Source organism: Rhinolophus ferrumequinum, chromosome 21, assembly GCF_004115265.2.
Source record: "Rhinolophus ferrumequinum isolate MPI-CBG mRhiFer1 chromosome 21, mRhiFer1_v1.p, whole genome shotgun sequence".
Taxonomy (NCBI): domain Eukaryota; kingdom Metazoa; phylum Chordata; class Mammalia; order Chiroptera; family Rhinolophidae; genus Rhinolophus; species Rhinolophus ferrumequinum.
The window spans coordinates 37707806-37832594 of NC_046304.1; the positions used below are offsets into that span (position 1 = coordinate 37707806).

Sequence of the window (124789 nt, forward strand, 5' to 3'; positions counted from 1 at the left end):
ATGAAGCAGCAGCTCTGCCAACTGGCTCCCATTAGCCTTCAGCTTCCAGCTTCCAGCTTCCAGCTTCCAGGACAGTCTCACTGTCTTGGCTAGCTCTGCAGCTCCAACACCAAGCGCAGATCGGGGCAAACAGTAGGGGGCCATTCAATTCCTGCTGAATATATGTTTGCTGAATTGAATTTTCCCTGCTCATGAGAAAGCAGCCCTAAGGTCCCTGGGAAGTTTTTGGGTAAAGAAGGAGGAAGTGGGATGGAGAAGACAAAGATGAAGGGGACCCTCCAGGCTCCCAGTTGATGGCACCATCTAGGTCTAGGCACTGGCGCTCAGCAACTCCAGCTGTAGCCACCAGAGGGCAGTACGAGCCCACATACCACCACCACCTCAGTTCCTTCATCCGCAGCGTCAGTCACCCCACAAAAGAGGCATTGTGACCCATTTAACAGATGAAGAAACCACGGCTCGGACCCCTGGTCACTCCTTCAGTAAGCATTTTGGCCCAGTTGATGGATGTCTGCCACAGCCCAAGGCTGCCCAGAAGACCCAGTTGGCATCTCCCCAGTGGTGTCCTTTAGTCTTGTTCCCCTCGCCCAGTGCTGCTGCTGCTGCACTGACCTGAGAGGTCAGCAGAACAGAGACCTTCGGCCTCCTGCCTTCCCTCCTAGTACGTACCCTCTCATCCCTGCTGGACCAAAAAGAAGGCGGGAGGAGGCACAGGACTCACTGGGCTGTGAAGCCAGGCACACCCCCAACCAGAACCATGAACTTGGGCACAGTGGCTCTGATGCCCAGCCTTGGGCCGTACACACCAGGCTCAGGCAACCTCCCCTGGCCTGACCTTGGAAAAAAGTCACCTGGGACAGGGTACACCATGGCAAGAGCCCCTGAGGGTCAGTGCCAGGGATCTGGGGAGCACCAGAACTATTTTCTGCATCAAACTGGGGAGCAGGACAGAGGGGGTGTCCTGGGGGGGACAGGTGAGACTCCCCGCCCCCCCCCCACACACACACACATACACTCCTGCTTGTCTCCCGCAGGCCTTAGAGGAGCCCTCCTCCCTCTCCTGGCCTCTCTTTCCCTCCAACACCTGGGCTCCTCCACCCCATAGGGCCCCCTCTTTCCTTTATTCCCCTCCAGGCCAGACTCCTGGGGCACTGAACCCCTCTGAGCCTTTCCCCTGACCTAGGGCGAGGACATGAAATGCACTGGGGACCTGAGCCCTTCAGCCTGCTGTTTTCCGTTTTCTAGGACCCCCTGCTGGCCAGGACAGGGACGGGAGGGAAGCAAGGAGAGGGGGTGGACCAGAGTGATGGTGAAGGTGGGGGCTCCAGCAGGGTGGCCAAGGTCCTAGGGAGAGGGCCAATTCCTCTACTCTGACCCCACCACGCTCTCTCCTACCTGAAGGCTCTTGTCCTCGTGGAACACCCCCCACCCCCAGCCCGCACCCCTCAGGCTCACTCTTTCTCACCTCTGGCTTTTGCTGTGAATGAGATTGGCCCCCTCCTCCGGGAAGCCCCCTTGCTCCCAGACCTACAGGGGCACCTGCCTTCTGGCATGCTCTCCTGCCTCTCACTGTTCTCCGTGTAAGATTTTGTTACTTACAAGATGATTGTTTAAATAACAGGGAGGGCAGTCTCTGTGTGCCCACTCCTGCATCCTTAGGACTCTAATAATTAGACTGGGCACTCAGTGTTTGTTGAGTGAACACAACGGATTTTCCTGATGAGTCTGGGTGTGTGAGGGGGAGTGACCCCTAAAGGCTCTGGAGAGGGCTGAGCTGCCTGGTCAGGGTGAGGGCTCCGGGCTCCTGGACCAGTGCTCCACAATCCCAGGCATAGATGAGCCCCACGTGGAGGCCTCCCAGGGGCACATGTTGGGAGAGGGGTTATTCCCGCAAGGACAGGTGCCTCAGACCCTCAATGAGACCCCTAGCACAGTCACCTCCCCCCACTTCTCACTTAGAGCCCCTCAGCCCAGCCCCTACTTGCTTCCTCCAGGGACCAGAGGTGGAGGCCTAAGTGAGGAACAGAGCTGTGTCCCTTGGGTAGGTAGGGCCAGCCCTGACCCGGGAGGCTCTGCGGGAAGAAACTGGGGATGGAGGGAGGGGGCCCACAGCTCCCAGTGTCCAGCCTGAGGGGCAGGCAACGGTGGTGAACCTGGAATGATGTTCTTTGGGCCTCGGGCCTTCTGAGCTGCCTCCAGCCTCAGGAAAAAGACTGAGCCCCTCACTCCCTGACTTCTGTCCCGAGTCAGCAGTTCCCTCTAATCCTTGGGTCCATGTCCAGACTCTGAGCCCTTTCTGGGACAATTCATGGGGTTGGAGGGTGGGGGGTGGGGGGGAATGCACATTCACTGAGCCCTGACTAGGTCCATGTTTTGTATGTGTGATGTCATTTTTACCATCACTGGAAGGATTTTATAGATGAGAAACAGGCCCAGAGAGGTCTAGTGACTTATCCAAGGCCACACAGCCAGGACATATCAGGGAGATAGGATCACAGAGTTTGCCTTACCGAGAGCCCATGTGCTGTCACTGCCCACACTGTCTCCCAGGTCAGGGAGGGGGCTAGGGAATCTGCACCGTCCCCCACGCTGGGGCTGGCTCTGCTCATCGGACTTCCTTCCATAAAACAGTAGTTAGAGGCCCATTGCTAGATCTTATATGTATTAATCTTAATGTATTAACACTCATATATTACCATAACATGCATTTTAAAATACTTGGATCACCATATTTCAGTATAATAGGTTTATAATATATATATGATCGGTTTCCTTTACAACCTTATGTATTTTATCTTAGGCATTTAAAAACATTATTCTGAGAAAGGGCCCACAGACTTCCCCAGACTGCCAAAGGTGCCTGTGGCACAAAACTGGTTGACGACCCCTGGGTTGGAGAAACAAACGCACTGAAGCATTTATGGGTGACGTGGCACAATGTCTGATTTGGCTTAAAGAGACTTAAAATGAGGCTGCAGATGAAACAGAAGGACAGAAGGCTAATAACTATTGAAGCTGGGTGATGGGCACATGGGGATTTTTTGTTCTCCTATCTGCTTTTATGTATGATCACACATTTTCCAATACAAAGCTCTTACAGATGTTTTCAAATGTGAACAAGTGACCAGATAATATTCCTTAAATGTAGATAAACAAAAAGGTTATAAATCACCTGTCATTCTGTGACTACCCAGAATAACAACTATTGACTTTGCCAACATATACTTTTAGTTTTGTTTTGTTTTGCTCTCAGCACCCATTCAATAAGGGAGAGCCTTTGCAGGGAGTAAGATCTCTCTGAACCTCAATGTTCCTCGTCTGTAAAATGGGGATAACAAATCAAAGTCCTGCTTAAGAGAGATTTCGTGGCCAGGAGGGTGGTAAGGAAAAGGAAACATTTAACACGCTATGTAGCAGGTGTTCAGCAGGTGGTTACAAGGGTCACCCCTCAAGACCAGAAACAGGTGGCTCTGGGGGAGTCCAGAGGGAAGAGAGTCTCACCCCGTTCCCTCAGAGGATGAAGAACAAAGAGCAAGGACATGTTTTTAATTTTTTTTAGTGTAAGGCTTACTTTAATAACTTATTTATATTGATGGACTGTCTTTAAGAGCAGTTTTAGGTTCACAGGGAACTCCTTATTTTAATAACTTGTTATTGAAATGTTGGATTCTGCTCCCCATCCTGGTTTTCACCATTTCTGGGGGCTTTGGTTCTGCCATCGAGAAAGAACCTTCCGTTGCCATCAGCATGGCAGCTGTGCTAGGTCAGTGTCTGTCTCCACTGGTGTTGATACCAAGGTAGAGAGGTTGGCCAGTCAGCTCCTTTGCTAAAACTCATACATTCAGATCTTCTGCTGCCTCACTCCCACACGGAGCCTACCTAAAAGGATGAGGTTGGTCGGGCCTCATTCCTAGCTGCTGCAGACACGACTGGTGGTCTGTCCATGTCTCATATGTCCCCTTCCATTCTACTATCAGAACCCCGATTTTTATCAAGGGGGAAACATGTGCAGCTAAAATATTCTCAATTTCCCAGCTTCCTATGCAATAAGGGAGGGTCATGTGACAGTTTCCAACCAATGCCAATATTTTCCTGGGGTGATGTCTTATGAAAACCAAAACGGCAGAGCCTCTCTGGGAAAAAGCCTCTCACCCTTTCCTGTCTTCCTGCCTGGAATCCCTGAGCTTTATTTCATTCTCACATTCAGTAGGTGAAGCAGGTATTGTTCCCATTATACAGATGAGGAAACTGAGGTTCAGAGAAGTGAATTGACATTCTCAAGAATACAGGGTTCAGACAGCTCCTACATGAAAACTTGAAGACGCAGCCAATTCACGCTATTGATTAACTTGCCTTAAGTTTCCCTTTTTGGCCAGGCTACCAGGCAGCTCAACACCTAATATGAAGATGTCAGGGCTAGTATTATCCCTTCACATGGGTTCTTTGCTTCCCCTTCCTTTCCAGTGTCCTCATTGCCTGTATGAAATTAGAGAGAGCAATCCTTCTTTGTCAGCTGTCTGAGTCCTCTTTTAGAAAGACTGGTCAGGAGGAGTAGGGGGGAATCTTTCACTGGCCTCTCCAGATCTTCACTCTGCTCTGGGCAGCAGGAGACAACACGAATGGATCATATCACTGGGCTCTCTAGTTTCCGTTTGGGTTTGATCTACAGGGAGCACTGGTGGGAAGTGAGATCACAGCCTCCCCTTGTCAGGGTCCTGTCCCCAAGAAGCACTCCCTCCCTCCCTTCCCAAGGCCGCTATAATTAGCCCAAGGTACTTCCCTCTCCCTTACTATTTTCTGTACCTGTCCACACCTTTGTAAATTGTCTCTTTACCAAATGCTCAAATCACCCAAGTTGAGTGTTTCCTGCCAGGGTCCTGTCATGGGCCGAATGTCTGTATTCCCCGCAAATTCATATGTTGAATTCCTAGCACCCATTGTGATGGTATTTGGAGGTGGGGCCCTTGGGACGTAGGTTTAGATGAGGTCACGAGGCGGGGACCCTCATGATGGGATGAGTGCCCTTAGAAGACAAAGAGATCTCACTCTCTCCAGGAACGGGCACTGAGGAAAAGCCACATTAGACACAGCCAGAAGGTGACAGAAGTGGGCTGTCACCAGACACTGAATCTGCTGGCACCTTGTTCTTGGGCTTCCAGCCTCCAGAACGATGAGAAATGTCTGTTGTTATAAGTCAGCAGTCTGCTGTAATTTATTATAGCAGCCCAAGCAGACTAAGTAAGACAGGCCCTGAACGCCGAGTCCAAAGAAAGTTAAAAGATCTCTGAAAACTGCCGTTCTGCCCCGTCTTCTCCCACAGCTCCCCTCAGCAGAGCTTGGCTGTCTCACCACCTCCTGCCTGCACCTTACCACTCCCTCCTCAAAGGGCTCCCTGCCCCACCCCCAGCACATCCATCCAGTACCACGAAGCCTCCATTAACTAGGCCATGGCCTCCCTCCACTGCCGGAGCTCCAGGCAGGCGTAGAAATGAGGCAATAGGCGTGGCCAAGGTTCCACAGGTTCTCAGGTTTGGCAGGTGTGTTGCAACTAGCAGTCCCCAGGAAGGAAGGAGCATTTGGGGATGTGGGTGGGGGTGGGGGACCAGCACATAAGCTGATAGTTACACCAACGTGGCGAGTGAAATGACAGCCACACCTAGGGCATTATGGAACAGAGAAGGGGCAGCAGCTCAGGAAGGGAGGTTATGGAGGAGGTGCTTCTGGAGTGAGGGCTGAGCTGGACCCCAATGGGTGAGCAGGTGAGAGCACTCCACACCGAGGGAACAGCAGACAAAGATCAGGAGGCAAGAATCAATGTGCAGGACGTTGGCTGAGGAGACAGAGGGAGGCGGGTAGGGGTTGGGGTGGGTCCAGTGCAGACCAGAGGGGCCTGGACTCTAAGCCGTAGGCCCCAGGGAGTGTGACACCCCGGAGAAAGCCACCAATGTACATTCAGGCTGCATGGGGGCAGGGCAGGGCTAGAGGCTGAGGCCAGGAAGGAGGTGGCCCATTGGACAGGAGTAAAGCCTGGTGTCCCTGAAGGTCGTGTCTTCGCCCCTCCTAGCCGCCCAAGGTTCCAAGTTGGAGCCCTGTGAGCGTGTACGAATTAAATCAGTTCCACCTCCTCAAACACGCCTTTTTCCCAACTTCCGTCTCTCCATGTCTTTCCCATACACCAGGTGGCCATAAGGACACTCGGGATCCAGCCAAGGAGGTCATGAGGTTGCTAAGGGAACCCCCGTCTCCCCATCCCATGCGCCCAAACAGCCTCCATTGGATCTCTGTGTTAGTTTTATTTTCATTGCTTTGATCTATACAAAAAACCAATAACCAAAAACATAAAGCGATAATAATAAAACTCTTCGCAGGGACCACCCCCAGCCCCCAGACCCATGTGCAGGAGGTGGGGTGGGGGTTGAAACAGGAAGGGGAAGAAAAGCCCCTCACCACACACCAGAGGGGTCAGCCAAGGGCACTTCTGGGGTCAGCTAGGGCAGTTGTGTGGGTGGGACGGGGGGGGGGGGGGGGGTGGGGGGCGGGGCAAGGGGGGGCCTTCCAGAGCTCCCCCAGGGATGGGCCAAAACCAACTAGGGAGAGAAGCAGGCAGGGTCCTGAAATGGGGGGCTAACTCTCCACATCTCTGCCCCTCCCCCTGGACAGTCCCTGAACTTTTCAAGAGGAGCTTTGGATTCTGAAGCTTTGGGCCTTGAACCTGGGTGCTGGAGACCCTGGGGCCTCAGGACAGTTGGTTGGGTGGAGTTCAGTGAGAAAATCAGACCCAGAGAAGGAACCAAAGCCCTGTGGGGCCCAGGCGGCTGGAGACAGGCAGCCGGGGCAGGGAGGAGGGTGCTGCTGGGGAAACAGAATCTAAAGCTTTAGTGCCAGGGCCACAGGGTTGGGGAGTGGGTATCAGGCCCTGGACCCACAGCCCAGAACAGAAAAGCAGGAGCAGATCACCGTCCCAAGAAAGACCCTATGGAGGTACAGGGTTCGGCAGGAAGTCACGGCCTGGTCCCCCAGGCTCAGGCACTTTTCTGTCTCGCCCCTTCGTCTGTACAGAGAGCCTCTCAGATGAGGAACCGCACCTGGGGGTGGGGCAGACACAGAGGGGTCAGGGCAGGCCTGGGTCCCTAGAAGCCCATGCCATGCCTGTCACCTGCCCACCACCCACAGAAGGGGCAGGACCCCCCTATCCCCAGCAAAGATGACAGAATAAGATAGGCCAAGGCACGCCTTCCTTGGGGGAGCTCCATAGCCGAAGGCCCCAGACTCCTTCCCCCCAAAAAAGGAGCCAGGGTTTCCACAGAAACAGGAGAGAGCCTCCGTGAGACGGAGTCTCTAGAGGGAAGGGAACGCGTGTGTCAGCAGCCCACAGGCAGAGGGGAGACTGCAAAGCGGGAGGTGTCGTACCGGGCTGGCGCCAGCTAGGCTAGCATGTGGTCCGCGGTGGGGTAGGGGGGCCGCAGGCCATCGCTGTAGGTGTCAATGGGATAGTCCCCGTCCATGTCCATGTGCATCTCCATGGGGTCCAGGGGCACGTCACTCGAGTACATGGGGCGGTAGGTGGCATCCATGTCTGGGGAGGAGAAGGGGCCTCTGTCCAGGGTCTGCAGGCCACCCCAAGGGGTGTCTGGACAGCCCTCCGTTACCTCCTCTACTTCTGCCCATCTGCAGGGGGCCTGACCTCCTTCCCCGAGCGCCCTCTTCAGGGGACCCGGGCAGAGTGTGTGTGGATACCGCACAGCAGCTGCCACTGGTTCTCTGGCCCGGGACACACGACGCCTGTCCCTCCCTCACTCCCACAAGCTCAGCCCGCCCCCCAGCGCTCCGGGGTCCTGAGAACGCTACACACACTTGCTGCACACACTTACCGTCTGCATAGGGTTCATTGATGGGGATCATGCTCTGGGCCTGAGGAAAGAAGACAGAGGGGAACATTGGGGGCGGGGAGGGTGGGCAGGGCCTGCGGCCAGCTGGGGAGGCTTCCATGCAGGGAGCCAGGGGAGAGGGGAAGACGCCTTGCGGGATGAGCTCCTCTCCTCAGGTACCTCCCCAGAGTGGGGGGTCCCACCACTCATGCTTGGGGGAACCCACAGAACTAAAGCAGCCCTGGGGAGGGGAGGGGAAGCGTGAGGGCTGGAGAACGCGTGCTGGGAGCTGCCTTTGTGCACGTTAGAAAAAGGCACCCCTGCCTCAACACTTTGTATTAGGTTGGACAAAATAAAATTGCCATTTTGGTAAGTCAAAAACAGATAGATGGTTCAACCTACTACTTCCATCTCCTGAGAACTGTCATAACTGATCCAATTATAAAATAAAAACCTATGAACTGGACATGATGCTGGGAGCCCCCGGAAAAGTGCGGTCCTTGTGCAGTGAGCAACTTGCACAACCGTACGTTGCAGCGCCTCCCGGGATACTCACAGCCTCCCAGGCAGCCGGGTCGTGCTTGAAGAGGGAGTTGGTGAGCTCCACAGACACGCGCTTCCGGTAATCGGGATTCTTGTCCTCAGAGATGCGGAACAAGACGGCCGCAGCATAGGTGGCTGTTCAGAGAGGAAAGGAAAGGCCAGTCAGGCATTTACCTCTATGCTGGCTTGGGGAACAAGGCCCAGCCGCCTCCCTCTTGCCCTCGCCTCTACCTGTGCCCTCATTGTGTGAGTGCAGTAGCTCCATGAGGGGGGACGAGGCCCCCTCAGCATCAATGGCATCAGCTGCCTCTTTGTCCTGCGCCAGCTCGCACAGCACCCCAGCGGCCACACGCTGGATATTCTCCACAGATGAGTACAGGAGCTGGGGAGACGGGGTGCAGTGGGGGTAAGGCAGGTGGGCAACACGCTATGGAGCCCTGCCCAGCTCTGCCTCCCCTTTCTGAATTGAACCCAAGCTCATACTAGAAAGTATGAAAAGTCTAAGAAAAGTATGAAGAAACAGAAAAGAAAGCCAGCTACAATTCCCCACCCAGGCAGACATAGCATCTGTTAACACCTTGGCATATTGCCGCTGGATTTTTGTCACATATATATATATATTCCTTTTTTTAATCTGACATTATAGCATAAAGCATTTTCCTACATTAAAACACTCCTAAAAATCTTTGAGTTCACATTGATACTCAAGAAAAAAAGAGAATGAGACCAAGGAAAACCATAACCACACCACAGCGATCACCAGATCCATGGCTGCCGGCCTTCCCCTTTCAGCCATGTGGGTAAACAGGGGTTGGGGGGACCTGTCCTGCCCACCTGCCCCAGACTCACCTGCACGAACAGGGGGATGGTGTTAAGTCGGAAGATCTCCATGCGGTTCATGGGATCCCGGGCGAGGATGTGCAGGGCTCCAGTGCAGCCCTCCACAATCTCTTCCATCCTCACGCCATCCTGCACGAGAGGAGGCACTGGGGCACCGCAACAGGGGCCCCTTGCCATGGCCACACTCCCCACAACACTGACAACCCTCGCTGGTCCGTGGAGTGGCATCAGGTGCAACTTGCCTCCCCGTGGACACACTCACAAGCACACACCTTCACACAGAGGACACCTGACCCCCAGGCGGGGCCGTGACTGGCACCGCCAGCTCACTTACTGTGTAGGGCTGCTGTGTGCCTGCAGCCACGTGGCGCTGGGCATCCTGGTGCGCCTTGACCAGCAGCTGGACAAGGCGGGGAATGACCGCTGCTTCCTGCAGTGGGGCATGGTTGGCTGGGCACAGGGCCAGATTCCTGATCAGGCCGATGGTTGCCTGGCAAGAAAACGGACAACAATCGGGGGCATTTCTTGAGTGTCGGGAGGATCCCAATTTTCCAGCATCATCTCTTTCTCCCCTATCATCATCTCTCTGTCCCCCAGGCTGGACCAGGACATGCTGGCAGATCCCCAGAGAGTGAGATCACTTCAGCCCAGGTCCCTTGTTCCACAGGATTCTGTGAGTTCTCATGTCTAACTCTAACAGTCCCTGCTAAAATGATATCCCATTCTAGAACATTCTGCCAGCTCCCATACCCTGACCCTCACCCGTCTCCTCTCTCTTCCCCACCCCCAATAGAAAACACAGTTGTACTTGCTTTTCTGATCGTTCTCAAACCCTGATTATCAGGGAATTCTGAATACGGTCGCCGCAAAACTTCCTATTTTGGTGCTGCTCATATTGGAATCAACCCCCGGGAGGACAGACGTCTCCTCCCCAGGGTCCCCTGACTCCCAGAGTCCCCTGGGGTCTTACAAAACAATTTATTATCTCATTTGATCCTCAAAACAAGAAGCCAGCGGGGCAAGGATAAAAATCATGTGAGAGATGAGGGTGTGAGCACAGGCTGGATGAGCTGCCAAGGTCACTTTTCACGTAGCTGCTGGGTCAGCGAGGCAAGTCCTTTCCCCACCTTGGGCTTGCAGCACGCACCAAGCCCAAGAAGGTGCCATGAGCTGCCTTCTTTTTCTCATTATGGACTCTTTAAAAATTCAATGTATATAATCACTTAGAGTCATTCTTACCTGTATTGTTAAATAGTCTAAAACTTAGCCAATGCCAACTGGGTCTCCTAAGGCAGCCTCCTGAGAAGGCTGCACCCCTTTCATACCCTGGACTCTCTATGGCAGATACCACGCATCCCCCAGAATCCTCTCTTTTGTCTTTTTAGCATCCCTCCTGCGTTTTAGCGTGGCCTTCTGACACATGACACACTGCTAGCCTCTTTGCATCTAGATGTGGCCAAATGACCCAGTTCCAGGGTGTGGGCTAAAGCAGTATGTCCCACTTTCTGGTTGCTGCTAGTCTTCCCACTTCCCTTAGGCTAGAACGCATCTGTGGGGACGACACTGTTCAATCATCAGTGTGAGGACAACGGTCACCCAGTCTGGTGTAAGAAGTGAGCTCTGAGCTCCCCAACCAGCAGCACCACCTGGGAGCTCATTAGAAATGCAGAATCTCACCCCACACCCAGACCTACCAACCAGAACCCGCCGCTTAATGAGACCACCCAGGTGGTCATGTGCATATAAAACTTTGAAGCTCTGTCTGTGGGGATGGCTGCTACGAGAAAGATTCTGGATTTCAGGAGCAGAGGTGCTGAAGTCTAAACCATTCCATGAGAGAGGAATACACGTCTCTCTTTTTGGAGCCAGTCTTTTTGGGCCTCTCTGTTACAGCAGCCCTGCCTGTACCGATCCAACCCCTAATCCTGACTGCAGAGCGCTCCTCTGGCCCCCCCACTTTAACACCCATCGCGGCAGCGGCTGTACCTTGACCAGTGGCCACTGGTTGGGCTGGTTGAGCAGCTTGACAATGGCTGGGATGCCGTAGTTGAGGCGCACGGAGTTCTGGGCCATCTCAGCCTCAGGGTGGCGGCTGGTGAGATGGCGCAGGGCGCAGACCGCTGGCTCTGTGATATCATCCTTGTCACCAGCACGCAGGATGGCGTGGATGAGAGCCTCCACGCCGCTGTTCTGGGTCACCAGCGTCTTGTTCTTGCTGTTGTTACACGTCAGGTTAGACAGAGTGCCCGTGGCACAGGTGAGGACGTTGACGTCATCCACACTCAGCTGGTTCACCAGAATCTTCAGCACGCTCTCCAGGCCCTCCTGGGGTCGGGGAAGGCAGTGGAGAGTGAGCGAGACTCTCAACAGCAAAGGTCTCCCGCGTGTGTCCAAGGAGAGCGAGATGGCCTGATGAGGTGGGTCAGTGGCCCACGCAGCTGGCACGCGATGGGCTCTGCCTGCGTGCTAAGAACCTTCATCCCCCGAGCCTGCTGATGCCCAGGAGAGGGCAGTGCTCTCCCATGGGGCAACTGAGGCTCAGAGAGCTTGCCCACAGACCACAGCGAGTGGGCTGGATCTGAACCTAAGCCTGTCTCCAAGCCCCATGCTCTTTCCTCCACCCCCCTCTGCCCCTCCTCTGTGTCCTCAGACCCAGGCAGAGCCCCACTCAGGCTGAGGGACGCCCCCAGGCCAGGAGGAAATTGAGGAGGAGGCCACGTGCTTCAGAGGCCTAGCTGATCCACTTTCACACGCTTTTCACCTTTCTGAGCCGTCACGGCTGCCCCCTCAGTGGTCCCCAGGCCAAATCTGCTTTCAGGAAACATCCCTGACCCAGAAGCCTCACTTCTCCCAAGAGGAGCCACGTGGGCCTTGTGGTGGAACAGAAAGACCCCAGGCTCTGGGGACAGACGGTCCCGGGTTCACATCCGAGATCTACCATTTCCTAGCTGTGACCAAGGGCCTTACCTAACTCCCTGCGCCTCTGTTTTTTCATCTAACCAACGGGGTCCCACATTCTACCTCCAAATGTCGATAGGGGTAAATGAGTCACTGTCTACAAGTGCCCAGGAATTTAGCACGTGGTGGGTGCTCAATAAACAGCCTACTGGTTGGGGGCTCTTAGGAACGGTAGTCAGGTTAGAAGGAGGGACCAGGAGACTTGTCCTGAAACTGCATTTTTCCTTAAATTGTGTTTTTAACTACCAGGGCCCCCACGCTGTCTCTTGGCACACTGCTCCCCACCCCAGGGTCTATGTCGAAACTGTTCCCCTGGTTCAACCTAAACCCCAGCTTAGAAAATCAGCCCCATTCATCAATTCCCCTTCCAAGATCCCCAAATGGGGGTTAGACCCTTAAGCTAAAGGGATAAGGGTCGTCAGGGTACATCCAGCCTCAGCCACAACAGGACAAAATTTAGAGATTGTAAGCCTCCGATGGCTCGTAAGGTCAGACTCCCAGACAGGCTGGACGTGGTAAGATGGGAGGATAATCCAGACCTGAATGTCTTGCTCACCTGCTTGGTGGCCACGTCTGAGAGGTTACGCAGGGTCCAGAGGCAGTTCTGCACAAGACGGGGGCTGTTGCTCGTCAGGTGTTTGCCCAGAGCCTGCATCCCACCTACAGTGGGGGACAGGGGTCACGTCAGCCACAGGGAAGCATAGCTGACCAAGCTTGGCCGCTAGACAGAGCCCTCGCCCCAGCCCTCATGGCCACATGGGCCACCCTCACGGCTGTAACACTCACCAGCCTCCACAATGGCGGGCTTATTGCTGGGACACACAGACAACACCTTGAGCACACGGCTGGTGGTCCAGAGCAGCTTCTCGTAACTATAGTTGCGCATGATCTGCACAAGGGCCTGGGGTCCTCCATTGGCCAAGATGATGAGCTGTGGGGAGAGGAGAATGAGTATGAGACACACAGGGAATATGACGAGGCACAACGGAGGAAGAGGGGGCTAACAGAACTGCCATTACTGAGCTTCAGCTAAAACCTGAATAACTTTTGTGATTAAGTAACACAAAACCTTGAAAAAATGATAATACATAATGCGGGCAAGGATGTGGTGAAACTGTCCTAACAAGCATTGCCACTGATGGCATTGTAAATAATACAATCCTTTTGGAAAGCAATCTGGCAATCGGGGTAAAAACCTAGAAATAATAAAAACCTTTAGGCCTACTAATGACAAATTTTCTACTCTTTCAGGAAAGCTGGGCGCCCAGAGATGTTCATTACAGAATTGTTTATAAAAGTGGAAAATTGGGAGCAATCCAGATGCCCTCTCTCAGAATAAAGTCTGAGGCCTCCGCTTAATGAAATGCTATTTGCCACTACAGGAAATGATTTCAGGACAATACAGCAAACAAAGATTTTTAAAATGTGATTTAGAAAACAGATGCAAAGTTATACATTTGCTATTGCTACAGCTACATACAAATATGCCAACAGGATAGCACTGGAGGAAGCACCCTGAGATAATGACGATGGTGTGCAGCTAATAACTTTTTTTCTTTTCTTTATCCTCAAAATGGTCAGTTACCTGATGAAACATGTACAACTGCACATACAATATATATTTAAACTAAAAAGGGTGAGGAGGCTGGAGCTGGACAGAGGTGATATAATGGCGGGCTGTGGGTCTTGGTTTGGGATGGGGAGGGGCCCACCTTGCTCTCCTGGTTGCCGTAGGCCAGGAGCTGCAGGCAGTCGGTGGTGATAGCCAGGAACTTGGGATTGTTCTTGTTGAGCAGAGGCACCATCTTCTGCAGCCCATCCGCCAGGCGCACCGCCATCTTGGCGCCCTCTTGGTAGAGCAGCAGGTTGTGCAGCGTGGTGATGGCATAGAACAGGACCGACTCCACAGGGGAGCTGGGGTGGAGGGCGGGGGGTTAGTGTGAGTCGGGTCCCAGGGGCCTGGCCTAAGTGTGGGCCACCTCCCCCCAGGGAGCCTCCTCTAGTACCTGCACCCCCATGGAAACAGCCCTTTGTTAAAATCTCATCATTCCTTGAGCCCAGCCTTACTCCAATGCACAAAGCACACAGTATCTCTCCTCTCCCACTGGGACCATGACACCCCTTGCTCCTGGGCTTCCAACCCGGTGCTGAGCACACAGTAGGTCCCCTCAATATCTGTCCCTACTGAGTAACTATCACGTGGAAGGCCACATGCTACAGAGGCCCTGCAAGGGGCTCAGAGGGAAATAAGATTAATATCTCCACTCGTAGGCAACTCATAGCCTGATACAGGGATGAGGAAAATGGCTAATCAACATTGCAAGGCTGGAAAGATAAAGGTGGCAAGGGACTTTGCACATGCTGTTCCCTCTGCTTGGAATACTCTTCCTTTCATGTACAATGGCCAAATTCCACTTATTCATCAACCCCCTGCCATTAGAATAAACAGCTTCTCAAAAGGTCTGAGCAATCTCAGACACATCTTGGCCCTAGCCTATTCTGTAGCTTCATAACTAACCTGCTAGTTACAGAAGCAGCTAAGTACCAAAACTGGGTGTGGTTCTACACCTGGCACGTAGTAGGTGCTCCATAAATGTTGAATGGAAGCCCAGAGAAAGGAAGAGGAGGCCCAAGTGAAAGAGGACCCAGGCCCCTGCAGTGAGTCAGAGTGGGTACCTGAGCATGCGGACCAGGGCAGGGATGCCACCTGACTTGAAGATGGCAAGCAGCCCCTCACGGTGGTGGGAGAGATTGTGCAGAATACTGGTGGTGCAGCGAGCAGTGTCCAGGTCGCTGGTGTTCTGCATGGTGCGCACGACAGCTGCCACCAGCTGGGGTGAGCCCATCAGCGCCCGCCGCGACGCCTCCTTCTTAGACAGCTGGTTCACGATCATGGCTGCCTTGGTCACCACCACCTGGCGGGTGGAGGGAAGGATATAAGGAAGTAAGCAGATAGGCCAGGTCCAGCTGCCACTGAGAAGGAGGGGCCAGGAGACCACTTCACAACGCTCAGAGGGACCCAGGTCAGACTCTTCCTGCCGATGGGCTCTGGGTCAGTGACCTCCCTCCATCCCGGGTAGGGCCCCCTCTGTGACATCTGACTTCTGCCCTCCCTGCCTGCCCCCCTCCCAGTTAGGCTCCTCACGGACCGGGTCCTCATCATTGAGCAGCTTGGTGAGCTCAGGCAGGGCCCGGGTGGCCAGCTCAGCATCGTCCTGGTAGTTGATGAGATGTACAATGGCCGACTTGAGCAGTTGGGATGGCTCTGCCAGCCGCTGCAGGTTGGTGGTCTGCCTCTCCACCTGGGTGGCCAGCAGTAGCGAGCTGTCCTCGCCTGTCATACCAGGACACATGGCTTCCCGCACCCGCTTTGCTCTGGCTGTTGTGGACATCTGGTACTCCAGGTCACCTGGGGGCCAATGGGCAGGGACTGAGCTGCAGACGGCAGGCAAGGGGGAACCTGGCTGCACAAATAGCCCAGCTGGATTCTCCGGGCTGCCTCCCAACCTGACCAAAGCGCACCACTTGCAATTCTGCCTCTAACCAGGGACGCTGAAGAGGTCACCATCACCGCAGCTAAGTCATTTGTAAAATGGGGCACCACCTGTTCTGTCCACCATAGGGAATTCTTATGAGAATTAAATGAGATAATAGTTGGCAAATGCTCTGAAAAGAAAGGATTCAGGTGCCTGGCACATCTCACCACAAAAATGTTAGTGATTATTATTATTAATAGGAATAGCTAACATTTTTTGAGTGATTGTGTACCTGGCTGAATTAAGCACTTTTCCTATATTTTCACATTTAATCTCACGACAACCCTACAAGATAAGTATTATTATCTCCACTTTACATATAGGTTATAAGAATCCAAGCTAGGATCTGAATGCAGACAACCTGACTCCAGAGCCCAAACCCTGATTCTGCATCCCTCCCTTAACAACCAGGTGGGGGTAGGATGAGACAACCTGGGTCTCTTCAACCCTGAAATTTCATGATTCTAATTATACCTTCATCATCCCTAAAGGAGGCAACTCTCCCATTATATGGGCAGGCAAATCGAGGCCCAGAGGCAGTAAATCAAAGTGAATGTCAAGACGGTGGGTTTCAGAAAGCAGGAGGTGGGTTCTCAGCTCAGACTCCAGGTTCCCCTCCAGTTCCCACCCCTTGGGTGGACCTGGGAGTCTGACAAATAGGTACCCAGGCTTCCCAGGCAGCCCTGCCCTGGCCACTGTCCCAATGCCCTGAGGAAAGGGAGGCAGAGGTTCCACCCTCCAATTAGTCGGGGAGAAGGAAACGTCTACGTAGCTTTCCCACCTGGGTGCTGGCAGGGCATCCCTATTCCTAAGCACCTGAACTGGGTCGGTCACTCCACCATCTGGCCTTGGCCCATTTCCATGTCAGCATGTTCCACATACTGGCATCATCTCCTCCCTGCCCACATCAGCAGCCCTCAGGCTTGAGAACTGCACCTCCTCTACCAGACTAGGGATTCCCTGAAGGCTGGAGCTCTGCCTCCCCGTCACACTTGAGGGTCCTGGAATAAAAGGACTGATTTCCCTGTAGTCCATGGATTCCCTGAGGGCCATAGTGACACCTCTTCATCATACCGCAAGTTAATGCAAGGCAAGAACTGTGCCTCTTCCTTCAGACTGGTGGGCAGGGTCTCTGCCTCCCCTCCATACTAGAGGTTCAGAGAAGAGGAGTCTGCCTCCTTCCCAGATGCGGGCATCCTGAAGCAGCTGTGGATCTTCCCTCAGACTGGGCGGGTCTCTAAGAGCAAGAGCTGTGCCTCCCCCCTCAGACTGGGAGCCCCCTAAAGTCTGCCTCCTTTTCCCTCCCGTCAGGGCCCAGCCTGGTTTTCTGCTAGAATATTCCCATGGAATAGTCCCCAGGGCTCCCCACCTTGGTTCTGGGGCACCCCCTGGGTGTAGGTGGTGGTCTTCTTGAGTGTGTACTGGCGCCCACAGGCGTCATCCTCCTCCATGATGCCCTTGCTGCTGACCGAGGGCACACAGGTGTGGGCGCCCGAGTGGATGCCTGAGTCATAGGTGTATGTCTGTTGCCACTCGGTCACCTTGATGGGCTGTTCGATCAAGTTCATCACCTCCATGGTGGCTGCTGGGGACACAAAAAGAAGGAGCAGGAAATCAGCTGGCCTCTCTTCACCAGGCCCTGCCCGTCACCCCTTCCCCCACCTCAGCCCCACGGGCCCCAGTGGGCTGTAGTGGAGGGAATGGGGGGAAGAAGGGCCAGGGAAGGATACCCCTAGGTGAGCCCGGGGCTTGCATCTCTGACCTCCAGCTAGGGTGGGGTAAACTCCATGGAGCGCAGGGCAGTAAAGAGCCAGATGCCCCACCCAGCTCTAGGCTCCCTCACCTTGCTGACCCTTCCCAACTCTCCCAGAGCAGAAGGCTCTCAGGGCCTCTAGCAGCTTCTGGGATCCCACATACCCCTGCTCATCCACTGGGGCTCCCTGGGAGCTGATGCACCAACTGGTTGGTCAGACAGGGAAGCGGTCAGACAGGTTTCTCTGGGGAGCCTGGGAGGCTGCTAGGAGCAGTCAGAGGCGCCCAGGATCTCTCAGAGACTCTAGGATCTCACTTTCCTGCAGATGGGGCAGGATCACAAGTGGCCCCAGAAGCCCAGGCCTTAAGAACCCCATCTCTATAGCACCCCAGCTCCTGGAAGCCTTTCCCAGAATTCTGAGTCCCACTGACAGTTTTAAATTTCAGCCACATACAACTGAGGCAATTTGCCTGTCTACTGAGACTCAGTGTCCCCATCTGCAAAATGGGGTAGCACCAACTCCTTCACAGGTTGCTGTGAGGACCATATTTATAAAGGACCCAGCATGGTGCCTGGCTCATAACAGGTACCGATGTTGGTGGCCGTGGCTGTGTATCAGCTCGTCTCCCCCAGCAGGTGTTTGCTTACCTCCTAGCCTCCTCGAACCCAGGCTAGGGATAAAGAGTGAGGCAGGCCTCAGGGCGGTCACTGCCACTCAGGCACCCTTCCCTCTCTCTGCAGAGACTTGGGCCACTTAGGGTTGGTGAAGAGATAGGCCCTACTCTGTACCAGGGAGGTTAATGCCCACCTGCTCTGTCTAGGTCCCTGTCTTGGGAGCTGACCTCTGGAGCCTAGTGTTGGGGGGGGTGGGGCGGGGGGGTAGGCAAGGGGAGCTGAGCTCCAGTGAGGGCCGCCCTTGTGCATTTCACTAATGCTGCCATCCTCACAAGCGGGTTTTGAAGCACATGCTCTGTTCGCCCATTCACAGATGTGGAAACTGAGGCTCCACCAGGTGAGGTAGCACAGCAGAGAGCCAGGGCCAGGCACAGGTGTGAGTGACACCCAAGTCTGCGGCCTTTGCACACCCAGTGTGGCCCCAGACTGCAAGCAGACACGGGGCCGGTCCATCCATGAGGCTGTGCAGCACCCAGAGCTTCAAACTCATGTTGGCGGAGCAGACGAGGACAAGGGTGGGGTGGCTGGTGCAGCCTAGCCCCACCCCAGGAACAAAGATCACCAGGGATCTGTCTTCCCAGTGAGGCGCCAGGTACCACCCTCATGCATGACAAATGGTCCTTCAGGTCTTGCTGCCTTTTATGGCAACACCTGGCTCCTCCCCTGCCCCTGAGCACACCTGGAACAGGCAGAGGCAGGAGCCAGACCAGTTTCCAGCCTTATTCCCCTCCTCCCATCACCCCAGTGACTCAGAGTTTCGGGCTGATAAACAGAAGCAGGCCCAGAACACCAGACGGGCGGCGTGGTGCCACCAGATGTGCCAACTGCTTCCCAGGCACTGACCAAGTGTGACTATTTCAGGAAGAGCGTCCCCCCTCCCGCCCCCACCCTAACCACACTCCGCCCAGCACTCCTGCCTTCCCTGGAGAGAGAGAGAACGTGGGAGAGTGGGAGAAGCAAGCCTGTCACAGAGCCGCCCCCGGGGAGGGGCAAGCACTGGAGAAGGAAGGTGAAACTGCATCAGGAAATACAGCTGCATTAACCCTCGAAATACCACTTAGCCAGGCAGAGGACTGAGTGGACATCTGGACTCTGAGCCTCCGTCAGATCCACTCAGGATGAATTGAATATCTCCAGCCCTGGTCAGTAAAAACACCCCCCTTTGGAGCCGGGAAAAGCCCCTCCCCAGCAGAGACCGCTGCCTATCCCCGGTGCTTCCAGCCAGAGGCACACAGGCCTCACCCAGGAGCACAGGGACCATCGCCCGTCCCTGTCCAAAGGGACCACCAAGGTCAAGGCTGACCACACGATGTGCATTTCTTCAGCAGTCCCCTCACCACCCCCACCAGCCCAGGCCTGGAGCCAAGGAAAGCTGAGGGCTGGACAGCTGCCGGGTGGGGTTGGGGAGTGAAGGAGAGCAGAGGATCCCTGGGGGAGGGGGCGTCCAGCTGCCTTTACTATCAAATGAATCTCATGCCTCCCTCAAAGCAACCCTGGCAGGCATTTTATTATTCCTAATTTCTAGGTGAGGAAACTGAGGCTCCTCCAAATTGAGGAAATGGGGCTCCATCCAGTTCTGCTCAAATCCAGGTCTGCCTCCAGCCACTAAAAAGGGAGGCTCCCCTGGTTCCTAACTGGGGATCCAGGAAGAGAGGGACCCCCTGGGATCAAGAAGAGAGGGTCAGACAGGCAGGTGCAGAGGAGAGTGGGGGAGGAGCGGGGGGACATGGGTGGAGCTGAGCCCCCTCACCCAGGGGAGAAGCGGCAGGTGAGGCCAAGCACACTCACAGTTGGAGGCAGGGCACCAGCTGGGAATTCAGGAGTCCCAGGTTCTAGTCCCAGCTCTACCACAAACTTGCTGAGTGTCCTTGGGCAATCAGTTCCCCTCTGTGCTTCATTTACAGAAAGGGTGGCCCAGGTGATCTCAGAAGAACGTTGCCGTGTAAGATTCTAGGAATACGGAGCCAGGATCTCCACCCGGGACAAGAGAACGCTGAGGGTGGGCAAACTTGGAAAGCAGTTCAGAGAGGACACACATCAGCACTCTTCTTGAGGAAAGGATCAGGGAGAGAGCTAGTCCTGCAATAGGAAGGCTAGAAAGTAGTGAGACTTCAGGCAGCGTTGTCAACCAGCCCCACATTTCTCACTCCCCAGGAGGACCAGGGAAATTCTCCCACAAGAAATAAAAATGCTGTTTTTGCAGTTCCCAGGGTGGAGGGGGCCGCACCCAGGATGGTCTCGTCCCCTCTCCACCCTGGACCTGGAGCAAGACCTGCCCCAATGCCCCTGGACAGAGCCAGGAGGGAAGTAGGAGAGACAGACGTGGGCCCTGCCCATGCGCCCTGGACAGAGACGGGCAGAGCCAGACACAGGGCGGTTTTCTGAGTTGAATGGGGGGCCTTTGTTTAGCAGCACGCTCTATTCTTGGCAACACAGGAGGAAGAGGCCAGCTCAGCTCAGATAGGGTGGAGTGGGAGACAGCACAGGGGACAGGAAGAGAAGACAGGGCCCAGGAAAGGGTGTGCAGAGGACCTTTCCCCCACCAGTCCACACTGGAGGAATCTGCAATCAAGCAATGAGGCTGCTTGGGGCATACTCTGCCCTTCATTCCTGATCAGCAGGGTCAACCCAGTGGGCTGGCACTGGGTACCCTAAATCTAAAACTGTCCCGCCGGAGTGTGGCCCAGGCCTGACATTAAAAATAACTCCCACCAGAGCTACATCAGGCTCCTGGCCCCGCCAGTATCCACCACCAGGGACGGGGTGGGCTGGGCTGCAGGATGCCAAGTGTCAGTGAGACACCTGGAAACAAGGACAGGAATAGGCCGCCCAAGAGGCGTGCTGGAGCCACGCTCAGAAACACAGCACTAGAGGACTAGAAGAGCAGGCTGGGCAGGGCCCCTGGAGGTTCCTTGGGCCAGAGGCCAGCACCCTGTGCAGACTCAGACCACCAGCTCATACAGTGACGGAGACGTGAGCTGTAAACAGAGTGGGAGAGCATGGGAGTCAGGGCAGGGGCTCCAGCCTCACCACTCACTGGCTGTGTGCCCGTGGGCACGTCACTCCTTTCCTTACGTCTCACACTCCTCACCTATAAAGTGGAGATAATTATGCCACTCTTTTCTTCAGACCATTGTCTGGATTGAACACAACCCTGACTGTAGAAGACCTCTGCGGACAGGAAAGGCCTAGGCAAGCATCCTTCTATTAAGGAAACCAAGAAATGGCAGAGAAGGAGGCCAGCGGATGGGCCTGGCAAGGTGGCCAGCAGCCAGCCTGCTTTTTGGGAGCCAGGACCCAGGACACGACCCGGGCTTCCTTTCCTGAGCCCTTAGATAAGGGCTAGGAGGGACACTGCCCCCAGGCCTTGGCCAGAGTCCCTGGAGTAGGGTGGGACATGGCTGGGGACGAGGTGTTACATCCAGCTCCTGGGACGGAAGGCCAGGTGGTGACACTGTGCTACCCCCTCCCCAGTCACATGTGCTGCCTTCTGCAGCCGGGCCGGTCAGGCCTGGTCAGGCCAGTCAGGCGTGGACATTCCCCACATAGCGGCCCCAGGGGAGAGGCCAGGCTCAGCAGGGTCACCAGCCCCCACCCTCCCCCAGTCTATCTCTGGCTCCAAATGAGATTTGGCCAGCAGTACCAATGGAAACAGACTCTAGAAAAGTGCAGAGACAGACATGACGGCTTCTCTTGAGAGCCCTGACTCCCCCATCAGGTTGGGGCTTCCCAACGAGGCCTCTCTCCTCAGACTGGCAGTTCCAGGAGGAAACCCCCAGCTGACTAGAGAGGTTCCTTGGTAGAGACTGTAGTCTCCTCCATCAGATTGGTCATTCCAAGTGGGCAGAGATTAAGCAGGTGTTAGGTATGACCAGGGCCCTGGGGACAGAAGACAGAAGCCCTTACTGAGCTTCTGGAGGAAAATCCTCACTTCCGGCCTGGAGGACACCCAAGCAGTGGCCCAAGGACTGGCTGGGAATGGGGGAAGCTTGGGTCAGGCTGCCCAGCTGCTGTTTGTTTTCTTCCTTCTGGGCTCCTTCCCAAAGCAAACAAAACAGGGTGGGAAAATGAAGGGGACTTGGAGGAGAGGGAAATGCAGGGCCAGGTGGCTTGACCCCGGGGAACCTCTCGGCTCCCCCAGAGAGGGCTCCAGCTGGAACTCTGTTGCCTTCTGCTGACCCTGTGTGGGCAAAATCCCAAATCGGCAGATGATCCCAAACCAGGACTCCTGAGAATGGAAAAACACTTCACCCAGCCTCAGGAAACAACAGCAAAGGACTAACATGTTGGTGACATCTCAATCCACAAGTGCCCACTGCCCCCCACCTAACCTACCCCAGGTGGCTTGGGCAGCTGCTACCCCAGCTGGTGTCCACTCCTCAGGGGTGGTTCCCCGAGGTTTCACGCTGCAGGGACGGCTGCCTAGCTCTCTCCTGAAAGAGCAGGGAAGACCCAACCGCTCCTTATTTGCTGGAGAAAACGAGAATTTGGATAAAGGTTTGGCTAAAATTTGGTATTATATACAGAGTAGGAAATCATCAAGATTGAGGCTAAGAAACAAGAAGGTGCTAAGAAAAGCGACAGTCAAGAAATATTCATGGTAGTTGCCTCGACGGTATAGAAATATGTGATTTATTTTATGGGTGATTTGTTTTCTTCCCTAGTGAACTTTCCTAAACTTTCCAATTGTTTTTCACAATGATCAGATATTACTGTTTCAGTCCAGAAGGAGAGGAGTCCCACCGCCTCCTCACCCCCAAACAAGCAGCATATTGAGTGCCCAGACCAGGTCCCAACTCTCTCCCCTGGCTGCCACTCCTCAGAGATAAGAATCCACAAGACTCCACAGTCTCCACAGTGAGGAAAGAAAGCAGACCTGTTAACTCACACTTTGCAGGTCACAGAAAGCTGAGCTTCCTGCCTTGAGGGCTCCCGAAGGCTGAGATGCCAGGAGGCTGAGCAAAGGGGAGTGGCAGTGAGCTTTCTCTTCAGGCCCAGCCAAGGAAGTTGCTGGAAACTGGGGCAGTCCATGGCCCCCAGACCTCCACCAGATTCAACCATGTCCCAGGAGAGAGGCCTCCCGGTGTCCCTTGCAGGGACACAAACCCTGATGACCTGCTCCGGCCACACTGCTCTTTCTCTTCACATGGGTGACTGGGCCAGCTGGCGGCTCATGGATATCTGCCCCTCTCATGGCCAGGTCGCTCTTCTCCCAGAAGACACATGACTGATTGTTGCCCCAGGGACTCCAGCAGACCTCAGACTTACCCCAAAGGGTAGTGACTGCTGGGGCAGGATGGCCCTCCCCTAGCTCAGGGACAGGGCCCTGCTTCATCCTCTTCAGAGAAGAGTCACCTCTAAGCTTCCATCTCTCCCTTTTATTCTTCAACTCAAGATCTCATCTCTAACACAGAGCAAGGCCTTCCTCCTGTGGCCTCCATTCCTTCCACAAAGCATCAGTCCCAAAAACTCGTATGTCCTCAGGGGTGACAGAAAACAGCAAGCCCCTCACCTTCTTTATAGCTAACAGCCCCCTGAGCTCATTCTCTTTCCCTTCTCTGTCATGTCAAGTTTCTTCAGCCTTCTCTTCTCCGGGACCAATAATCCTGATGTTTGGGGTCCTTTCCTGCCTGCAAGGGATCCGGAAGCCCAATGCTGACAGGCTCAGGTACGGCCCCCATTTCCCAGGCCCGTTCTGGTATCAGATGCTCAGTTGGCAGAGGTGCCAGAGCCTGGCAGGTCTGAGAAGACAGTGACACCAGCCCCTCCTTCAAGGAACAAGGCTCTGGCTGACCCCACTCATCACCAGAAAGGCCCTCCCCAGCAGCACAAAACCCCTACTGCCAGCCCCCAGTCTCCCAAACAGAAGATAGCCAGCTCCCCTCCCCACCAAGAGCAGTCTGGCAGCACTGCTGGGTACGATCCAGCAGGACATCAGCCCAGTCCTTAATCTGACTCTCATTTCTCTCCTCTCTCCAGGGAGCAGGCCCCCCCCCCCCTTGGCAGAGGCCCAGCCCCCAGCAGAGCAGGTGACTCCCACTTCCTATACAGGGACAAGCCCAGAACAACCCATGGTTCTGCCCACTCAGCCAGGAGGCAGCAGCAGCTTTGACCCCCGCCCTCTCCTGTCCGCACTCCTCCACACATCCGCTACAGTCCCTAGTTTTGGGGAGAGAGAGCCCCCTCTCCCAGGAACTAAAAACCAAACCCAGGGGAGGTTTCGGAGGACTGGAGGCTAGGACGCGTCACCCCTACCTGACAAACCTGCACCCTCCTTCACCACTCACACATACCTTCTCAGGCCCTTCTGAATTCTCTTCTCCCCAAACTCCCAAGCAGAAGCTCTCAAAAAGGAGTGGCAGAAAAACTCTTCCTAGAGCCACAGTGGGGTGATACAGCAGGTTGGGCTCCGGGCTTGGAACGAGAGGACCTAAATGCCAGACCCTGCTTGGGTCTGGCTGTGCAAACTTGGGCAAGTTACTTATCCTCCCGGAGTTTCAATTTCCTCATCTGTAGAATGGGGTAATGATAGCTGCCTCTAGGGACAGTCATAAGGATTAAGTGAGAACAGTTAATGCAAGTGCTTGGTTATCTGCAGCGTCCTCCGTTGCTTAAGTTACCATTTATCAAGTACTTCTTGGGTAGGTAGGGATTATTCCCATTTTGCCAAGGAGGTCACTGGGGTGAAGTGACTTGACCAAAGCCACATAGGTAATGATTCAAACCCAGCTCAGTGGAAGCCCAAATCCCCGTGCTCAGAACGGCCACGCCAGAACAACTCTTCAGGTAAACAGCCCTGCTGGTGATGAGACCCATCCCATTCTAAGATGGCTCTCGCCTGCCTGCCTCCCTCCCAGGCCAGCGAGTGACTCCTCATGGGTATCTCCCCCACGGGCTCCCAGGAGGCAAGCAGGCAGCAGCCCGCACCCTGACCGCCTTCATTCCTCCTGGCGACATTCTCAGAGCCTCAGCTCTGGCAGCCCAAACAGAGGTTCCAAAGGGAATGGGGTGGGGCCGGAGGGTGCTGATGGGGCAGGTGGAAAGGGCTCCTATCACCCAAGCTGGGGCTTGATGGAGCAAAAACTGACTAATTGTATCCTACCGGCCCCCGGCCCCCCCCCCGTCCCCCCCACCCCCCACACACACCCCCCCCTCCCATCTAGTAGGCAGCCAGTTTTCACCAGGCACCTCCTAGAAATCCTTCCTCAGTGTTATCTTTTCATCACAACCACAAACCAGATTAACTAAACGAATCATTTAATCAACGTAATTAGGATGCCTTCCCCTCCTCCACTTTGGGGAGACAAGAGGGAAAACAGGTTATTTTTGCTCAAACTCCATGCCCTTATGGCTCCTCGGAGGTAGTACACCCCCCCCCAGAGCAGAAGAGGGACGGGGAAGGAGCCTGATCCCTGGGGGTGTGGGGCACTCCATGGGGGTCCCCCTACCCCCCCTTTCCCATCTACAAACAAACCAGGTAGTAGGATCTTCCCAAGTGAGTCAGGGCAAACAGCCCTGATTCCCCCCAATCTTCCCTTCACCCCAGGACTGAGGGAGAACCTGGCTCTACATTCCCCTTCTGTTCCCCAGAGAGGCTGGGCTCCAAATCCCTGCAAAAAGATCACACTTCAGATTTTTAAAAACCAGTGCTGAAAGCCTGATGAAGATCATGAACTCTGGCCAGAGAAGGGCCTCTCAGAAAATGGGGGAGGGGGCACTAATTCAGCTCTGCCTGAAACCTTCCCCCCAAAAGCCTTCCTTCTGTCCCACTTTCCTCATCAAACTCTCAAAAGGGGGCAGGTGGAGAAAGGACAGCAAAAGCCTCCAGAAGGAACGCATCTTCAAAATCCAGAAATCAACTGGAAATCAAGGCCCAGTGCTCCTCGCTTCTCGGCCCCAATTACCAGCCAGCTAAATAACGTGGAGAACGGGGTGGGGGGGGGGGGAAAGGACCAGAACAATCGCTTCCCCCACCCACGTCATTAGGCCCGGCTCTGCCCCACCCCCATTCCTGGGGAGGGGGCAGAGCTTGGGAGAGAGTCACAAGCGCAGGCCTGAAGCGAGGGGGTGTGGTGGTCCCCGGAGGCAGGAAGAGAAGGAAGAAGCTGCTTCCCTTTTGGCCCACCCCCCTCATCCCGGCCCCCACCTTGGGCCGAGGGGCCCAGCAAACAGGATGGAGGTGGGGGCAGGGAGGACAGGGTCAGAGCGCAAGAACTGGCCCTGGCTCAGCTTGGCGGGCTGGGGGAGGGGGCTTTGCCCCAAGAAGGACCCCGTCAACCCTGGGGTAAGCCCTGGGCAAGGAGAGAGGAAAGCCCCCAGAGAGAGCTGCCGCGAATACCTCCTTTAGTAAAGTTTGTTTTGGGTGATTTTTTTTCCCGACAATAAGAGGTTAGGGAGGGTAATCCAGTTCCCATATCAACACTGGAAGCCACAGCTACTAGAAACTGGGCCACCCATGCACCCATAACACGAGCCCTCGGCCCAGACCCCAGTCCGGGACACGGGTGCGGAGCGCGGAGTCAGCTGGACGCGGGGCCGGCCCTGCACAGTCCCACTGTCATCCCATCCCATCTCCGCTGGTGAGCCCTAGCCTGTCACCCACCAGAGCAGAGGGTGGCGCCGCAGGTACCGGACCGACGAGGCTCCGGGAGCTGGAGGACAGGGCCTCTGGGCTCCGTGTGCTCACCTGCTCAGCAGGTGGGGCCCGCGTCGCTGGGAAAATGTGCGCTCGGCCCCCACAGTTGGGCAAGCCGGGCGCAGACAATAGGGCCCCACCCAGGCCTGGGGGAGTAGAGAGGGAGGGAAAGCGAGGATGACGCGTGAGGTGGGGTGAGGGTGGCCCCAAAGAGACCAGCGGCAGCAAGTTTCCCAAACAGTAAATTCCTAACTAGAGTGCGCCCTGGGACGCAGACGGAGCAGGTCAAAGTCTCTCCCGCGAGAGAACCAGGCAAGAGTCAGAGACACGGCGTCGGGCGAGCTCTGTGGGCCCCGGGGCAGGCGTGACCCCGGAGGCACCTGCCCCGACCTCTCCCCGCCCTTCTCAGATCCCCAGCTCACCAAGTCCCAAGTGCACTCCGCCGGAGCCTCGCGCCCCTTCAGTCGCCGCGCCCAGGACCCCAGCGCGCCCCCTGCCGCCGGTGCAGGGTGGTGCTCCCTGGCTATCTCCTTCACCTGCCCTGAGACAGCGAGGATCGGCCTCTCGGCCGCTCGCCGCCTTTCCCTCGCCCCAGCGATACTTGCCGCGATCGTCCGCACCTGCGTGTGGAGCCTGGCCGGACTGGGTAGGGGTAGGGCCGGGATGAGAGCCGGCGCGGGCAGCGAACTGAGCTCGGTGCGCTCGGGCGGCGGCTGCTCCGGACTCTGGCCAAGGCAGCAACTCAGTAACTGAACAAAAGGCGAAGGAACCTGACAGCCAAGCCACGCCTCTCGCCCCCTCGAGGCTCCGCCCCTGAGGGAGACGCCCACCCATTGAAGCGGTCTCACTGGCTGCCTCGCCTGACTGTCCCATCGAGGGGCGGAGCCTCGTCCCCAGTCCTCTTCCATCGCCGCCTCTGTTTATCCGCTAGCCATTGGCCCCAAGGACTGCCAGTCGGCTCTGGGGACGGCCTCCAACTTGAGGTTCCATCCTAACTCTGCACCTATTGGCAAATATAAGGTTACTTTCTCCTGATTGGGCAAGGAACTGTCAGTAAGACTAAGGAAAGAACTAATGGGAGGGATGGAGTATGTCTTACCCCACCCTACCTCTGAGCAGGTAAGACTCTTGACTCTCCCCTTTCCCCCTACCTGTCCAACAGGTGAGTCAGAGGGCGCCATGGGAAAGGACAGATGCCTTCACTGGCCAGCCAACTCAGCGTCAGGCATGATGCTTCTTTGGGCTTATTCACCCTTGCCACAAAGTCGTAATAACATACTTGTATAGCATTTCATAGACTTCTTGCTGGTTTGGGGTTTCTTACCCAAAGATGGAGGGAGTGCTCATGAGATTTAGAATTAGAAGGACAGGGTTTGGGTCCTGCCTCTTACTAGTTGTATGATCTTAGTCAAGTTACTTCATCTTTCACTCCTTTTCTCCTCTGTGAAAGTGGGTACATTAGCTATATCTCTCTAACCTGGGTGTGTAGGGGGATGAAATGAAGTAAGGTTTGTGAAATCACTTGGACAACTGCTAAATGTTAGAATTTAAGTAAATGATACGGGGTTTTTTAATTCTCATGACGATTCTGAAAAATTGTTAGGACCACAAAATGATCCTTATTTCAAAGATAAGGAAACTGAAGTTCAGAGAGGTCACAAAACTAGAAAGTGGCACATCCAAAACTAGAACAACTTTCTTCTAATTTCAAGGCCCACTAAACCACATGTTCTCCTAACAGCATAGATATAAAATGTCAAAGCAGTGGGGAGGGGCTGGGAAACCGGCAAAAACAAATATTCTGGGTAGAGACAGAAGAGTAATGATTTAAGAGAAAGTATTGGTGGGTTTGTGAAAAATATCAGGCAGCAGATCTAAAGGAAATCAACACAGTCATAAAAGGAATGGGACAGCAGGCACCATTCGTTAGGGGAAGAGTCTGGGTTAGTTCTCGTTAGGGGAAGAGTCTGGGTTAGTTATCAGAAAGAACTTCCCAATTGGTTAAGAAGACAAAAGTCTCCTTTGTGTGGTTGATGGAATTAATGCCTCCTGTTGGCTGTACAGCGTGCCAAGGTCCTACATTCATTCATCAACATTTAAGTATTGAGCACAACTGTATGCTAGGCACTGGGTTAGACCCTGGTGACACAGAAAGTCAAAATGATCCCAACCCTCAAAGGACTCCCAAAGGGCTAAGTGTAAACAAGTCACCTTAGCCACTCTGTGTGTGTGTGTGGGGGGGGTGGGGGACGTGGGGGGTTGGGGAGTGGTCATTCAAGAAAGGGTCTTTCCTCTAAAAGCTTTATAGCCCCAAAGCTAGCACACAGGATGGGCTGGGTACCCCAACAGCATCCTTGACCACTTTACCCACCAGAAAAAAGAACAGTGGCTGAACAGTAGCTAAGTCTCACTTCTGAGGCTTGTGCCATCAAGAAGTCTTCCTGGAGGGGACCAGGGAGATATTAACATCTCAAACCAGTTGCCATCCCGCAGGCCAGGGCCACTGTCCTTTGCTTTGTTTCCCTTACAGCCCCTCCTCCAGCTTATCTCTGTATTTTTCTCCCTACCTTCCTCCCCAACTGCTTGTCACGCTGCCACACAGTACAGTAGCCAGCCCCCAGCATGGGAGGAAAAGAGCAATCCCTAGGCTGCTGCCACCATCCACCAGGGTTTCACTTCCTCCTTCTTCCATCTCTCCACCCCCACCTGGCACACTGACACACACTTCCCAGACCCAAGCCTGGTTTAACTCCTTCCTTTCTCCTGACTTCAGCATACAGGCAGGGTAGGGCTGGTTGACTGCAGATGGGTGGAGAACCCTGGGTGTGGTGGAGGGGCAGAAAAGAGGCTTCAGAATAAAGCCTATGTGTGTATACGTGTGTGTGTCCCCAGAATTCTCCCTGTCTGTCAGCCTGGAGCATGCTACAACATGCTGGCCCCAGGCTCTGGCTGGGCCTGGATAGGGGCACCACCACAGCAGCAAGAAAGACTGGGATAAGAGCTCTGTTTCTCCTCCCAGGTCAAGAGATTTTTCTACACATTTATTAAGTGCCTACTATGTGCCTATCAGGCACTGAAGATTCATCTGTGGGATCAGAAAATGATGTTTACTAGAATCACCTGTCTGTTTCAGGGATGGAGTCTCACCGGGTGAGGAGGTGCCTAGGGATACGATCGGATCGGATGAGAGCTGCTCTGGCCACAGTCTCCTCTGTAGTTTGAATTTGAAGGAAAAACCACAAGGCCATTTTACCCAGTCCCCTGCCTCTAAGCCTTTAAAGGCAGGGACTTCTGTTTGCCAGATCTCCAGAAAAGGAGATTGTCCAGCCTCCCTTGAACACCCACGTCTCCTTATTCTAACACTGGTAAGTTCCTTCTGATGTCTAACTTCAATTCATATTCCTGCAATTTAAACCCATTTCTCTTGCCCAGAGCTCAGTGGAAGCAGTCCCTGAGCTGCCAAGAATATATATGGTTCATTCAACCATTCAACTTTGCAGCTTTCTGGGGCTTCAGAGTAAAGAAGAAAAGGGCACCAAGCTGCCCCAGAGACAGAAATTACTAGCAAAGAGGGGTCCAGGCCTATGAGGGGCAGGTGGGAGGGAGGGGAGCTGGTGAGGATGAAGAGGCACTTCCTTGGGGGAAGGTGAACAACAGCCAAGCGCCTCTCCCTCATCTCACTTCCCTTCATCCTCCAGGAGCAGCTGGGCCATATAAGGAGGTAGAAGAGATTCTGCTGTCTGTTCAAACTTGGCCCTTTTTCTGTGGGGGCCCCTTCCCCAGACAGAGACAGGCAGAGATGTAGGTCTGCACAAGCCAGTCAGCCTCTGTGCTCACGCCTCAGGGGTATACACTCCCCACTCATGGGCTCAGATTCAGACACACAACTGCCAGCCCTGTCAGCTCTCTCCCAATACATGCAAACACACCCACCCTCAATCTCTCCCACCCCTCCCCCACACACACCCTTCTTCCCTCCTCTTGGGCCTAAGCTGGCCTCAGGAATGGCTACCTCTATCAAGAAAGACCGGGTGAGCAGATGGGTTGCTAAACTTCAAGCTGACGATGGTTTCTTTTCATCACCCAGCAACTCTCACTGGCGTCACTGCAGCAGGAAAGGAGAGCAGTCAACGGGAAGTCTGTCCCAGTGGCAGGCTGGACTCAAAGGCAATGCAAAAATCAAGAAGCATTGTGAGCTTGGGCCTGCTCTCAGCCTCAGGGGAGAGAGCCATCCATAGACTGGGAGAGGGGCCTCTGTCCTGGGTCCTGCCCTTGGAAGCCCCCGCCCTGCCCCTGGCTGGTCCTCCTGGGGTTGTGACCCTCCTCAAGGGGCCAGGGTACCAGCCTACACAGAGTTCATCCCTTTCCCCTTTGAGACCACACTCCGGGTACCGGGCACTCTGGAATTCCTTGCCCGGCACTGACCCTTCCTTGCAGGGCCTGCAGGGCCCTTACTCTGGTCCTTCCTCCTGAGAACAAACAGTAGCACCATGCATGGTGGTATGTGCACCAGCAAAGGGGGGCAGGGGGCAGTTGTGAGGGAAAGATGGGCACAGCACAGACATGCGAGCGGGGGTGTCCACACACGTGCTGGAGGCCCTGTGCAGTGTGGGGGCAGCCAGGCCTCAAAGGAAAGGGGAGATGGCCCAGGGGACAGTTATCTCTGCACTGCCGTGTTCTGAGGAGTCAGAATTCTCATTCCATCCTGGCCCTTCAGGACACTGTGCAGGTCTACTTGTCAAGGTGTATCTTGTTTAACAGTTTGTTAGCTTGATCTATAATTTATTTAGATCTACATATACGGGCCTCCATTTGCAAGCCTGCCCCTGCCCACAGGTGTTGGGGTGGGGTGAGGCTGGCTCAGGGTGATCCTTGAGCAGGGGAGAGGACGTTGGGTGCTGCAGAAGAGCCTCTGGCTCCCAAACTCTTCTGGTGGGAGGGGGCCCAAGCACCCCCCCCCCAGTGTGGGAGCAGGAACAAGATAGGATGGTGCTAGGCACTGGGAGGGGGTATCGGGGTGCTCCTGTCTGTTTTGCTGTCCTTTGTCCAGGGCAGGAGTCTGGAGGCCAGAGGCTGCCCAGGGCCTGGGGCTGGGTCTTTGGGTGTGTGCTCAGCCACTGGGGAGGCCTCTTAATTATAGAGGTAGCTCCAGCAATACTTCACTGCAAGCTGTGGGTGGGGATGGAATGTCAAGGGAAAACAGGGAGACAAGAAAACAGAGATAGGACAAGCCAGAAATAGCACAGGCCAGGGCGAGATACCAGGGGCCAGTGATGGTAGTCGGGGGAGCCGCTGGAGGAAGGTCAGGACCTCTCCTGAGAATGTCTATCCTGGGGTTGCCCTCCCTTGCCCACCCCCAACCCCACCCCTCAGGTGAAATTCCAGGACTTCAGGAATCCAACAGCAAACATCAGGAATATATTCTGGTCCTGGGTCTCCTTGGCTGTCTTAACACCTCCTCTGGTCCTGAGTGATTAGGTGGGGGACGGGAGGGGGCGAGGCCTTGCCCCCTGAGTCACCTCCCTTCCGGCTCCTGGCCTGGGTGACTTCACACAGGCTAAAACAGCTAGGGCCCCACCCACCCTACCAGCCTGCCTGCCCTGACAGGTGCCCTTCCCACAGAGAAGCCACCCCTCCCTTCCCCGCTCCAGTACACACACACACACACACACACACACACACACCGCAGGAATTTCGTTTCTCCCCCACCTGTCCAGAGTCCTTAGGAAGAAAAAGAAGGAGCAGTCTAATTAGAATCTCCTTCCTTGTATCTAAGGGGAAACTGAGACTGGAGCCAGATGAACTTCCCTAAAATCACACAAGCAAATTCCTGGCAGGATTGGGACTTGAACCTTTGTCTTCTGCCCACCAGCTCACCATTGCCACCAATTTAGGTCTCTCCATCCCAACAAAGGTGGGATGCAGTGGTAGGGGTAGAGATAGATGAAAATCAATTTTGTGGCAAGTCAGCTTGAAGTATGACTTCAGGAAAAGCTCAGGATTAGACAGCCAGGACTAAGGAAGGGGTGGGGTGGGCTCTGGGCTGGCCAGCTCTCCTTGGGGTTCTAAATCTGTAACCTCCCCTCACTTCCTCTAAGCCCTCTGAGCCACAGCCATGGATTACACAGAGACCCTCCCCCCAGTTCACCAGCCCTCTCCACCTCCCTGGTGGGGCTGCAACCCCACCTTAGTGGGGGCTAGGGTCAGGACTTGGAGTCCCTTGTGTTGTACACTAATCCCATCTTCCCCAGTCCTATCCCGTGGCCACCAGGGAATTTGAGAGTTGAGATCCTTGAATATTTCATCAGCACTTCAGCCTCCAGTTCAACAAGCAGCCAACTTAACAGCTCATGGATAATTTATGTCTCCAGCAGAGAACCTGGAAGTCCTGAGGGGGAGGGGCAGGGAGAACGGGGAGGGTGAAGGCTGGACCCGGCTGTGGTGAGGGTGCTGAGAGAAGCCAGCTCCATCCAGTGTGTGTGGGGTGGGGGTGGAGGAGAAAGCCAGGAACATTTCCATTTTTGATAGCAATGTATTATTTAAAAAAACAACACGGTGTTATCAAAATAATTGTGCTAAAGGTTAAAGTCAGATGACAAGCACTTTCTGACTTCATTCCTGTCCCTGCGTCTCTGTAACTATGCCTAACCTCATTTGGAGATAAAAAAAAATATTAACAGTTAGTCCTTCATGGCTGTGAGGCTCCCCACACCCACCCAGGCTAGGGAGAGAGGCCCGACTGCCTACTTAGATTGGCTGAACTCCTCCCCAACCTCCTCCTCCAGGAAGGCCACAAAGACTTAGTCAAATGGTCAAGGGAAAAGGAAGGAATTTCCAGTGGCCACCTCTTACTTTGGTCCAGGAACATAACATCATGTTCTTCTTCTAAAAGGAAAGATGGAAAAGGTGACCCGAATTGGAAAATGTCAAGTTCTCTTGGCCTCTTCTTTGAGGCTTACCTTAGTGAGTTCTTTCACAGATTCAGAGGATCAAGTACACAAGGGATGCCAAAAAAATGTATACGAGTGGACACTTTGGTCAACGTTGCTCAAGCAGTAGTTCACCATAATCAGAAGTGTCTGGACGCTGGTGGTAACCACTTTGAGCACCTCTTGTAATTAATTGCAGCAGTCAAACGTGACTTGTATTCATCTTTTGTTATCGGTATATAATACCATTTTAATAGTTTTCCTTTCCTAAAATGTGTATACATTTCTTTGGCACCCTGTGTGTGTGTGTGTGTGGGGGGGGTGAATCAGCAGGCACGTCCTCCCCCTTACCTCAGTTTCCCCACTTGAGTCATAGGCATGAGAGGTGCTCCCACACCAAGGGCTGTTTGGGGTACGGAAGAGATGCTATCCAGGTACCCAGGCGCCAGGTGGGCCGGAGGCAGGTGATGATTATGGGGTGATGTGTCCACAGGTTGGCCTGGGGTTTAGGCTGGGGCTGACTGGGGTGGGCTGCCCCAGCCCCCAGCCTCATCCTGTCTAATCCCCAGTCATCTTGGAGCTTGCTCATGGGAAGGGAGCCGGGCAGGCCTGCTCCAGCTTACCGTAGAGTGAGCCCAGGCCTTGGGGCCTAATCTAGCCTCTCTGGGCTCACTTTCCCCATCTAGGAAATTAGGGGCATCTGCCTGAACTGTCTTTGGAGGGAAGTTGCAAGAGAAGGCCGGATGAAGGCCCTGGAGCGGGGAAGCTGTGGCCGCCTTGGGCCCTGCGGCTGCCAGGACATCTCCAGGCAGGTTATGCAGTTGGCCCCAGTGCCAACTGGACACAGCCTTCTGACACAGAAAGGTGTCATTCTTTGTCCCCAGGAGTGACCTTACTCTCCCAGAGAAGGGAACACGGGGGTAAGACTTTAAGAACTATTTCTCAAACCTACGGGGGAATTTCTTCCATTGGAATTTACTGGAATTGTGGGAAAGCCCATGGGACTCCTCCCCCCACCTCCTTTGGCCATCACTTCTCAGGATTCCAGAAGAGGCTGGTCTAAGTGGCCCAGCAATTCTCTCCCCAGTCCCCTTAACAGCCAGCCCAATCCCATGGAACTGACAGTAGGGGCTGGCGGTGCTCTGGGATCAAGCCTCAGAGAGGGCTTTGAGGCCTGCTCTTACCCCCTTCCTTCCCCTTACCCCTGGCCCCTCTTTCCCTTCTGAAACTCCTTGCCTCCCTCAGTGAGCTGTGGCAATGAGGGTGTTTTGTTTCCGCATCTTTCTCACCTTCCTCTTTGGCCCCAGCTGACAGCCTAGAGGGACAAAACCAACACCAGAGACCAGGGCTTTCTCATTTTCTCTCCCTTCTCTGAACAGCATTGATTTGCGGAGAAAAAGCTCAAATCCAGCTTAGCCATCACCCCCCTTGAGAAACCTTGGACAAGCTGCTTCTCATTGCTCAGCCTCACCTGTGGCAGAAGGAATTGATAGCTATGATGCAAGGCTGTTTTGAGCTTTATAAAGAAACTGCCAAGTGCCCCGCACAAAGTAGGTCCTCAATACGTTGTAGGTAATAGTGATGGTCTCCTTAGGATGGGGTCTCTCCAGGTCCAGGACACTTCTGTGGCATCTGAGTCTGGCCCTAGTGTGCGAGGTCGCCATCCCTAGTGCCCTTTTGGCTGTCCCTAACCTTCTACCCATTTGACTATAGACGCTCTGACGATGAGGTACTGGGTGGGGTGCTGGGGGCAGGGGAAGGAAGGGGCTGAGTGACACAGATGTGGAAGAGGCAAGGCCATCTGGGCTCGGGGGGGGGTTGAGAGAATGGACTAGAAGGCCCCGGAGAGCTCATGCTGGGATTCGCTGGGACTCCGTCTCAGCAGTTTGGGGAGCTGGCCCAGCCCTGGGAAGAGGCTGGCATAGGGAGAGGGGAGGGGGGTGCTGGCGCTACCTGGGAAAGAGGAGCTGAGTAAGGCACGCTGGCTGGGAGGGCCTGGGCTAGCGGCCTGTTTGGGGGATTGGTGCCTAGAGAGGGGCTGGCCTTCTTCTCCTGTCACACACCCGCCTCACCACCACACACAGAGATGCCACTCTCAGCTGCACACTTGGACACACACATATCCACACACTTCTTAAACTGTAACACCTCTGCTCTCCCCATCCTCTCACCCAGCTCTGTTTTTCCATCTCACTTATCTAACACCACCAGATAATTTATTTATTATAACATGTATTGTTTACTGCCTTTCTCCGCACTGGAATGCAAGCTCGCCCAGGGGAGGGTGCTTGGCCTGCTTTGCCCATTAATGTGTAACCAGCACCTACAGTGTGCCTGGCACATACATAGTAGGTACTCAATAAATGTTTTCAGTGAGTGAATGGACCCCTCTAGAATCACATTCACGAATGCACAGGGATACTCAGGGACGCATGTGCAGAGACACGCTCAGTCACCCACGAGACTTCCAGGGGAAGACAGTCATTCTGACACATGGACACAGGCACATATTCACACCCAGCCCCGCACATCCACACAGCACACAAGCACACAGGCACTTTCAGATTCATACCCAGCCATCCAGATTCCAACACTTCTACTCATGCAGGCACGCTCAAGCACATCCCTGCTCCCTCCCCACCCTCTGAAGTGCCAGCCCCAGAGGGCAGCCCCTCCCAGCAACAGGGGGCGGGGCCTCAGTGGAAGCTGACTACACAGCAGCTTGAAAGGGGTGGGGTGGGACCTGGCCGCCCTGGCATCTGGGAGCTCTCAGGAGACGCTACCTACTGCAGACCCACCTATGGGAGGGAGGAGTGAGGTCACCTGTGCCCCCAGCCCTGACCCCACCCGCCTGAGCTCCAGACTTAGGCTCTGGCCCTCCCACCCTCGTCATCACCGAAAGCCCAGGAAAGGGGTTGGGGGCGGGGAAGGAAAGGGAGTCCTCCAGGGTGGGGGCCCAGACCAAATAACCTGGTACATCTGGGGGAAATAGGGGTGTGGAAGGTGAGAACTAGGTTTCCCAGCTTCAGCTCCGCCCTCCAGTAGGAAAGAAGGCTCTTCCACCACCCTGCCACTGGGTCCAGCCCAGAATCCTTCCCCAGAGAGTACATTTTGGCCTCCACCTCCCTGCTGTGCAATATGGTGGGGACATTGGTGAGTCACAGGGCTGGGTGGTAGTTACCTGGCACCACTCTCACTCCCACATATCCAGACTCTCTGCCCTCTGGACCCAATACAAGATTGGGCAAGACGATTTGGCAGTCCCACTGCCATCACGAAGTCTCGCGTGATCAAACCTTTTCCCTAGGGCTCCTCTGGCTGCTGAGTTGGGGGCCCAGTCTCTGCTGTGGAATGGAGAATGGGCAGAGCGAGCAGGGAAGGCATGTTCGCTCTGACTCTAAGGAACCTGGGTCAGTCAACGCCTGGAAAATAAAAACCGGAAGTAAATGTCCCTGGTCCCCTCCCCTCACTCGCCACACTCCCCGAGGGAAGCAATGCTAAACTAGGAAAACACCGGACATCCCATTTTAGAAATTTGAAACCACCGTCTTCCCTCTTCCCAGGACTAGAAGCGGGAACTACGTCCTCACGCCCCCTGGCGGCCGATTGCAATTACACGCTGCTGCTCACAAACACCCAGGGTCCACAGGGCGGGACTGTGTGCCCCTTTCACCACCCCCGCATTTACAGACGAGGGGAGATGGTTGCAGAGGGAGGGAAGGACCTGCACCTTCATTCCTCAGCCCAGGGGAGACTAGATCCCAGGCTCTGTGATTCATTCAACAAGAAACATTTATTAAGCATCCATGGCCAGTGTGCCAAGAACCAATAGACTCCTGGTCCAGGACTCATCGTGACGCCAGCTGCCCCTCTTCTGTCTCTACAATTCGGGCTGGGACCCCAACTAGGGGGAGCTGGAATGTTCTCCAGAAGACTGTCCAGGGGGGTGAGCAGTGGGAGGACGGGCGTCAGCGGCCGTAGCACCACCATCCTGTAGTCCAGAGACCCACTGAGGAGGCAGGAAGGTCTGGAGAGCAGCACTCACAGGTGGGATGGGATGGGGCCTGGTCAGCTATGTCCATTTGATATGTTTAATAAATAGTTCCTGCTGCTTCCCAGGCTGGTAAAGGTGGTACCACTGGGCCCAGGTTTCCCAAGCCCTTGAGGGGTGCAGGGGTGGCCCTCTTTTCATGCTAGTTCAGGCTCTGGCTCTGCAAAGGAAAGGGGGAGAGTACTGGGGTTAGCCCCCCACCTATTCCCAACAGGTCTCAGCTGGCCCCTGCTTCCAGGAAGGATGCCACCCCCCACCAAGTGCGATGGGGGTTGCCAACAGGCTGGCAGCCCCCAAAGGAGGGGTCCCAGCACCCAACAGACATATCCCCCTGCCTCTGTAACCCAGTACCAGAATCCTTCTGTCCCCAGCCTCCAGCCCAGGCTGCATCCCCAGCCCGCCACCAGGACTCTGCCAAGTCACTGACCAGCCTCAGCTTCATCACCCTTGGCGTCTGGCTCCTGCCACCAGTCAGCGTAGATGCCCTCCTCATAGTCACCTTCCCCCTCAAATTCAGCATCTGACGGGTGGTCCTTGGCCTCCGGGGGTGGTTCTGTCTCCTCCAGCTCCATCTAGAGCAGCCCCAGGGTTAGGGGAAAAACCAGGTCACAGAAGGCACACACAGGATCTGCTCCCTGCCTGGCCAAGGGGCCCTCCCACCCCATCTCAGTCTCAAGATCTCACACAGGTATGACGTGCGGGTTTCTCCCACAAGGTCCTATTCCCAAACTGCCCCCTCCTGGAGCCGGTGCATGGGGCTCCACCAGCAGATGCAGTGTTAGCGTAAGCATCACCTTCTCTACAGCCCTCCCTTTACGCATAAACAGCCCCGGGAGAACACTGCTAGTCTGTGCATGGTCTGCTCCTCCCACCAGGAATGCCTTTACTCCCGTGTGCTTGGAGAGCTCTGGGTTATTCCTCCAACGTCAGGCATCAGTCCCAGGGTGCGGCCCTTGCTGACAACACTGGCTGGGTCTGGAGTCCTCCTCTGGTGACCCGTGCAGACCTCTCCCACAGAGAGGAAGTTTGTGCCTCCCGCACTAACTGTGAGCTGATTAGGGAAGGGACTGTGCCTCTCATCAATTTACCTCGGCTCCAAATACGATGTCTGGCAAACAGCAGGCGACACATAACAGTAATCAAAATCGCTACCACTTGCTGAGCACCTACTATGTGCCAGCTCTATACTAAGTGCTTTACGTACTTGATCTCATTTCATTCTCACCACGTGGTGTGAGATGGTCATTATTCTCCTCTCTCAATGGATGAAGAAATGGAAGTCTGAGTGTTACCTAAGACTTGCTTGGAGGCTGCGCAGTTAGGAAGTGGTGGAGCCAAATCTGGGTAGCAGTAACCCGGGTGTTAAGAGTGCAGACCTGGCCCCCATGTTCGATGAGGGGAACATGTATGCTTGAACAAAGGAGGGAGTGGATAAATAAGTCCTGAGCAGTGATGCCTCAGAGAATTCAGGCTCTCAATTCCTCATTCAGAATCAATGTAACACACTGTGGTTCCGCCTTCCTGGTGTCCTGCATTCATTTATTCACTGGCTCATTCAAACTCAGTTTCTGAGCACTAGCTCTGTGCCAGGCACTGTGGGAGAACTAGGAATAACCCTGTCTCCTGTCCTGAAGCACAATCCTCTAAGAGGCTGGCTGGAGAAAGAGGCTGGTGGTGAGATAGACCAGGGCTGCAAATAAGTCCATTTACCTCATCATCCGACTGCAGGTACATGTGTGCAAACTCCAGCAGCTCCCGTAGCTCAGCCGTCTGGTTATGGTAGAGCAAGGCCTCCTGGGAGGAAAGAGGGAAAGTGAGGTGAGCTGGACCCTGCTGCCAGATGGTGGAGGAGCCAGAGTTCCTAGGACCTGGGTCCTCGGGCCCTTTTCCAGTTCAAGGAGCCTAGAGCAATTATCAACTCACATGTTGATTAAAAAATTGTAGCTGCTTGGAGTGCTGGGTTAAGAAGGATTCTAGGGGCTCAGTGAGAAAGAATGCCTCTATTGATTAGCAATGTCTGCCACTGACAAGAGAATGGGGTTACCATGTGCCCTCTATTTGCCAGTCTTGCCCTTGACTCCCAAGGAAGCATCTCAGTGTTCCATATTGAGGGGGGTGGGGGATGGTGGTTCCTGGGGAAGAAGGGCAAAGGCCAGCAGTGAGGATGATGAGGGTGAGGAGCAGGCAGGCATGGACAGGTATTTTTGTACCTCCCACATCCCAGGCACTGTGCTGGCAAGAGGCAGGCAGGTGAGGCAACAGCTTCCGAAAGAGTCAGCAGTGTTCCCAGGACCACACAGCTGGTGGGGCTGTGTTGGAACCCAGGACTCCGACCAAAACCCATATGCTTTCTTTTCACTTCCCCATCCTGCTTTCCGGGGAAGCCAGGATTTTGTATCAAACCACATGGTCCTGAGCGTGCCTCGGATGGTAATGCCTACCTCCCGGGGCTGGAAGTCCTCTTCCTCCAGGCCCCAGCGAGCCCGGTGGAAGCGGTAATACACCAGGTTCTGCTGCATGACACTGTCCTCGGGGTCGAAGAGCATGTAGCTGGCAGCACTGCGGGCGGCTTGGCGCACGTCGTTCACTGCAGACGGAAGAGGAGTGGAGAGTGGCCTTGACACTCCTCATCTTCAGGGATGACCCCCACCTCAACCACCCCATCTCCCCATTCAGTCCAGCACCCCTGCCTCCCTAGCCACCTCCGAGAATACCTGTTGAGCCCTCACCCCACCCACTAATAATGCAAGCTAGGACGTACTGGGCACTTATTGGGTGGCAGGCCCCACGTGAGTCCTTTAAGAGTCGCTGTTATTGTCATCCCCATTTTACAGACAAGAAATTCAAGGCATGGAGAGGTGGGTAAACTGCTCAAGCTCACATAGCTGGAAAATGACGACCCTGGGGAATTAGAGGCCAGTGGCCCAGCCCTCGACCTCTTTGCCAACTGGACCCATGAAGGGTCTCCTGGCCTCTTGGTCCTCAGCCCCTTCACTCCAACTCCAGCCTCTGTTTGAATCTTGGCATCTCTGCATTGCAGGAGCCCTGGAGATTGTCCATCCCATCCCCTGTTGACACCAGGATCTCCCTCAAGGGAGGATAGCCTTAAGTCCTCCTTTTTATTAGCCATGTGGCTCCTTGCCCTCTATAAGCCTCAGTTTCCTCATCTGAAAAATGGGTCCAGTAATGTCAGCTGCAGCGGATTGGTGAGAGGATCAAGTGAGATAAACAGATGTGGCAGGGCTTTGTAAACTGTCAAGTGCTGTGTAGTTGTTGGCTATCTAGTCATTTACCCAAGAGGCCCTTGAATCCTCCCCGAGGCTGCTCTCTGTTCTCTCCCACAAGCCGCTCATCTGCCCCACCGCCCCCAGCCTTCCCTCCCATTGCCCAAGGGCCTCAATTCTGAGGGATAGCTTCCCCATGACTCTGCATTGCTCTCAGTGCAGTGCTCTCTGACTCCCAAGCCCACTGGGAGGCTCACACTTGTAGTAGGCAAACTGCAGGTAGTGATACATGGTGGCCACGAACTTCTCCACGAAGAAGCCACCCACATTGGGGGTCAAGTTGGCCTCACAGTCCACCTTGCACTGCAGGGACTCTGCAAAGAGATCTGGGTGGGGGGGAAGCAGTGGTGAGGACACGATGGTGTGCTGAACAGCTCCGTCTCACAGATGGGGTAACAGACATGACCTCCAATCCCAGCTCTGCCTGCAGAGCCTGTTGCAATCACATGAGATACTGTGGGTAAGATAAGTCATGCTGAGGAAAACTGCTGTGGACAGGGCTGTATCCCCACCCACAGCTCACCCTCACCCCAAAGCCAGAGAGAGCCAGGGCTCTGTGAGAGAGTGCCAGGGGAAATTTGAAGGTGGGACTGATGCCCAGATAGAGAAGCTCAGGACAGCCCTTTCTGCCCCCCACTGAGGGATCCCTGCAGTTAGGGACTCCCAGACTAGGTGTGATTTCTGGCCACAAACTGCTTTGGGCACACACCTGCTGGGCTGTTTTCCCCCCTCAGCTGGGCACTTTTGCACTTGCATTGACCTCTGCCTGGAAAGCCTGTGAACCCAACCTCCCAGAGGTTTGGGGATGCCACTGCCTCTCTCCACCAATGGACAGCACCTTGGCCACTCCTGCCCAGTGGCAGGGGATCTGTTACCCTGTCTATGTCTCTCAGCCAACAACACACTGCTGGGAACAGGATAACACCTCATTCCTGACTGCCTCCCAAGCACTGAGTAAGTGCTCCATAAAAGTGTTAAGGGGTCTGAGAAGTTCTGGGAAGCAGGGCCCAGTGATGGTTGGGAGTGATGTCGAATGGATTTGGGTGGGGGTACCTGCTATGGCGGGATAGAAGTCCTTGAAGTCCACCTGCTCGTGGGCTCCCTCGCAGCCAGCCAGACACCGGGCGAAGATGGCTAGGTATTCGGCCAGGGCGCGCTCCATGTCCTCCGTGCTGCTGCGGAAATCTCCACTGTTGTAGAGCTTCACTGCTCGGAGGAACACCGCCTGCAGGGGAGTGTGGCAGGGAGTCAGGGGGCCCCCATCACTCCCCTCCTCTGCGAGCCCTATGAGGGGTCATGGAGGAGCATCAGGGCCAGCTCTTCCCCTGCACCCCACCTCGTAGGGCTGCGCCTCCAAGTCTGTGAGGGGCTCCTCAGCCGCGTCCAGCAGCCCACGGTAGTAGTTGAGATACTTGGCGGTTAGCTCGTGCTTCGGGTTCTTCTGGAGGAAGGTGTAGGCCGCAGCCAACGCCTTCTCCAGCCGGTTTGCCTGTGTGGTGGGGACAGAGCGGGTCAGCAGGGCTAGAACTCGCGGCCCTGAGCGCACAGGCTGGCTTGGGGCTCCATGACAGCAATGCCACTCCAGACCCAGCTTGGAGCGACGTGGCCGAGCGGGGTCGGGGGAGAGGCAGGGGACACCGAGACGGGCGGGGAATCTGGGGACGGGCGCCCACCTTGAACTGTGCGTAGTGCAGATACTGGTAGGGCAGGCGGCTCTGAAAGTCGCGTAGCAGCTGGCGCGGTGGGTAGGGCACCTGGAAGGCTGGCAGCGTCCGCTTGCATCGCCGCAGACAGGCGGCGCGCTCCAGGACGTGGCCGAAGAGCCACAGCTCGCGGGCCCACTCGTCGCTGCGACCGCTGTCAGGGTCGGGCACAGGCCCGGGGGCCGAGGCGGTGGGCGGCGTGGGCCCGCTGCAGTTGGCGTGGCAGAAGGCCTCGCTGTCCCGCAGCAGCCGGTGCAGCCGCAGCGCCGCCTCCAGGTAGCGCGCGCTCTCGCGCCAGCTCTCGCCCTCGTACTGCTCCAATGCGTGCCCGTAGGCCGCGGCCAGAGGCATCAGGTCCTCGGGCGGGAAGCCCCGGAAGCTGTACTTCTCGTACTGCGCCCCGGTGCAGCCCAGGAGCAGCCACAGCAGCGCCCAAGCCGCCCGCCCCATACCCCCACCGCACCAGCCAGCTCACCCGGCGGAGCCTGCGTCCGGACCCGGTCCGCTGGCGGGCGGGCGGGGCAGGGGCCGGGCCGGTGTGCCCGCTGGGTCTTAGTGCCGCGCCGAGCCAGGAGGATGGTGCCCTGGGTCCCATCCCTAAAGGGGCAGAGGGGCTGCGTCTCCCCTCTTTTCCGAGTGCACAATGGTGTCCTGAGTCTCCTACGTTGGTCTGTCCGTAGGGGTCCTCCCCTCCACAGATGGTGAGGGGGAAGATGCTTACCGCAAGGTGGGGAGCCCAGAAAGCCCCTCCCCACGCAAAGACAGTCCCCCCAACTCAAGATCGAGAAACTGAGGGAAGTACCACCTCCATCTGCTCGCTCAAGCCCTGGAAACTGGTCTTCCGTCCAGCACTGCGCCCCTTCTACACACGCCCCACCCCCAGCCCTGAAGGGGTCACTCTTAGTGTCCCCCCCAGCCCGCGACGGGGAGGTGCACACCTAGTTTTACCCTGCACACCCTCCACTTTCACGAACTCCTCCTACTCGGTACCACGTCAGAAAGTTCTTTTGGCAGTCCAGCTTTTGAAGAACAAAGCAGCTCCTCATCCCTGGAGAGGCCGTCCTTGGGACAGTAGGGGTGGGGGAGCACTAAGATACCCTCAGTTTCTGGAGCCTCGCCAGCCTCCTGGAGAGGGCTTAGATTTGGGGCTGTCAGTAAAAGAAGCAAGGGATGCCTCAGCGCGGCTTTAGGACCCCGGGGCTCCGGAAAAAAAGACACTGAACTTTTTTTTTTTCCACTTGGGAGTCAGCTCCGACTTCTCATCTTTCGCGAGCCTCCCTCCACTCTAGGCCCCAGGTCTCTCAACCCGTGGTGGTGGAATAGGGTGGAATCTGGAGTTCTTTGTGGTGCATTCCTCCGTCTCTAACGCTCTCAGACTGGCCCCCTCCTCCTATTGCACCCCCCACTCCCTGCCCCACCAGCTCAGTCTCCCCAGCCCCCATTCCACGTGGACCAGCCAGGGCGGGGGTGGGGAAAGAGGACAGGAAGGGGGGGAGCCAGCTCAGGGAAGAGGGGGAAGGAGGTTGGTCGCGATTCTCTCTCTCTCTTGCCCTCACTGCCGGCCATCCTAGCTCCAGGCACCATGTTCCGCGCGGGGTCCCCCAGCCACACCCTCCTCCGGGCCCCGCTGCTGCCGATACTGTTGCTGCTCGTACAGGCGGTGGGGAGGGGGCAGGGCCGCGCCAGCCCGGCCGGGGGCCCCCTGGAAGACGTGGTCATCGAGAGGTACCATATCCCCAAGGCCTGTCCCAGGGAAGTGCAGATGGGGGACTTTGTGCGGTATCACTACAACGGCACTTTTGAGGATGGCAAGAAGTTTGACTCGAGGTAATGGGTTGGGTGGCCCCAGACTCACCACTCCCCTGAGCCCAGGCCAGGCGATCCTAGGTCCTGGGTTCCCTTGTTGCCCTTTAAAGCCGTGTCTGCCTTCTGGTACTCCATGATTCCCTAACTCCAAACACAGTACCCTGGGTGAGTGTGTGTGTGGGGGGGGGCAGCCCAGACATCCATCTCCCCAAAGATAAATCCTCTGCTCTCAGTTTGAAATCTTTGCCTCTCCAAGGACCCCAATTTCTTTCACACAAGCTCCCCACATTCCCGAGTGTGATAATGTGTAATAGACCTGCTCTATTTACTTACTTTATTTAAAGACATGGGGAGGAGGACCTTCTGGTCCAGTGTTGGGGATAAGAGCATGGTCTCTGCTGCAAGTGAATCCTCTAGTGATCTAAGCCTGGGACCCTCTACATTCCCACCCACCCGACTCCCTTCGGATTTCAACCCCAGGTTAGAGAAGAGGGAATACAACTTTATTTTGGAGAGGGTAGGGGTTCCCAGCAGCCGGCCTCAGCAGCAGGCATTATAAGACAGTAGGATGCATCTGGAAGTATAGGGCATAGCGCCGTGTAGGGACCCTGCCTGTCTACGTGTCACATGCTGCCGTGGGCTCCTCAGAGGGTTTTCCTAACTCCCTCCCTGGATCTTCCTGCACCCCGACCTCCCTCCATCTTAGCTCTACCAGGCCAGGGCTGCCGCCCATCTTGCCAGCCTTGGGATTTGAGAGACTGGCTTCTGCTCTGGCAAGTCCACTTTGGTTGGTGGGAGCAGCTTGTCAGCCCCGTTTAAACCGTGGGTCCTGGTGACATACGTGAAACCCCAAAAAGTCAGTCCCTCTTAGACCCTTCCCCAAAACACACAGCTTGGCCCATGGGAAATCAGTTGCCACGGGCAGGCAGTATACTGGGTAAGAACACGAACTCCAGAGTCCAAGACCCTGGGTTCCAATCCAGGCTGTGACCATGGACAAGAAATTTTGCCGCTTTAGCTTTACTTTCCTTAAAATGGAGATAAAAAAGGCGGTTCAAATCGCTTAGCTTTGATTCTGGGAGGACTGGATGCCCCGATAGTATTTAACTGGTGGTTGGGCCCTCAAAGCAGCACTGTGAAGGGAGCAGGTCAGACAGGAAACCAGCCCCTGAGCACCATGAGGTGTAGGCAGAGGCCAGGAGTAAGAACAACCTGGAGTCCTTGACTGCCAGGACTGGGGGAGAGGGTGGGAGTTGGAAGGTGAGTTCCCTGTTGGGGATTCTGGGAGCCTGGCTGGGCCCCGTTCATGCAGTACTGAGCCTGGAAAACGCACAATCCATGGGCCCCTTTGGTCAAAATAAAAACCTCCCAACCTCCTTTAACTTCTGAAAGCTTAAATGAAAACTATAACTAAAAACAAATAAAAGCCATGGCAGTTTTAGAATAGGCTCTTTCAGAATTGAGGACCAATCCCTATCCCTCCACCAGCTCTGCATCTTCTTTCTTTCCCCCTTGCCTAATAGATGGTACAGAGGCACAAACATGGGCTTTCGAGATCTGCAGACACATATTAGCTGTGACCTTGGGCAAGTCATTTAGTCTCACAAGTCTCAATTTTTCTCATAAGAAAAATGAAAACAATAATGTCCATTTCACAGGGGAGAGAATTAAATAAGATCATGAATGTAAAATGCCAAGCATTTCATCGGTATATTCTAAGTACCCATTTAGCACTGCTTTGCCATCAGCAGAAAGCAGCAGCAGACAGGCCTGCACCCACCCCCATCCCAGGGGAATAAAAGCCCTTTGACTCCTCGGGGACTTCCTTCTTGTAAAAGCCCAGCCTCTTAAGTTGGGGGTCCCAGGTGACCTCTGACCTCGCAGGGCAGGGAGGAGCCTGTGGTTCTCCACCTGTGCATGGGGGAGGGGTGTGTGTGCATGTGCGTGTGTGTAACACACCTGTTCATATGTGACCATGGGCAGAGGGACACATCTGGCGGTGTGCGCCCTCCCCTGTGTGTACATCTGAGTCCACAGTATCCCCTCTGTCCCCTCTGCCCCCCAGCTATGACCGCAACACTTTGGTGGCCATCGTGGTGGGTGTGGGGCGCCTTATCACCGGCATGGACCGAGGTCTGATGGGCATGTGTGTCAACGAGCGGCGCCGACTCATCGTGCCGCCCCACCTGGGCTATGGCAGCATCGGTGTGGGTGAGAGGGGCGGGGGCTTTGGCGCAGGGAGGGAGGGAGGAGACCTTGACGCAGGATCAAGCACCCCAGGGCAGGAAACGGAAGCTCAGTGATGGAGAGTGACTTGCCCAAGGTCAACTGCATATGCAGCCTGAATACCGCTGGCTGGTCTGGAACCAGAGGTTCTGTCTCCTGCCCTGGGGTGGGAGGAAGGGAAATAACGGGGCCCTGGCTTGGATATCGGGACTAGGAGGAATGGGAACTCGAGGGGGTGGCGGGGGAGTCCAAGCAGAACACTCAGCCCTCCACGCCACCCTCCCCCACCCCCCCACCCCTGGGAGCTACACGGAACATGAGCCCCACCTGCCCGGCCCTCACAGCGGGGCTCATTCCCCCGGATGCCACCCTCTACTTCGACGTGGTCCTGCTGGATGTGTGGAATAAGGAAGACACCGTGCAGGTGAGCACCTTGCTGCGCCCACCCCACTGCCCCCGAATGGTCCAGGACAGCGACTTCGTCCGCTATCACTACAACGGCACCCTGCTGGACGGGACCAGCTTCGACACCAGGTAAGGACTGGAGGGAGCCTGGGGACTGTGGCCTGGGGCCAGTGCAGGGCCCATCCTGCTCTCCCACCCCCAGCAGCCTCATCTCTACCTCATTCTCTGCAGCTACAGTAGGGGCGGCACTTATGACACCTACGTGGGCTCCGGCTGGCTGATCAAGGGCATGGACCAGGGGCTGCTGGGCATGTGTCCTGGAGAGAGAAGGAAGATCATCATCCCCCCATTCCTGGCCTATGGCGAGAAAGGCTATGGTGAGGGCAGGCAGGCGCACGGGGGTTCTCCCGAAGTGGGCTGCCACACAGTTATTCAGGCTGTGTCCTGCACGAGGGCACCCAGCCGAGGAGGAAAGTAGGGGTGAAATCCAGCCCTTGCTGATCACCTCACTAAGAAAGAGTGCTTTATTCCGATTCACACAAAGGTTCAGTATGGGGTGGTAGTGGTCAGGGGGGAGGTGGAACCCGGCTCCGTGCTCACTGGAGGAGCAAGAAACAGGACGGCTGAGGGCGAGGAGAGAGCCATGGAGAGCAGGGTTAGCACCTTTTTGCAGGGTGCTCACATAGGCTTTCCTGAGGCGAGAAGGAGCCCTGGTTTGCTCTCCACCTGTATGGTACAAGCCTGTCCCTTCCCCAGGGACTGTGATCCCCCCGCAGGCCTCCCTGGTCTTCCAGGTCCTACTGATTGACATCCACAACCCGAAGGACACCGTCCAGCTGGAGACGCTGGAGCTACCAGCCGGCTGTGTCCGCAGAGCCATGGCTGGGGACTTCATGCGTTACCACTACAATGGCTCCCTGATGGATGGCACCCTCTTCGATTCCAGGTCAGCGGGGTCCTGAGGAGGGAGGGTGGGGCTGGGCAGAAGGCAAGAAGCCGAGACAGGAAAGAAAGTGCCAGATACTGGGGTCACCCAGGAGGCAGCTGGGGGTGGCTCTGAGCTGCCTGCAAGGGCAGTGGCCCATCTGACTCCCTTGCTGGCCCTCCCACCTTGTATTGCAGCTACTCCCGCAACCACACATACAATACCTACGTGGGGCAGGGTTACATCATCCCCGGGATGGACCAGGGGCTGCAGGGCTCCTGCATGGGGGAGCGCCGGAGGATCACCATCCCCCCGCACCTGGCCTATGGGGAGAACGGCACTGGTAGGCCTGTTGTACCTCAGCTCCTCTCCTGAACTGCTTACTGACCTTCCCCTACTCTGCCCCTCCTGACACAAAAAAGTCACCCACCCATTTCCTGCCACACAGACTCCATCCTTTTCTCCAGGGCAGTCCCCCCTCTTCTCCCCTTCCATCTTGGAGAAGGACTCCTGAGTTTGGGGAGGGGGATGGTTATGGAAGAACAGAAACAGCATAGCCCTAGGAAGCAGAGACCTGGATTTGAGACCCAGCTTTGCTGGAAGCCTCAGTGTCCTCACCTATAAAATGGGACTATTCACACTGATCAGCAGGGTAAGTTACTGGGAGGTTGCAAGACTGTGTATGTAAAGGGCTTTCTAACTGGCAGGGCCCTCCCTCCCCAAAAGAATTGCTTATGTGGACCAACATCCCATCCCATCCCATCCTCGTCTGAAACCCCAGGGCAGTTTCCTGGAAACCTTGAACAGCTCCTACTAGACTTCAAGCTGACCTGCTCCACCATTCTGGTCTCAGGAGACAAGATCCCCGGCTCGGCTGTGTTGATCTTCGATGTCCATGTCATTGACTTCCACAACCCTGCGGACCCCGTGGAAATCAAGACACTGTCCTGGCCCCCTGAGACCTGCAACGAGACCGCCAAATCTGGGGACTTTGTTCGCTACCACTACAACTGCTCTCTGCTAGATGGCACCAAGCTCTTCTCCTCGTGCGTCTGGGGCAGGGCCAGGGCCAGGGCCAGGGCTGGGCAGGTGGATGGGCCCAGGCAAGGGGAGTCCTCCTCATAGCACCCCCCTTTTCTCCATCTATTGGGAGCAGCAGGGGCAGAAAAGGGAAGGGAAGGTGAAGCTAGCAGTGGGGAGCTGCAATTTCACTTTATGGGTGTGGGAACTGAAACAGGGAGAGGTGAGTCGTCAAAGCCACACTTCAGGGGCATTGGCAAAATGAGATGGGTACCCCATCTCTGAACCGCAGGGCCCTGCACTCTGCTGTGTGGGGCCAGCACCAGGAAGACTGACTTGGGAACCGGAGTTGGAGGGACAATGGGATGTGAACTGGCAGGAACAAGGAAGGGCACTGACCTGGAATCTGCTTTTCCCCAGGCATGACTATGGCGTCCCCCAGGAGGCAACTCTGGGGGCCAACAAGGTGATCGAAGGCCTGGACAAGGGCCTGCAGGGCATGTGTGTGGGAGAGAGGCGGCAGCTCGTGGTCCCCCCGCACCTGGCACATGGGGAGAGTGGAGGTGAGGGGCAGAGACTGGTCTGATCTCCGTTTGCCGTTTCCAGATGGTTCTGTAAACATCCAGGGCCCCATTCTCCAGTCCCAAAGAGGGGAAACAGGCTTGCAGGCTGGGGAACACACTGGGCAGGCTGCAAAGCCAGGCCCAGATCCTGGCCTGGTTGGGACTCTTTCCTTCTCTTCTCCCTCCCTCCAGCCCGGGGGGTCCCTGGCAGTGCTGTACTGATGTTTGAGGTGGAGCTGGTATCACGGGAGGAGGGGGTGCCTGACGGCTACCTGTTTGTGTGGCACGAGGACCCTCCTGCCAACCTTTTTGAAGACATGGACCTCAACAAGGATGGCGAGGTCCCCCCAGAGGAGGTGGGTGACGAGTTCAATCCTTAAAACCATCCCCATACTCACCCCAGCAGAAGCCACCTTGCATGGTGGCATCGAGCAAGAACGTGGTCCCTGTCCATCCTGTCTGCTCCCACGTTCCTGCCCCCCTGCTGGTCACTTTGCCTTAGGTCCCTTGTCCCTGCCTTCTCTCCTGGCACACAGGCAGCCCTTCCCCCGTACCGCTGCCCTGGTCCTGCTTAGAACCCCAGCAACGGCTCCTCTCAGTTCTCACTAGCTAGCCTCCCCACAGCTGCTCAAGCAAGACCCTCATGCCCACCCTCCCCTGTGCTCTCCTCACCCCCAGTTCTCCACCTTCATCAAGTCTCAAGTTAGTGAGGGCAAAGGACGCCTCATGCCGGGGCAGGACGCAGAGAAAACCATCGGGGACATGTTCCAGAACCAGGATCGCAACCAGGATGGCAAGATCACCGTTGAAGAGCTCAAGCTTAAGTCGGACGAGGACCAGGAGCGCGTCCACGAGGAGCTCTGAGGGCCTGGGCCCAAATGCAAAGGCCCACTTCTGGGGGGCAGTGGGCAGGGGAGCTGACTCCTAACAGTCACTGACCCTCTGCTGCAATGAGGTCTGAGAGCATCTGAAAAGTGGTCAGAGGAGACAGCTCTGGTCTTCCCACCAGCCCAAGAGTAATATCCACAGCACAGACCTCTACTTGGTTTCTGTCTTCCAACCCCACACCACTTCCTTACAAATTTTGCAAAACTTCCTTACAAGAGTCACAAAGCCAATCTGGGGATTGGTGGAGTCTGGGGTTGGATGGGACCATTGCTGGCCCCTCACCCACACCTCTGCGTCACCAGACACTGAGAAAGGCCAAGCTCATCATTTCTTGATTTCCCCAAACTTCCCCTCTATTTGTACTTTACCTCCCCATCCCCTCCCCACTACCTCCAGCCCCCATTCCTGTCATGGCAGCTCCCCAGGAGCATGAACCAGGGCTGGCAGGGTCCCCCCAGCCACCCTCCCTCAGCTCTGCTGGCTCCAAGGGAAGGGGGCTGCTCTAGGAGGGCAGCCCTATCTCACCTATTTGGTCCCACCCCCCTCTCTCCCCTGGGGTGTTACAGGTCAGGGCTGGGCTGTCACCTTTCATCCCTAAAGAGGGCTGCCTTCTCTAAGGGACTGAGGAAGAGGAAGAAAATGAAAGGATTGGGGTAAAGAAACCTACTTCGATGGATCTTAAGGCTAGGAAATACATGAAACCCTTGGTTCGGGGCTGAGATGAACGTGGAAGGGCTTATTGGGGACTGAGGGGTGAGAGGTGGGTGGAGCTCTGCACATCAAAAGACAAAACTGGTGTCAGATCTTTTTCCCTTGTGCCAAATAAAAGACTAAACCAGAGGCCTCAGGAAATGGTCTTTCATTGCGGGGAGGCCCTTCCACCCAAAGATTGGGAAGCAAGGGGAACAAAGCAGGCTTTTTCATGCCCCATCGCACTGTGTCCCTAGCTCTCTTCTTCCTCTGGAGGTTCCTGCCTCCCGGAGGCCTAACCCGGGGGCCCTAACTGGAGAGGGAACCCGTCTGCTGGAGGATGGGGAGTGGGTGACCACCGGAGAGGTGTGGGGCGATGATTCTTGTCTCCTCACTGTCCCAAGTGAAGGGAAAGATGACGCCCCTGACCTCAAACACAACATACAAATCTCAGGGATTAAACCGCACAGGTCAAATTCCACTCTTTCACATAGATTGTTTCCAAAACATTCCCACTTCTCCCTGCTCCTGGCTGTGGGCCCATTACCACCTTCCAGATCCATCCTGTCAGAGGAAAGGTAACTGAGTTCAAGCCTCTGGTGTCTTGGGAGAAGACTCGCTTCAGCCACCAGTCAGGCCATCGGCCTTCCTCTGCCCTGCCAGCACGATGGAGGTGACCCAAACCATCAGATGGGTTACAGGAGGTGCTTGGGAGAGAAAATGATGGAACTGGTCACTGAACTGCCCCCACAAGCACTGATTTCGTGCCCAAGATCTCCTGAGATGTGACCTCTCCCCACGACCAGTGACTGATACTCCCTGGTCCCAAGGCATTCTGAAGTCACCTCACGGTCTGACAGTGGCTACAGATCCAGCCTCAGATGGTAACCGTCTGTGCCCCAAACCTAACAGGACAGCCCTGAACGGAAGCCCGTGTGCAGGCATCATGATGCAGGAGACAAGGCCCGGCATTGGTCAGAAACACTCCAACCCTGGCTCTAGCTTCTAGCTATGGGGTTCAGGCAAGTTACTGGTCCTTTCTGAGCCACCTGTACACTAGACCCACCTGCAAGGTTACTGTGAGGATTAAATGGCACGCCATCCATCCAGGTGCGCAGAGCAGCGAGGGACTGGATTTCCCTGAGGGAGGACAGGCTAGAACGCCAGGTGAATGGGTCTCCATTTGCTCTTCCAAAGGAACCTGTGAGAATTCAGCTAGTTCCTGACCACCCAAGTCAACAGGGAGAGGGGAGAAGGGAAAGAAACTGTAAAGACAGCCCAAAGCAAGACAATCGAGCATAAACCACTTCTGTTTTACTTTGCCAGAGCGCCTTTTCCCTTCAGGTCCCTGGTCTCACCCCGCCTTAAATCGTCCATTTTAGTGGCCCTGGACCCACAAGAGGAGGAAGAACAGGAGCCAAGGGCACCAGGGAAAATCCACACCCAAATGAATCCCTTTGGGAACCCCTGAAGAAGAGGCTCTGCAGACAGGGTTGACCAGACCCAACTGAATGTCAAGTTTAAGGGCTGCATCTGAATAAAGCCAAACCATTCCAGGTCAGAAACACATGCTTCCAACCCCGCCTGCCCACCCTGATTCCCCACATACACATTCAGGCTGTGCTCAGGGGGTCTTACGGGCTAATTGGGTGGTTTTGAAACTGTGTTCTATGGAGTCCTAGAGGGTCCTCGGAGGTTCCTGCACTTCCAGGACCAAGGGGTACAGGCTCCGCTCCCCGCCCCCTCAAATCAGAACAACTCTGGTTTTTCCTTTTTATTTTGATGTCTTACACATTCGATTTATTTGAAGAACAGCTTCCTGTTTTTTAAAAATTTTGAAAAAAGGAATCCTGGACCAAATGACTTCTGGAATGCAAACACCCTACAGGGCCACAGTTCACTTGGAATGTCTTTTGCTGCCTCCCACCTGGCAGGGCTCCCTCAGGCCTTGGAGAACACACACAGAAGGCGCCAGGGAAAAGAGCAGGGAGGGGCGAGGCCCCCCGCGGCTTCTGGATGCACCGGGCTTTCCTCTGCACACACCAGGAGCAGGCTCCTGGCTCTGCGGCCTCCCAGCGAGGCGCCCTCTTTGTCACGGCCTGCAGGGACTGGCCCCACACCTGCACACTCAGGAGCCGTGGATCCCCACCCCGTCTCCCCGGTGCAGGATGTCCTGCAGCAGCCCGTTGACCACGTCCAGAGTCTCGTCCTTCTCCAGCACAATGTCATAGGCGTCCATGTAGCTCTCACGCTGCTCCTCCACCTGCCCGGGGGAAGGGAGGCTGAGAGTCCCCAAAATGTCCTGCTCTCTGCCCACTGCCTCTGACTCTCAAGCACCTGGGGCTGGGGAAGCCGCAGCTCCCCAAGAGGAGTTCAAAGTCACAGGGACCTGCCCTTTGGAGACGCAGAAGGCAGTGGGCACCGGCTGCCACAATTAAACGTGGGGTCAATGTCAAAAGGACAGTAACAAGGATTAAAATGTAAAACCCAGATGTTACCTCTAATCTATCGGACTGATTTTCACAAGGCTCAGGTATTCTCGGCAACCTCAGCACATGCTGGCTGAGTGAGGACCTGGGGCCTTCCAGCTTGAGACCACACGATGGCCTCTGTATGACCACACTGTTTTCACTTGTCGGCCCCTGGTCTGTTCTTGTATTTTTCTTCTATACATTATAAACCCACATCCTGAACACTGACATCTCCTGTCTCAATCATGCCTCACGGGTGATTTAGGAGGACTGGTAATCAACCCCACTACTTCCTAAACTATGTCACCTCGGGCAAGTTACTTAACCTCCTTGCCTGTTTCCTCATCTGTAAAATGGTATAACAGTCACTACCTCAAAAGGCTGTTAATAAGGATTAAGTGGATTAATGTCCCTGGCATATGGTGAGCACGCAGCAAGTGTAGGCTCCAATGAAATGCCTGGCCTCCCTGGATTCGTGCCATGTGGTGAGCATACAGCGTTAATCGCTGGCTAGCTCTTGTTTTCCTAGGAGAATATGGACTATCCTCCTGGGGAATATGGCTTGTGTCTTACTGCTGTACCTCTAATACTTAATGCAGTGGCTAGCACACAGAAGGTGTTCGATAAGCAGGTGTTAACAGGAATTGAAAGAGAAGCAAGCCACAAAGGAGGAAGCCCTGGTCCCCTCCCTACCTTGTCATTTAGGAAGCCAATCTTGAGAATGTTTTCCACACCTGGAACCCCATCAGCCATTGTGAGATCCCCCATGGTGTCTCCCAGCAGGAGGATATTGGTTTTGCCCTGAAGTTGCTGGAAGTAATCGGAGTTCTTGCATATGGAGCTGTTCTTGTTGTATGTGTGTATGAGCTGGCCCTGGAATCCCCGTAGGAAACCCTAAATAACCAAGACAAGAGACAGACAAAAGGGCTACAGGGACCTTTCTGGCGCCAGTTTTCCACTGTCTCTGGCACACAGGAAAGAAAATCATGAAAGCTATAGATAACGCCAAAATCTCATTGTAGTCTAAACTAGGGTCGACAAAGTAGGGCCCGTGGGCCAGTCTTGGCCTATTTTTATAAATTCAGTTTGACTGGAACACAGCCATGCGCCCTGTTTATATCTTGTCTATGGCTGCTTTTCTGCACAGGAGAGTGTAGTAGCCGCGACAGAGGTCGTATAGGCCACAAAGCCTAAGATATTTACTACCTGGCTTTTTACAAAGTTTGTAACCCCTGGTGTAAACTAACAGGGACCATCAAACATCACATGAAGCTTGTGACACAAGCACTGTTTAGGCCACATGGGTGGCTAAGCCACAGCCGTGGGTCACGTCCTAACCATAGTTCAAAAGGATGGACGTTCCAGCCATTGGTTTTAAGAAGTTAGAACATGGGTAAGTCAGAGCAGCCCACTTCTGGCTCTAGGAAAATAAGTCAAAGCCCAAGCCTTTGAGCACCCAGGATGGCACATGACCCATGCCAATGACAGGGGGCCTGGGTGACCCCCAGGGGAGAGAGCTAACTGTTGGCCAAACGCCAAAGAGTGAGTCTTTTAGAAGTAACTGTCTTTAGCTGGCATAAGTAAATAAGTACTGCCCAAGGACAAAGAAGCCAGCCTGCCTTCTCCTCCATCCCCTCCCCAGGTTTAGGGTGAAGCGCCCTGGTTGCTGGTCCCCACTCCTTGCCAATTCCCAGCCCAAACAAGATCTGGCTCACATCTTTGTCAAAATCCATGTAGTTAGACACAATGTGGATATTGGGGTGCAATACTTTCTTCTGTCGGATAATTTCTTCCAGGATATCACCAATGCCCGCAGAAAAGATGAGAAGGGGAATGCTGTTTTGGTAGAGGGTGTCGAAGAACGTCTTGTATCCCTCCCTGAAAAGAGATGAATGGATTCTCAAAGGGCACGGCCTCTGCTTCTCTTCTTTACTTTCTACTTGACTTATATTATGACATTTTTAAATTTAAAAAAACAAACAAAAACATTTTAAATTGAGGTATGAAATACATACAGTAAATGGCTCAAGTGTACTACTCTTAAGTGTTCAGCAGCTCAATTACTGTTTACATGTGTATACACCCATGTAATTACCAACCAGACCAAGGTTCCCTCATGCCTCTGCCCACTTTGACTTTATATCCCCCACCCACTTTGACTTTATATCACCACTGATTAGCTTTGCCTATCCTTGAACTTCACATGAATGGGCTCATACTTTTCTTTATTGTTTCCATACTACAGTTGACCCTTGAATAACATGGGGGTAAGGGATGCCGAGCCTGAGCAGTCAAAAATCCACATGTAACATTTGACTCCCCGAAAACTTAACTACAGCTGTCCCTCAGTACCCAAAGGGGAACTGGTTCCAAGAGCCCCGTGGATACCAAAATCCAAGGATGTTCAAGTCCCTTATATAAAATGGCATAGAACGATGCATACAGTTGGTCCCCTGCATCTGAGGACTCCAAACGTCAGACTAAAAATACTGTTTACAATGTGCAGTTGGTTGCATCCACAGATGTGAAAGCCAGAGGGCCAACTGGATATTTACTGAAAACAATCCATGTGTAAGTGAACCAGCACATTCAAACCCGTGTTGTTCGAGGGTCAACGGTAGAACACGCCAGGCAGCTATCCTGGGACAGACTGACTGAGGAACACCGCAAACCACCCGGCTCTTACTGAATCTGCACACGTCGCTACTCTCTTGGCTTTTCATGAGCTAGCCTCTCTCCCCAGTTAGGACACACAACCCTAAGGACAGACACCCACGCTGACTCCTTCCTCTACGTGCTCCTATCCCTCCTCCAGTAAAGAACGCTCCAGGCCGGCCCAGTGGCTCAGGCAGTTAGAGCTCCGTGCTCCGAACGCCGAAGGCTGCCGGTTTGATTCCCACATGGGCCAGTGGGCTCTCAACCACAAGGTTGCCAGTTCGATTCCTCGATCCCGCAAGGGATGGTGGGCAGCGCCCCCTACAACTAGCAACGGCAACTGGACCTAGAGCTGAGCTGCGCCCGACACAAAAGACTGAAAGGACAACAACTTGAAGCTGAACGGCACCCTCCACAACTAAGATTGAAAGGACAACAACTTGACTTGGAAAAAAGTCCTGGAAGTACATACTGTTCCCCAATAAAGTCCTGTTCTCCTTCCCTAATTAAATCTAGAAAAAAGAAAAAAGAAAAAGAACACTCCAGCAGAGAGAGCTGCACTGTGAAGGCTGCTGATGATCAAGGGTCCCAGCCAGCCAGCTCCCATGTCTGAATAAAGAATACCAGTTACCATGGAAACCCCAAAAGTCATTTTACAAAGCATGTGTAAACCATTGGGAAAAATCAACTAGATGCTGTTGATTCTTGGCGATGGAGCCCTGGTCACATTCCCTCTACCTCCACTACCAGCAGACTGCTTCCTAGGAAGCACCCAAGGGTATAGTAGAAAACCCTTCAGCTGTATCCAGAGAGGAAAAGCAAGACCTTCCCCACTTCAGGTGCTCATGGTGCCATGTCTCTTCTGACTCTCCTAGCAACGAACTCCTCTCTACTCCTTCCCACCTTCTTTTTTGTGAGCAAACCAGTTTTGAATGTTTTCCAGAGCAAGCAACTTACCTGAGCATTGCATTGGACTCTCTAACCACTTCGGCTATCTGAAACTTCTGAATTTTCTGCTGACACAGGAGATCGTGTGCTTTGGTCCACCTAGAAACAGACACCCCACAAAGCCCCACATTCAAATCACTAAGTAAGTAAAGTGATCTTTCCCTTTTCAGGGCCAAGGCCCCTCTGGAAGTATTGACAATGGAGGCTTCATCCTTTTCCACAGAGCCATTTTCTGGAGGACTCTGGCTGTCCTTAACCGAAAAAAAAAAAAAAAAAGGTGAGAAAGCAACACAGCGGAGAGATAAGAGTTGGGTGTGTTAACTGCTGAAACCAAAGCTCTTCTGAATCCCTTCCTTTGTGACCTCTCTCTGTAGAACAGGGGCTCTGTCCAGTGATATTGGTTTCTATAGGAGGGTTATCTCCCCAAAGCACTTATTTTCCCAAACCAAGAGGCTTCTAACTCATTCCAGGGATGCTCGGTGGTCCCCCACTCTAGCAGCAGCTATGAGGAGTCCCGGGTGTGTCTAGACAATTTGTTCTAATAGCTCGGCCTATAGCATTCAGTTAAGCATCCAGTAAGGTAAGGAAGCCTGTCATCTCATCAAAGGGAAGAAATACGCCCCTTCCTAGACCAGTCCATCACAGGGTCAGGAGCTTTCACCACCACCGTCACTTACCATTCCACCATATCAGGTAACTTCTCTTCAATGGTCCGCCGTGGGTCAATCTCAATTGGGTAATAGTGTTTATGGAGCGCTTTCAGCTGGGGTATCCAAATGAAGAGAAAAGCCATTAGTCCATCAAGCTTTCCCCAACAAAGTCCTACAGTTTAGCATGAGACAAAAAAAAAAAATCACTGAGAAAACTCAACTTCATGTAAGGGAGCGACTGGATCCACAGAGCTGGTCATCCCTTTGCACTCACCCTGGAGTGAGGTCCAAGAATCACAACATAAAGAGCTTTTGCTATCAGATAAGAGGGTTACTAGGATTTTGTTATTTACTAGCTCAGTCATCACGGCTTAACCAGTAAAAACTGATTTAATGCTGTGTATCCCCAAATGTGGTACAGTTTCTTGGGTGGTAGGCAAGCTAACCTTAGGGGGTACATGGATAAACACTTTGTTTTAGTAGTTCATTTGTTTTAGGGAATTCATTTGAATGTATATTTTAAAAAAAACCTGGCATATCAAACTCATGCTTTCACAAAGATTGTTCCTTTTTTTTTTTTAAAGATTTTTTTTTTATTGGGTAAGGGGCACAGGACTTCACTGGGGAACAGTGTGCACCCCCAGTACTCCCCTCCAAGCCAAGTTGTTGTCCTTTCAGTCCCAGCTGCGGAGGGCGCAGCCCAGCTCCAGGTCCACCCGCCGCCACCAGTTGCAGGGGGCGCAGCCCACCACCCCCCGCCGGAGCTGAACCAGCAACCCTGTGGCTGAGAGGACGCGCCGCAACCAACCGAGCCATCCGGGAGCTCAGCGGCAGCTCAGCCCAAGGTGCCGTGCCCAACTCTTTAGTTACAGGGGGTGGAGCCCACCATCCCCCGCGGGACCGAGGAATCGGCCGGCAACCCAGCAGCCGAGAGCCCACTGGCCCATGCGGGAATCGAACCGGCAGCCCCCAGAGCCAGGAACACAGAGCTCCAACCGCCTGAGCCACCGGGCCGGCCCGTTCCTTTTTTTTAATAAGTTAATTACATTCAGGTTTTTAAAAGCAGGTCAATTTAAAGAAAAATATTTAGTAAAAGTCATACACAGATATGGCAAACAAAAACCAAAATCATGAAAGTGTAATGAAAAAACTGTAGTTTGGGACGCAGCACATTAGTGGATGCTTCCATCATTAGTGGATGCTTGCCAACATCAGGTGAATTACTTCACGAGCATCTATAGGTGCGGCCTCTGGCTAAGGTTTCCTTCCACATGCCAGAACCTTCCACCCTCTTGGGGGGAGGGATTATGTGTCCTACAGGGCCAGTCAGTAACAGCGCCCAATAATATTGGGAATTGACTGGATAAAGGATTTTAATTTTAATATATGCACGGTCTTGGAATATTACAAGATCAAAAGGAGTCCCTGACCATCGGTCCAAAAGAGAGTTAAGAGCAAAGATTACACACTGACAGAGGCAGAAAGCTCCTGAAATGTATTAGGGTGCAAAAATAATTGTGATTTTTGCAATTTTTAACTTTTTAAACCACAATTACTTTTGCACCAACCTATTAAGGTTCTCAATGTGTATGGTTTTTTGGGTGTAAGAACATTTTTCTAAAAGTATAATAGAACTCCACAGAAGAATATAATATTTCTTTTTTAAAAAAGGTTTTATACATAAACTTTGGTTTATTCATTTCTTCAGGAGCCCATCAACCCCAAAACCCTTAGTTTTCTCTAGCTTCTTTATCCTAGAGAGGGCAATCAAACCTATTGTCTTATTTGTGGATGCAGCTTCCTGGAAATTGGTAAGATCAGGGATGTGAGGAACCCAAAGAAGTGACTTGCTAAAGGCAATCAGTGGTGGAGCCAGAACCCACCTTAAGCTATTATACAAGTGGCATCCCCAGAGAGACAGGTTTTAGAAATATAAGAGCTATCTGCAATCCACTGTCCATATTAATACTGAGTAATCATGACAGAGTGTTGGAAGAGCTGACCAATGAGACAGACCAACAGACCACTTAGTATGCCATTTAGTGAATTTCATAACGAAGTGGAATTAAATGATGTAGTTATTCGGCAGAAAGAGCTCAGCAACCTGCAGAGAAACATGCAACTAGCGTGGTTCTGCTCTGGCAAAGAGGACACTGATGGGAAGTCCACGGAGCAAAGTAAAATGAACTCCAAGGCTACAGGAATCCCTTCACAATATTTGTATGCATTTTATGGAAATGGGAGTTACTGTACTTTGACATTAATTCAGAAGTCTTTCTTGAGACCTGTTGCTTTCAAGAAAATTATATTATCAAGGAAAGTGCATAATGCAATGGAAAGAGTTTGGGACAGAATACAGCCAAACTCTACATCTTGGCTGTATGACCTTGAGTTAGTTGCTCAACCTCTCCAAACCTGTTTTCTCATCTGTTAAATGGAGACAATAATGGTTCTGTCCACTTCTCGGAGTTGGGGGAGGGTTAAACGACAAACACTGAAGTCTCTTGTAGACGCTATGGCAGTGAGCATAACATCCATACGCTAACCATTAATCATCATATGTCTTAGCCAATAAGGAAAAGCTGTCCCAGTATATTAAGACTTAGTCTACCCGAGCAAAAAAACAATTAAAAAAAAATGAATCTTCTAATGTCTCTATGCTGGAATCTTTGGTCCTAAGCAAGAACCATTTGAAGTGATATATGATAGCCATTTCTGCGCAAAGAAAGGGAGTAACTCACCTCTGGCTGGCACTCCTCACTGATGACCTTGCTGTTATCCAGAATATCTGCAAAAACACAAAGCTCCTTTCACTTGCCCCTTAGAAGCATCATCTCGTCAAGTCCAACAAAGCAAACGAGTATGTGACTTACTGTGAGAAGAAGGGCATTGCTTTCCATTATATGCAAACCTGCTCAAGGTCCTGTCAAAATCAGAAATGACCTAAAATGCAAAAGAGAGATGATGCCTCGACAGGCTCCTTTGGGTTTGGCCTGTGTCTGGCTGGGGAGATAATCATTGAAGTCAAAGAGCTCAGTGCCCAGCCTGCGGACAAAGCCCTGGGGGAGTTAGGGAGGGCTAGAGAGGGAAGGAAGAACTAATCCTAGTTAGTACAGTGCAAACCCTGAGGAGGCCCAGCGTCTTGAGGGGTTGGGGGCGGGAAGGAACTCAAGAATCAGAACCCCTTTATCTTTTTCACTACACCCATCTCAATGCTCTGGGTGCTTCCTAGGGTGCCTCCACCTTTACGGCCCATCTCCACATCTGCAACTTCTTGGAGAGCCCGCTGACCTGGAGAATACGGCCTGGTGTGGGTGCTTTCTGTCTAATTAGAGAAAGCAGAACGACCATACTGAGAATTCTAGGTTTTAGAGCAGGTGGGCCTCCAAGGCAAAACAGGCGAACCAACCTGCTTGCCCTCAGACCCCTGGCCATGTCTAGCGGCTGAGGCCTAGCAGGTGTCCGCAGCAACGCGGGAAGGCACACGGGCAGGACGTCTCCCCAGCCGCCCCCGACTCGCCGGCCCGACCTCGCCCCGGCGATACCTGTAAGCGGTCTTTCCCGCCCTTGCGTAGGGCGCCTACGATCTCCAGCACCCGCCCGGACTGCCGCATCCGGACTGTGGCCTTCGTCAGGATGCTCACCTGTCCCAAAACCCGAGAGAACGGCTGACTCTGGCACCGCGCTGGACCCAAGGGGAGCCCGGGGCTCGCTCGGGCAACGCTGAGAGGCCGGGCCGGGGCGCAGGGGGCGAAGCGGGGGCTCCGGCCCGGCCAGGAGAACCTACTGGCCAGGGTGGCGCAGCGGGGCCGAGATGACCCACTGGGGGTCTCGGAGCACCCGAGGGATCCGGGACCGCGCTACTGATAGTTCCATATGCCTCACCTCTTCCGCCATGGTGCTCGCAGCCTGGTGGGTGGTGCGGGGACAAAGACCGCCCCCTCGCGGCAGCACTGCGCACGCGTCGTCCCCTCCTGAGGCAAGAGGGACAGGGCGGGGTAGGCGGGGGAACTGCGGGTCCCCGTCCCAGGATGGGCTGGGAGAGGCTGGTGGTTCGGGAACCCTGTACGGCGCGCTAGGGGAAGACCGCGGTTGAGGGCTCTGTGTTGAGGACGGTGAGGGTCCCAAGGAGTTGGGGTTACCGGGTACCACTCTTTCTAGAGCAAAAATCCCAGCAAGTGTGGTCGTTTCCAGGCTTACAGTTTGCTTGACAAAAAAAGCCGCAGGATGGGAAGGGATGTGACCGAGGCATGAAGTGAGTTCGTTAAACCTCCAGGCGGTGCTTCCTTAACTGGGACCACTCCTCATCAGAAGAAAATGAGTACCTACCTCATGTTCCGAGGACAGGAAGGCCCTGACAACTGGCCCAGAATGAAATTCTAATTACAGTTTTTCTTCTCCCTTCTGCCTCCTCTGACTTGGTTTCCTTGAACTCCGTGTCTGAGGAGTCAAGTGTGGTGCAGTGGAAGAAGGTAGTGGATGCTACAGGGATATGGAACTGGGCAACTGAAGTGGGAGCAGGAACCAGAATTCATAAAAACTCTTACATGGTGTTGGTGGGCACAGTCCTGCTCTGGGTACAGGGACAAAGAAGGAGGTGTGGGGTGAGCTGCAGTAGTGTGGTGGGGGAGGGGATAAGGAAGGAAGCCAGGGGCAGGAGAGTTCCAGAACCTGAGAACACAATCCTAAGAGTGATCTCACTGCGGGCCTAGGATTCTGGAACTTGGGCGGCCTGATGGGCCCTACGTGAAAGATGTAGTAGGGAAAAGGAGCGACAGCTGGCTAAAGGAGCCCCCACAACTCTCCCCAACACCCTAGGAGAACAGCCTCTTGCTCTGCTGGTCCCAGGGTGCAATGGAAATGGAGAGCACGGCGGCCTCCACACGTTTCCACCAGCCTCATATGGAGAGGAAGATGAGTGCGATGACCTGTGAGATCTTCAACGAGCTTAGGCTAGAGGGCAAGCTCTGCGACGTGGTCATCAAGGTCAACGGTTTTGAATTCAATGCCCACAAGAACATCCTCTGTAGCTGCAGTTCCTACTTTAGGTATAACAGGGTTGCCAAACTAAGCCAAAGGGGGAATTGGGCTCATTTTGAGACATTTTGGTTCATTTCATGTTTCCCACCTCATCATTTTACGTTTAGGGAAACTATCCAAGTTCTGGACTCCTGTAGCGCGGCTCCTTTGTCTTCTGAAAAGGCTCAACGTGGGCCAGAGCTTCTTCTCTCTGGTTTTGAATTAGATTTCAACCAACTATTGGTGGGCTAGCTGCTTTTTTCCTTTGCTTCTCATTCAAACCAACCTTTGGGAAGGTTGGGCACGCGTACTGGGTTTCCTACTTAAACCTAGATGGCAATGCCACTTCAGCCACTCCTACGCCCCTATCCCGGTAGAGATGAGCTCAAACAGGGTGATAAATTAACAAGGATTGAGGGGATGGGTAGAGGGATGAAGGGAAAGAAACCTGGAAATATTTATCAGAAGAAAAAGGGAGTTTGAGCCAAAACCATTGTAAACCGGGAAGTGGAAGGGCTATTTTGTTCACGAGCTGAAAATGTTTGCGTAATCAATTCCAATCAAGATATGATAAATGCGTCTCATCTGTTGCTAAAAATTCTCATTCAGCTAGGTCTACAAAAAGTCCAAATAGTACATATTTTAAGCTTTGCAGGCCAGTCTGTCGCAACTATTCCACTCTGCCTTTATAGTGGAAAAACAACCATAGATAATACCACATGAAAAGGCATGGCTGTGTTCCAATAAAATTATTTATGGACACTGAAATTTGAATTTATTATCATTTCCCCGGTGTCAAAAAATACTTTTCATTTTTTCCATCTAAAAATGTATAAAACATTCTTAGCTCGTGGGCAATACAAAAAGAAGAGGTGGGCGGAATTTGGCTCAGAGGCTGTAGGTTTACAGACCCCGGCTCTAGATAAGAATATTATCTCTAAGCCCATATTCCCTTAAACCTCCTAGAAAAAGGAAGCCAAATATATTAGGGCAGCGAATTCTGTCTTGTTCAACACCTAGAAAAGTACCTAGCTACATAGTGGAATAGTAGTCATTTATTCAGTCAATAATTCTTGAGTGGGCTTATTTTGTGACAGGCACGACAGTATGTACTGGAAATAAACCAATTAATAAAGAGATAAACATTTCTGCTCTCATGAAGCTTACCTTCTGGAAGATAGAATAGGCATTAAATAAATAAAATACATATCAGATCATAAGTGCTAAGGAAAATAGGGATTAATGGGTGGCAATTTTAAATAGGATTATCACTTTGCTGACAAAGTTACATTGGAGGAAAGACTTCAAGGGGAGGAGGGAGTGAGAAATACAGAGATCCGGGGGCAGCCTCTAGGCAGAGGGAACAGCGGGTACAAGGACCAAAGATGGAAATATCTCTGGTATATTCAAGGAAAGCAAGGCCAGCAGGGCTGGAATGGAGTGAGGGGGAAGGCGGAGGGAAATACCTCTAAGAGGTCTGACTGGTCCAGATCTCAGGGGACTTTTGTAGTCCCTGGTAAAGACTTTGTATTTTACTCTAAGAAAGGAAGTCAGTGGGAGGTTTTGAGTCTGGTGACTGGGATAAGACTATAAACTCTGGAGGTGTCAAGAGCAGATGCAGGGAGATCAGTTAGGAGGTGACTGCTAATAATCTAGGCAAGAGACAGTGGTGGCTTGGACCAAGGAGGTCCAACAGAAGTGACTAAGTTATCAACCTGTGTTGATTGAACAACATGTATCTGAAAAGCGTATTGCTCAAGTTTAATTTCCTTAAGCAAGGTAAAATTTGGTGGGCAATGGGTTGGGACAGAGGAGACGTGGGGCTTACTCCCAGCTCTAGATCCCAATTTCTCCATCCACAAAGTGGGAGGAGGAGGAGATCAGTAACCAACGTCAACGTTCTCGTAAAGGTTCTCTTGCCCACTGTATAAAGCAGTCTGCCCTCCACCCCCCTTCCCTTCCTCACCCCACTTTATTTCCGATATACTCACTGTTACACTCTTTGGAAAATGTCCAAACTCTCAACAAGAAAAGGCAGAGGAGAGAGCATGGCAAACCAGAGAGAAAGGTTTCAGTGGCTGTTAGTTTCTTTCTTTCTTTCAGAGCTTTGTTTACAAGTGGCTGGAACAACACTGAAAAAAAGGTATACAACATTCCCGGCATTTCCCCCGACATGATGAAGCTAATTATTGAATATGCATACACGAGGACCGTGCCTATCACTCCGGACAACGTGGAGAAGCTGCTGGCTGCTGCAGACCAATTTAACATCATGGGTATCGTCAGAGGTTGCTGTGAGTTCCTCAAGTCAGAGCTGTGTTTGGATAATTGTATCGGCATCTGCAAGTTCACAGATTACTACTACTGCCCGGAACTGAGGCAGAAGGCCTACATGTTCATACTGCACAACTTCGAGGAGATGGTGAAAGTCTCAGCAGAGTTTTTAGAGCTCTCAGTCACTGAACTGAAGGATATCATTGAGAAAGATGAGCTCAACGTCAAACAAGAAGATGCTGTATTTGAAGCTATTTTAAAATGGATTTCTCACGACCCCCAAAATAGGAAGCAGCATATTTCGGTTTTGCTTCCCAAGGTCAAGTTTGTTTTTTTGTGGAGTGCAATGCTTAATTGCTCTTGTTTGGTTCATTTATCCCAGAGGGATTGTCCTAAGAGCCACATTCAAATGTTTGACAGATTCCAGGGCTGTATTTACATACACTTATATAGAATAGAAGGCATCTTCTTCTAGTTTCTGGAATTTTGCAATTTTCTCTGCCCTTGGCTTTGCTACTTCCTTCCACCCCAGTTATATTCTTTGACCAAAATTCTCCCTGATATTGGGGGAAGGAGCTGGAAAGGCCTTCAAAAGAATTCTAGAGGGTCTTCTTTTCACCTTTGTGTGTTCTGTGAGTTCCCCAAACCCAAGACTAGTAACCAAACCATGAGTAATGCACACAATTGTAGCCATTTGGTGCAAATTCATGTTATTTTACATACAGAGACATAGATATTCAATCACAAAACAATTACTACAGCTTTTGTTGGTCTGACAGTACTGTCCGGTGGCCAAGGAATGGGCTAGCTCACCGACCATTTGAGGTGTCTTCTGTCTGGCTCCTTCTTAGCACCCAAATTTATACCACCTCTGAAAAACAAGTATTTTAAACTGTGAGTTGTAAATTTCAAAAGCGAAAACAAAATAATATGATCGTACTATAATTCAAAGGTAGACTGTAAAACAGGATTAAGGATATGGGTTTTCCAGGCAGCCTCACCTCACCTAAATGACCTTCTGCATTGCCTTTGTAGGTTCGCCTGGCCCTCATGCATGCTGAGTACTTCATGAACAACGTTAAGATGAATGACTATGTGAAAGACAGCGAGGAATGCAAGCCAGTCATCATTAATGCCCTAAAGGCCATGTATGACCTAAACATGAATGGACCCTCCAATTCTGACTTTACCAACCCACTCACCAGGCCCCGCCTGCCCTACGCCATCCTATTTGCAATTGGTGGCTGGAGTGGTGGGAGTCCTACCAATGCCATTGAGGCATACGATGCTCGGGCAGACAGATGGGTGAATGTCACTTGTGAGGAAGAGAGTCCCCGTGCCTACCACGGGGCAGCCTATTTGAAAGGCTATGTTTATATCATTGGGGGGTTTGATAGCGTAGACTATTTCAATAGTGTTAAGCGTTTTGACCCAGTCAAGAAAACTTGGCATCAGGTGGCCCCGATGCACTCCAGACGTTGCTATGTCAGCGTGACGGTCCTCAGCAATTTTATTTATGCCATGGGAGGGTTTGATGGCTATGTGCGTCTCAATACTGCTGAACGTTATGAGCCAGAGACCAATCAATGGACACTCATTGCCCCCATGCACGAACAGAGGAGTGATGCCAGTGCCACAACACTCTATGGGAAGGTAAGAATTGGGGGGTAGGGGGTGCGGGAGATGTGAATGCAAACAAGCCCAGAAATAATGCTTTTGTTTTTTGGGGTGGATGGAAAACAGAAGTGGCAGTACTCCTGTGTTTCCCCGAAAATAAGACCAAGCCAGACAATCAGCTCTAACGCATCTTTTGGAGCAAAAATTAATGTGTTAAGACCTGGTCTTATTTTAATATAAGACTGGATGTAATATAATATAGTATAATATAATAATGGGTCTTATATTAATTTTTGCTCCAAAAGACGCATTAGAGCTGATTGTCCGGCTAGGTCTTATTTTTGGGGAAACACAGTCACTCTGCAGTACTAAGTCTGTCAGATAACTAAGTGGTCCCTTGTAATTATCTTTGCTTATTTTACTTATTAAAAAAGCAATGCATTGTCACCCCAATAAACTTTAAAAAAAAAAAAAAGCAATGCATGCACATGAGGAAAAAAGAAACTCAGATTGTACAAACTGGTACCAAAAGTGTCCCCACCACCACCACCATATACAGAGGGTGCCAAAAAAATGTATACACATTTTAAGAAAGGAAAAAAAACCTTAAAATTGTAATAATATATACCAATAACAAAAGAATACAAGTCACGTTTGACTTCTGCAATTACAAGAGGTGCTCAAAGTGGGTTACCATCAGTGTTCAGACACTTCTGATGATGGCGAACTATTGCTTGAGCAACGTTGACCAAAGTGTCCACTTGTATACATTTTTTTGGCACCCCCGGTATACACACCCTTTCTTTCCACTCCCCAGAGGTAACAATTTTAATAATCTTGGAACCATCTTCACACAGGTCTATATATGTGGTGGGTTTAACGGAAATGAATGCCTGTTTACAGCAGAAGTGTACAACACTGAGAGTAATCAGTGGACCGTCATAGCACCCATGAGAAGCAGGAGGAGTGGAATAGGCGTAATTGCTTATGGAGAACACGTGTATGCGGTGAGTTTATCTCGTACCACCACAGAGACGATACCCCTTGATTTTCAATTAGCAAATAGCTTAACACTATCATTGGTAAGCATCTGAAAAGCTTTTTTTCCATGGAAGATAGTGGAAGAGGGAGGTCTGAAATCACTGGGCTTCCCCTACAAGGGCCTCCTTGGTGAATAGAATCAGGGGTTAACAGTCAACCATCTTCCTTTGCTGTCCACAGGTGGGCGGCTTTGATGGGGCGAATCGACTGAGGAGTGCAGAAGCCTACAGCCCCGTGGCTAACACTTGGCGCACCATCCCCACGATGTTTAATCCTCGTAGTAACTTTGGCATCGAGGTGGTAGATGACCTCTTGTTTGTGGTGGGCGGCTTTAATGGCTTTACCACCACCTTTAACGTGGAGTGCTATGATGAAAAGACGGACGAGTGGTATGACGCTCACGACATGAGCATATACCGCAGTGCTCTGAGCTGCTGTGTGGTACCAGGGCTGGCCAACGTTGGGGAATACGCCGCTAGAAGGGACAACTTCACAGGACTAGCGCTGCGAGATGAAGTAAAGTACTCCGCTTCGACAAGTACCCTACCTGTATGAGCCTCTTCATTTAGCTAATAAAAAGTCTAAGCAATAAGAATTCTTTTTTAAAATAAATGCAGTGTTTAAACTTGTAAGAGTACTGGAAAATGTTCAACTTAAGGGAGCCAAGGGTTGGATGAATGAGGGAGTAAGAGGGAAGGAAGAAAGCAATGATATTCAACAGTGCATACTTAAAGATGAAAAAAAGAAGTACACAGTGCAAACCAGCTCTAACGAAATACGTTTATTTAAAACTTACATTGAGATGATTTAACACAGAACAAGATAGCTTTAGGAACATAAAACAAGCTATTTTACACGGTAATGTGTCAAAGTGTCCTAAATTCCACGTCTCCTCTGATTGACAGGAGATAGTCAAAGTTATACTTCTAGTAAAGTAGGAGCTTGGATACTACTAGCTCCCCAAAGTCACTGTGTATCAGCTTGAGCTACATATTTATTTTACAAATAACTCAATGAGCCCTAGCACAGGGATGCTAACTAAGATCTTCAAACATCTAGCAAGCACTACTTTTCACGAGTGCATTATGCAGGAGGATCAGGTTAACAGCAAGTGCTCTACTGAATGTGCTTCTGTCAGACATTCGCAGCAATGGTCATATAGTGTAAGACAGAAGCCCTACAAAGGTACGCGACAAACAGCAGTTACTTGGCTGTCTAAATTCCTTGAAGGAAATGACCACTACATTATGTTATTCTTATTGTATCACATCACTCAACTATGAGCTCTTTTGTTTCCAATGACCAGAACTCGATGTGAGCGTTGTAACGAAAACAAAAATGGACTAGTCTCAAGAAAGTAACAAACTGGAGTGATGAACTGTGCCAATTGTTTAACAGTTAAAAAAGGAGACTGAACCGGTTCTCAAATATTCTACAGTTAAACAGCAACCTATCAGCACCCTATTTTTCTAGTGTATGCAGAGAACTTGCTTCACAATTCTGTATGTTTTCAAAGGACACAAAAGTTGGCCAATATAGCCTTTTTATTTAAGCTTAATTTGAGGAAAGTACACAAAAAGTTCCTTTAGTTTTTCCAAGTAACTAAAATACACAATTTAGCTTATCTGTCTACCTATAATATAGTGTTCATATTAGAATTATGAAGCAGAGAATAAACTATTTAAACACACCACATGCTACACTAGTCAAGAAACATGAAAAGGAAAAAAGTGTGCCCTAGAAACTGCCTTTCCAGCAGCCCAAAGGGTTTAAAATACAAAAGCACACAAATCTTCCATAAACGCTGTCTTTCTAGCTCCAAACATCTGTTCTGTATTTAAAAAGTCGGTATTTTAAAATGTTTTGGTCCTAGAAATACTATACAAAACCAACTGATCAAAACAAAACTGATGTCAATGAATTTTGAAAAACATTTTTGAATTGGCACAGCAAAAGCAAAGTTGAATACCAAGGTACACAAGACTAATCATGCAAATAACTGTGAGATACTTAAACACTAAGCTCATGACTGACATTCTCAATATATACCACTGATTTTTTTTTTTTTAAACCATGGTGGGGTAGGTATAGTTAAAAGATATCCATTCTGAGACATAAGCAGCTTCACTCAAAGTTATGTATAGTTATTACTTTTTGTATAATCAATTCCTCTCTTTTCCTTCCATAAAACAAAACCAAAACAAACAAACTAACAAACAAAACAACTGGTTCACTTAAATACACATTTTAAAGCTGTCTTTTTAATTGCTTAAATACCAAGCACAATCTTTAAGTCTTCATCAAAAAAGGAAATGTCTTTCCCAAAGAGCCCTTTTAGGCTGGTCATAATCAGAATCTTTCCAAATATGCTGGGAAGTTATTTCCAGTTTAGAATTTCAGAATGTCAGCCTTGAACAGATTTAAGCAAATCTGGTTTCTTTCCTGATTAACAAGTTAGTTAGGATATTTCAGAAACACAAGTTATTGATGTGAAATCACACACGTGAATTCAAATATGAAGATTAGAAATTCAGCCAGGAAAAGCTGCACACATCACCATGCAAGGAAGGACTTACCCCTTCTTTTCACCCATGGCCTAGGCTGCCTGCTGGGTTAAAAAACAACAATTTCAATCAAGTCTTCAAAACCAGATTATACCTAAATCTTATGAGTTATAATTTCTGCCACATTATTTGGAAAAAAGACAACCCTCCAAATAAATTGGTAATGACTGTCTCAGAAAACAACCCTGAGACAAAAAACCCCACAAAAAACAAAACAAAAAAAACACCCCAAATCCTTACATGATATCCTTCTGGAAAGAAACTGGCATCCTAGTGAGCTTCTAAGTTCCTTAACCACCACCAAGAAAAGGAAGTCTGCTAGCCTAGTCTATCAGAGAGAAATGAGGACTTCATTCAATGAGCTTTTTTTCTGTCTTACTTGCATAGACCTCTCACAGCTAAGAATTAGCACTTCTCAGAATCCAATGGCTTTTATTAAAATAACTACAAATACATGGAAATTGAGAAAATGGTAGAGGTGGGATAAGATAATATGTCCTCATATAGAAATATGACTTACAGTTTCCTACCCCCACCCCAGTCTAAGATAGTTTTAAAGCAGATTTCCAACATTTATTGAAAATCTTTGTCCTAGGCAGGGATGCCAATTTAGAAATTTTAGGGAAGTTCTTAGTATAGAGTCCAAGGTCTAAACATTAATAGTCTTGCAGCAAATTGACAGCCAAAATTTCTAGTTGTACTTTTTTCTTTTGATGTTTAATACAACTAATAAGGAAGATACAACTAATAATGGACTAGGAAAAAACAAATCACTGCACTTAGAAGTCAACTTCTAGAATAGTATTCTGGAACGTCTAATAAAGTAAAAATAGTCTGAAAAAAACAAAGAAAATATACTGGACCCACATTGCAAACAGTAGGAACATGAGTTAACTGAGTGCTAAAAGAGTCAACCTGAGTGCTAATTTCTATAAAGCTTGGGAGTGTGGAAGAGAATCAGAAGAATACATAAAAATAAATAAAAGATAACTACAGCCTTTTAAGAGCCAGAATTCTGCACTTAAATTCGGTATTCCTGGCTCAGGTAGAGGTGCAATTAAAGTCCAGGGCAACTGGGTGAGACATTATAACAATCGGCTGAGAAGTAATACAGCTTCTCTTTAGCAACATTTCTCTAAATTGCTATTTTCTTCCCATTTTGAGAAAAGTGTCTTTTAGAAAAGAATGAGGATGATTCTACACAATATGCATTAGAGCAAAATTTAAAACTGAAGGCATCGAGTGTCGATTGTCATAGGCATTATTTAAACTGATTCACTTATCCTCAAGCCTGCAACTCCAGGAAAAAAGTGTGTTTTAAATTTTGTAATGCCTTTGATGTCTCGGTCTATATTAATAATACTTCTCTTCTTAGAGAAACAAATTTCATGCATATGTAACGTCCTCTGTGTTTAGCCAATCAGCTAAAGATCAATACTCTCGCCAACTACCATCATCTCAGAGCAATGGCTTGAAGTCATTAAGTCGGTTGCTAAAGAAATGAAAAATATTCAAAATATGCATGCTCCAATCACAAATTTCTCATCAGTGATCTTTTTTTTAGAAAGAAACAAAACAGTATTTCTAGATAAACAACAAAATACCAATGCAAACATTCTGAAATCATCTTGCTGAAATATTGTGCTTTTTCCTTCAAATTTCAGTCTATTGCACATACCTCCTGCAGAGAAAGGCTATGTGTTAAGTTCTGATCTTTTCAAAACCAACCATTCAGGAAAAAATGAAAAGGAGTATCAAAATAAATGTGCAAATAAAATTGGTGCTCAAAGCATGTTCAAAACATGTCCCTAAGACAAAGGAGTTATAACTTCTTGGCAGAAAAACAGCCAAGTAACCACCTGGTTTTCCCACTTGTCTTTAAAAAGATCTTACTTAGCTGGCACATACACAGAAACCAAAGACAGGAAAAGACAGCACGCTAACAAAATATTACCACATTTTGAACTGAGTTTCCCAGTCTGCAGTTTTTTAACTATATTTCCTTTCTATGGGGCCATCATCCATTCAGGTAGAAAATAAGTTATCGACATACTTTTTCAAGTAACAGTCTGGATGTCTTCAGCCTCAAGAAACAGGTATAACTGTTTTAAGCTGCACGCAGTAGAGAACCTAGCATTCAATCTGAGAGCTTGGCACTCGCCGCATGTTTAGGGCATGCCGATGTATTTCTTGCATCTGTCTGATCCGGTCCTTCTGCCACATTAAGTTCTGAGGCATAGGGTATCTCTGTGTGCCATGCAAGTACCGGTATGGGATTCTCACATGACAAGCAGTGGCTCTGCAACGAGGCTGTGGCATGGGAGGAAGGAGCATCCACCTCTTTCTCTCAGCACAGTATCGGTAGGCTTCTTTCCGATACTGCTTATCAATATCATCACTGTTTTTCCAGCCTCCAATAATGAAAACGTCATCTTTGTAATAGCAAATGGCTGCTCCTTCGATGCTGAGTACTTCTGGAGGTAAGCTTTCAAGGATCTCATCGGAAACTTGGCTGGCGATTTTTCTTACTGCCTCTTCATTTTCTAGAGAATAACTCTTGGGACAGCATGATGCTGTCTGATAGAAGTTTGAATGAACCACAGACATTTGGAAAAAGCAGTAATTGTCAATAAGTGGCAATGATTCCACATCTTGCCACTGTCGAGTCTCTGTATCATAGCAAGTAATGACAGCCTTTAACCCATCTTCGGTGTCCCGGTCCACAGGCGTGCGGGCGGCGATGTACACAAACCGGTCTTCAATGGCTAGTGCTTTGACATCTCGGAGAATCTTTGGTGCTGATTCCAAGTTGTGCCATTTATCAAGCTCGGGATTATACACAGTTACATCTTTAAAGCCAGGACTAAAGTTGCCGTGTCCTCCAATGCTGTAGAGTTTCCCTTTGACTTCTGTTAGCCCAAAAGAATGCTTCCTTGTCATTAGACTACAAACATGTTCCCACGTATTCAAGTTTGGGTTATATCTTTCCACAGTCTTAGCAAACCCTGGCTCCATGGATCCAGCAACATATACATAGGATTCTGTTACTGCCACAGCATGTCCATCCAGGTGATTATGAATATGAGGCAGGTTTACCCATCTGTCCTCATCGACAAAATATCCCACACATTCACTTAAATAGTCCCCCCCTTCTGACACGCCTCCAATAACCATGATCACATCCATGTTTTGCCCATAGCGAGGTAATAATGAAACATGAGAAGCGGGATGCTGGAACGTGCCAGACTGTATGTTCTCGGCTCTCAGGGCGTGTCTCTCCACAGCATCGGCCACTAACTTGACGCAAACTTCGTTATTCGCCACCAGCCTCTCTGGTTTGACATGCCGAGTAAGGTAAGTGGGTTTCATCTGAGACAATCTGAGCAATTTGAAAAGTTCTTCAAAGTACCTCTCTCTCTCTTCAGCATTTCTCTGAACCCACTTCAGAACCGTTTCAAAGAGAACCTCTTCCGAATCGACTGTAATTTCCAAGTCCGACAGCCAGTCTCGAATGAGATGGAAAGGTAAAGTATAAAACTCCTCATCCTGAATTACTTTGTGGAAATTTCTCCGTATCATATCGGCAGCTTTTAGAGCGAGCTGGCTCAGGGTATACATGTGAGCTAAGCTATGAATGGCCACACAATTAGAGAGATGAAGTTTTTTCTTGAGAAATTCTCCACAGAATTCTTTTAAACGAATTAATAGGAACCTAAAATCAAGAAAAAGAAGGATTTTCAATGTATATATTTTATGTGGTTGCATTTTGAGAGCATCTGGGTTATACAAATTGAAATGGTTAAGTATCATCTCACTTTGTGCCCAACTGCTGAAAAAAAGCAAATTCCCCCAAGTTAAAAAGGATTATGCTGAAAAGTATGTTTAAAACCATATATAAAATCATCTTTATGTATTTTTCATTTACATTAATTTATATATAAATTATATATTATGTGTAATACATCTAATACACTCACACGCACACACACATATACACAAAATGGAGTTTTTTAATCATGTAAGGTTTTTCAGAACATATCCTTTAATAAAGTACAAACAATCCCATACTTTATTTTCACTTTAATTTGCCTGGGCAAAGGCAAATCCCAATTCAAACTTGTCTACGTCATCCTGTCCTAATCCCTGGATAGTCACCAGCCTCTTCTTCAGAGAGGCAGGGTCTCAGTGGGAAAACTTTATGAAGCACTGATTACATGCATAGGGACTATGGCTCCTAGGAGGCTGTTTACTCAAGTGTCAGAAGGAATAGCAGTGGCGGCTGTGTGTCACAGGTTTCAATCTTCACCAGAGCTTTCTACCTGGTCAGCCAGTGAGGACAGGGGTTGCTGGAGAGGTGGCGGGGGAGGTTGGCCGGAGCTGAGTTCTCACTAAAGCGGGGATGGTAAAGCAAACTCTAACCTCTGAAGAAGCCAGGAAATAAAACAGCAATAAAAAAACACATGTGTAGGACAGTCAAGGTTTAAAAAAGAAAAAACAAAGGCTTGAACCGGAGTGGGGTGGGAGGAGGTGGAAGAAAGGGGAGGAAAAAAAAGAAAAAATGTGGTTTGGCATGTAGCTGACTAGAAACTGCCCACCTAAATTTTTTAAAAAAGATTTTTATTAAAATATAGCTAACATACAATATTATATTAGCTTCAGGGGTACACCATAGTTATTCAACATTTATAGACCTAAAGAAGTGATCACCATGGTAAGTCCAGCAGCCATCTGACACTGTACCACGCTATCACAATAGTATTGACTATATTCTCTATGCTGTACATCACATCCCCATGACTTATTTGTTTTATACCTGGAAATTTGGACCTCTTATTCTCCTTCACCTTTCCCCCCCCTTTTTTTAATTTTTTCAATTACAGTTGACATTCAATATTATTTTATATTCATTTCAGGTGTATAGCATAGTAGTTAGACATTTATATGTTTTAAGAAGTGATCCCCCTAAATCGTCTAGTACCCACCTGGCACTATACATAGTTATTACATTATTGACGATATCCCCTATGCTTTACGTTACATCCCCAGGACTATTTTGTAACTACCAATTTGCATTTCTTAATCCCTTCCCCTTTTTCACCCTGCCCCCAACCCCTCCCATCTATCACCCAGATAAATCTAGTACCCGACACTATACAGCTATGACAATATTATTGAGTATATTCCTTATGCAATACCCTACATCCCTACGACTACTGCGTAACAACCAATTTGTATTTCCCTTCCCCCTTTTCCACTCGTTCCCAAATCCCCTCCCATCTGGCAACCATCAAAATGTTTTCTATATCTAGGAGTTTGTTTCTGTTTTGTTTATTTTGTTCTTTAGATTACACTTATAAGTGAAATCATACGACATTTGTCTTTCTCTGCCTGACTTACGGCATGCACTCAGTATAATACCCTCTTGGTCCATTCATGTTGTTGCAGATGGGAAAATTTCATTTTTTTTTTTTTATGGCTGAACTAAATTTGTTTAAAGTTAAACTTAAAAAAAAAAAGGGCCAGCCCGGTGGCTCAGGTGGTTGGAGCGCCTAACTCCGAGATCGCTGGTTCGAATCCCACATGGGCCAGTGAGCTGCGCCCTCTATAGATTGTGAACAACAGCTCTCCCTGGAGCTGGGGTGCCGTGAACAGCAGGGGGTTGGCTGCTGCAGGCCGCTGTGCTGCCGTTGGCTGCCGTGTGCTGCCAGAGGCGGCCGGTGGCCAGTGTGAGTGGCCGGCGGCCAGTGTGAGTGGCTGGCAGCCAGTGTGAGCGGCTGGCAGCTGGTGAGAGTTGCCATGAGCTGCTGTGAGTGGCCGACCGACGACCGACTGCCTGGGGGGTGGGGGCAGCGCAAGGCCCATAATATCAGCACGGGCCAGGCAGCTGCGTCCTACACAACTAGACTGAGAAACAATTGCTTGAACCAGAGTGGGGCGGGGAGGCGGAAGAGGGGGAAAAGAATCGTTTTAGCCAAATCCATAAATCTGGCAGAATTCAGCCCTGAGGGTGGCCAAAAATAAGAACAAGTCCCCAGAACTGAGAACCTTAAACAACAGAACGATGACTTCATCAGTCCAGACCTCTGTAATTCAGTAACCGTTGGTTATGGTTTTTGTGCTTCATAACTATCTAACAATGACACAAAGATGAATAAGATAGGCTCCCTTCACCCTCTTCAGGGAACATACCATCTGAGACAGAAAACAAAGCCAAGGTGGAATGGAAAGAGCTCCAGTGGCTCTCAAACACGTCTGAGTGCCAGAGTCACTAGATTTCCTGCTCTCCGTGCCAGCAAACTCCTATTTTCCAGGTAATTCTGACATATACTCCCTTGGACAGGTGTTTGGAAACACTGTTCTATGAAAACAATAGCTATCACATACTAGGCATTTGCCACGTGATGGCGTTGTGCTGGGCACTTCCTATTATTTCTAAGTGCCGTGCAAGGTAGACATGATCAACAGACAGAATATGGGTGGGGGGAGGGCGGTAAGGAGAGGGATCCTGCCTCAAGAGCTACCGGTAAATTAGATGTGATGGTTGCAGGGCACTCAGAACTGCCTAACACCAGGCAGCTACTCAGCAGCTGACAGATGGAAACAAGAGTTTCAAGTAAATTGCCTGGGGTGTTCTCTCTTCACCCCCAACCCCCTAATAAAACAGGGATAAATCTGAAAAACCCAAGCTCACATGACAGAAGAAACACAACATGAATGAGTGCAATGACCCTTCATCCATTTTCATTCAACAAACCCTGCTCTCTTAGATTGATACCCACCCCACTCCACCTTCCAATGGGGTGACCCAACCTCATGCTTTGAGAAAACAGAATCAGGCAGAAACTTCATCTTCCCACCACCCAATCTACCTACCTGCAGCTGTACCCTTTACTTTGCCCTCCCAGTCCACCTTTTCCATTTTTAATATGGATTCTATCCCTTTCTTGGTTTCAAGGGCTTTGCTCCTGAAATTATTCTCCCGCTCCCATAACATCAATTTGTCCCCTTCCACTGATTCATTTTTCATCAGCACACAAAAATGCTCTAATATCTCCTATCGTGTGTGTGCGTGTGTGTGTGTGGAGACCTCCCCTTGGACTCCTCCCCCAACATTTCTACATTTAACACTTTTCTGATCCTCTTTTTGGTAAGACCTAAATGGCTCTGTCAATGCCATCAAGGACCTCTATTATCACCAAATTCAATGTCCACTTATGGTTGAGAGAATTGACATGACTGGCTATACCCTCCTTGACACCCTTTCTTTCTAGGCTTCCAAGAGATCAGTCTTCTCTGCTCGTTCCTCTTTTACATTTTGAAGAACCTCAGGGCTCAGTTCTGCCCCTTCTCTATCTACTCTCTCTTCCTAAGTAATTTCATCCAGTCTCATAGCTTTAATTACCATCTATATGCTGATTTCCTCCCAATCTCTAGCTCCCAATGCTCTGATATCAAACTGCCTACTCAAATATCTCTTGGACCAAAACCGAACTCCTGATCTTCCTCCCAAACTTGCTTTCCTGCAGTTTCCCACATCTTAATAAATAACAACTCCATCTTTCCGATTGCTTGGGTCAAAAAACTAGCAGTCTTTCCCTCACACCCCACATCAAGTCAGCAAATTTATCTCCTCTATCTTAAAAAATATGTTTAGAATTGAAGCACTTCTTATCACTTTTACTTCTCCCTCCTCAACCCAAGCGTCAACCACCTCGGGGACAACCTCCTAAACAGTCTCTTGCTTCTGCCCTTGCAACGCCTTCCCCATCAGCCCATCTTTTTTTCAACATAGCAGAATTCTTCAAATCAGATCGCATCATTCCTCTGCCCCAAACCTTCCCATATCATTCAAAGAGCTCAGGTCCTTTCACAGGCCGACAAGGCCCTATGGGATCAGAATCTATTCGCATTTCCACCCTCGGGCCTCTCCTACCCGTCACTCTGCATCCCTCTGATCCAGCCATACTGGCCTCCTGCTATTCTTAACCTCCAGACAAGCTCGGCCTTTACACCGCTGTCGCCTACCTGGAACACTCTTTACCTTGTCTCCTTCAGTTCTTGGCAAAATGTCTTCTTCGTGAGGCATCCCCTGTTCAATTAAAAAACAACAGCTCCTCTCCACCAGCACTTTCTATATGTCCCCACCATGTTTTTTCATCATAGCTTTATCATCCAACATGCTATTTCACTTATTTATTGTCCATCTACAAACTGTGAGTGCAACAAGGAAAAGGACTTTCGTCTGTTTTGTTTACTGCTGAATCCCCAGCACCTTTAACCCAGGGTCTGATCTGGTGCATAATAGGTACTCAGCAGGTATTTGTTAAAATAACGTATCTGAAACATAACACTGCCAAAAAACACTCCTGTATAAAATGGCATTCACCTGCCTCCTAACCAGTCTCCGGAGCATCCATTCGGCCCTTCAATCCATTTTCTACAGCAGCAGAATCATCTTTTAAAATATTTAAATCAGACAATTTCTTTACCTAGCTTCCCATCACCCAGTAAAATCCAAACTCCTTATTCCAAGCATTTCACACACCCTTCTCCTTTTCACCCACTCGCTCCAGCCCCGCTGGATTTTCCTTTTTGAGTTTTCTAAGCCAAACTGGATCCTGCCTGGAGGCCTCTGCGATATCTGCCTGGAATGTTCACTCCCCATCTTCGCACGGCCAGTTAGTTCTTCCTTGCCTTTCAGAGGTCGGTTTAAATGTCACCTCCTCAGAAAGGTCTTTCCTCTAACCAATCACTATCCTTTCATTCCTTTTTAATGTCAACACGGCACTTATTACATGAGGACTTTCCTTTTCATTGCCTTTGCCCCTCCACCTGGAATCTGAGCTCCCTAAGGTCGCCCTCGCCGGACTAGCCGGCTGCCTCCTCAGTGCCCCGAGCAAAGGCTGGCCCACAGCACACAGTAGGCACTCAATGAGTGAGAAACGAATGCATTTCCTCAGGGCTCCCTGGCGCCCACCGGTAGGCACTGCCCTTCCCGCCTCCTCCCTCCAGCGGCCCGCATCTCCACCTCACGCCTACCTGTCCGCCAACTCCAGCACCTCGTGCACACTGCCCGTGCTAACGCGGATGCGCCCGGTGTACATGTATTCGATAACGGCTTCCACCGTGTCGGGTTCGGGCCCGGGCTCCGAGCTCCACTTGCGCATCTCCACCCGGCCCGAGCGGGACTCGGAGAACTGGCCCGAGAGCAGGGGCGTGAAGTACTCAGTGGCGGCGGCCAGCACCGAGCGGTGGGCCCGAAACTCGCGGCCTCCGGCACCACCAAAGCACAGCGTAATGTCGCAGAAGAGGCCCTGGCGCCGCTGCTCGTTCTGCCTCCACGACAGCTCCGAGCAGTGAGAGCTGCACTCGAAATCCTCGGCCTCCGGGCCCGGATCGCCCCCGCTCGCCTCCAAGGCAGATAAGCCGGGCCCGGACCCGAAGTCTACCGTGCCGCTGCCTCTGACTTCGGCAGCCAGTCCCGCTGAGCCGCCGGCGGCCGTCTCCATGCTCTCCATCTCCAGCACCTGCAGAGATGCAGCCGCAGCTGCGGCTGCCGCGGCCGCCACCGCCGCAGCCGCCATCTTGACGCCGCCGCGCCCGGGGGCCGCAGTCTCAGAACGATCCAGCCGTTCTGGTGCGACACAGAGGGATTCTGGGAATAAATAGTGAGCGCGGGGCGGAGCCGGCCGGCCACGGGTTCTGCGCACGCGCCGCCGCGCCCGACCCACGCCGTCCAACCTTGGATAAGGCTCGACTGTACTGCTCTCCAGTTATAATTGCTGCCTCCGAGGCCTCCCACCCCTATTTCGGTGGGGGGTGGCTTGTGTCCTTCCCCTCAGTGAGTAGCCTGCTCTTCGTTATTTTGTAAAACAAAAGCCACCTTAGACCATCACCCATTGTTAGTGTCTTGGGTGGCAACATAGGATTGTTAAAGATTTAAATGGTTTTGGAGGAAAATTTTAAAAAGAAAAAAGGACTTGAGCCCCAGCTAAACGGATGAGGGTGAGTTAGTTACTTGTTATCTCTGAACTGATTTACCTTCTAAAAACAGGAATAGTACCTACGTTGGAAGACTGCTGTGGATTAAATGAGATGATGCTTGTTCAGTGTTTTGCAGTTTGGGCCATAGCTACTGTTCCCTGTACATACTTGTTTTAAAAAAAAATGACCATAGCCACTTTTGGGTTTTAAGCAAGGAAGTGGCTCAATTAGATGTTTTGAAAACTAGCACTGGTGGCTGCATAGATGATGGACTGCAAGGGGTCAAAAGTAGAACTAGGGGCACAAGTTAGCAGACCAGACATGGATCCCTCAGAGGGATAATTAAAGGGTAAATTGGGTGGCAACTAGACTTGTTGTGATCATTTCAGTGGTTACAAATATCAACTCATTGTTGTACACCTCAAACTAATAGTAATATTTGTCAGTTATACTTAAAAAAAAAATACATCGACAGGACTTGACAACTAGATAGAAAAGTAGAGGAAAGATGACTCCGAAGTGGTGGGCTTTGAATAACGGGGTGGGTGGAGCTTTGGTTCCCATTCACTGAGAAAGATGGAGGTGCAGGTTTAGCGGTGAGTATTTGTTTTTGGAAAATAGGTGTTTTGATTCTTTTTTAAAGAGATGGATTAACATTTTTAAAATTACATGTAGTAAAATAGAAAGTACACTTCAAAGGAATGCAGATGAAAGAGACAGCAGTATGTATTCACTGTTACTATTTATTTAAATCAAACAATGATAATACAGAGAAGAGACTGAGGTGGCAGCTGCCCAGAATCTTTTGGATTACAGATGCAAAGTGACTGGAGATGAGTCCTTGGACCCACACTTCAGTAAAATACAAGTCAGTTGCATGAATACAGAGAACATGAGACACAAGACATTTCACAGCTTTTTGCTTTGCGTTTCCATTTTAAACATATGTATGTTACAACTTTACATTTTAAATTACTACTCCACATATTTTGTGACAATGGCTAAGGATGCAATGGTTTCATCCCCCTGACAGGAGCAGACTGTAGTTAGTCTGCAACATGGAACATTTCAGTGGGATACCAAACAAACCCTTCACATGACATACAAAAAGATCCTTAAAAAAAAAAAAAAAACACAAAAAAAACAGACTAATACAATGCTTTTCATGTTATAGGAATAGGACAAACAAGACATTAGAGGTGCTTTAAATGTATAGTATCTTGAGGTCTTAAAAGTTTCATTCCCTTCCTCCAAGAGAAAAAAAAATTTAACTAATGGAAAAAAGAAAGCAACATCATAACGCACTACCGTAAGGAAAAACACTACCCTGACAGTGCCTAGATGCTTTTACATTAATAAATACAGCAGGTAGCAGAGCAAATGTCACAAGTATTAGCTTGGTGTTTATTTCAATGCTTATAAAAAAAAAATATTAAGCTTCTTTGTGTAGACTGGACAGTGTTAGCCTGTCGGTGTTGGTGTTCGGTGCCCGTACACCAGCGGAATGTGTAAACATTCCAGGCCCATCCTATAGCCAGCTCCAGTACCAGCTGTCTGCGCACTGTTTCCCAGGGGAAGAGTTCCTGTCTTCTCTTTACTGCAGCAGGGTTCCTGGCTCAATTACATGCTCATGTGTTCTGGGAGAACATATGAAATATCATCCCACGGGTGACGGTACAGCCCCTGCTTCAGCCTCTTCTGATCAAGATAGTGTCCTACAATGGAACACATGCATCTTTTTGTTAAGAGTTGGTGAACTTGTCAAGTTTGGTAAAGGAGACAGGATAAGGGAGGGAAATCTCTCTAATATGAAATGGTAGATACAAAGAAATGGGGAAGTAAATCCAGATCCATTCCATAGGTAGATGCCAGGCTTGGTAAAAAGAAACTGTTGGATTTAATTTTGTTTTCCTGGGCTCACAATTGAAGTCATTTCCAAGAACAAAGGAACAAAGATAAAGATAAGGGGCAACTGAAAGTAAGGAAGACAGAATTGGGAACAATGATGAAGTAAATGTGACATCTCTTTTGTAGAAACTCACCACATGGGTAAGTGGTGTAGCTGGATCATGGGGTAAAAAAAATCCCCCAGAAAACTCTTAAAACAAGAACAAACAACAAACTCACCAATGAAGCCCATACTCCTTCCCAGCACAAAGATGCCATTGAGGGCTCCAATGTCAATATATTCATCAGCTTCCTCCCTGCAACACACAAACAACGTGTAGTTTAAAAATGGCTCACGTGACCACCCTCTTCCCCAAGATGGCCCAGGAACAAGAAGCTAGCTCTCTTTGATTTTAAAGTGGAAAAGGTGCTCTGGGTAGTAGGAGTAGAGGCAGTGTTTTTCCTTTATTTTCTAAGTCCTCTATGATGAGCCTGCATTGCATTTAATGTTGGGCGAGAACAACAACAAAAATCAAAAAGCATTAGGAAGAAGCAAAGGGCTGCAAAGCTCACCGAGTAAAGGACCCACAGTTTCTAAGCATGTCTACAAATGCAACTCCGATGAAGCCATCTACATTCAGGATAAGATTTGGTTTCTGGGAAAGAAAACAATTCAAAAGCATTTATCATGATTTTTCATTTTTCTTATCATTTTCCTGCTACTACCATATCATGCATTCTGATCACCATTTAAAATCCTCCCACCAAAGCATCCCATTTGGTTTGAAGAGACTGTCATACTTACTAGTTCAATCCCCACGGTCTAGCAAAGGACCTGACACCTAGCTGACACTTAGTACATGTCTATTGAACTTAAGTTATGCAACAGAAATAAAAATCTTCCAGAAAACCAGGTTTGACTTTAGCTGCACAATCAAAAGGTAACCTGGTTCTCTCCTTTCTCCCAAGAAATCCATCCTAAACTATGATTCAGGAATTAGGGACATTTTTCTCTTACCTTCGAGGTGGTAATCTTCTCCACTTCCAGCGCATAGTCGAGCAGGGGGGTGGCAGGGAAGTGCTGCTTGACGTAATCTTTGAGGATCTGCACTCGCATGTCTGGGTTGTTTATCTAGAAAGTGACTCAAAGTTACAGAGGACTCCACTCTAACCTGCTGTTAAGGGACGTTCACACTCATGTTGCAGGCGGACACCACTGGGCAGCATTTCCTCTCCAGGTGTGTTTCAGGGACCTGATCCACGTGTATGATTCCATGTAGCACTGCTGCTGATGACACTGCTGTAGGGCTTAAGGTTTTTAAAGTCTTTTCCTGTTTCATTTGGGCCACCAAACAGCCTTTGCGGTTCTCTCTTTAACGTTACAAACAAGGTACTGAGACTTGGAGATGTTTAGTTAGCCATGGGTCCTACTGTGTTAAGTAGCAGGGGGCTGGGGCTCACCCACTCTCCAACCAGAAGTCTTAGGTACTAGCCATGCTGCCCACCAGCTCAGCAGCCTGGTCAAGCTGTAACAAAGTTCTTCACAAAGCAAGCACCCCTGAAATTTTAGGAAAAACTCTGGGCTTTCAGTGAATGGAGATGAACTACCTTAAGCAATGAAGCACATTAAGCAATAACCTATAAGTGGGGGAGTGAGATGGTTTAGGCACACGCCAAGTCCCAATGCCACCATGACCTCCCTCAGCAAAGAGCTACATGAGGTCAGTGTGGACCCCAGAAAGGAAGGAGTCTGAAAGACTGTGTGGCAGCACAGGTCTGACATTATCTCAGAAAGAGGCCCTGCACCGTGGATTGGAGAGGTGCTCTCTGCTTGGGAGCTGGGGATGGCTGAGCAAAGCTCTGCTAAGCCTGGAGGGAATGACCCTCAGAACTAACCACCTCCTCGGTTCTAGTGCAGGCCTTGCTCATCAAGCAACCTGGGGAGGTCTGCCTGGAGCTAGCTGAGCTTTTGGATGTTTGGAAGTGGGTATTCCAGATCTCACGCATGACCCTCTTGTATGAATGAGTCACACACCCCGCCTTGACCAGCAGAATGACTGACTGACTAAATGAGGTTTCTGGAGCTACAGAGCCAAGGACCCTGAGGCAAAGGGCCCTACAAGGAGCTGCCCGTGTCAGGCCCTGAGCAGCTGCCGCTACCTCTTCTCTTTCCCTTTGATTTCTAAATAGTATGCACTACCAGGACACACAGGACTACCTACCCTATTAACTTTATTTAAAATAAACACCCTCTGCCATCTACCGATCAGGTTTGGCCTCATATTATTGCTTTTCCTGATCTAGTGATGTCAGACTTAACCATGTGACTTGCTTTGGCCAATGAAATTAAAGTGAAAATGAGCTGCGCAACTTCTAAGCAGAAGCTTTAAGAGCTTTCATGTGGTTCTGCCATGACTTTTCCTTCTGATGTGAGATGAGCATATCCCGGATAAAGGGCTGCTCCTTCAGCACAGGTGACAGAGAACAGAGCTACAGCCTACCCACTGCGGGTGTAGGGTGAATAAGAACAAAACCGGTACTGTTGTTGTAAGCCACCGAGATTTTTGGAGCTGTGTGTTGCTGCAGCATGCAGCAGCATCTGGCCTAAGGTAACCAGTATGTACACTTAGCCCCAACCTTCGCCCTTTCTCCTGTAAGGTTCACTGGGAAAGCAAAAGTTACCAAGTTACCAGCTCATCGTACTTGCAAGCGGCACCTGAATATGATAAAAACCATTTAAGGGCGACCTGTATTACAACGCTGGCCTCTGTCAGCACATCCAAGGCCGTGCCGGGTGTTCGCAGCTCACCTGTGGCCCCCCTTGTGCCCTCCGCCCTGCAGACCCAGCCCCTCCAGGACGCCAACCGCTTACCGACTTCACTCGGTGACCGATGCCCATGATCAGTTTCCCTTCCTTCTTCATCTTGTTCACAAACTCCATGGGGATAATGCCACTGTCAAAGGCTTTGCTGAACATCTTGGCTGCTGCATCCAGGGCACCCCCAAACCGGTCCCCCTGTGGGAGAAGCAAGCCCATGCATGTTGCCCTGAACTCTGAGTGTCTCCTTCACAGACCCATGTGGCGTGCCCTGAACAGTCCCAGCATGGACTCCTACACACCAGGGCTCCACGCAGCATGATGCCAAAGCCCAGTGTCCCCAGCATGCATCGCCCAGGGTGCCAGTACTCACAATGGTGAGCAGCCCCGAGGTGAGGCTGGAGACCAGGTCCTTGCCAGCCCGAGCGCAGATGATGGTGTTGTGAGCCCCCGACACGGCTGGCCCATGATCGGCCGTCACCATCAGGCACATCTCAATGAACTGGCAGGAGTACTTGGGCAACCTAGAGGAGGGTGAGGAAAGGGGCAGGGAAAGGAAGGTGGGAACAGGGGGGAGCTGCTCAACAGGAGATACGCCGACAAGGCCATGGGCCCACGTTCTCTCATCTCCCTAAACAAGTCTCAAATTCAAGACGGACAGCAACCTGCCAATCCATGTCTAGTACTATCTTACAACTCGGGGCAAAACCTCCGGATTCTTGAGCAGCTCTGGACTTTGCTAATATCAAATACTGCTTTTTATTTTAGGTTTTAAAAAAAATTATTAAATTTACTAGGGAAGACATTGGTTAGTAAGATTATACAAGTTTCAAGTGTACAATTCTATAACACATCATCTGTATACTGCATTGTGTGTTCACCAGTCAGAGTCGTCTCCCTCCGTCCCCAGATCTTTGACCCCCTCTACCTCTTCTACCTGCCCCCACTCCCCTTCCCCTCTGGTAACCACCATACTGTTGTCTGTGTCTATGAATTTTTGTTTGTTCATTTGTTGTTTGTTTTATATCACACGTGAGTGAAATCGTATAGTTCTTCTGTCTCATTTCAGTTAGCATGATATTCTTAAGTCAAATGCTGCTTTTAAAATAATAAGCAAGCAGGATTTGAACTCTCTTCTTTAGTCAGCAGTTTTCAGTATGAGTTACTACAGCAGGATTTGCCCTGTATTTGTAGCTACCCTCTATGGACCAGATGGAGAGGAGGTGAGGTCCCTGTCCCTTTCACAGGCCTGGGGCCTCCTCCAGTCTTCAACCTACCAACTGATGATTAAGAAGGTAGTCTGGAGACATAGGGATCCAAGAACAAGGTGCAACCTGCTCAGGTGCCCCAGGAAGAACCTAAAGCAGGACCAAGACCTCTCTCTGCAGGTGAGGGCATGACACCAACCAAGACCGCCACCTGTCCTTGCCACTCCCAGCCAGTGCTCTGTGAATCATGTACGCTCTGGCCCTCTTGCCCAGCTATCCGTCCCAGGGGAGGGTTAAGCTTGGGAATTGCAGAGAAAACCATTTTTTTCTCACATTCAGGCTGATGACACAATACAAGGTACTGTATGCCTGTTCAGCAACTCCACCAGGCCTGCGCTCTTTGAGCTTCCAGATCCGTCCAGCTATCCCCTTCTTTAACACCCACCTTTCTCTAAAAAGGCCTGAATTTACTCTCCCCCATGTCTTTAAAACTTCCCAAGGGAAAGGGGCGGATCCAAGATGCCTGATGTCATGCTTCCTACCTCCCTTGGTTTAGACTGGCCTTGCCATCTACGGCAGACTTAGGAACAGTCTGTATTTCTTCCCTCTGGCCTTACAATTGATCTGTGGCCATAAAGACTGACCCTGCCCTTCCCCCTCCCGTCGGGAAAATCACGAACTCTGAGTCCCAGGGCCCTACCATCTTCTGCCCTCCACGCCTCACCTTCTCTGGAACCAGAGGAGCCCAAGGACCCCGCCAATGCCCATCTCCTCCTTGAAGACCTCGGTGATGGGCATGCCCGCGTAGATGAGCTCCTGTCCTCGCTCGTCGCAGATGCTGGTCATGAACGAGGCAGGTTTGCGGATCAAGCCCAGCTCCTGAGCAGAGATGGGGGCAGAGACAGGCAGCGCTGTGGTGACCACAGAGATCTTTCCTGGATGGCCCCGCAGTCTGTGCTCTCAGAACCAGTGTTCCAGGAATGTCTTGAATTCTGGTGGCCAAGTAACAACCCTCAGACAAACTACTCCAGAGAAAGAAGTGCAAAAGCCTTTTTATTGGATCATTCCGGGCAAAGGACACAGAAGCGCCATGCTCACGGCACCTGCTCAGCCTCAGCCCCTGTTCTGTTTTCACTGAGCGTTTGCGGGGCCAGGCAGTACGCTAAGCGTTTATAGCCATCGGTTTGCTCTAACCTCACGAAGGAGAATCACTCCTCTTGTTATAGAAGAGGAAACGAAGCCCAGAGAGGCTCAGAAACCAGCCCAAGCTCAGCTGGCCAAGAAATGGAAGAATAAATCCAAAGAAAAAAATTTTAAACACTTCACATACAGCTACCAACCCTCCACCAAAAAGTAATGAGGTACACGGCTGTGGAAATGGGGGACCCCCTCAAGATGTCCTTTACCCAGGGTAAGGTTGACTGAGCTCTTGAATTTCCCGCTTCCCGAGATGGGACACACAGGGGTATCATCAGCCAACATTGCCCAAGGCCATTTCTTCTATTACCTAACCCTAGGAACTTCTATTAAGATGCTTTAACTGACGTTTTACTTACAAAAGTAACATGAGCACATTCTTCTTTTTCAAAATTTAGAACAGATAAAGTTATGTCTCCTTTGACCTCCACCCCATCTTGGTTTTCTGCCTTAGTGTTTGTTAGTTCAGTGGACATCTTTCTGGACCTTTCCTTCAGTGAATTTTTACTCAGTGATTTTTGAGCTCTATAAACGTCGGCACACACTTACGTCTAGTTCATTCCTTTTCATTGCTATATAGGATCCCATCATATGACAATATCACCATTTAGTTGTTCCTCCACTGATAAGTATCATCTAGAAAAAAATTCTTGAACATGTTTCTTTGTATATGCAAATATTTCTCTGAAGTAGTTTTTTAGACATGGAATTGCTGGACCACAACAGAGGAGCACTTTTAAATTTGACTCATATTACCGAACTGCCTTTCAGAAAGGTTGCGACCATTTCCACTCCCACCAACACGAATGAACCCACCAGTTTCCTCAAACCCATACAAACACCGCATATTGCCAAATATTTTTTTTTTTAAATCTTTGTTGGCTTTACAGGGAAAAATTGGTATCACACCTTTTAGTTTGGTTCCTTTTATAATGAGTGAAGTTGAGCATTTTCATGTTGAAAGGCCATTTCCTACCCACTTTTCTAATGGGTTACCGGTCTTGATTTCTAAGAGTTCTTATATATTAAGAAAATTAGCTCCTCATCTATGCCCCTTAGACAAATAGGCAGAGTGAATGCTGTACTTCACCCTGAAATCTCTTAGGAAGCACAAAAACTCTAGGGGACATTGTCTGCCTCAGCCCCCGTTTCCAGATCAGGCCACCCAGCTGTGGGATGTACACACTGCCCTCTGCCCTCTGCCCTCTTTAGCCCTGCATCTGTTTTACCCATTGGTCAGGAGGGGCCACCTCACAAGCTCCAACACGTGAGGAGGGGTGGAATCCAAGACTCAGTCACCGGGGTTCTCCTGAGCCCTTGGGGAAGCCTCCCTCGATGGCACGGTTGGGAGCCCCGGGCAGTGATCGCCCTGGGCAGGCCTGTTTTAGGCGTTCACATCAAATCAACTCAAAACCTACCACCTTAGCCCCCAAATCTCCCTTGCCTACACTGCTAAGGACACACACGGCACCTACCCTGGCCCAGGAGTAGTCCATCGGCACTGTCGGGGGTGGCACCTCCTGAGCAGGTACAATGGCCCCTTTGGCCACAAGATCCTCGTACACAGACCTGGGAGGCAGGGGAAGGGCAGGAGAAAAGACACCCACATGGATTTTCTTCTGGGCTTATCTATCCCAAGAACACTCCTCCATCTAACCCCAAACACTTTAGGTTTTCCAGCTCTGTACCCCTTTCCTGTCGGTGACTTACTCTTACCAGTTAGATTCCCAAAAACTAACTGAAAACAGGTTCTGGCCAAGACCCCCCTGACCCTCTCTGAAAGCTGAATCTGGAGGCCATGGAATGGGAAGATACAATAGGCTATACAACACCCCTTTATCCATCAATTAGAGGTGACACTTTCTAAGTGTTTCTATCTCTCATTTATGGCCAGCCAAGTAGGAAGCTTCAGAAACCGAACATGTTTTACTTAATACCAGCCTGAACGGCCTCTAACTGCTGCTTCTACAAACAATAAAACAAAAGCCAAAGAGAAAGAAAGGATTTTGGACCACGTGTACAGCTGTGCTAGAAGCCTGAAAGGGACCAGGAATGTCAGACACCTCCACGTTGGGGAGGATTCTGTCCTTAGGAGGGATTTGGGAAGGGAGGGGGAGGCTGGCACCCTCCCCAAGGTCCACTTACTGGATGATTTCTCCGAGCTCATCAAAGCTTCGGGGCACGAACACTCCTGCCTCCTTCAAAGCCTGGTTCTTGGCTACTGCAGTTTCAGAAGCCTGGTTGGCACAAGCTCCGGCATGGCCAAACTGTACCTGGAAGAGAAAGGAGAGCAGCATGACTGGGCTTGTCCATTTCCCAAGAGGGAACAAAGGCTCCTGGGAAATGTCAGCACTCATTACAGACCAGACGCTGTGAAACACTCTTCACGAATCACTTCATTCAAGCTTCAAGCCAATGGATGACTCGTGTCAAGCAGGAAACTGAGGCACCGAGACATTCAGGAGCTCACTCAAGGTCACACAGCTGCTGTGTATTGGAGCCCGGATACAAAGCCTGGCAGCCCAACCCCACAAACCCTTCATTCGGCTTCCCCTGGGCAATGCTCGGGATGGAGGACAGCAGCTAGTTTTGAGCAACAGGTGAGAAGTGAAGTCACAAAGTGGAAACCTGAGGCTGAACTGAGGTCACCAATATGATCTAACTGTCCTGCACACTTTTTTATAAAATAGGTGCTATTAAAGATTTCATGTAAAAATACAAACTCCCAGCTTCTTTGAAAAATTCAGATTTTGCACCCACCCTAGGCCTATATTCTCACATAGCAAGTTACCTGGAGCCAGTGAGCAATTGCCACCTTCCACCTGAGCATGCACTGAGGTAAAAGATAAAGCCAATGGAATAAGGGAGGTGACTGACTGTGGGAAGTGAGTGAGAGGAAAGGGAAAACCAATGTCTTTGATGATGCAATGGGGAAAATGAATTAACCTAGTGAAACATCTGGTGCAAAACCCTGACTTAGAGAAAGGGGTGGTGGGTAATCACAATCACCCCTAACCTGGTTAAATAACACTTATCATGCGCAGGCACTTTTCTAAGAGCTTTAATCATTTAATCTTTCAATAGCTACAACTGTTTCCTATAAAAAAAGGAAATGGAAGCACAGAGGGGGTAAAGTAACTTGCCCAAGGTCACACAGGTAATACGGGGAGCATTTGAACCCAGGCAATCTGGCCTATGACTGTGCTCTTAACCACTAAATATAATAAAAGGGGCCTTAAGTACTGAAAAGGTTGGGAACCGCTGCTCTGGTTGGCAACACAGGCCTTAAAGCGCATGGGTTCCTAGTGTACTCTTTGTAGGACTTAATCTGCATGGGTGGGTCGGGTGGAAAAGCGATTTTGCACTCAAATAAACTTCGAAAATGCTGGGTTCAATCTTTAACTCTGAGATTTCTCAGAACGAAAACCAAAAATGTTAAAAGGTTATACTGCACGTTCATGATTTATAGAAGCTCCCTTGTTTTTCTGTTTGGTTTGTTTTGAGGCTCATTGCTACAGGACCTGTGTTTTATGGAACAGTCTTCTGAACAATGCCACCTTACCAATACCCACTCAACTCTACTCCCATTCCCCAGCTCCTAATTCAGTTTTCCCCGAGGAGCTGTCTCAGTTTGTCAACAGGCAGCGATTCAGTTGTGTATCTAATCTCTACAGGGTGGGAAGTTCTGCAAGGTCACGTGACCTGTTCAAGAACCCCAAAATCACCTATTAGCGAGGCAGTCACTATACTCTTTTACATTTGTGCATGCTTAACATTTCAAAGTTTAAAAAATTAAAGAACAAAATCAAAATACCTCTCTAGGACCTGCCCTACCTATGGGGTGATAACGAGTGTCCGGCCAGAAAGAAGAGCAAGGTCCTTGCCCTCTTGGAGGTATTCTTAGCAGAGTGGGGGTGAGGAGGCGGACAGCTGTGATGCAAAGCTGGTGAAGAGAAACAATGGAGGGGGAAGGAGGAATTCCTTTTGGCTGCTGGGGTAGAGGGGAGAACAGTCAAGAAGAAAGAGAATCAGGACCAGCATCATGGAATAAGTGGACTGAAGAAGAAGGGAAAGGAACAGTTGCTAAGACCTGTACGTGCCAGACCTTCACAATTACTTTCACCCACACAACAACCCTGTATCACCCCCAGATTACAGCTCAGCAAACAGGTACAGAGAGACTAAATGACTTGCCCATGTCACACAGATCCATCAAGATCTGATTCTAAAGCTTGTGAAAGTAGAGCTCACCCCTAAGAGATGGGCAGGATTCTGTGAAATCCTGTGTGTGGAAAACACACACACACACACACACACACACACACACACAAAATTGATATTGTAAACATCTACCGCACTCTACCCTTCCTTAGATCTGACAAATCTCAAACCTTTTCTATACCCACATATCAAGGTCTGCGTCATTCTCCTGCCTGCCCAGCTCTCCATTCTATGGCTGTGCCATGATGACACAGCACCTTCTGAGCAGCATTTAGGTTGTTTGCATTTTCTGCCATCACAGCATTGCAGCGAGTATCCTTGGACACATGCTTTGAAATATTTTTGCATGCATACCCATAGGGAAATTTGTAGAAATGGAACTGCTGGTTCAAAAGAGTGCATTGTACAACTGGACAAATACTGCCACTCTGAGGTGGGCAGGAATCTGAAGGGGAAAGACAAGCATTCTCCGGAGAAAAGAACAGTGTGACGCAGGCTTATCAGTAGGAAAAACAGGGTTTAAGCACAGGGATTGTCACAGGTGCAGGAAGCCTGTCACAGGTGCAGGAAGCTGTGTGATTGTCACACAGCACGAGGACAGGCCACAACTCAGCCTGCTCAGCTACAGATGGATCCACAGTCCAAGGGGTTGTTTCTTCAGTGGCGTTACCACTGGATGGGCCATCTTCAGGATAAGAGGATTCTCTAAGCTGGAGCAAGGGGCTGAAGTCTGGCTTATCATACCCAGCAGGAAACAGAACTCAAGTGTTTATATCTAATATCTGTTATACTCATATGCTGGACTTACTACATACCGCAGGGCATGTTCACACGTCGAACAAACCTTTCCTTCTACGGCCTCTCCCTACACAGAACTTCCCACATGCCCCTCCCCAGCTCTGCGCCTCGGGGGTCCTCTCCCTCGCCAGCCTCCCTCTTGCTCAGCAAACACGTTCTCAATGACGCCTTCTCAACTCCTCCAGACAGTAGGTCGCTCCCACTCCAAGTAGGAACTCAGAGCCTTGTTCTCGCCTTTATCTGCTGACAAGTTTGTCTCCTCCAACTGGATCTAACAGGGCTCTGGCTACACCTTGTAGTAACCAAGTAAGTAACAAATGTTTATCGAGGGAACCAGCTGCTTATATAGATGACCACCTGGTTCACCTGAAATGCCCCATCTCTTAGCTTCCCGACTGCCCGCCCAGCAGTGACCTGTCCTGGCCGTCGTACCTCGGAGGAGAACATGGTGGCGCAGGTCCCGATGCACCAGCAGACCACAGGCTTGGTGAGGCGGCCCTCCTTGATGCCCCGGCAGATCTTATACTCCTCAGTGCCCCCTATCTGCGGAGCGACAGGGAATAAGAAAAAGCCTGTGAGTTAGGGGTACTCACCCCGAGGTGCACCCCGAGAGCAGCACTGCAGCAGGAAAATCTGCTCCCCTCCCCCCCAAAAAATCGGGCACTCAAGTATCCTGAGTTACAACTTGGCTAAAAAATGAGGGGACAACAGCTTGGCCCAAACAACAGCCTGGAAGACAGAGAGTGGACGCCAGGAAGAACTATAAAGGGACAGCAAATACCCGAGGGGAGTCCGAGACTCCCCCTTCTTGATGTAAAGCTGTAAGATGATTTAGGACCAGACCTGATCAGAGGCACAACCAAGGGATGGGATAGGGTTACAGGACTCCCCCAAATTAAAAAATAATACACTTTTTATTTTTTATAGCTACCCACTGTCTACCAGGTAGAGCACGGCCAGCCAGTACAAAGCTTTATTGGCACTAAAATGTCTTATGTCACCAAAAAGCAAGAACTCTTTTCAGGAACAAACACAAGTGTTAAAAGTGACAACCTCTAGGTCCCAGAATCTAAGGGGTGGGATTAGCAGGGATTGTCACCATAAGTTATATATAACCAAAATGCATGCATCTTTTTAACAACAGAGATCCATAAGAAAAATTTATCAGAAAAATTTTTAAGTTTTTTTTTTTTTTAAATAACTCACCTCTCCAAGAACGACAATCATTTTGACTCCTGGGGTGTCCTGGTAACGTAACACATGATCCATAAATGTTGAGCCAGGATACCTGGTGAGAACAGGGAGGGCATACAGGGTCAGCGGCAGGCTTGGGACGGTGTGTGTTCGCGCGTCGGAAGCATGCTTGTACTAAGAACGCTGTGGGTTTTTCGTAGGTGCAGATGCCCAGGGAGGGTCCAGAGATGGCTTAGGAATAATAGGGGGTGGGGGCAGGGAGTAAGCACAGCACAAGGGAAGAGAAGGCAAAGAAGAGGAGCTCATAAGGTGGTAACCAGAGGTTGGCTAGGTGCTAAGAGATGCCTGGAGAGCACACATGTGGTGGCTTTAAAATGCCTCAAACTCTTGACTATGGGTTGGATTTAATGATTAGCTTCTCGGAAACAAAATGTCATAAGTGATTCTATGATATTGACGCTCCTGAGGCTGGGTTATAAAAAGAGCAGCTTCTTTCTGGAACTCTCTCTTGAATTGCTCCCTTTGGGGGAAGTCTGGCACCAAGTGCTCAGGACACTAAGCAGCCTGTGGGGAGGGCCCAGAGAAGAGCCCCTCCAGCCTCAGGCCCACCTTCTGCAGACTGTAGCCCTGCTGACATCTGAACGCAACCCTGAGGACAAATGTTCATTGTTGTTTGAGGCCACTATGTTTTGGGGTAATTCTTCTTTTACATAGCAATAGATAATTAATATATAACGTGCCAAGCTATTCCCCAGGACGGCAGGCTACTGCTAGAAAGTATATTACACACACACACACACACACACACACACACACACTTAATTTTTTACTGTCAGTGAGTTTGTTTGCAAAAGGATTACTTAAGGCCAAGCAGGCTTCTCTGCAGATCTCCACGTGCTTTCGAGATGCTCGTGAGCATTATGAATCGCGAGAGCAAGCACTGCCCAGACTCATCCGACTGGAGCCTTGTGTCGGGGAGCACCCAGGGCCCAGGGCTCCTAGGCCATACCCCTCAAGACCTGGGCACCAGTCCTTCACCCAGGTGTTCATCTGACATGACCTGGGAGAGCCAGGGAGACTGACAAGTTGACTCACTCTCCCAGCAGCTTTCGGTTCTGAGCCAAACAGTAGAAGTAGTAACAGTGGTAGTAATAACGACAACCAGCGATGGCTAATGTTTATGACACGATTATGATAAGATAATGTTTACACTAAGTACTACTGATTATTGTTCCCACCAACAAAAATAACGAGGACACTATTTGTGAAATAAACAATATATACAGAGGGTGCCAAAAAAAAAGTACACATTTTGAGAGGTTAGCTTAAAATGTGCGTACCTTTATTTGGCACCCCTGGTACATTGGTTTCTGCTCCTAGTTCCTGACACACAGCTCCTACAACCCTTGTGATCTCCTGAGTGACAGGGGTACTAGGAGCATCTTTTGTTCTAGTACTTGTCTTTGATCTCGGTTCCTGACCATGGGCTCCTAACACCTTTTAATTGCCTGAGTAATAGGGGCAAGAGGAGCATCTTACAGAGAGCGCCTAAATCCCTTGGAATTTCCTGGGTGATCGGAGTGTCTCCTGTTCTAATGAGCCAGTCTTGGTGGGCTCCTGCATAGCTCCTGGGATGGGGCTGGTCACCAGAAAGACCAGGCCATGATTAGAAGCTTGGAACTTTCAGCCGTACTCCCCATCCTCCAGAGAGGAGAGAGGGGGCTGGAGACTCCACAAAAATCCCTAAAGTATGGGGGCTGAGGAGCTTCTGGGTTAGTGAGCACACAAAGGTTAGAGCACCCAGAGAAGGCGTGGAACCTTGTGTCCTGCCCCCATACCTCGCCCTATATATCTCTTTCATCTCGTGGTTTCTGAGTTTTATCCTTTTATAATAAACTGGTAAACTAGTTAAGTAAACTGTCCCTGAGTTCTGTGAGCCTTTCTAGCAAATTGCTGAACCCAAAGAGGGGGATACGGGAACCCCTGTTTTACAGCCAGTCAGTCAGAAGTAGCAGAGGCCTAGACTTCAGATTGGCATCTGAAGTAGGGGCAGTCTTGTGGGACTGAACCCTTGAGCTGTGAGAACCGATGCAGAATCGAACTGAATTATAGGATACCCAGCAGGCACCTACAGAAAACTGGAGAACTGCTTGGTGTGGGGAAAACGCCTATACACTTGGTCGCCAGAAATGTGAGTGTGGTGGTAGTAGAGAGTAAGGGACTAGAATTTCTCCTTTCACTATTATTAGCTATAATGAAGCTTACTGAGCACTTCCTAGTGCCAAGCCCTGTGTTAGCCACTTTACATATGACCTCATTTAATCCTTCCACCAACCCCATAAGGGGGGCACTATTATTTTACCCACCGACATGTAAGGATGACAGAGATCTAGGGAGGGTAAGGAGCCTGCCTAGGACGCCCCCCTGGTAAACTGGGAGAGAGGGTTTTGAACCCCTTTGGTTGCATTTCAGAATTGGACCTGCTAATCACTGCACTCTGCTGCCTCCCTGTGGCTGCACCTCAGACAACAAACAGCACTGCTCCACAGGCCCTAACGCCTTTTGAAAACACCTTTTCTCTGTATTTTCTGGTTTTATGCTCATGCCGGTCCTGAGAAAAGATTGGAGTTGCCCCATCTTATGGACTTAAGAAACATTCCTACTTGAAATATTGAATAATAATGAATGTCAACTGTAACTGAAAAAACGAAGACAATAAAAAAAAGAAACATTCTAATGTGCCAGGAACTCGGCAGCAACAAGCAATACGGGAGGTACCCTTGGCCCCAGCTGATCACCTGTCCCCGCCAATGGCCACGCCCTCATAGACACCATCCGTGGTCCGAGAGATAATATTGTTGAGCTCGTTGGACATGCCCCCAGAACGCGAGACGTAGGCCACGCTGCCAGGGCGGTACAGCTTGGAGGCCAGGATGTTGTCCAGCATCCCACCTGTATTCCCAATCTTAAAGCACCCGGGCTTGATGCCTCCAACCTGCAGGGGCAGAGACAGCAGTCAGAGAGGAAGAGTGAGCTCTTGATTGACCACACAGCTCCAAGGAATCACCAAGCCCAGTATCACCGGCCCAGCCCCGGCTGAGGAGGAAACGGCCAAGAGAGCTAACATCTGCACATTAGGTTTCCTGCATAAGAAGAATCTCTTCTCTCCCTCAAGAGACTTTACACAGACAAGAGAGCCTTATTTGGAAAACATGACTTAACACTGACAGGTATACTCAGGGTTAAGTCACCTCCTTTGATATACAAGGGTGACAATGCCCAGTGAAGGTGTATAATAACACAGGTGTGCACCTCTGCTCTAAATCAGCCCCCCACCTCTGAGATGAAAGGTCCCTTTGTCTTAGCTTCAGACGAGTTTTAATGCAACAACTAAAAACAACAAAAAAATATTCAGAGCAGTTTCTCCTTATATGAAGACTTTTGAGTAAAAATAAAGCCTCCAGGTAGAGTTTTCTTTGGTTTATAGCTAAAGGAATAATGAGGCTATGCTATGATTGCATGGGGGTGGACACTTAAAATAAGAGCCTTCTCATTAGCCCCTTGACACTATAAATGTGACAGGGACGGGGGAGAGAGCCCTTTAAAAAATTAACTGGAGGGGGTGGCCGGTTAGCTCAGTTGGTTAGAGCATGGTGCTGATAACACCAAGGTTGCTGGTTTGATCCCTGCATGGGCCACTGTGAGCTGCGCCCTCCTAAAAAAAAAAAATTAACCGGAAATGGACAGACTTTCAACAGGTACTCCCTAAATATTTTCAACCTAGGAGGGAGACGTAAGCGTGAACAGGTGAGTTCCCCAAAGGCCAAGAACTTCCTAAGGGCCTTGAACCTAAAAGGCTCTGGAAGGGATGCTCACAGTGGCAGGTCCAATGATGGTGACACCCCTCTGGTCCGCCTTCTTGATCAGCTTCCTTGTGAGAGCCTCAGGGATTCCTTCAGCTATGATGGCAATGGTCCGGATCTAGAGGATGAGAACGGTCCCTTCCCATTAAGGTTTCACCTCAGGTGGGACGAGGCAGCAACCATTCCAGAACCTCAAAGAACTCACAGTCAAAGCTGCTACCTTCTCTCTGATCCAAAAACTCGCAAGACTCAGACCCACCTGTCCTGTGCCTGCTCAAAAAGCAGCTATCTATGCTTTTTTCCACTGTGCCCTCTGAGGACAGGGCCAGTACGTGACAGAAACGAGCTGTTTCCACACTCAGACCAGAGAGTGGGCTGGGGAAGAAAGCCAGAGGGAGTGGGAGTGGGTGGGAAGGATCGAGAACCATCTCTAACTCTAGTCCAGAAGCCGGCAAACTCTTCTATAAAGAGCCACATAGTATTGTAGACTCACTGGTCATCTGGTCTCAATGGTAACCACTACACTTTACCTTTGCAGCATGAAAACAGCCATAGACGATATATAAATAAATGAGCATGACTGTGTTCCAATAAAACTTTATTTAAAAACACAGGTGGAGGACTAGAGTTGGCCGTTGGGCTGTAGTTTGCCAACCTCTGATCTAGACTGAAAAAACAGCTCATTTTTAGCAGGTGTGCTTTTGTTTTTGCTTCATCTAGATATCCAAACATGTTTACATTCTCCAGTCATGCACTGGAACCAAGCCAGTCTGGGATCAGACAATAATTCTGAACAGAAGAATCAGTATTGTATTCTATAAGGGGTCTTACAAATCAGTAACAAAGAAAATAAACACCTCAATTGAAAAAAAAAAAAAAAGCTTCCCAGGAGGCCAAGTCATAGAATAAAAATGGCCAATAAATGTTTTCAAAAGCTCATCTTAATAACCAGATACGCAAATTAAATAGAATGCCTATCCATTTGTCAAATTCATGTCTTTAAAATCCAATCAATCAGTGTTGGTACAGAGAAACTCCTGATGTGAGTTTACATCAGTACAACTTTTCTGTAGGGCACCAGCGCAGGATAGACCAAAAGCTTTAAAATCTGCTCATTTTGATGCAGCAGTTTGACTTCTAGACATTTATTCTGGGGAAATAACTAAGGATATATGCAAATGTTACTCCAAGATGCCCATCACAAGACTTGAAAAAGCTGGGGCGGCCGGATGGCTCAGTTGGTTAGAGCGCGAGCTCTCAACAACAAGGTTGCGGGTTCAATTCCTGCATGGGATGGTGGGCTGCGCCCCCTGCAACTAAAGATTGAAAACAGCAACTGGACTTGGAGCTGAGCTGCACCCTCCACAACTAGACTCCCTGGAGAAACACACTGTCCCCCCGAACGTCCCCCCCAAAAAAAGACTTCAAAAAGCAAAACTGATGTAGGCAAGAGTAACTGAACAAAATGGATTATAAAATAGTTCTGTAAAGTATTATTCCATTTGGTCAAATCCAGGAAAAAGTAGTAGCCATGTTTCTGGGAAACGGGACTTGAGGTATTTATCAGAATTTACATTTTTAAAAATAATATGTAATAATTTTATAGGAAAAGAAGTGCTTTTGATTCTGCTTTTAAAGGCAGTCTTAGATAGCACAGAGAGAATCTGGTGGGGGCAGCTGACCCTGAACTCTTTGTTGGCCCAGGTGAGCAGCCCACCTGCCCTCAGTTACTACCCTGCCTTCTGGAGATCAAATGTCTCCAACCACTTTCACCGAGATCACTGGCCAGTCCAGACTCCCAAGCGCTTTGTCCCAGGAGGCAGTGACCATGGACACCACTCAGGAGCTTTCCCTACTGCTCCGTCCTCCCGCCAGTGGCCCGCGATCTACCTGTGCGTAATTCATGGTCTCAATGGTACTGTCGTAGGCGGAGCGGAGAGAGGCAAAGTTGATCAGCACATCTACCTCTGGGTGTTTCTTCATGGCATCGGCCATGTTCTTGAAGACAGGGATCAGGATCTCCTTGTGACCCCAGTAAAACTTCTGCTTGTGGTCTCCGCTGCGAGAAAGGCGGAGGGTCAGGACAACCCGTCAGGGCTGGGGAGGGGGACACTGGGGAGAGCTTTATCGAGAAGGTGGAAAAGCAGGGTGTCTGCCCTCAAAGAGTTTCCATCTATGGGAAAAGACCCCCCTGGAAAATAAATCACCCCAGTCTGGGACGGCCACACTTCCCCAGAATAATCTAGCTGCTCCTCCAGCTCAGTCTTAGTGAGGGAGGAGATCAGATGAGGAATACCGCTTGGCAGCCAGCTGCAGCCTCCCTGCTGTGGCGTGACTCACGTGAAAGGGTAGACCATGGCAGCCACAGAGGGCTCGTCTCGGGAGCAGACGTAGTCAAAGTCCAGCATGCCTTGCACGGCCCGGGTCTGCATGCCCCACACGATGGCCTTGGTGTGGCGGCTGAAGAGGGTGGCACTCTTTCCTGGTGGGCAAAGACATAGCGAGTGCACCCAGAAGACACACCCCCATGAGACCCACAGGGGCAGGGGCTACCTGCCACACCGCTCCACGCCCCAAGTCAACTACAAAACTACAAAGGAAAGTCAAGAGGATGGAATTCTGAGAACTTGGGGAAGTGGTGCCTCAACTTCTTCTGGAAAGAGGTGGCAGAGAGTAAAAAGAGCTCAGAGGACCTGCCTGGCTGGTAAGTAGCTCAGCAATGAACAGAGAAAGGACTCCCCGTGCAGAGAACAGGCCCGACGGGAGAATAACTACAGGGCCTGCTCAGTTTCATAAGAAAGGCGTGTATTCAGCCTGCTGCCTATACGCACATTATTTTTAAAGTCACTGGAAAAAAGTGTTCAGCTCTCCCAATTTTGGTGATGGCAGGACATAACACAACTCCCCAACAATCCTTATCACCTCGAAATCTGGACATACACCATCTCGTGTCAGGACTTGAATTCTCCTGATTCTAGGTCAGTGTAGGCTGTAGGCCCAATGAAGAAGTTTGCTCAGCCTTATCTCAAACTGAGATGCCAGCCAGGGCTCTGGCATGAGGTGAGGTGGGAGCAGCACGCTGGCCATTCCTCCTGACTCCTCCCTTGACCAGGTGGCTCTTTCCTGCTCAGAATAATGCTCTGGAAAGGGGTGAAGGGCAAAAAAAAAAAAAAAAGAAAAGAAAAAAGAAAAAAGGAACAAAACGAGCTGGCAGAAGTGGATTCCTCAGCCTTGAAGGGAAAGGCCCCTTCACCACCCTGCAGACAGGTGACCTCACCCTCCTTCCCTGCAAGTCCCAGTGGAGGAAAATAGCCCTCGGGGGAGGCTCTCAGCTCCCCTGGGAAAACAAAGCACTGAGCTCAGTGGCATCTGGTATTAATTAGCCTACTGTACTGGTGCAGGCTTGGCTACCAAGTTCAAGGTCTGAGTAAATGAATTCAAGAGATCACTTTCCCAAGGCACGTAGGACTCTCATCCTCACAGGCCTGCTTCTTCCATTACAGCCATAAGCTTCTCATGACGTGGGCTCCTGATATTGCAGATACCCGGGATTTACTGTCACTGGACCCACCTGGGATCCAATGAGACAAGAGACCACAGAACAAGGGAGGCCACCTAACCCAGTGCCCTCACTTCCGTGTCCCAGGAAATTGAAGCCTAGAGAAGCCAAATGACGGAGATCCTAGGTCATCTAGCATCAGAGCCAGGATTACAGCTCAACTGTGCAAGTGAGGAGAAGGAATAAAAGCCAGCGTGGCCCCGCCACTCCCCATCTGCCAGGAAGCACACACCCAAGTCAGGGTGCGCGCATGTGCACACACACACACATCTGTCCACCCGATAAGCTACAGAAATCAAGACAAAGCCTGGAATCTCTACAACACCCCCTGCACCTCTGCATGAAAGGGACAGAACCAGGGATCCTTCCCCCAGGGTGGAAGAGCTCTCTGAGAACTAGTATGGCCCCTGTCCCCTCTGCACAGGGCTCAGGCTCAGGTCATGCCTTTTCGGAAACAACGGATCTTGCCATATGCATTCGGGGCCCTTCTGGAGGGATATAAGCAAACCTGCCCAGTCACTCCTTCCCCTCCCCAGAGCAAGGGGTCAAATATCATCAGAAGACTCCTGTTCCCCAGGGTGAAATCTCCCACAGCTGTGAATGCCAACAAGTGAAACGGAAGCCCTCATGCTCTGAACAGGTGAACACGTGTTCTGTGCGTGTCTGTCCTAAACACGGACTTCAGACGCCAGACCAAGCCCAGACCCCTTCTACACCATACACCTTTCCGGGTTTCTCCTTCCTTCTCTACGCTATCTTCCACCCAAACCCCAGAGAAATCTGAACTTGTCCCTGGTATTGGAAGCTCTGGGATAGTCGGAAGTGGTTAGACCAAAGTGGGGAAAGTAAGAAAATGACGCCATCATGAGAGATTGATGAGAACTGGGGTGGGCCATGGCTCCCCTCCTCCCGGACTGTGCTCTGCCATTTCCCCTTCAGTTTCAATGGCTCCTTCTTTCCCAGGAGGGCCCTCCCTCCTAGGCACCACTCCATTCTCCAAGGCTGTGGGCCTGGCTCTCCACCCCCCTACCGAGTGGGGAGCCAGAGACAGCCACACGGCCAGGAGAGAGCTGAGTGGGGTGCAGACTAAGCAGGGGTGGGAAGGGAAGGAGAGCAAAGACTCGGACTTGGGGGCAGGTCACACCAAGGCAGGGACAAAATATACCAGACAACACTGCAACCCACTGGGGAGGGGGAACAAAGCACATGCTAAGACTGCACACCCCTAACAAGCCACACGTAGTCGGGCGGGGCGGGGGCGTCCTACCTTGCAGGGATCTTGGACTTGGGACTGAATCTGTCAAAGAAAATGACCAAGGCAACTGAGTGACCTGCTGATGGCCAGAGGCTTTGGAGGAGCAGGGTGGGAATAGGGAAGGGTCCCATGGACAAGCCTGGCAGGGCTGACGCCCTTACCATCTCTCGTCTAATTCACAATAGAGAGGAGTAAAGCCAAAAGAGGAGATAGCACCGATCAGCAAAGCAGAAGCAAGAAGGGCAAAGGACCAAAGCGGGCAGAGAGCGGGGCAGAAGGGGCACGAAGGCTGGGAGGGTCCTCTGAACACAGAAGTCTCCCCGGCGCCAGGCCCTCTGGAGGGACAGCTGGTCCGGTCCCAGCCTCTGAATGCCAATCCCGTTTGGTCCCTATGAAGCATACGATTCGACCAGCAGGGGGTGGAACGTGTCATTCTGTGCTATGCGTGTGGGGAATGCACGGCAGTGGCTTCCTGTCAAGTGTCTGGACCCAGTGTCACTACTTCACAAAATGCCTTGGGCACACACTCTGTCTGTAACAGGAAGAGAGGGTGCATAGGCTGCACCAGCCCAGTGGTGACTAACATCGGTTACTGAACGCTGGTTGCCAAGGGCTGGCTGGCAGGGATCTCGTCTTTGATGAATCGGAGGAGGGAGAGACGAAGTAGGCAAAGTACAGACAGGCAGCTGGACAGCGTGTGTTCGCCTGGTGGGCTCGCAGGAAGGGAGTGTCTTTGTAGGAGCCCTGGGAAGATGGGGTGGGTGAGAACTACCGCTATCTGGGAGATTTCTCTGCCATCCTGCGCTCCAGGCTCCTGCCCTCCACTGAGGAGTAGGGTCTGGGAGACCTTCCCCCTCCTGGGATTTCTGTAGCACTGTCTCCTCTGCAGCCTCTGCCCAGCTCACACACGTTCACAGGAAGTAAAGATGTGGAAGAGAAGATAGTGGCGAGTGAGGTGGCCCAGGGGCAGCATGGGTCCTCAGCACCAGGCGAGCCCGCGGGGAAGGCTCAGCACATCCTCATGTCTGCTCCCATCCCACGTACCAGGCTCACTCTCCCAGAAAAGCCCAAACGCCTTCCATCACCTCTGCTGGCCCAGGGGGGGCCTGGAAAGGGAAGGGGGACAGGGACGGTCCGAAACCGCAGGGAGTTACCTTGTGGCATAGCAGGCTTGGCCTTCTTTGCAGGTGCCACCTCATCAGCTCTGGACTCAGAAAAAGACGCAGTCCTGCTGGGGGCTGGAGTCTGGGGTGGGACAAGGAGAGGGAGTAAGAGTCACAGGTAGCAACTGGGGAAAAAAGCCATTGGTCCTTAAGGCCCCAAAGAAATTGGGTAACAAGAACTCAGTACAGCACTGTGCTTGTAAGCTGCTTCCAAAATCACTATTCTAACAATCTTCTGCGATAGGAATTAGTATTGTCTCCATGCTCCAGGTGGGAAAACTGAGGCTCTGGGTGGGCACGATAACTGCCAAGGTCCCTCCCTCGACAGGATTTGAAGTCGGGACTGATTTAAAAACCTCTGGTCTTTCCATTGTACTACCTTGACTGGTACAGAAAAAAACTGGCACAGATTCAGACACCAACCATGTCCTGCTTCCCCCCACATTTCCCCTAGTGTCCGCAAATGGCTAGGGACAGAGTGGGGGAACCACGTGCTGGATGGGATGGTGGAGTGAGAGCTGACACAGATGGCACGGCAGACCTTAAGGTAGAGGCTGCGACACCTACCGACGTGCTGCCACTGGCGTTGAGGAGGAAGTTTGCAGTGTGGGCTGCTGTGGGCGGCTGATTGGGGATGGGCCGGTGGCCCAGGGCCATGCCTACAATGGCTGTCATGTGAGTCTCGGTGCCAAACACGTGGATGGGGATCCCAGTGGTCTTCCCTGTGAAGGAGGGAAAAAGAGTCCACCATTCAAGTCTTCAAGTATGTGCCCAAGTCCACACGAGTCTGCAAAGGTCCTTTTAGAGTCCTGCCTAATGTCTGGCACGTCCGGACAAGACCAATTAGTCAGCTGTCATATCTCCATCACCAAACAAATCTGTGTAAACATCATTCGCTGATAAGAACAAGCAACGACTTCGCTGACGCTCTCAAGTGATCAAGCATTATGAGTTCGTACTCCTCCTGTTCACAGCCTGGACCCTGGCTCTCCAACCCCCTCGACCTCGTTGCCTATAGTTGCCACGCTCCGGCCTCCCTGGCCTGGCCTCTGGGCCTGCTCCTGCCTCCACGTGGAGCTGTCACTGCAGATCACCAGGCTGTCCTCGCCAGAGGTGGATCAAGTGCCATACCTGGAGAAAGGCCTTCCTGCCCCCGACAGCTGCTCTATGCCACACCACCCTGCCCACTTCACCGTATAGATCCCTATCTGACAGCATCTTGTTCCACTAATTGTTTACTTGTTCAATGTCCCAGCTGTGACTGAGTAACATTCACTGTTCCAAGGACCAGGCCCGCAGCAGATACTGGTTTAGGGGAAACCTAGGACTTGACACCACTTTAAGTGACTCAGGTGGGTTTAGTGTTTGCCATGGATACGAGATTTGCAAAACTGGGAAGACGAAAAGGTTTTGTCTCTCCACTCAGAGAGCACACTCACTGAGCACGAGCATCTTCTGTCACCCTCTGGCACTTCACATGAAGCCGTGCTCCCCACGTAACTGCTCTTACCAGTGGGGACTGTACTTTACTCAAGACCAAAGCTGCTGCTCACGAAGTTCATGTGTTTCAGGGTCTATTAGTTCAACTTAGGGAGACCCAGTTTTAGTCCTGACTGATGAGATGTGGTCCCAGACTTTTTGAAAACTCTGAGTTTGAGGTCGCGTGAACCTGTAGGAGCCACTCAAAATGCAGAAGGGAGAGAGGAAACCAAAATGAGATGCCTTACCCTCTCCTCCATGATCTCAGCGAGGGGCAACTCTCTCCCGTTCTCCCAGTTACTGGACCCTTGCCATCGTAGCCCCCGTATCCTGGCCACCACCGCCCTGGACTCTGCCGCAGCTTCCTAAGTGCTCTCCTTGCTTCTACCCTGCTTGCCCTTTAGTCTGTTCTCTGCCCAGCAGCCAAAATAATCCTTTCAAATTAAGTCGAATTGTGTCACTCCTCTGCTCAAAGTCTCCCAGTGGCTGCTAAGTCACAGCCAAGTACCCCTGGGGACCTGTCCCAGCCCCACGTCTGCTCTCGCTGCCTCCCAACATCCTGCCATTCGCTCCCTTGGCCCCATTGCATGCCCCACCCACCCCGCTGGGCCCGCACACGCTGACTCTCTCACCTCAGGGTCTGAGAATTTGCCTTTCCTCTGCAGATAATTCCCACTGACCTGCTCCCCCGCTCTCCGCCACGTCTTTGCTCAAATGTCACCTTCAGTCAAGCATTCTCTGATCACTCCATTTAAAACTGCCCCCGTCCCCTCCCACACACGCCATTCCCTTCCCCCGGCTTTGTTTCCTTCATGCATTTAGCATTACCTGACATTATAGTCAACGTTCTCAACTGCACGAGGGCTTGGCTGGCTGTCGTGTGTGGCTGTAACCTCAGTGCTTAGCAGAGCCCAGCACACAGCAGGTGTGTTGCACAAATACTTGTTAAACAAACAGCTTAATGAAAATGCTCTACTGCCCATTCTGAAGTTTAGGACAGGTGCTCTATGTCAAAGGAGGCCAGAGAGTGGAAGTAGAAGCAAGCTGCATAACCAGAGAAGGGAGTGGGAGAGCATGGAAGTGTCCAAAGGCTGACTCTCCTTCAGGAATCCCAAGGAAGCAGGCCACCAACACTCAGGATGGGGGGGAGAGAAAAGGTCCCCGTCTTACCAACTTCTCCCATCACCCGTAAGCCCTCCTGATAATTGGGGCCACCTCTTCGGACAAAGATTGTGACCTCGTGTTCTTTCAGGGGGCCCTGGTAATCTCGAATCGCTCTCACGATGCCCTGGAAGCACAAAGGGACGAACACACATGTGGCTAAAAATAAGGCAGCCATAAATCATTAATTACCATGATAAGCAAACATACCAGCGCGTACATAACAAGGGCTGCTATTCATAAAGCATGGTAAGCTCTGGCAGTCAAAAATGTTATGTGTGGACTGGACTATGCATAAGCTACCCAAAGGCCTAGGACGTGAGATCACTTGTAATGTAACAGGTGAGAGTACTCGGGTGTGACACCCCTCAATGTGTGGGGTGCTGAGCCTCCAACATCAGAGGGACTTTGATGGCGTCTCTCTTATCGCGTCTACAGTCACTCTTTTTTTTTTTCTCTAAAACTTTTATTTATTTAAGTGTGTTTTTCCAGGACCCATTAGCTCCAAGTCAAGTAGTTCTTTCAATCTAGTTGTGGAGGGCGCAGCAACCAGTGGCCAATGTGGGGATCGAAAGGCAACCTTGTTGTTAAGAGTACCGCGCTCTAACCAACTGAGCTAACTGGCTGCCCCTATAGTGATTCTTGTTATCTCCTACTGCAATTTGGGGGTGGGGAAAAATCTATGCTGGGGACCTACGCAGGTATCAGAACACAGTCTACTTAAATGTCAACATCCTACCAAAGCTTCTCCGAGAGATTTAGGAGAATAGCCCTTGCAATGCCTATCAACTTTGGAAACATGGGAGAATGTTCAGCAGTGCACCAGTTTTGTCTCTCCAGACAGAGGGCTCATTTACCAAGTTAGGAGTTTAAAATTTCTGTCACCCCGTCCTACCCAGTGGCTCAGGTGGTTCGAGTGCCATGCTCCTAACGCCGAGGTCACCTGTTCAATTCCCATATGGGCCAGCGAGCTGTGTCCTCCACAGCTAAGACTGTGAACAACAGCTCTCCCTGGAGCTGGGCAGCCGTGAGCAGCCAGAGGTTGGCATGAGCAGCCGTGGGCTGCCATGCGGTGCCAGGAGCAGCCGGCAGCCAGCGTGAGTGGCCGGCAGCTGGCAAGAGCTGCTGTGAGCAGCCGATCAACGACCGGCAACTGACGGCCTCAGCCGGGGGGAGCGCAAGGCTCATAATACCAGCATGGGCCAGGGAGCTGTGTCCTACCCAAGGAGACTGAGAGACAAAGGCTTGAACCAGAGTGGGAGGGGGGGAGTTTCTGTCACCCAAAGCTTTCCACACAGTTCCTGCTCCAGACCTAACCACCCTTATCACCAGTGCTGCCTTTATTATTGGGTTGATCAGAAGTTAAAACAAAGCTGTCAAGATGAACCTGTTTCAGATTTGTCTGCTGAATCAAGTCCAACTAGGGACACCCTGCTTTAGGCAGGACTGATGAGGCCTGGTGCTCCACTTCTTGAGCTCAGCCTTTCAGGGTTGACATTTATGTATTCATTATTCTCAAAACGTATATGGAACTATCAGATGGGGCACATTCTTTTGAAGAGCTTCAATGAGCATCTGAGAATGTGAATAATAAATGGCCTCCTGAGGTGGCTGCCTTGAAGGGAACTACTCTTGAGACATGTCAGCTGTCCTCCTTGTTGACCAGCAATCACACTTTAAAACTGTGTGCCCATGTCCCTGACCTATGCACAGGGACCCAGGCTGACGGGCCCCTGGCTGGGTAAGCAGGAGCCCCAGATCATCCAAACACTTTCCGCGTGCTGACCATTTGAAGGAGGTGTTGACTGAGAGATGGAAAGACTAGGAGTTGCAGAGAACCCAGAGTGTCTCAGAATGGAGGGTTGAAAACAAGGGTCCATCAAGCCAGTTCTTTAAGAATTGGTCCTGAAAAGGGGCATGGCAGAACTTTGCCTGCTCCCTACACTTCAGATGGCAGAACTACGGCCCGGTGAGTGCCAGCTGCTTGCCCAGAGACACACAGCTTCACATCCAGATCTGTCTTCTGCCTTCTCCACAAGGGACTCTGGGGCAAGAGCCCCTATCCAGACTGGGTCCCTCATGTGAGCTTGCTTCTGTCTTAAACCTTGCTGGTGGAAACCTCCCTTCCCTGACTCCCCCAAACCCATGTTCCCCAGAAACCGCAGTCACTATGGCTGGTTACCTTGAACGTGGCGGCCACATTGGTGAAGTTCGCAATGCTGCCTCCGATGATGAGAATCTTGCCTGGGTTTGGAGTAAGAGGGAAGTCAAAAGGGTTAGAAAGGTAGACTTGAGCATCTAACCAAGAAACCAACCAAGAATTCTCGCCTCTGAGCGAGGGTCCCCCCACTGTTAGGAGGTATCAGTGCAGAGTCAGGGGGAGCAGGCTGGTCTTTCCCGAGGTCTGTCGGCCTTATCAGCTCCACTCTCCATCACCTATACCACCAGGCAGGTGGTTAATCCAAACCCACAGAATCTACATCATTCGCGGGTGGGCATCTAGAAACCCAGCCTGGTTTCTGGATACGCCTGATGGGAATCTCTACCTGACTTCAGCGAAGGGGAACCGGTCTGTGTAGTCCCCAGACACTGGACTGGTGGTAAAGGGAAGCTGGAATCGCCAGGTAATAAATGTCTCAGTGGGCCTGTAAGGACTGAGTTGATAGCAGGCACAGTGAGAGCATGCCCGACCTCCTCCCTTGCACTTGCTTATAGGGCTTCATGTACACATCACCTCCTTGTCCTCTCAGAGCCCTCCACCTGCCAGATGCTGTCCTGCCCACTGCGCAGTCAGGGAAGCCGAGGTCCAAAAGTTAGATGACCACGCCCAGGTTGCAAAGAACCAGGACCACAACCTCAGTGCCTCCTAGGCCAAAGCTGTTCCCCCTGTAGCAGGCCAGGCTGTCCTGCGAAAGGAGTGTGTGCGCGCGTGCGTGCCTCACCTTCTGGGTGCTTCTCGCGGGTCATGAGGGAGAGGATCGTCTTGGCATAGTCATACGTCTGCTGCTCGCTGGGAGCCCCTGAGTACTCCCCGTAGTTCGCCAGCTCGTTGACACCCCCTAGATCGCAGATGGTATCACTGCCAGGGAGACATGGAAGTCAGTGCTGGCTCCAACTCTAGCAGCAGAGGGTGGCAGCCTGGTGACTGGGAGGACACAGAAATGCCCCCGAGCCCCTAAAGTCAGGCTGTGGAAGTGACCTCTCAGACCTCAGATCTGCCAGCCCCACACGATTCCCTGGCAGTGCACTCTGCCAGGCCTAGGCCATCGTGGGGTCCTGGACTGACCGACAAGGGTAAGTGAAATGAAGAGAACCTCCCGACACGAAGGAAAAACGCACATTCCAGGAGTCCCTGCCAGGTTGTCCAATGTGGAAGGAAAACTGCTACAGCCAGAGGGAAGCCTAGCCAGGTACGGAAGAGGATGGGGCAGATCACAGGCCTAGCAACGAGCAGACACCCACTGTGCTTCAAGTGGAAAACCACCAATTATCGCAAAAGGTGTAGAAAAGGACTTTCGTATTTCTATAAAGTATAAAAGTATACATACTACTCCAAGCACTAAAATGCCTACAAGGACACATAGCAAAGTGTTCACTGGGATGACCTGGTGGGGGGAGGGGTGGGGAGGCAGGAACGTTCACTTTCTGGTTCATTTTCTGTATTTGCTGTACCTGTACCTGGAGCACATATCACTAGTGATGAGAACTAAAACTAATAAAAATAACTTCATTTGGAAGCAAACAGGAAGCTACAGACCCTCACCAGAGCCCCTCGGACCCCTCCGGCATGCCCCACAATTCCTGCGCTGCACCAGAGGAAGAAACTGGAGACCTCCAGAGGTGAAGCAGCTTGATCCAGGCCACGCACGTGTGGACCTGGGTGGACCTGACTGGCATCCCTTCAGCAGTTCCCTCAGTCACCTGTACACGACAGAGGCACCACCTCCAGCCACCATGGTCCAGATCCTTCCCTTGGGGTTCAACAAGGTTAGCTTCAAGCTTGCCCCACTTTTGGCATCCAGGTCTGCAATGTAGGCTTCCTAGGAACCAGACAACAACAGGTGGGCCCTGGGGTCACCCCTTCCACCCCCAGGACCCCTCCACTCCTCTTTCCCTATCAATTGCCTTAATAGGCCCAGAGAGAAGGGAGTATGTGGGGCCCTACATGCCTGGGACAAAACATGACGGCATCTTCAAGTACCAAAACCACCCATGGCTACAGTCACCAGCTGGGGACAAATTTCTCAATTCTTTCTCTCTGACTTCAAGTCCTTAGCCCTTTACCCAAGCCCCAAGTCTTACTAGGTCGCTCTGCGTCTACAACAACCCCCACTCCCAACATCTGCCTGCACAGACCATCTAATGACCCTCCCCTTCTCCCAGTCCCGCTTCTTCCCTTGGCCTGGGTTACGTCACACAGGCCTGATTCGGCTGCGAGGACCTCTCTGAAGATGGGGTGGGAAGGGGCAATTAAAATTCTCAGCAAGTGGCAGAGAGAACTACCTTCCTGTCAGGATTCAGGGGAGCCACTCAGAATTATCGAGAAGCAACAAATCAAGTTAAGAGCCCAGGGAGGTTGATTGAGAGAGAAGTCTAAAAGGATTTCTGGCTGGGATTCAGAGGCTTGACTGACTCCCACCCCCACCCCCTTTGGGGTTTTAAGAAAATTAAATGGTTCTCAGCCTGCCTTTCCCTGCCAAATATACAGCCCACGAGGGGGGGCCTAAAGCTCACGTGAGATTAGTTACCCTTCCCCTACTCCCCACCCCCCTCGGTCTCCATCTCCTTCCTAAACCAGACTTACCTCTGGATAAGCCTCGCGCCCGAAGGGGGGCGGGAACTCTATGTCGCCCCACTTCACTTTGCAGATGTAGTCAGCGGTGGCATCCACCTTAGCCGCCAAGTCAAGGACATAGACGCCATCTGTGGTCACGACTGCAGAGAAAGGCAGAGGCACTCAGACACCAGCCCCAGGCCGAGGTGACCACCAACCTCCCCGCCCCTCCACAGACTTCCCCACGCTAACTTCCTACGGGGTCCGGGTCCCGCACAGACCTAACGACTCTCTCACTTGGCAAGAAACCAGTATGATTCTCATGGAGACACAGCTTTCCCCCCATCAAAGAAAAAAACAAATCCTAGAAGACCAGGTTCTCCCCTCCCTAACCTTCAGGTAATATGATAGCGAAGTCTGTTTTAGGTGCTATGGCAATTTTTAAACACGTTTATAAAATGCTACACTCTGTGCCTTAAAACTCTAACTATTCATCTATCCAGAGCCCTGCCATTAAAAAAACGTTTAAGGTACAGGCTGCTGTCAGAAGACCCCCCAGGTGAGCACATATGTATGCACATTTGGGTTTCCTGGGGTCTGGCTCGGGGAAGCCTCATTGTCACGGGGAATGGGAAGCCATGGGACGCCTGGGGCCCCCAGCCAGGAGGGTTCATTTACTGCCGCCTCACTGAACATCCGTCTTCCCTTTCCCCCAGGGCCATTTAGCTAATTAAGTCAGCACAGAGCCATCTGGTCCATTAGATCGGCTGTATCCCCAGCTGGAATCTGGAATCAGGACTTTGCCCTGAGAAGCCCTGACCAGAGCCAGTCCACACCACCTGCCTCCTTCCGTGTCTGGGAAGCTTGGGCCAAGCTGTTCCAGCCTTGGGGGTCAGTGACTGACCAACTCCCGGAGGGGTGAGGGAGGGGGCCTCTGGGAGATTAGAGGAAAAAGGGGCCTAAAGGGTCGGACTAGTGCAGAGGCAGCCCTGTGCTGGGCCAACAGCCTAACCCACTGGTGGGAACAGCTACAGAGTACAGTCAGATCAAAACGAGAACTTCCCCATCACAGAACAAATTAAGGCCAAAGACAGAAGCTGGAGTTGGTCAAAAACAATAATAATCATGGTCTTCTGAGAACTTAGAAACAGGAGCCTGCACTCGATGAGCTTGGAGATTCCTTCTGCACACATACACCTGCCTGTACGGTCCTCTGCGAGTGGACGTCCTCCGAACGTCAAGGCCAGGGATACTATAGGCATTGGGACCCTCCTGTAACTGACTCGTACCCCATCCCACCCCAGCAGAGCCAGTTACCAAGCGGGTTGATCTCAAGGTAGGTGAAGTACAGATCCTCATAGAAATTGAAGAGGCCAGAGATAAAACTGGCCAGAATGCTAAAGGGGGAGGGAGAGAGGGACAGTCAGTCCTTCAGGGAGCGGGCTCAACAGCCATGTCACCACCACTGACAGCTCCACGTCCCGCCATCCCGACACCGCCCCGACCCCTCGCTTTCCGCTGCTAAGCCTGCTCCCTGGACACTGCTCTTTAGCCACTGAGGCGGAAAGGAGCTACCAGGCAGGGAGCCAAGGAAGAGGCACCAGACAGACAGGGGCATGGAGGTGAGGGACGCTGACGGCATATTTCAGTCTGAGCCAGCCACCCCCCACCCCGCTCCTTGGAACAGGGAGGGGCTGTGCCTACCGCCTGCTCCCCACCTCCTACCCGGGCAGGAGGACCACTCTGCTCTCCCTGCTCTGTGCCCAGAGACTGTTGGCCTGCCCCATGCCCCCTCTACCACCTCTCTGCCCCTCACTCAACTCTTTCTTGTTTCCAGGGGCATGGCCCAACAGGTGTTTCTTGATGTCCTCAGGATTCAGCTTCTCATCCACACCGACAAGCAGTTTCTGGGCTTTGGTGTCCACATCGCCCACGTCCATCCCTCCCTCATGGTGGAACAGGACGTAGTCCCCTTCTCGGGTAGCATAGATGCAGACGTAGAACTCCTCCGCCTTACAGAGGACAAGAGCACCACATGGGTGAGGGGCACTGAACTGGGCACAGAATCCAACCCCTGTGGACTCATTTCTAAAACCCACAGAGAACATTCACCAGAGGAGATCTGTTCCCTACCCAACCCTTGGGAACAAGAGGACAGAAGAGGCCACTGCCTGTCTGGCTGACAGTCCAGACTGAGCCAGCATGACCTGTTCTGGAATCTGGAATCTGGAATCAGGGATATGCCCTGAGAAGCCCTGGCCAGAGCCAGTCCACGCCACCTGCCTCCTTCCTGCCTCAAGGGGGAAGGGGTCCTGATTTCAAATCTTTCTCATCCCAGCACTGGGAAGTCACCAGCCCCGATTCCTTCTGGCTGCCAACTAAGCCTTTTCCTTCATCTCTGGACTCCCTGCTCCGTAGCCCCCTCAGGCCCTCAGTGCAGCTTCAGAGACGCTGGTCCCTTTGACTTTTCTCCAGCAGCTTGATTTCTCCTTTCATCATTTTAGAGTTAGTAACACAAGGCTCCAGGAGGGAGAAGACCCAGCTTGGAGCCACCTCCCACATACCTGGCTGTGCGGGACGAAGGGTTCAATCAGAAAGTTCTTGAGGAAGCCTCTGGCCTTGCCCACCTACAGAGATGGAGGAAATCAAGCTTAGATGGACAGCACATGTCGCTCCCCAGGGCAGAAGGGGGCAGCTCCGTCCTCCTCGCCCTCACATCTCAGGTGGGACCCAAGCACTACAACACAGAGATTTTTCCCGAAACCAGGGCAATGGGGTCACAGACCCCTAAGCTAAAGAAGTCCTCATGAGATCCCCTCTTCCATGGGCTTGCCCTTGTGCCAGCCATGCTTCGACATGTACTGACCTTACACGTGTTTTCTGCGTCCTCTAGAGAGTAATAAATGAGCTGCAACATTGCCCCCCACCCAGAAGCAATGACTGGGCGTCATCTCCCTCTCTGCCATCACACCAATTGAAGAGCTCAGACAAATCAAGACTATCTATCCCACAGCTCAGGCAGGGAGACCCAGCCCCAGGGAGACCCAGCCCCAGGCTGTGAGTCCAGGTGTGGGGAAGGAGGGTGGGGGAGGAAGAGAGCAGGAGCTTGACCAGGAAAACTTTCCACACAGACTTTCATGGCTGAGGACAACAAGCCTGCAGTGCTAATCAGTTGGAGTGGATCCCTGGTGGCAGCCGAAGCAGACAGCCCTCATCCCAGCCCGTCCTGAAGCCCCCGCCTGCCTGTGCGTCACTGCTGAGTCAGGGAGCAGACAGTGATCCATCAGAGGTAATGAGCCACTCCTGCCAGGGCCAACGCTGCTGCCAGCTCAGACGTCCCGGACCTCCCCTCCCAACAGCCAGCTGAGAAGAAGGGAGCCTGAGGACCTCCCTGGGGACACTGCTCAGCTCCCCCACCCCAACTTTGCTGTCCTCTCCCCCGAAGCCTGGAAGTACAAAGGTCAAGATCCTTCAGCCCCCATGCCCATGAACAACTTCAAGGATCCCTTTCCACCCACGAGGGCCAGAAACTGGGAATTGATGTGAACAGCTAATTTAAGGAAGCCCAATCAGAGAGGAAGCTGGCTCCACTACCGCTTTCATCCTACTTCTGGGGCAGCCAAGGAAGAGCACGGCTCACCCCTGGTCCACGGTCACCCCAGATGCAACAAAGCCAGGTGTGGACGGCACATCCTCCCTAGTCTAAACCAAGCTTCAGCCTATCCCTCCCTCCAGTTCTCCAGCTCCCCTTAGGAGAAAAAGAATATGTGCAATTTTATTTCTGAGCATCTCTTAGCCTTCCTAAACCACACGTACTTCGTTTCCGCTCTCTCATCTACAGAGTTGAGTTTAATCACCAAGCCAGGAGAAGCCAAGAATTGAATGAACTCTTCAGTAGTATTAACTGTCACATCCTAGGTTCTTGGCCCAATCACACCTCTGTCTAAAAAAGATTCTGCATCTCCCTTCTTCAACTTTTTTACCCACCCTCTTAGGGTATGCACATCATGAAAAGCTAGCATTCCCTTTCTGGAACCTGAAAAGACAAGAGGTCGCATAATGGGCCTCAGAGTCTCATCTCAGATTCACCGTTAGAGAAAACAGACTCCTCCCACCTGGCTCTTGAATGGTACTGGGGTTACTTATGCAGTACAGCTAGCTATTCCTTGATGAGGGGAGCTGGGCATGAGCCCCCAGGCTGGCCCTGCAGCCTGAGTTAGCTCTGCAGGACTCCTTCCTTCCCCAGGCTGCAATCTGACCAGTTATGGGGATGAGCCAGATGGCTGCTCATCTGGAGGCGACCACGCTTGCTTCTGTTACTACAGCACACCCACCCTGACCCTATTCCCAGACTCACTGCGGCTTCCTGTCCCAGCCGTGGCTTCAGCCAAGACTTGACACCATCCAGAGTGAGGTTGACCCCAACTAGGCCCAGCTTTCCACGCCGTTTGATCAGTTGGTCTGGCTTGACCACCAAGCTCTGGAACAAGAGGGATTTGTATTTAGAGTAAAGAAAGAGAGGGGAGAGTAAGAGGTGACAGTTTGGGGACCCAGAGCACAGGATAGCCTGGGTGGCTTCCAATCTACTGGGCTCCCAAAACCAATCCCACCCCTCCTTCAGGGTCAATTCCTCCTAGGAGCTCCCCTCACCTGTCACAACCTACGTCTTTCTTTTGGCAACCAGGAATCTAGCACTATCTGTGCCCAGGATGGGGCCTGGCAGAGAGGAGGTGCTCACCAAATACGTGAATGAATCAATGATTCCCTACCCTCTCCCTATGGTATCTTAACTTCATTGAACCATAAACGCCTCAGGACATGCACCAGCCTGTGTCCCAAAAGGAAGAACAGAGAGACAGACCCTTAGAGGGCATCTGGTCAACTCCATCCCTGTGCTTGAACCCTGTCTCCAAGCCCAACAAGCAGCCCCCAGCCCCTGTTCATATACCTCTAGTGCCCGGTAAGTCACCGCCTCTAGAGGCAACTCCCTTTGTCAGTGGGAGGACATGTGCATCCCTGAAACCCCCACCATTGGTCCGAGTCCTGCTCTCTGGGTCCTGCCAAAGAAGTCTAAGCTCCCCAACCCATCCCAACAGCGGCTCTGCAGGGATCTGAAGAGGAGTCTCTACTCCAGGTTGCCCCCCCCCCCCGCCAAGGCCATCACCCACTCTCCACAAAGCAGAATGTCGTACCTCCTCATGCCCCTGACACATTCCTGACAGAACCCATTTGGTGGGGCACGGAGGGGGCACACACCTACTTTTCACTGAGCACCTACCACGTGGCAGGCAGCACACTAAAAGCTTTCCGGACATCACTGTTGATTCCCACAAGTCACAGGGTGAGTATTATGCCCATTATTATGGTTAATAAACAGAGAGCTGCCATTCGGACTCGTGTGCCAGTCCATGCCCGTGCTCTGTATGCCACGCCGGCCAGGGTACCTCAACATGCGAGGAGCTAAACAGAGCCCTGCTCAGCCCACTGCACATTCCCCACTGCCACAGGCAGTGCCATCGCGTGGCCCCTCGGACATCTCCAACAAACCGACTGCTTTCTCCTCCTCAGACTCTGGGCCTGGATGAAGGGTCCAGGACAGGGCGGACTCACCTGGCTGAGCAGCCAGGGGTGGTCCTGCAGCAGGCGGGCCCAGTCTGTGTCAGGGGTGACCCGGGCATACTTAAAACGGTTCTGGATGGCCGAGGTGGTGCAAATGTACTTGTAAAGGAGTTCTTTGCCTGTCTGCTCTGAAATCGCCTTGGCCGACATGGCTGCAGAGGGACCGGCTCTACCTGTTGGGGTAAGAGGAGCTGGTCAGAAGGGGCAGGAAATGGAGACACTACCTTCTCCAGCAGGACAGACGGACGCCCGGCTGTCCCCAGACAATAAAACCAGATCTCAGTGCTTCCCAAGAGGGAAAAAAAGGGCTGCCCCAGCAGGAGGGATGGGATCTCAAACAGCGGGAGTATCACAAAATGGTGGAGAAAAATAAAGGTGGCATTTTCCCCAGGACTCGGCCTGAATCCTATCTCTACTCCCTCTAGGAAAACCAGCTCAGCCATGACAACATCCGTCCTGTGACAAAAGGCAGCTAGGTGGGGAGAACAGGAATATCGGTGGTGAGACCCAAACCTGAGTGCTAGTCTCACCCCAGGTGGGCACACAGACACTGAAACACACCCTCTGGTCTGTGACCTGTGGGGAGGACAGCCGAATTGTGCAATCCTGGCCTTACTCCTCCTACAGGTTTTGTCTACCCCCACCCACACCCACCCACTGACACACACCAGGCTGCGGGCCAGGCCAGCAAGATTACTTGGACTCAGGCGAGATGAATCCTCTGGGGAGCAAAGATGAAGTGTCATCTCAAAGCTCATTTCTCCCAAGTCACTAGACTGCCACCCGAGTTCAGAGCAGACACAGGGCGGGGAATCGATGACCTTCAATGCATCACACCAACCCCACTGAGTCACCCAGCTGCTAATTTAGAGCAAAACAGAGGCCTCCCTGGGGACCACCCCATACTGGTCACTTCTAACCGAGCCAAGGCTGGGGGGAGGAGGCAGAAACCGACCTCGGTCACATGTATATAGAAACTCACCTACGTCAGCCCTGTGAGGTGCATCCAAATTCATCACCTTTTTTAGATGAGGAACTGAAGCTCAGAGAGGTTAAGATAACTTGCCCAAGAAGCCTAACTAAGTAGCAGGGGAACCAAGACTTGAATCCAAACCCTTTTACTCCTGGTCCCCAGAAAACCCCACTCAGCTCAAGAGAAAAGACTATTCCTCCAAGGACCAGGCTCTACGCCCCCTTCATCTCAAACAAGGATCTGTGTGACAATTTCATTTTCTTCCTCACTGCTTTGTCCTGACACACCCATTCTCCCATGGGTAGTGACAGAAGCCAGTAGGAGAGAGGAATGAGGAACAGGGAGGGAAAGGAAACCAAGCCATGATGCCAAGAGCTTGGCCAGATCAGGAAAAGTCATTCCTGCGTCTCCCACAAAGATCCAAAACTGCAGTTGCGGAATTTGCTAGGGGAGAAAAGTCAAGTGCACATAAAGGAAGACGGAGTTAGCGAGCTGGCTGGTTTCCTCACGCAGGAAGGCTGGTCTCCATTCCCAGCTCAGGGAAGGCCAGTGTTCCAGGGGTCACTCTGCACCTCCCTCCCAACTGGGCTGGGGCTGCAGGTTCTAATCCTGGTTTGGCTGGCTCCCTCAGCCTCCCTGTTCGGCTCCAGCTGGGCACAATGGGCACATTCAGCCTGGTGTCTGGCCCAAAGTGGGGTAGCTGGGAAGGGGCTCAGAAGAGACGTTCCCTTTCCTGGCCTCCACCTGGAATGACTTCCAGCTCCATCTCAACATGAGTTTCAGAGGGAGATGCCTCAACCAGCCCCACTGCCCCAGTCCTCCATCCCCACCCACTGCAGCTCCATTTCCCAACCTTCTTGACTTAGACCAGAAAAACTGGTCCTGAAATCAGATGGGTACACCTGCCCCCACGCCCCTCCCAAACAGAGTGCAGCACAAGGCATATCAAGCAGAGAAAGGAGAGGTCAGCTTCTGACCACCCTCAGCAGTTCAGACGTATCAGACACAAGTGATCACAAAATCCAGGAAGCAGGATGCCTCTCAACTAAGCCTCTCCTGCAGAGAGCAGTCTGACACACTCCCAGAACAACAATCCCCCAAACCTGGCACCTCCCAAAACAGAGACCCAACTTTGAAAAGGACAGAGCGAGAAAAGGGACCTTCTGTCATCATTTTCTTGAGCCCCAGATCAAATCTCAGATCCCAGAGCTTCATGGAAGAGGATGGGAGAAAAGACGTAACAAGGGGATAATGCAGGATAGAAAAGATTTGCCAGCTTACCAAAACAACAGATTTGTCACCAGAGCACTCTGGTGGGTTTGATGCGACAGGACTTCTAAGGCAGAGATGGAGAGTTTATAAGACAGAATCAAAGCAGGAAAAGAATCTAGCCTCTGTCTATTCACCAAGGCAGTGTAAGAAGGTTCACAAATCCAGGGAGTAGACTGGGTAGAGATAAGTTGCAAGTTGACTCATTCAGCGGGGTCTTCAAGTATCTCTAGGGCAGCAGCTCTCAACCTATTCGAGGGCTGATTCTTTTGTGCATCTGAAGAAAAAGCCCAGAAAAACGTGCACATACCTGATTGTACGTATCATTTCAAGGTGCTGGCCTGCGACTATGATCTGATGGCCCCCAGACCATCAGTTAAGAATCTTTGCTCTAGTGACAAGGGGATTTAAAAGTATATAGCAATCTGGGTTTGGGGAGCACACCCTCAAAGTCTTACTCTGTCTTCCCAGGAGCTGAATGTGCTGTCAAACTGGTGATAGTTTCAGGGCACAGCTAAGACCCCAGGGGTCCCTTTGGGGCCCAAGAAACTATTACCTAGTAACAGGTAAATGTGTAAACCATTTGGGGGAAATCAGGCCAAGGAACCTGAAACACACACTCTCTCTCTTTCTCTCTCTCTCTTCAAGGGAGGGATGGTATGAGCTGAATGGGGTCTTGTCTGCAGACAGGGTAAGTGACCCAGGACTGAATTCACCTACAGCAGCCACAGAGGGCAGAAGCAGCCCACAGGGAAGGCTGAATGAAAGGAGCCTGTTCCCTCGGCATGTTCCCCTGGGACATGATGTCAGCAGAGAGGGAACCACTAGGGAGGCTGCTTGGGGTCTCTCTGGGAAGGACAAAAAGTACTCATTTTCAGGTTAGTACCCGTAAGAGTGGGGTTTTCTGAGAGAACAGGCAATCCCTGGAGTAAAGGAGAGGGTAGAGTTGTGAGTGCCCCCTACATAGTGTCAGAATCATGGTAGAGACACCCGCTGCCCAATATCTGAGGGATCTTCCCATGGAGGTCTCCCACGCTGTTTAAGCTCTGTAAGGGGTGAAAATCACCCTTCTGGGCAGCTGGGGTCTACCAGCTGTCTATCACCCAACATTTCAGAAATCCAAAGAACTGAACTGGCTGAAACCCAGAGCAAAGTTATTGTGCTATACACTTGCTCCCCACCATCCTCTCCAAAATCCTCTTCCCAAGCAGACTGCCGGGGACCACCTAATGGCAGAACTCCTTGTAATTGCATAGTATCTGCCAAGGTTGGAGAGGGCAGCAGGCGCTGGGACTGGCCCTCTGCCAGGCCAGACAGGAGGGAGGCGGCAGCATCCTCCGTCCCCTTGAGGACCTTGCCTCCGCCAAGCTCGGTGTCAGCGCCAGGGGTGGGGAGGGAAACAGGCCCCCCGGCCATCTGTCGCTCAGAGGCTGGGCCCCATGGCACCTCCAGAGCGAGGAGGGTCGCCTGCGCCGCCACTCTATGGCCAGGTCCTAGAGGCGAGGCCAGGCCTCGGGCACCCTGGGGCCAGGCCCCTCGTGGCCCGCCGCGATGGCGCGTCCGGCTCACTCGACTCGCCACACAACTAAAAGTAAGGGCCTGAGCCTGGCTTGTGAGGGGCCGGCGTAGGGCGAGTGGCCACCGCTCTCTCTACTTCCCTTCCCACGCATTCGGTGGGGAGACCGGATCGGGGCAAGAGGTGCCCAGACAAAGCCCGAGGAGGCTCGATAACTGACCCCGGGAGGGGGTGAGGGGCGCCAGCATGGAGCAGATGCAATTCGACGGAGGGAAGAGAAGCAAGGTCGGCGGCAAGACCTGTGCAAACTCCCAGGAACTAGAAGGTGGGAGAGGTGGGGGGTATCGACACGCGACAGCTGGCCGGGGCCCCGAACGAAAGCTAACCTTAAAGCTAAGACCCCCAAAACTTCCAAGTAGGGAGGGCACGTGAACACCAAGCCGGCATCGGGAGAGGCGGTTCCGGGTTAAGGGAGGGAGGCAGGAAGCTCCAGGGCCAGGTAGGGGCCCTCCCGAGAAAGCAGCCGCCCTCCACTCACCTCTCTGCAAAAGTCTGCGCGCGGCGCTCCTTCCACAGGCCCTGACGCACCCGACACTAACCAGAGCCCGCCAGCCTCTCTCAGCCGCCCGTGATCCGGCTTTTGTCCTGATCCGGGAGGGCTTCTCCCCGCCCCCATCGGAACACGTCGCGAGCGGCCCGACAATTGGTCACACGCGTTTCCTAGCCTGAGCGCCAGGACTCTTCCCAATTCGCTGCTTGACTTGGCCCCGCCCCATAGGCGGACCCCAGGGACTGCTGGGATTTGTAGTCCGACCAGCGCATCCGTCCAGATGGTCAGCGGAACCGCCTCTTCGGAGGCTGCTGGGCGGAGGAGGGGGAGGGGGCGGGGCTTCGGGTGGGGAGATGGGTGGGGCTACGCTGGGAGGAGAACCTACCGGGCTGGGGGCCGTGGCCTGATCTTTTAGGGGCTGGGCTGACCGCCACTCCAATGGGCGTGTTGTTGGAGGGGTGTTGGCGGAGCAGTCTGTAAGCGTCGCTTTGGGGACCTGGCGTCTACTTCCTGTCTCCCCAAGGGAAAAACTGACGTCTGCATCCCGGGTGCCTGAAATCCGTCACACCGAACCCAGTTGCTTTCCCGCTTTTTAAGGAGCCAGGGCAGAATGCTTTCCCATATGCACGTGGACCCTCTGGGTTGAGCCGGCGGGGCGAGGCTGAAAGCCGAGGCTAACTGGTCAGACCTCCCAGGGTGGGATAGGGCTGGGGACAGGGCGAGCAAGTGGGGCTAGGAGGGTGCCAGTCACATCGCCTTGTGTCCCACTCACCTGTTCTCAGCGCGGATTCACGGGAGATTCTAGCGCCGAGCTGAGGCCATCTCTGCCACTCTCCTGCTCCTCCTTCCCTTGTCCCCCAATCCCGTGCATAGTCACTGTTGCCTCCTTCTCCGTACCTGTGAGACAGACTACATTTTCCGAACCAAAAACTGGGACACCGGTCTGACAGGTGCTGGTGAGCTTGAGGGCCACAGTATTTAAAATCAGACAGCCCTGGAAAGCAGGACATTTCTACTGCTCCGACATTCTGGAGTTCTGGAGTTTGCTACCTCTACTCCAGTCCTGTAGGTCTCTGGAGCTGCTCCCTGACCCTAACAGCTGTCTACCTCCAGGGTGGAGATTCATGGGCTTAGCCGCTCAGGTTAAGGGGTTAACTCAGTGTGCAGAGGGCCAGCATGCCTGTGCTCCTGCCAAGCACCTGGGTCACACTCACATTGTAAAAATGTTGTGACATTCTTGTGGACAAAAACTTCTCCAAGCCCTTCTCCCCTGAATCCAGTTGTAGCCAGGACTGGAGCAGCTAAAGTTGCTCCCTGTGCCTGAACCAAGTGATCCCTGATGACGTCACTTTCTGGTCCCTTCCTCTTGAAATAGCAGCTCCTCATCTATCTCCCCTCTCTCCAGGGGTGGGGAGTGTCTCCCACCCCTATCAAGAATCTCTCCAAATAGCACAAATCTCAAAGAAGGATCACCTCTCATAGGTAAAGAACACATCTATAAAGGTATTCCATTTCTGGCCTTGGGAAACAGCAACTCAGGGTCTTGGTGGGCTAGCGGGAAGATTGTACTTAGGAGAGATCACGTGTGCAGTTGTTATCCCTCTGGTTAGAAAGATAGATTCGTCCAGAAACAGGCATCCAGGTAGAACATAGACTATAATAAACTCTTTGTACATCAACTTGGCAATAAAATGAAAAATGCACACAATCTTTGCTGCAGCGATTCCATTTCTAACAATTTATCCTTCAGATATACTTGCATATGTCCATGAAAATAGAGATCTTTGTTTTCTTCACAGCTGTGTCTCCAGCATTTTAAATAGGGCCTGGTACACAGTAAACACTCAATAATATTTGCTGAGTGATTAAGTGCCCCATCCAAGTGTTGCTGGACCTGTTGGACTAGTCTTGTGCAGGGGAAAGAAGAAAGTAACTGTTTAGACAGGGAGGGAGGAGAGGTGCAGGCCAGAGGGTGCATGATCCAATCCTGGTATTTTTCAGTTCTCTCAGTGGTCCCATTCTCGGTCTCTGCCCCCAACCCCCTTCCCCGACCTCCCCAGGGAGGACTCTCTTTATTCCACCATGTCTCCATAGAGGCTCCTGTGCTGTGAACTAATCAACATGGCCCCAACTTCGCATCTTTCTGTTCTCTGACTTAAAAGCTTTCAACTCTTTTGCTTTTCCCATTTGAATCTTCTGAACTGGGCTAGAGGACAGGTCCATGTCACTGGCCACAGAAGGCTAATAGGTACCATCTCTGTGTCCAAGCTTTGGGCAGTCTATCATAGTTTCAGGAACCTTAGACTGCCTAATGATTCCCTCCTAGATTTTAATTCATTTTAGCTAATAGTCATTGAGCACCTCCTATGGGAAAGGCATGGGTGCTAGCACATACTCTTCACAGCAATCCTTTGCGCTAAGTGTCATCATCATTTTGCAGATGAGCAACTGACCCTGTGCTGCTGGGTCCCTTGCCCAGTCCGCTACAAGCTGGTACAGGTGAAGAGGAGAAGAAAATCATATCCAGTGGGTCTCCCCCATTCGACTGTGAGCTCCTCAAGACCCAGAAGTGTGCCTTGTTCATTTTGGCATACCCAGGGCCTGGAATGGGGCCAGGCACATATTGGGCACTCACTGTATGCATGACTGAATAAATGCTGGAATGAACATGTAAATGAAAGAAATGGTAGGGGGTGAGGAATCTACTTGAGTGTGCAGTTCTAAACCCACCTCTCTCCTTATGACAGAGACGATGGCAATCATCCCAGGAAGAAAAGGAGTGGGGAGGGGTTTCTCACTCCTGTAACACTCACTTTTTGCCCAACACTGACCGGCCTCCTATTGGAGCCAAGGGCCCCTGTGTCCTGGGGAAGCTCCCCAGGGAGGTTCTGCCAGAGGCAGCATCTGTGCTCAGGAAATATTTTCCAGACAGAGCAACCAGCTCCTGGCTAGCCACTTCCGAGTCATCCACAGCTCTGCTTTCACCCTGTCTTAAAAACTGTGGCTGGGGCGGCCGGTTGGCTCAGTTGGTTAGAGCGCAGGGCTCATAAGACCCAGGTCACCGGTTCGATTCCCACATGGGCCAGTGAGCTGCGCCCTCCACAACTAGACTGAAAACAACAACTTGACTTGGAGCTGATGAGTCCTGGAAAAACACAGTTTCCCAATATTCCCCAATTAAAAAAAAAACAAAAACAAACTGTCACTGCCTCCTCCCTACCAGGTGTATTCCTGTGAAATTCCCTCCTCTTTTAGGAAGCCTTCCTCTAGGGAGGCCATTTACTACTTCCTGTTCTAAGACAGAACCTGCATAGTTCCCCACATACAGAGATCACTAACTCTTGACTTTTACCTGACATGTTTAAACTTTCTCTGAATGAGCTGATTATTTTTGCCTCTGGTCTCTCTTTGCCATGTTCTATGTTTGGGAAGTCTCTCAAGGACAGGCAGAAGCAGAGGTCATGGTGTACAGATAAGAGTTGCCAGCCTCCATCAGGGCCAAAGTCTCTATCTCAACACCAATCTCAAGAGTTTAGGACTGTACCTCACCTAGGATGTTTGGAGGCCTCATCCCAAGCATGGGTTGCGTTCACCTCTCTCCCTCATAACTTAGGTGCTGCCTCAAGGATGCACAGCCCCAAGTGCTGCTTTAGGGCTCCTTTTTCACAGATTCATAGACCATCAGAAACAAGAGACCTCAGAAATCCCCTTGTCCAATCTTCTTATTTTGCAAAGGAAATGCAGGGGAAACTGAGGCCCACGAA

At 51.4% G+C, this 124789-nt stretch overlaps 7 protein-coding genes and 1 long non-coding RNA gene across 14 annotated transcripts; 3 read left to right on the top strand and 5 right to left on the bottom strand.

Moving 5' to 3' along the window:
• Window positions 1–6269: 6269 nt before the first annotated feature.
• JUP (junction plakoglobin) lies at window positions 6270–27604 on the bottom strand. 5 transcript variants are annotated; one of them, XM_033090832.1, is made up of 15 exons: window positions 27429–27604; window positions 17115–17327; window positions 15359–15618; window positions 14886–15124; window positions 13922–14123; window positions 12996–13140; window positions 12766–12869; window positions 11238–11576; window positions 9586–9741; window positions 9261–9380; window positions 8643–8793; window positions 8425–8546; window positions 7872–7911; window positions 7411–7576; window positions 6270–7085 (listed from the first exon to the last, which is right to left on the bottom strand). In XM_033090832.1, exons 2-14 carry the CDS (start codon window positions 17320–17322, stop codon window positions 7425–7427), a joined length of 2238 nt encoding a protein of 745 aa, XP_032946723.1. In that variant the 5' UTR covers window positions 17323–17327; window positions 27429–27604; the 3' UTR covers window positions 6270–7085; window positions 7411–7424. The 5 variants fall into 5 exon arrangements, with proteins under 5 accessions (XP_032946723.1, XP_032946722.1, XP_032946721.1 ...); XM_033090831.1 differs by having other exon boundaries at window positions 17115–17330; XM_033090830.1 differs by having other exon boundaries at window positions 17115–17330; window positions 27414–27565.
• Window positions 27605–27661: 57 nt separating this feature from the next.
• On the top strand, window positions 27662–33136 carry LOC117013557 (uncharacterized). Its single transcript, XR_004421349.1, has 3 exons — window positions 27662–27927; window positions 29942–30173; window positions 30896–33136. It is a non-coding gene; the product is annotated as an uncharacterized LOC117013557 (long non-coding RNA).
• Window positions 33137–37517: 4381 nt separating this feature from the next.
• On the bottom strand, window positions 37518–43571 carry P3H4 (prolyl 3-hydroxylase family member 4 (inactive)). The gene is made up of 8 exons (XM_033091040.1): window positions 42746–43571; window positions 42409–42561; window positions 42126–42297; window positions 41270–41398; window positions 40230–40375; window positions 39499–39582; window positions 38216–38360; window positions 37518–37948 (listed from the first exon to the last, which is right to left on the bottom strand). The coding sequence occupies exons 1-8, from the start codon at window positions 43223–43225 to the stop codon at window positions 37926–37928; spliced, it is 1332 nt and encodes a 443-aa protein (XP_032946931.1). The 5' UTR covers window positions 43226–43571; the 3' UTR covers window positions 37518–37925.
• A 691-nt stretch (window positions 43572–44262) lies between these two features.
• On the top strand, window positions 44263–51322 carry FKBP10 (FKBP prolyl isomerase 10). Its single transcript, XM_033091039.1, has 10 exons — window positions 44263–44602; window positions 46647–46792; window positions 47152–47341; window positions 47444–47589; window positions 47969–48158; window positions 48335–48480; window positions 48991–49183; window positions 49578–49720; window positions 49913–50076; window positions 50399–51322. The coding sequence occupies exons 1-10, from the start codon at window positions 44358–44360 to the stop codon at window positions 50582–50584; spliced, it is 1749 nt and encodes a 582-aa protein (XP_032946930.1). The 5' UTR covers window positions 44263–44357; the 3' UTR covers window positions 50585–51322.
• Window positions 51323–53057: 1735 nt separating this feature from the next.
• NT5C3B (5'-nucleotidase, cytosolic IIIB) lies at window positions 53058–61919 on the bottom strand. The gene is made up of 9 exons (XM_033091505.1): window positions 61908–61919; window positions 61568–61666; window positions 60896–60965; window positions 60764–60810; window positions 58050–58135; window positions 57382–57471; window positions 55485–55647; window positions 54463–54663; window positions 53058–53561 (listed from the first exon to the last, which is right to left on the bottom strand). Exons 1-9 carry the CDS (start codon window positions 61917–61919, stop codon window positions 53427–53429), a joined length of 903 nt encoding a protein of 300 aa, XP_032947396.1. The 3' UTR covers window positions 53058–53426.
• Window positions 61920–62732: 813 nt separating this feature from the next.
• KLHL10 (kelch like family member 10) lies at window positions 62733–68601 on the top strand. 2 transcript variants are annotated; one of them, XM_033091093.1, is made up of 5 exons: window positions 62733–63070; window positions 65145–65634; window positions 66351–66968; window positions 67790–67939; window positions 68154–68577. In XM_033091093.1, the coding sequence occupies exons 1-5, from the start codon at window positions 62877–62879 to the stop codon at window positions 68526–68528; spliced, it is 1827 nt and encodes a 608-aa protein (XP_032946984.1). In that variant the 5' UTR covers window positions 62733–62876; the 3' UTR covers window positions 68529–68577. The 2 variants fall into 2 exon arrangements, with proteins under 2 accessions (XP_032946984.1, XP_032946985.1); XM_033091094.1 differs by having other exon boundaries at window positions 62772–63008; window positions 68154–68601.
• Window positions 68602–68739: 138 nt separating this feature from the next.
• On the bottom strand, window positions 68740–80179 carry KLHL11 (kelch like family member 11). The gene is made up of 2 exons (XM_033090775.1): window positions 79577–80179; window positions 68740–74249 (listed from the first exon to the last, which is right to left on the bottom strand). Exons 1-2 carry the CDS (start codon window positions 80119–80121, stop codon window positions 72668–72670), a joined length of 2127 nt encoding a protein of 708 aa, XP_032946666.1. The 5' UTR covers window positions 80122–80179; the 3' UTR covers window positions 68740–72667.
• A 1076-nt stretch (window positions 80180–81255) lies between these two features.
• Window positions 81256–121163, bottom strand: ACLY (ATP citrate lyase). Of its 2 annotated transcripts, XM_033090347.1 has the most exons (29): window positions 121014–121163; window positions 116709–116890; window positions 115456–115578; window positions 113663–113725; window positions 112920–113110; window positions 112416–112495; window positions 111129–111259; window positions 110246–110364; window positions 109267–109403; window positions 108507–108568; window positions 106334–106451; window positions 104252–104406; window positions 103676–103766; window positions 102534–102563; window positions 100048–100189; window positions 99598–99766; window positions 97721–97825; window positions 96643–96839; window positions 93857–93938; window positions 93083–93193; window positions 89777–89904; window positions 89107–89200; window positions 87159–87313; window positions 85600–85750; window positions 85281–85424; window positions 83427–83540; window positions 82982–83064; window positions 82649–82725; window positions 81256–82236 (listed from the first exon to the last, which is right to left on the bottom strand). In XM_033090347.1, exons 2-29 carry the CDS (start codon window positions 116865–116867, stop codon window positions 82142–82144), a joined length of 3306 nt encoding a protein of 1101 aa, XP_032946238.1. In that variant the 5' UTR covers window positions 116868–116890; window positions 121014–121163; the 3' UTR covers window positions 81256–82141. The 2 variants fall into 2 exon arrangements, with proteins under 2 accessions (XP_032946238.1, XP_032946239.1); XM_033090348.1 differs by lacking the exon at window positions 102534–102563 and having other exon boundaries at window positions 81906–82236.
• Window positions 121164–124789: the final 3626 nt, after the last annotated feature.

Coding starts and splice junctions, on each gene's coding strand:
- NT5C3B (XM_033091505.1), bottom strand. Junction 58,136..60,763: donor GTGAGGAGTGCCAGCCAGAG/GTGAGTTACTCC, acceptor TGGATACCCCAG/CTGAAAGCGCTCCATAAACA. Junction 57,472..58,049: donor TTACCTGATATGGTGGAATG/GTAAGTGACGGT, acceptor GTCTGTTTCTAG/GTGGACCAAAGCACACGATC.
- KLHL11 (XM_033090775.1), bottom strand. CDS start 80,121: ATGGCGGCTGCGGCGGTGGCGGCCGCGGCAGCCGCAGCTGCGGCTGCA. Junction 74,250..79,576: donor GTGCTGGAGTTGGCGGACAG/GTAGGCGTGAGG, acceptor TCTTGATTTTAG/GTTCCTATTAATTCGTTTAA.
- ACLY (XM_033090347.1), bottom strand. CDS start 116,867: ATGTCGGCCAAGGCGATTTCAGAGCAGACAGGCAAAGAACTCCTTTAC. Junction 100,190..102,533: donor AAGTCCAAGATCCCTGCAAG/GTAGGACGCCCC, acceptor TTTGCCCACCAG/GAAAGAGTGCCACCCTCTTC. Junction 89,201..89,776: donor GAGCTCGGAGAAATCATCCA/GTAAGTGGACCT, acceptor CCTGCCTCCCAG/GTCTGTGTACGAGGATCTTG.
- FKBP10 (XM_033091039.1), top strand. CDS start 44,358: ATGTTCCGCGCGGGGTCCCCCAGCCACACCCTCCTCCGGGCCCCGCTG. Junction 44,603..46,646: donor GGCAAGAAGTTTGACTCGAG/GTAATGGGTTGG, acceptor TCTGCCCCCCAG/CTATGACCGCAACACTTTGG. Junction 47,342..47,443: donor GGGACCAGCTTCGACACCAG/GTAAGGACTGGA, acceptor CATTCTCTGCAG/CTACAGTAGGGGCGGCACTT.
- KLHL10 (XM_033091093.1), top strand. CDS start 62,877: ATGGAAATGGAGAGCACGGCGGCCTCCACACGTTTCCACCAGCCTCAT. Junction 63,071..65,144: donor AGCTGCAGTTCCTACTTTAG/GTATAACAGGGT, acceptor TCTTTCTTTCAG/AGCTTTGTTTACAAGTGGCT. Junction 67,940..68,153: donor ATGGAGAACACGTGTATGCG/GTGAGTTTATCT, acceptor TGCTGTCCACAG/GTGGGCGGCTTTGATGGGGC.
- JUP (XM_033090832.1), bottom strand. CDS start 17,322: ATGGAGGTGATGAACTTGATCGAACAGCCCATCAAGGTGACCGAGTGG. Junction 13,141..13,921: donor ACGGCAACCAGGAGAGCAAG/GTGGGCCCCTCC, acceptor CTCTCCCCACAG/CTCATCATCTTGGCCAATGG. Junction 7,912..8,424: donor ACCCGGCTGCCTGGGAGGCT/GTGAGTATCCCG, acceptor TTCTTTCCTCAG/GCCCAGAGCATGATCCCCAT.
- P3H4 (XM_033091040.1), bottom strand. CDS start 43,225: ATGGGGCGGGCGGCTTGGGCGCTGCTGTGGCTGCTCCTGGGCTGCACC. Junction 42,562..42,745: donor TGCACTACGCACAGTTCAAG/GTGGGCGCCCGT, acceptor CCCACCACACAG/GCAAACCGGCTGGAGAAGGC. Junction 40,376..41,269: donor GCAGTTTGCCTACTACAAGT/GTGAGCCTCCCA, acceptor TTCCGTCTGCAG/TGAACGACGTGCGCCAAGCC.